This window comes from Pinus tabuliformis, chromosome 6, assembly GCF_031772625.1.
Source record: "Pinus tabuliformis cultivar Carrire ecotype Pingquan chromosome 6, CPIR1, whole genome shotgun sequence".
NCBI classification, from domain to species: domain Eukaryota; kingdom Viridiplantae; phylum Streptophyta; class Pinopsida; order Pinales; family Pinaceae; genus Pinus; species Pinus tabuliformis.
The window spans coordinates 8,729,680-8,873,858 of NC_142292.1; the positions used below are offsets into that span (position 1 = coordinate 8,729,680).

At 37.8% G+C, this 144,179-nt stretch overlaps 2 protein-coding genes across 2 annotated transcripts; one reads left to right on the forward strand and one right to left on the reverse strand.

Moving 5' to 3' along the window:
• Positions 1 to 41,874: 41,874 nt before the first annotated feature.
• On the forward strand, positions 41,875 to 46,074 carry LOC149256951 (uncharacterized). The gene is made up of 3 exons (XM_089417708.1): positions 41,875 to 42,694; positions 42,803 to 42,988; positions 45,812 to 46,074. The coding sequence occupies exons 1-3, from the start codon at positions 41,875 to 41,877 to the stop codon at positions 46,072 to 46,074; spliced, it is 1,269 nt and encodes a 422-aa protein (XP_089273834.1).
• A 6,043-nt stretch (positions 46,075 to 52,117) lies between these two features.
• LOC149256952 (uncharacterized) lies at positions 52,118 to 64,261 on the reverse strand. The gene is made up of 4 exons (XM_089368763.1): positions 64,084 to 64,261; positions 52,920 to 53,006; positions 52,734 to 52,826; positions 52,118 to 52,561 (listed from the first exon to the last, which is right to left on the reverse strand). The coding sequence occupies exons 1-4, from the start codon at positions 64,120 to 64,122 to the stop codon at positions 52,268 to 52,270; spliced, it is 513 nt and encodes a 170-aa protein (XP_089224889.1). The 5' UTR covers positions 64,123 to 64,261; the 3' UTR covers positions 52,118 to 52,267.
• Between the last annotated feature and the right edge of the window lie 79,918 nt (positions 64,262 to 144,179).

Consider the following 144,179-nt stretch of genomic DNA (forward strand, 5'->3'; position numbering starts at 1 on the left):
TATGGCTCCATCAACAACCATACTTTCCTCCTTGGCAAGTCTTATACCTCTGCTCCTCATGTCAAACTCCAAAAAAGAGAGAAAGTCTTTAAAAGTCAATATAACTCTGGTTACGCAGTTTCTCCTACCCTTACCTGCGTGTACGCACCTCAAGTTCATAATACCTGCGTACTTGTACGCTCTGTCTGTAAAGGGGTGGGTGCGTACTCCTGTAAAGGTCAAAAGGCGCAAGTTTTACTTCAAAAAACTTACTTGTGGTCGATTCTAGAGCATTCTAGAAGATGGTTTGACGTGGATTGAGCGCCTCCAGATGGTTCATGCATCCCAATGAAAGAGGAACTTATCCCATGAAGAGGGGAGCTACCCCTTTGAAAGAGGAGCTTATCCCATTGATGGTGGACCTGATTAACTTCCTCCAAAGCATTATAAATACAGGCATTGGGCCAGAGGGAGAGGAGGTTGAAAGCTGAACATTCCTAAGGGTAGATGCTGCTGAAATTAGGACTCCCTTATAGAGCTTGAGAGGAGAGATTCCAATCCTTTCCTAGCTTCATTTGGAAGTGGGTGAGCTGATCAAAGTAGAGGAGAACTCTTGCTGGACCCTGGGAGGAACCTGCACAACACCAAGGCACTGGTTGTAATGGTTTCTTTTGTTTCCAATTAATGCAATTAACTTCATTTTTCTCAACAAGTTGTTATATATAATTTGTTTCATAAACTCCTTGTTCTTTATGATGAATATGTTTTATGATATGAGTTATTCAGGTGCTATGTAATCGTTTGCTTGTTAGTGAATGCAGGCTTCAAGGAGAAGGAGCTCATCTGGATCGGAGAGGCTTGGCTGCTACAAACAGCGTTGGACTAGAGGTAAGCCTTAAACACCTGGTTGCTTTTACTTTAAATGCATATTTAGGGAAAGATAGTGCTTGATTGTTTTGTTTGTCACTAGAAAAGCCTTGTTTTCTAGGGAGGTCGGTTTTGTCCGAAAAATTGACTCTTTCCGCATGACAAAATGGCGACTCCGCTGGGGACCGAACCTAGAATCTCTGGTTTCGCAGACCTCATGGTTTTCACTTTTTCGTAAGTTTTAATGAGTTCGAAAAAATGATAAAAATGTACTCATATGGCCGAATTTCAATTTAATTTACGAGCAGGAAACGACGGAAAGAGTCAATTTTGCGGACAAAACCGACCTCCCTAGAAAACAAGGCTTTTCTAGTGACAAACAAAACAATCAAGCACTATCTTTCCCTAAATATGCGTTTAAAATAAAAGCAACTAGGTGTTTAAGGCTTTCCTTTAGTCCAACGCTTGTTTGTAGCAGCCAAGCCTCTTCGATCCAGATGAGCTCCTTCTCCTTGAAGCCTACATTCACTAACAAGCAAACGATTACATAGCACCTGAATAACTCATATAATAAAACATATTCATCATAAAGACCAAGGAGTTTATGAAACAAATTATATATAACAACTTGTTGAGAAAAATGAACTTAATTGTATTAATTGGAAACAAAAGAAACCATTACAACCAGTGCCTTGGTGTTGTGCAGGTCCCTCCCAGGGTCTAGCAAGAGTTCTCCTCTACTTTGATCAGCTCATCCACTTCCAAATGAAGCTAAGAAAGGATTGGAATCTCTCCTCTCAAGCTCTATAAGGGAGTCCTAATTTCAGCAGCATCTACCCTTAGGAATGTTCAGCTTTCAACCTCCCCTCCCTCTGGCCAATGCCTGTATTTATAGTGCTTTGGAGGAAGTTAATCAGGTCCACCATCAATGGGATAAGCTCCTCTTTCAAAGGGGTAGCTCCCCTCTTCATGGGATAAGTTCCTCTTTCATTGGGATGCATGAACCATCTGGAGGCGCTCAATCCACGTCAAACCATCTTCTAGAATGCTCTAGAATCGACCACAAGTAAGTTTTTTGAAGTAAAACTTGCGCCTTTTGACCTTTACAGGAGTACGCACCCACCCCTTTACAGACAGAGCGTACAAGTACGCAGGTATTATGAACTTGAGGTGCGTACACGCAGGTAAGGGTAGGAGAAACTGCGTAACCAGAGTTATATTGACTTTTAAAGACTTTCTCTCTTTTTTGGAGTTTGACATGAGGAGCAGAGGTATAAGACTTGCCAAGGAGGACAGTATGGTTGTTGATGGAGCCATACTGACTGCAAATAGTCATGGTGACAAATTTTAGTGTAACAGATTGCCCCCTAAAGTGCGAAGCCTGTAGTAGATTAGGGTTTCATATCATCTAGGAAGGGTGAAGCACTTTATCATTTTGAGGATTATCTTGTGGAGAGCCCAGTCGGAACTTGCAAATATTCAACACAAAATACATATATGAGATCATATCATCGCTGAGGTAGGCATTCCCATACTCAGATCAAAAACTTAACTAACAAACTAACTACTGCTCTGATATAGGAATGATTTCGCAGTACATCATAATCATAGACTCATGTAGACACAGTATGGACGCAGCCATTTGTTTATAATTAGTCTACTATATAATGAATACAAAACTCCTCGCAGCCTAGATGGCGGAAACTAGATCCAGGGTCTTCATTTCTACTTCCCGAAATAGCACGATTCTATCCATGCGAATAAATGAGTTGATGTCGAACATGGTAGAAACCACTTGATTACCAGTCAATGATGTAAACTGTTAACAAGTGTGAGAGAGACCACCAATGATGTCAATGGTTCTCAAAGTACCCAGTACAATCCGTGAGATGTGAATGAATGTGTTGATGTCGAACATGTCACAGAATCCTTCGATCGAAAGTCAATGATGTAAACCGTCGTCAAAGGCGAGAAACCTGCCATTGAGGCATGCAGATTTCAAGGTACTGACGATTCCTAGATCATCTTTCTAGATAATGTGCTGATGTCGATAGAAAGTGATCCGTTGCAGGCAAGCCCACAACACGAAATCATAGATCAAGTTGAAGAAATGTAGCTGTAAGGACTGACTCAGGGATGGTCAAGATGGATGACAGATATTTTGCAGATGAATAGTTTATTTCCAGTGACCTCTTGAACACATAACGACACAACAGATGGTTTGGTGACAATTGACCCAAAGTTAATACCCAGAAACCAGCTGAAGACTTTCAATGTGGTTTGATCAACTATTAGGTAAAGGATTTCCCAACCCAGGTGAATGAAAAGTGTCGTGTTCAAGAGTGGTGATAAGGTTTTTCCGAGACAACGGATAACAAATAGGCTCATTTTTCTCTCTTTCCCCCACCATTTCTGGCAAGTACCTCTTTATTTTTTACAAGCTTGAGGAGGATAACATTTCCTTGATTATAAGCTCATCCTTCGGATGAGTCCAACTTAGTTTAGATTCGAACCCTAAGAAGGAGTGGTTCGTTCCTGTTTGTAATCGAACAGGTCCTTTACTGTGAAATTTTAACGAGTCCAGTATAGGAGAAACTCGGCGTTTTTAAATTTTAGAGAGTCTGAAAAACTTAAGAAGACTCCAGGGTTGACCTTTTTCGTAAATTTGTGTCTCCCAAGCCCGAAAAAGTATAAAATAATACTTGAAAGAACCGCTTGATCTTTTACGACCAAGGAGTACTTTCGTGATTAGTGTCTCTGATCTGAAAAGTAAAAAGCGATCAAGGACACGTCGTTTTATTTCCAATATCGAATTTGAAACGACAAAAATCCGGCAATCTTTTCATGTTTTTACAGTCAGAAAAGGGTTGTAAGAGGACCGTCTTTTAATTCCGTTTTAACGAGTGTAAAAGAAACGCTCGACAATCTTTTCATGTTTTAGGAGTCAGAAAAGGGCTTAAAGATGACTCTGATGTTTTTGTTTGTAAAAAATGACAATTTTCCCTTAAAATCCTTTATCCTGCACAAAAACCAACACATTACTCATACCTGTTGAAGATAGATAAAAATACTTTGAAAAATACCTTTTCATGGTGAAAAAAAACAAATTTACCATTTATTTACCCAAAAAACCTATAAAAAGGGCTTTTACCAATTCATTTTTACCATTTTACTATTGAGGAGAGAAAAAGGGCTTTTGGCAAGAAACTTCCCGTGGACATTGCGGAGAATCCGACCGTCGAAACCGAACGCCGTCTCTTCCAGGTAATTTTCAACATCCTCCTCTTCAATTTCATCCGTTTAGAATTCTTTTTTAGGCCCCAAATTTCATTTTTTGGAGGTTTTGGGGTTTCAAGAACCGCCTCTTGGGGTATGTAGGTGCCACACTAGGGACCCGCGTACCCCGACATTTTCTCAGTTGGGAAAATGTCGGGAGTACGCACCTTGCCTTGAGGGAACCTGCGTACCCACGCTTTTTTCCTAAAGGCGGGGTGCGTACTCCGCACAGCGAGTTTTCAAACCCCAAATTCTCCAAATTGGACCACAAATTTTTGATTTTATGGACTCTAATGGATGTTTTATGGTGTGTAGATTGTTCACCATGCTTGATTGGCACGAGAGAGAGCACGAAGATGTTGATTTGGCCGCCATTAATCATCAACCGTCAATTGATGCTTTGAAGGCATGCAGCCTTTATAAATACTGGGCCATACCTGGCATGAGGGCCCTAGTGAGCTTGCTAGAGTGGCTGGTAGAAAGATGGAACGTTCAGGACCAGTGTTTTTATATTGGAGGGCACCAGCTCGAGATGGAGCCCACAGATATTTACTTTCTCACTGGTTTGCCCAAGAGAGGTGAACACTTGACTCTGTTCGGGACTAGGCCGAGTGGCCAGTCCATCGCTAGTCTCCGACTAGAGTGGTGTAACACTCAGACTCAGGAGAAGGGGATAGAGATCAAAACTATATCCCGACCTAAACTTAAGATGATTGCTTTTATAGTTACCAGACTTTGTAGGGCTGCCGCTTTACACATTGCTACTGGATCCTAGATGCGGATGGCGATTGATTGCTATCGAGGTACCATTTTCAACTGGTGTGATGCTGTGTTGGCCAATATAAAAGGCCAACTAACTAGAGCCAAAAATGGACAGCTAAAGACTTTTGGTTATGGGCCTTTAGTTGTGAGTTTTGGCTTAGAGAGGGTTCCGATGCTGATCCCACAGCAGCTCACTATTGGGGCTGGGCTTCCTCGAGAGCCCAAATTGATGCGATGGGTTGCGGTTATGGCCCGTCATCCTGATGAGGGAACGGAGGTTGTCCGATTTACTCCGGAGTACTTTCGCTGGTTAGAAGACGAGGTCTTTTCTATACAGGATTTTCCTTATGCCGGAGTTGATTTTCATGGAGATCCGTACATGGTTCTTCGACCGGGAGAACAATGGGATGATACAGGTAACTTCATTTTCCACAAGTTTTTTAAACTATCTATTTTTTTTGTTTTTATATCATCTCAAAACTGATAGTAATAATTTTCAAAATGCAGATGCAGGCCCACGACGTCCAGCCAATCTCCGGCCTTACGAGAGGAGACTACCAGTTGCACCAGCACTGGCCCAACAGGACGAGGCCACAGAGACTTTGGATGAGTTGGAAAGTGACCTAGAGCGTCTTACAGTAGATATACCAGAGACTACCATAGATGACATTCCAATCCGGCTTCAGCGCTATGTAGTCGGGGTCCCAGGACCTTTTAGGAGGTTCTTGTGTAGGGTGGCCCGTGCAGTGGTGTCATATAGAGATCATCACCAGTGATTGGATGGTCGTTTTGTAGACACATGTGACATTTTGGTTTTTTGTACTTATCATTTTTGCCGATCATAAGGTGTTTTTCAACCTATGATCGAAGACGATGTATTTTTTGACACACTCCTATCTATATATATATATATATCATTATTACTGGCTTATCTTGTAAATCATGTTATGGAATGGTTTATATTTTAAAGCAAACTTTTTCCACAGGTTTCTAAGGGGCACACTCATTCCCGTTTTTGTGTGTTAGAACCCTTCATGCACCTTCCTTGGCTTGTTGTGCTGGAAACACCCTTGCTACCAGCAAGGACATCCTGCTTGCCTCTACACGCAACTGCGGTCAAGGCGATATCGTACGACCCACTGCTAGGACTCCTACACCAAATGATCTAAGGTCTAGTTTGGACTTCTTAATGAGGAGCTCCTCTGACATGATGGCGGGTCCAACACCGTCAATATTTTGGCACTAGAAAGAGGGCCAGATGACAAGATGAGTCCTCACAATCTATTTTGAATCTATACAAACTTATCATGACTAACTACATATTTTCTCTTTCGAAGTGTATGTCTTATGGAAATGACTTCGAAGTCTTGGAAGAGCTCTGGGATAACTTGTTACATAAAACATATAATGGTGGAGATTATGTAGCCTTGGTTAGGCACACAGTCGACGTTGTAGGCTCATGCGAAAGACATGAAATATTTGAAGGCTACATGACCTGCGCGCTACTCACATACACGCTTTGAGGGCACCCAATGCATTGGTGTGCCACACTACTCGAAAAATCTATTCATTCTCTTTCTCATTTGGTCATATAGATAGAGAGTTTTTCAATCATTTTGACTGTAAAGCACTCAACAAAGAAATTTTGAAATTACGGAAAACACCTGATGAATCTGTTGAACAGTTTTACATGTGCTTTTGTAATATTGCATACTGATTTCCCGAAGATGAAATTGATTGGGAATTTCTTGATGGAAGATTTGAGTATCTTCTTTACATATTCGAAAATCCACAATTCTTAAAATCATTTGAATCCCTCTCAGGATAGTGCGGTGATGGAACTGTACAATCACATGTAGGAACAGTTGTTGTCACAAGTGAATGTCCCCCTTCACCTCATCGAATAGCTCCACCACCGCAGAGTGATGTGAGAGAACATGTGCACACATCTGTTGAACTATCACATTCTCCCACCCCACCTTCTCTTGATATCTACACAGTTTTGGCTAGAAATCATGCTGGTTGTCACGTGGATTCGTTCCCTCAACCTCTGTCCCTGAATTCCATTGATCCTCCAGATTGTACTATCCTGTGTTCTTCCATTTCGGACTCCTCACCTGTTATGAATGAGGATCAAGTTATGGATGGAGTTGGTGTTGTGCAAACAACCTACGCTATAATTCATGATGAGTGTGTGCGGGTATCTAAAGAAGGACCCATGGTGAAGGGTGAATCCCTTCCATCCGCACCTCATCCTCTTTATCCTAACATCCCTTGTGCTTCTGCCACTGTTGATTCCCCCTATGAAAACTCATTTCCATATGTTTCTATTTTCGATCGTTCACAAGACACATCAGATGTTAGTATGTCATTAAATTACGGAGAGGACACATATTCATCAGAAAATCTGTCCAATCTGCCATCTATCATTTCTGAAAACACAAAGGGTGAACATCCTTGCTTCTCATCTAGCCCTCTGCACGATTCATCAAATCATGAGGAGACCGACGAAAATCCCAAATTTTCTGATCGTGGTTGTTGTGATCTTTGTACTTCTTCTTTCGATCATGATGTTGATTCACTCATTGTTAATATGTCTAGGCCATTGGTCTCTGATGATCCTCCTGTCGACGAAGTTGAAACCCCGTAGGCTGTCGAGGCACTTCAGCCTGAGTTGATGGTTATGTCAGGCCCTCGTTGTTCTAAGGTTGGTTTCACTTCCAATCAGGAAATTGTTGAAACATGGAAGGCTCCTCATCACTCTCTATGATTCATATTGAAGATCAATCAAACACCCAAATTAAGCTTCCTCCACTCGAATCACTTTATCCCATCGCTCTTGTATTGGAGCAATCTTACACAGAAAGCACACTTGTGCGGCGTAAGTGGTCTACCTTTCTCACATTTTCTTTCATGTCGCAGTCAAGAGAATGCATATTCTTAACATCTACATGTAGTGTAGCACAACACCATGGAAAGTCCACAGAGTGCATGTCATGTGCTTTCACCCATTTCTTTTATGTGGATGCATTTAAACTCAGAGTTGTTTGTCTTCGTCATTATATCTTTCACGTTTGTTGGTTCGCATGATCGTGTTGTTCGCAAACCATGCCTTCACCAACATGGGTCGACCAATGTGCTGGTGGTTGCATTGGAAGTATCACTTTACATGAGAAAACCCATGCATTGTTAGCTTAGGAGTAGGAGTAGTTTTTTCTTCTTATTGGGTTGCTTGCATGCATGTTTGTTTTCTTCTTTGTTTGTTTGTTTGCTCACTTTCTTGTTCTCTTACTCCCTTTGCTTTCACATTTTATTATGCTCTTCGCTCTTTTGTTGTTTGTTGCTTTTTTACGTTCATAGGTTAGTTTCGCATGAACCATGTGTGACTCTTGAAACAAGCTCGGTAAAGTAAAAGATGACTTGTGAAGTTATCAATGCTTTGTTATATGTTATCATGTCTCTGTATGAATAACTTGTTGTCTTTAGTCCATGATACACCAATGGAAAATATGTTTTGTTCGAAGTGAATCTTGATGAAAACACAATGCTTGCACGCTAACTAGTATCACCTACTCTAGTCGGTTTTTTTGGGGTTAACCCTTGTCAGCCCTATCAAGCAGAGTAAGGTGAAGGGAAAACCTTAACAAGTCTATCAGAGTTATGAAAAAAATACTTCTTTGAAGGAACAACCTCTTCTTCTCTCAATAAGTCGGGATCCCTCCTCTGCCTCTGAAATGAATAAGTGTTATGCACAGTTTTTGAAAAAAATGAAAAATGAAAATACGAAAAATTTTGAAAATATGTAAAATGAATAAGGTGAAAGAAGAGAAAGGCTTCTTGCACAGAGAGGTGATGCAAGTAACTCTACCAAGGTACTGACCAATCTCTCTAGCAGCGAAGTGATGCTTGTGTTCCTATGTGACTCCGTCAGGGTATTGTCTAGGCTTGCTCGCAGCAGAGTAACACCAAAGCTGAAACTTAAACTATGACTCTCATATTGCTTGTGTACCAATATACCCCTCATTCCCAATTGAAAAAATTGTGTTGACTTGGCTTGGAATGTGTGCTGACCGACCAAGAGCATGACAGATGCTACATCTTTCAATCAAGCAAGTGTGGAAACCTAGATGATCAGAGAAATGAACAATACTTCCGAAGGAGTTAGACTTGATTTTTACGAAACAAGGTCCATTCAGAGATGCGGAGTTCTACCAGTGTGTCGCCAAGTGTTGTAGCAGCTACAACCACCCTCCAAAATTTTTCCTTAGCCTCATTTTGGATCCTCCCTACCAACCATCCTTAGCAGTATATCTTGCAGTGTCAAGTACATAGGATTCAGTTGAGTTTCAGTGGCCTGCTATCCTATGCATGTCAACTTGTTTGTCTCCCACCCACAAGCTGTCATTCCAGACCACGCAATTTTCTGGCTGAGATGCTCCCCCTGAAAATTGCACAATTCTGAAGCAGAACCAAACTTCCATCTAGAATTTGTGCAATCCTACTGGGCTCCAAAATTGCGCAATCGAACCAGGCAGCCCTCCCACAAAAAATTGCAGAATCCAGCCTGACACTGGGCTTCAACCCGTAAATTGCAGAATAATGGGAGACAGTGACCTACTGACCACAGAAATTGCGCAATGCCTGAGGGACAACCAACCTTGATCTACCCAGAAACTATGCAAATTTCATCCCTAGGCTTGTAGACTACTGTATGTGTTGTCAAGTTGATCATTTCCCTCCAGGATTGAGCAATCCCGATTTGCATGCATGGGTTGCTTTTCATAAAGAAGAAAAAGGCAAAGCATCCTTAGATTTTAGGGATCTATTTTTAGCAGCTGGAGGTTACATGCAAAGATAATTTTAGAAACCTCCCGCAAAGTATCATTTTTCCCTAGATTTGTGGCATGCGCATCATAACCTCGATCTTATCAAAACTCATTTTTCAGACGTTACGGAGCTCATTCCTCACATTGATCTTGCAGCTTTGACATCCCACATCTCATCTAGGAGTCTTCGGCACATTCAACTCAGATTTTTCAGGGGAAGTCTACTTTTCATGTCTTGTGCTGGGTTTATGTCATTTTTTGAATTCCGTTTTGTGTAGGTGTTGTCTACTTGATTTCAATGAGTGCTTTCTATTGTTTTGATGCATGTTAGCTTGTAGAAGCATTGTTTTATTTTTTCCTTGTATCTCACTATTGTTGCATGCATGACATTGTTTCTGCATTAACAGTCGTCCTCACGACAACTCGCTTCACACACATGCTTTAATTCCGTTTTTTGAATCTGCACTCACTGTTTTCATACATGATCATTCACTCTTGTTTGCACTCAACTTCACCATGCATTCTGACTTCTCATGTTTTCAGTCACCTGTCGACGAGTCTAGGCTGCCTTGGCCCGGACCCTACCTTGCCCAGCTAGAAAATGCATATTTATGGAAGCAAAGGCTCTACATTCCCTCTAGAAATTATGAAAATATTGCCCATCACTGGCCTCCAGGCTTGCATTGTGCAATTCTGGGAGGTAGTGCCTTGTTGGCCCTAGAAACTATGCAATGCAGTTTGCTGGTTTGCATGCCACTGCTGACTAAAATTTCAAATTGCACAATTTCAGCCCTCAGTATGACAGGCTGGACTATGCATTACGCAGTTCCAATAGTCAGTCAACCTCCCAACAACCTGGATTGTGCCTTGCGCAGTTTTAGCAGTCATCGTCCTAGTGAAAATTGTGTAATCTTCACATACAGTCACACAGGTATGTTGCATGTATATCCTCCATTTTGTCTAGGTTTTCAACTGACATATTTCTTTCCATGAGTGTTTCTATGTCTCCAGGTATCACAGGGGAAAACATGAGTTGTGCAACAGAGAGAAGGAAGCATAGTAGGAACAGGTACAATAAGAGGCACAACATGCACAAACTGATGAAACTACACCCATCTAGGTTATATACCCATCCCAGTAGCTGGCACAGAGTAGACGAGGTGAGCAATGATGTCGATCACATGCATGGGTATCCAAGAGCATGAATGTCATTATGTGCACACATGCAACCCCATCCATTGGCACACTCACTAAGGCGAAGACAAAGAACCAAGTCTGACTAGAGCTGGACATGTACTTCGACAAGTTGATGCGCATAGAGACCACCACACACTTGGAGATCAGCATAGACACTATGCATTAGTATGTTGCTGACCCAGCCACACTCAAGACTATGATGTGCATGTTATCAGACGAGTTGGACAGAGGAGCCAAAGTAGTGTACCTAGAGGCAATGGAGGCAAGAGTTCACTTCCATAAGGATGTCACGACAGAGTAAAAAAACCTTCACAGACTACCAAGCTTGGCATTGGTTCACCACCGTCGATCATCGTGAGGATGTCAAAGAGTTGGTCTTCCCACAGCTGTCCGAGTCTTAGTGATCTCTTGCATGGCTTACTCAAGCCTATTTTGTCTCACATGGGTACATGTGCAGATTGTAATGTAACATCTTGTAAAAGTGAAATACCAAGTGTCGATGGTCAAATGTAACAGTCATGTAGTAGTTGAAGAGTCATGAGGGTAGGTGAAGAGTCATAAAGGGGAATGTCAAGGTTCACCCCACACTTTGCTATTCATAGAACCTCATAACTCATTGTACAGGCTTCTGGGAGCCAAGCTTTCGATAAGTGTATCTTAGAGAAAGCTTGGACTGTATTATAATGAACCTTGGCTTCTACATAGTGCAGAGCTAGTATATCTCTTTGGAGAAGCAGGCGGCAGTGACTGTAACGTTCCGTTGTCGGGACTACTAGTTGGACATGGTTGTATGTATGATTGGAACTTTCACTTTCTTAATATAACATAGTCAACACATTTCATGCATATGTTGTTATTTTATTTTAGTTGTCTTGGTTACGCTAACGATATCTGTAGTTGTTTTCTTACGCATGTATGTATGGACTCTTTCTATATATGTATGTATGAATCTTGTTGAGATGTGTTGTTGGTTTAACCATCACTTTGTATCGTTGGTTTCCCTGGCTTCTAGCTTGTGATGTATCTTTTCTCATGTGCTCCCTTTCAAGCTGCGTGTTTCCACAGGTTTCTAAGGGGCACACTCATTCCCCTTTATGTGTGTTAGAACCCTTCATGCACCTTCCTGTTAATTTGGGGTAGAATCAGATGTTCTCTAGCCACGAAAATTGGTGGAGAGGCTAGAGCACATGAGATCTCTAATACCCAGAATTTGTTTGGGCAGAATCTAACCAGTTTGGGAGATATTAAAATAATTAATATTTTTAATGAAGTCCCTAAGTCTAAACTTAGGGAAAATAAAATATTAATGTGAAGTAATATAAAACTGAGTTAGAATGGTCCAAAAGTCATGGATCAAGCCAAATATAATCTTATTCGTTGATTAGGGACTTAATCTCAACCATTGAATTGTCAATGAGAAACGTATAAGAGGAGGCTTGAGGGTCACTTGGAGAACACGACAAGTTGATCAAGAATTTGATTTTCTGCGGCAGGGCTTGATGAGGAAATTGAAGGAGTGATCAGAGTTGCAGCTAAGGGGTAGTGAATGCAGTAGAAAAGAGGCAAAGATAGTACCTGGAACACCAACACAATAGCCAGGAGAGGGTTGACATAGAGCCAACTAGAGGCCACGCAGAAGCAGCTAGAGGACACGCAAAGGCAGCCAGGAGCTACGCAGAGCCTGAGGAGGCCCAACGTGGGAGACGGAGAGGCTCCAGAGGCTGATGTTGGGAGATTTCCTGGGGCAGATTGGGGTTGATATCTGTCTCTAACTGAGAGGTACTACTGCCGAGGGAATTCTCTATTGGGTGAGCCATTTCTGGAACCCAGATTGTATTCTGAAACTGCTTAATAATAAAACCCTCAGATAGCTGCACTGATTTTCCCACATTGGGTTTTTCCAGGGACATTAGTCCAAAAATAATAGTGTCACTTGTGTGCTTGTTTTTCCTTCAGTTTATGATGTGTATGTGTTGAGACTATACTGGTATTTATTTTTAGTATTTACATGGTAAATAACTTGGTAATTATCAAAACAAGAAGGAAGAAATAAATCAAAAAGTACATGAAGGATTTCTAACAGATAGACTTAAAAATTCCAACTTGGTATCAGAGTGTGGTTGCAAATCACAAGATAATTAAGGGCATCAGCCAAGCAGAGCAACAACAGTAGAAACATTTGTCCCGAGTGACAAAAGTTGTTCCTAGCAGAAAAGCAGCAAGGAAGGGGTGACATAGTGCCTGCATCATCAGTTCAAGCCGGGAAGAGGAACAATGCAGTGGCAGAGAGGAGCAGACCTAACCTACGCAGTTCTTGGTCATCTTTCTTAGTGAGGAAGGATTGATGCCCATGGCCAGGAGGTGCAGATTTTGCTGGTGTCGGGATTGCGCAGATCCTAGAGGCTCTAACCTTCAATTTGTTGGGGCATAGGAGGCTTTGGGTAAGTTGCGGAGTGACGCTGGTGGGGTACTATGGTCAAAAAAGTACCTAACGGGGAAAGACCGAGGAGGAGGGAGTTTCTGCCAAGTATTTCTAGCCAAGAAATCCAAATTAGTGGTGCAGCTACACTAATGATCGAAGTAGTGGCATCTCGACATTAGCAAAGGGGTTTCTAGGAGGGAAATCGAGGCCCAGAGGGAGTCACACCAAGAACTTCCAGGAAGGAAGTAGAGAGACTCAGAAGAGTCGAAAGAGGAGTAGAAAAATGGCAGTGAATGGGGTAAGAGATTAGGACATACTAGACGGAGCCTCAAACTTCGTAGTTTGGAAGGCCAGGATCTTGTCCGTTCTAGACAGGAGTCATCTCAAGCACTTCGCCTTGAACACGATAGCGATCCCAGTTGACCTGGCTGAGAACAAAAAGTATAAGCAGGCAATGGTGAGGGCCAAGAGCATCATCCTTGACGGGGTCAAGGACCATGTAGTACCACATATTGCCGAAAAGGACATGCAAAATGCGATGTGGGAGGTCTTGACAAAATTGTATCAGCATACTTCCATGCAGAGGAATATGCTACTAGAAAATCAGCTGCAAAAATACCAGATGCAGAAGGGAGAACAAATAGACACCTTCCGCGGTCGATTGAAGGAGATATAGGATTAGTTGACTTCCATAGGGGCCAAGCCAAATGAGGAGATGATGGTGAGGATTGCAATGAACGCAGTCTTAGAGGATTGGAAGGTATTTTTCCATAACATACTGGGTAGGTTGACGTTTACAAATTGGGAGGAATTTTGGGCGAATCTTTGTCAAGAAGAGATTAGAAGGCTAACCAAGGTAGGAAGCAATGGCAAGGGGGTCAGAATCAAGGAGGAGGAAGAGGAGGATACTACCCTAGCATTTGAGGGAAAGCAGGAGAAACAGAAGATGAAGAAGGACCTCTCCAAGGTCAAATTCTTCCACTGTGGGGAACTGGGTCACTATGCGAGCTAGTGTCCGAGAAAGAAGAACAAGAGACAAGCTTCTGAGACCAAGGTTGCACCAGCAAGGGAAGAGAAAGAAGTGGAGACATATGATTACTATGCCATGGTGATCATGCCCCACTTAAGAGGAAGTGGGGAGACATCGAGCTATAGTCAAACGAACTACAGGTGATGAGGGGCAGGATCCTCGAGGTACCAAACCTCTTGGATTATAACTTGCTACGAGAGCCCCGAAGAGGAGTAGCAGGATTTGCAGATGTTGGTAGAGACAGATGTGAATGGAACGACAAAGGGAGCTAAAATGCAGGAGTCTCAGGACAATCTAAGGCAGCAGTGCAAGATGCACTGAGTTGTTGCAGCAACGCAGAGGTAAGAGAGGGAGCACTTGTCAGTGACAGAAGGAGCTTTAACATCGGGAGTGTTTCTACCCTGATGGAGATGTCAAAGTTGGGAGATCAGTTACTTACTTCTTAGTAACTGAGTTGTAATGCAGCACTTAGCGATGGCAGTGCTATGGGCAGCATGATGCAACATGATCAGAGGGATTGCAGTGTAGATGCAATAGTGGGAATGGTAGGGCCATGGGTAGCAGCACGGATGCAGAGGGAGCTATCGTAAATATGCAGTAGTGGTAGTGGTAGGGCCATGGGTAGCATTACATGATGCAGCAATGCATAGGATGTTGGGCAGAAAGCCTAGCATCGACACAGGGACCAGTGCCGGATGATCAGGGTGACGCTCAGTGAGGAGTATTACTAGAGCACAGTCCTTCCTAAGAGGAAGTGTTGATTTGGGGTAGCATTGAATGTGCTCTAGCCATGAAAATTGGTGGAGAGGCTAAAGAACATGAGATATCCAATACCCAGAAATGGTTTGGGCAGAATCTAACCAATTTGGGAGATATTAAAATAATTAATATTTTTAATGAAGTCCCTAAGTCTAAACTTAGGGAAAATAAAATATTAATATGAATTAATATAAAAATGAGTTAGAATGGTCCAAAATTCATGGATCAAGCCAAACCTAATCTTATCCGTTGATTAGGGACTTAATCTCAGTCGTTGAATTGTCAACGAGAAAAGTATAAGAGGAGGCTTGAGGGTCACTTGGAGAACACACTGAGTTGATCAAGAATTCAATTTTTTGTGGCAAAGCTTGCTGAGGAAATCGAAGGAGTGATCAAAGTTGCAATTGAGGGGTAGTGAATGCAGTAGAAGAGAGGTAGAGATAATACCTAGAGCATCAACGCATAAGCCAAGAGAGGGTTGATGTAGAGCCAACTAGAGGCAATGCAAAAGTAGCCAGAGGCCACATAGAGGCAGCTAGGAGCTACACAGAGCCTAAGGAGGTCTAGTGTGGGAAACAAAGAGAATCTAGAGGATGACACAGAGCCAATAGAGGCTGACACTAGGCCAGAGAGGCAGACGTTGGGCTAGAGAGGCTGATGCAAACCCTAGAGGTTGATGCTGAGAGATTTCGTGGGGCAGATTGGGGATGGTATATGTCTCCGACTAAGAGGTACCACTGCCGAGGGAATTCTCTATGGGTGAGCCATTTTTGGCACCCAGATTGTATTCTAAAACTGCTTAATAATAAAACCCTCAAATATTTGCACCGTTTTTCCCGCATTGGGTTTTTCCAGGGACATTAGTCCAAAAATAACGGTGTCACTTGTGTGCTTATTTTTCCTTCAATTGATTATTTGTATGTGTTGATACTGTACTTGTATTTATTTTCAGTATTTACATGGTAAATAACTTGTAAATTAACAGAACAAGTAGGAAGAAATAAATCAGAAATCACAGGAAGGATTTCTAACAGATAGACTTACAAATTCCAACACTTCCTTGGCTTGCTACGATGGTCACACCCTTGCTACCAACAAGGACATCCGGATTTCCTTTGTGCGCAACCACGGTCAAGGTGATACCATATTACCCACTATTGGGACTCCTACACCAAATGGTATGAGGTTTAGTTGGGACTTCTAACTAGGGAGATCCCCTGACGTGTTGGTGAGTCCAGCACCATCAAAATTTTGGCGCTAGAAGGAGGGTCAGATGACAAGCTGATTCCTCACTGTTTGTTTTGAATCTCTGCATACTTATCATGACTAACTACAAAGTTTCTCTTCCGGAGTGTATGTCTTATGTAAATGACTTCGAAGTGTTGGAAGAGTTTTGGGATAACTTGTGACATAAAGCATATAATGGTGGAGGCTACGTAGCCTTGGTTAGGCATGCAGTTGGCGTTGTAGGCTCGTGCGAAAGACATGAAATCTTTGAAGATTACATGACCTGTACGTTGATCGCATACACGCTCTGAGGGAATCCAATATATTGGTGTGCCATGCTACCCAAAAAATCTATTCATTCTCTTTCTCATATGTTCGTAGAGAAAGATTGTACTTTCAATCATTTTGACCGTAAAGCACTCGACGAAGAAATTCTCAAATTACAAAAAGCACCTAATGAATATGTTGAATAGTTTTACATGCGCTTTCATAATCTTGCATACCGATTTCTCGAAGATGAAATTGATTGGGAAGTTCTCGATGGAAGATTTGAGTATCTTCTTTACATATTTAAAAATCCACAATTCTTGAAATCATTTGAATCTCGCTCAGCATACTACGGTGATGAAGCTACATAATCATAGGCAGGCACAGTTGTTGTCACAGTGACTGTCGGTGTTCACCTCATTATAAAAAGGTTCACAAAGATTTTAGTTCCACATAGCCAAAATTTTAGCTTCTAAATCCTCATAGAAAAAATGTTATAGTGAAAATTCAAATATGACTTGTTTGAAGCAACAAAACCTTAGAATCCAAAGCTCTAATACCAAATGTTATGCAACAAGATCACCAAAAAAAAAACAAAAGATATATCAATGACTTCAGAATTAGCCTCTTCGAGGGGGAAACCTTGTTTACATCACATAAATGAACAAATATTGGATGATACAAATGACAATACCTCCTTTGTATATATAGGAGTCTAAGGGGTCACAATATAATCAGAGCCTACATAATAATAATAATGTAAGGGCACAACAATAGCAATAGTTGGCTTCTATAGAGAACAATAATAAATATATGGGGGCTACATGGGCAGAACAATAATAATAAGGAGGATACACTAACAATAATATTAAGGGGGCTACACTAGTATTATAGGGACCTAACAATGAGCGGTTGTAGTTGATTAGAGAGACTCACACCTCCAATGTTGCAGAGAACTTTGGTCTAGGGAAGAAAGTGGCCAACTTGCACATATGTGTATTCGCCCAAGATGCAAGAACACGTAGCTAGGTTCATAAGATGATTCATGCTTTGTTGTACCAATAAGCCTAGTAATAAGAAAAAGGATCTATATTATCCCTTACCTATACCCACTCGTCCTTGGGCAATCATTTCCATGGACTTTATGGGAGGTTTACCAAAAATGAGGAAGGGACATGACTATTTATTCGTGTTATTTGATAGGTTCAATAAGATGTGTGTTTTCATGCCCTGTAAAAACACCATCAGCGAGCAATACATGACATACTTGCTCTTTGGACAAGTCTAGGTGCACCTTGGGATACCAAGGAGCATAGTTTCATATAGGAACATGAAATTTCTCAGTGCATTTTGGATTACATTATGGCAGAAGATGGACACCAATTTTAACAGGTCTCCACCATTCTATCCATAGAAATATGGGGAGACAAAAGTAGTCTACATGACTTTGGTGTAGCTTTTAAGGAGTTATAATTAGAAGCATCAGAGACGTGGGATGAAAATATAGTATATATACATCATACTTATAAAAAAGTAGTCTACACTTGTACTGGTAAATCCCCATTTGAAACTTGTTTTGGATATTTGTTGCCTTCACCTTTGGACATTGCATATGAGCGACACATAGGAGTAAGGGAGGATTTTACAAGAGATGCCTAGAGGGATAAGAAATGTGTTAAGAAGGCCAATAAGATCCATATACAGGTATTGGAGACACGTTATAAGTCATAATAAAAATATAAGGCAATGCATGATCAACATAGAAGAGAGAATTCATTCAATATGGCAAAGAGAGTATGGCTACAGTGGAACAAGAAGAGGCTACAGGGTTCCGGTAAGAAAATAAAGGCTCTATGGTATGGTCCCTTCAAGACACTAGAAAAGGTGGGTGATAATGCCTATCGACTCAATCTGCCACCATACATGCACATTTAATTAGTTTTGAATGTGGATAATCTGAAACTCGATGAACCTTCCATGTTAGATCAGGAAGAGGAACAAATACTACCTTTTGTGGAGGATTTGGAACCAGATTCTCAAGTAAAGTTGACAAAATATATAGTTTGGTAGAAGAGGTCCAGAACTACAATATAAGGGCATCATGACCTGTGGCATATTGGGTTGAAAGGATAACTTCTAGGCAAAGTTAAATGATACACCTAAGAGAAGGTGGAGGATTCCTCACCTCATTCAATAGAAGCTTTTGGGGACCAAAATAATCCCAAAATGTTGAGGTGTGACCTAAATTGGATCATTATATTGTTTGTCTCCCATATTGATTCTTTTAAAGTGGAAAATGTGGGTAAGTAAGCTCACAGGACCATTTTTACCAACGAGACTCAACTTGGAAATTGGGTATGAAACCTTCCGTGAGCATTTTGAGGCATTAAACAACATTTTTTGGGGATAGAAATTTCACCTTTTTTCCATATTCTACACACAAGTACCTTTCCAATAGCACAAAAATCGCATCAATCGGAGTCCTTATGCAAAAGTTATGCCTCTCAAAAGTTTACCTTCCTATTTTCAGCAATATAATTCAAGAGGGTTCCATGTTAGCCCCCATTATTCATGGAAAAGGGGCTATCCAAGTGATTATGATGAATAAGACTAGAATATTCCATATTGTAACTCTAATGAAAAATTTAGGTAGTCAAACCTAAGCACTAGTAGGTTATCTATCTATGTTATAATCGGACCACTAAGAGGAAAGGGGGTTCCATTGTCTCGAGTGCATTTGTTCCATAGATGAGAAAAAATAGTTGAGAGGGATAGGAGATAGAGAATAAAGAGATTATTTTTGCATTGTAGTAGCCTACATTCCACATGCCATACTTCTTTGTAGTCACAACCATTTTCTATTCGGAGAAAGAGGGAAGAGTGATCTCACCTTCTAGTTGGGTTTTCTCTTGAAAGGGTTTCCCAACTCATATCTTGTGTCAATTTTGGTTTCTGTGTTTTTATTTCATTTTTCTCTATTTTATGCATAATTTTGATTTTCATGCATACACAATTAATAGTAATCTATAAATCCTAAAATCTAAAGATACATAAAACCCTAATAGGGAAGATTTCATATTTAAATATAGGTTTATCATATATGTTGTGACGAACTATCTAGTGGAATATCCATGATACTTTATGGATCACATAATGATATGAATTTTGAAAATATTTGTTGAATTGATTCCATGCCCATCTATTGATCCAACCACAATCGATCCTAATGGTTGGCATTAGTCCAGGATTCATGTATTCATGTCTCTTTTGCAATGATCTGAATGTAGGACTACTATGTGACCAACAGGGTTGATGCATGGGTGATTTCCTCTGATCCTTATGAGGATGTTTATATGGATCACTATTTGATTCTATAGACTCAAAGATTGATGAAACAAAAATTTCATATGGAATGACATTAATAGCCATGTCATTGATTTTTCTATCACAAGTAGTAGGCGCATGTTCTTCCAACTCCTCATTTTTAATTCATCTAACAACAAACTACACCTCTATAGTTTCAACCAAGTTAGATGTAGGGAATGAAGTATCCAATACATACTCTTGATGTCTTCATTGCAAGGTTAATAGGAATAGTGATGCCCTATCCGTTCTACCCAAGTCCTCTTCTGGTATATCCCATTTTTGTTAGCAATTGCGACCCAATATCGGTGGTGTATTTTCCAGGTGAGTGTTATATCTCAACAATAATATTCTCATTTTGAGCATTCTTAAGGTGACTGGATTCCAATTCAAGGATTGTTTTACACTTTTTCAAGTTCTGAATGACCTCATTCTTTCAATGTTGTGACAAGGTGTCATAATTTTGTTTTATAGTTTGACATTGATTATGACAACCCTTTCATTACCCCAAATTTTGTAATGTAATTGAAAAAATATAATGTCGGGGTGCCAACATTTATGCTATGATTTCAAACTTTATTATATGTTGTAATTTTTATTTTTATTAATAAAAATGTTAGATTTGAAGAAAGGAGATAGCCAATAGATTAAGATGCCTTGGGGAGGGGGAAAAATTGACTTAAAAGTAAAATACATACCTTCAATCAATAATTCCCTTAATGTGATGGTTGGGAAGATGAAGGGTCAAGTTGTATTTATAAAAATGAAAGAGAAAACACATTTAGGAGCTTTTTTTTCCTTTTTTTAAGAATTACTCCATTATTTATCTCATACACTCATTTTTTCCTTCTTTGACTCAGAAATTTGAATGGCATGAGAATTGGTGACATCTTGTGTAACAAGAATTGAATGCATTGCAAATCTCTTTCTTTGAAATTGATGGCTCTAAGTACTAGGAATGGCCCTGGTTGTGTGTGGCACATAGAGAGTTGAAGAGGGGAGGGTCGATCGACTGCAGAGATCAGAGAAGGACTCCCTTGTGTTGTGCATACATGCGTTGTTATTTTTCAATGTTTAAGGGATTGGTAAAGGAATGGAAAATATGAACGTTGAGATTGTTTCTTATGCGTGGAGGAGAATGACATTGACCTTTTACATTAAATTTGGTTTAAAAATTGTGTGCAAAACCCATGAGTTTAGTTTTCCCCCTAAGGAATCAAGATCTGGTTCGAGGTTGGCTAGCTAAGAGAAATATTGTAGCATAGCTAAGACTATGGTTGGATGTAGAGTGGCTCACCCTTCTTCAATTCCAAATTGAAAGAGATTTGACTCAAGATAGTATCTCTTATGCATGTTTTTTTATTGTTCTTTTCAACAAGTTTATATGTACATGAATTTACCCGTCAACATGTTTATAATGGTTTTAGTTGTTATACTATTTGACTATTTCTTTTTATATGTATAAATCTTCTTTTTGGAGGTTCCAGAAGTTAAAACTTAGACCATAGTGATGGGAAATCACATTGATTCTCTAGTCAAATTTTCAGATCTTGGGTCACCAAGTTTTCGGAAATATTATCAGAGGAAGATGGGCTTCCTGAATGCATATTTAAACTGGTCATGTTGAAATTTTTGCTATAATTTTTCATTTGGGAGATTCCAGAAGCTGAAACTTGGACCATAGTGAGGGGAAATTTCGCTAATGAGTTAGTCCAAATTTTAGGTCTTGGTTACAATATTTTAGGAGATATGATCAGAGGAAGTTGAATTTCATGGATGCTCCTAAAATCATGCATCAAGCGGGTCATGTTGGAATTTCTACTATAAAATTTCTTTTGGGAGATTCTAGAACCTGAAACTTGTATCATGGTGAGGGGAAATCTTGTTGATCATTTAGTCTAAATTTCAGATTTGGGTCATGATATTTTAGGAGATACCAAAATAAGTCAAACTTCAAACAAGTAATGTTGGCATCAAATATGACATGTTGGAATTTCTACTATAACTTTTCATGTGGGAGGTTCGAGAGGTTGAAACTTTGACCATAGTAAGGGGAATCCCTATGAACATTTGATTTAGTTTTTAGAACTTGGACTACTATAATTTAGGAGATATTCCCTGTGGAATTTTTATATTAGTTTGGATGAAAAATGTTTGAAGAAATTCCTAAATGGTTTAATGATTCATTGCATACAAAATGTTTGATGAAATTCCTAATGAAAATGTTTTTATTGGATGGGGATATTATTTATTTATTTTAGCCTTTATGTATAATAGTAGTATATCTATGCCTATCTACATGCAAATCATTTAAAGAAATATGTTAAATGAACCTTCCCCTACAAAATTGAATATGATACATTCCCCCGAGCAATAGATCTTGTCACGAGAATAAAGGCAAAGACAAGAGATCATTTGATGTTGAAATTTAAAAGGTATTTAAATTGAATATATTCACCAAAAAACTGATGATTTCACCATCAAAACCAACAAGTTAATGATTCAAGCCAAACAAATCTACTAAAAATGAAGCTCGAAGAATCCATTTAATAGGTTGTTTTGACAAATCCATAAGCAACCAATGTAAACATAATATAATATTCAAGACCAATTCTTTTTTTCTTGATGTAATGCATTATTAGCTCGACAATGGCTCCCCTACATTTTTTAGTCAAACTGAAAGGACCCCTATTAGAAATTTTGTAAAATTCACGCTTTTTAAATTGCACTAGACCGGTGAGTGGTTTCCCCTATCCTCATTATTTAGCCTTTATACTTCTTACTCTTTCAATATTTAATCATTACTTAATGTATCTAGCAATTGCAATCACCTCACTCACAATTTCCAAATTTAACTATTTTCATCATTATATTGTCTTACTTCGACAATTTCCTCTTTTAAGTTACTTGATAATTTTTTATTTAACTTAATTTTCACATAACATCTTTAATTCATACTCCTTTAGAAATTGTTAGAGATAATGGAGAATATCTTAGAATAGTGAGTTGGTTCATGAGACCTCAGGATAGGAATATCTACTAAAAATGAAGCTCGAAGAATCCATTTAATAAGTTGTTTTGACAAATCCATAAACAACCAATGTAATTATAATATAATATTCAAGACCAATTCTTTTTGCTCGAAAATGGCTCCCCTACATTTTTTGGTCGAAATGAAAGGAACCCTATTAGAAATTTTGTAAAATTCACGCTTTTTAAATTGCACTAGACCGGTGAGTGGTTTCCCCTATCCTCATTATTTAGCCTTTATACTTCTTACTCTTTCAAGATTTAATCATTACTTAATGTATCTAGCAATTGCAATCACCTCACTCACAATTTCCAAATTTAACTATTTTCATCATTATATTGTCTTACTTCGACAATTTCCTCTTTTACGTTACTTGATAAAATTTTATTTAACTTAGTTGGTTCATGAGACCTCAGGATAGGAATATCTACTAAAAATGAAGCTCGAAGAATCCATTTAATAGGTTGTTTTGACAAATCCATAAGCAACCAATGTAAACATAATATAATATTCAAGACCAATTCTTTTTTTCTTGATGTAATGCATTATTAGCTTGACAATGGCTCCCCTACATTTTTTGGTCAAAATGAAATGACCCTTATTAGAAATTTTGTAAAATTCACGCTTTTTAAATTGCACTAGACCAGTGAGTGGTTTCCTCTATCCTCATTATTTAGCCTTTATACTTCTTACTCTTTCAAGATTTAATCATTACTTAATGTATCTAGCAATTGCAATCACCTCACTCACAATTTCCAAATTTAACTATTTTCATCATTATATTGTCTTACATCGACAATTTCCTCTTTTAAGTTACTTGATAAATTTTTATTTAACTTAATTTTCACATAACATCTTTAATTCATACTCCTTTAGAAATTGTTAGAGATAATGGAGAATATCTTAGAATAGTGAGTTGGTTCATGAGACCTCAGGAAAGGAATATCTACTAAAAATGAAGCTCGAAGAATCCATTTAATAGGTTGTTTTGACAAATCCATAAGCATCCAATGTAAACATAATATAATATTCAAGACCAATTCTTTTTTTCTTGATGTAATGCATTATTAGCTTGACAATGGCTCCCCTACATTTTTTGGTCAAAATGAAAGGACCCTTATTAGAAATTTTGTAAAATTCACACTTTTTAGATTGCACTAGACCAGTGAGTGGTTTCCCCTATCCTCATTATTTAGCCTTTATACTTCTTACTCTTTCAAGATTTAATCATTACTTAATGTATCTAGCAATTGCAATCACCTCACTCACAATTTCCAAATTTAACTATTTTCATCATTATATTGTCTTACTTCGACAATTTCCTCTTTTAAGTTACTTGATAAATTTTTATTTAACTTAATTTTCACATAACATCTTTAATTCATACTCCTTTAGAAATTGTTAGAGATAATGGAGAATATCTTAGAATAGTGAGTTGGTTCATGAGACCTCAGGATAGGAATATCTACTAAAAATGAAGCTCGAAGAATCCATTTAATAGGTTGTTTTGACAAATCCATAAGCAACCAACGTAAACATAATATAATATTCAAGACCAATTCTTTTTTTCTTGATGTAATGCATTATTAGCTCGACAATGGCTCCCCTACATTTTTTGGTCAAAATGAAAGGACCCCCATTAGAAATTTTGTAAAATTCATGCTTTTTAAATTGCACTAGACCGGTGAGTGGCTTCCCCTATCCTCATTATTTAGCCTTTATACTTCTTACTCTTTCAAGATTTAATCATTACTTAATGTATCTAGCAATTGCAATCACCTCACTCATAATTTCCAAATTTAACTATTTTCATCATTATATTGTCTTACTTCGACAATTTCCTCTTTTAAGTTACTTGATAAATTTTTATTTAACTTAATTTTCACATAACATCTTTAATTCATACTCCTTTAGAAATTGTTAGAGATAATGGAGAATATCTTAGAATAGTGAGTTTGTTCATGAGACCTCAGGATAGGAATATCTACTAAAAATGAAGCTCGAAGGATCCATTTAATAGGTTGTTTTGACAAATCCATAAGCAACCAATGTAAACATAATATAATATTCAAGACCAATTCTTTTTTTCTTGATGTAATGCATTATTAGCTCGACAATGGCTCCCCTACATTTTTTGGTCAAAATGAAAGGACCCCTATTAGAAATTTTGTAAAATTCACGCTTTTTAAATTGCACTAGACCGGTCAGTGGTTTCCCCTATCCTCATTATTTAGCCTTTATACTTCTTACTCTTTCAAGATTTAATCATTACTTAATGTATCTAGCAATTGCAATCACCTCGCTCACAATTTCCAAATTTAACTATTTTCATCATTATATTGCCTTACTTCGACAATTTCCTCTTTTAAGTTACTTGATAAATTTTTATTTAAATTAATTTTCACATAACATCTTTAATTCATACTCCTTTAGAAATTTTTAGAGATAATGGAGAATATCTTAGAATAGTGAGTTGGTTCACAAGACCTCACGATAGGAATTAGTTTTTATTTTTTAGGTTATAGTTCTAACTTCCCTAAATCTGTGATTATTATATATTGTGTGATGTACATGAACAATGTAGAGTGTTCTGTAGAGCCAGACTCTCCTGGTTCAAACTCTCTTTCGTAGATCTGACCAGTGGGTTTCATTTTATTTAATACACAACATTGCATTTTTATCATGGTATCAGAGCGGTAGGGCTGAGAAAACTTGTTCACTGAGTGAGGAACTTTCCAGTTGCGCCTAACACGAAATCAACGTGTGTCTTTGAGGAAAAAACTGCAAAGATCGAACTGTACACCTTCTGCATGTTTTCATTTTGTCGATCGTCACAGATATCAAGTGTACATATGCGAATATATTCACGACTCCGTGGTGGATAGGCACAACAACCGTGGTGAGAGACGCTGAGAGAAGGCTACAAGGTCGAGAAAATAACAAACAACACAACAACAACAAAAAAGGGGGCTGTGTTTTAAGGGTGGTTGTCGAGAGAAGGGTGGTTGTGGTTGTCTGGAGGCCGTGAAGGAAGCCACAATGATCTACGAGTGTGCTACGAGATCAAACAACATTTGAGATCAACGATCCCTGTCTTTGACACAGATCTGGGGTAAATATAACATTTTTTTTACCTATCAAACTTTTTAAATCACCAAGATGAATAATAAAATGTTTGAAGCATGCTTTAATGAGCATAACAAGCTCGATGGCTCCAATTATGTGAATTGGAAATTCAAGATGCAGACTCTGCTAGAAGTGTAGAGTGCTTGGACGATTGCAAATGGGGATAAGGAGAAGCCAACAGCTAGATCAGCAATAGTCCCAGATTGGGAGAAGCATGAGGGCAAAGCAAGGACATTGCTGAAGATGTCAGTGAAAGACTACATCATACCACATATCATAGAATGTAAATCAGCAAGCGAAATTTGGGGAATTTTGAAGGATCTGTATGAGATCAAGAATACAAATTGTCTTATGTTCCTGAAGAGTGAGATCTTATCCCTGAAGATGGAGGAGAATGAAACAGTTGTTGCCTTCATAGCAAGGATCAAAGATCTGAAGAACAAATTGGTAGACATTGGTCATATAGTTGAAGATACAAATCTTGTAACAATTACCATGAATGGTGTGACCGATGACTACCAAATGTTCATCATTGGGATAAATGCAAGAGAGAAAATCCCGAAGTTTGAAGAACTGATAGGAATACTGATGCAAGAAGAAGAAAGAAGATCGACTCTGAAGCCCCAGAGTGTCGATCTTGCATTGATGGTGAAAAAGAACTTCTACATAGGAAAAGGAAATCTACAACAACAAAACAGAGAAAGCTCACAGAAAAGACAAAATCCGACCCAAGGTATGAATTCGAATAGAAACAACTCTGTAATTAAGTGTTTTTATTGCAGAAAACTAGGTCATATAGCTAGAGAGTGCAGGAAGAAGAAATATCATGAAGAACAGCAAAAGCAGAAACGACATGCAGGTCATCTCGCGAATGATAATAATGAGCGAAATCTCAGATTGTTCATGGCAGATCGTGATGAGAATGTTGATGCAGACATCTGGTATGTAGATTCGGGAGCATAAACACATATGACAGGGAACAAGCAATGGTTTGAATATTTCAAAGAAATCAACGACGGAACAAAAATATACCTAGGTAATGATAGAAGTCATCAAATCAAAGGATGTGGGAAAATTTCTGTCATTTTACCTAATGGTAATGTAAGACAAATTTATAATGTTATGTATGTGCCCAGTATAACAAATAACTTGATTTCTGTATCCATGATTATGTATCAAGATCTTAAAGTTGAATTTTTTAAATCTAACTGCTATATTAAAGATTTGCTAGATGGCATGAAGATAATTGCTACAGGAATTTGAACAGGAGGTCTGTACAAATTAGATGTAAGAACAACACTAGTTCGAGCTTTAACAGCAGCGGGTTTGACTACAAAAGAGTTGTGGCATCAGAGATTTGGTCATATCAACTACAATGATTTGTTGTTACTTTAGAAAAAGGAAATTGTAAGAGATCTTCCTATGTTTAAACAAGTGCATAATGATTGTAATGCCTATACATTAGGAAATATGCATAGAGAAGAATTCCTTGTTCGAGTAGAGAAGAAACAGAGATATATACTTGAATTAGTGCACATAGATATTTGTGGACCCATGCAAACAAAGTCATTAGGAGGTGCATTATATTTTTTACTGTTTATTGATGACTGCACAAAGTTTTAGTGGGCATATTTCTTGAGTAAGAAGAGTCACACATTTCAATACTTTAAGCAGTTCAAAAATATGATTGAAAAGTAAACAGGGAAGAAGATAAAAATTCTCCGCTCCGATCAAGGGGGAGAATACAGGAAGGATGAGCTTATCAAGTATTGTGAATATCATGGAATATTACAGCAATTTATAGTACCCCATACTCCTCAGCAGAATGGAGTAACAAAAAGAAAGAACAAAACATTGGTGGAATGCACTAGAAGTATGTTGAAGGGTAAGAATCTATCAAATGGTTTTTGGGTTGAAGCATTGAATACTGCAGTTTACTTAAAAAATAGGAGTCCTACAAAGAGTCTTGAGTTTAAAACTCCTTATGAAGCACTATATGGATTTAAGCATGCAGTAAAACATTTAAGAGTATTTGGGTCTAAAGCATTTTCCCATATCCCAAAGGAAGACATAATAAAACTAGATTCAAAAGCCATCAGATGTACCTTTATAGGGTATTGTTCACAATATAAAGCTTATATATTATTTAATCCTTCTACTCACAAAATTTTTGTTAGTAGAGATGTAATATTCCATGAACAGGATCGTGAAGAATCTAATAATCACAATGAGGAATGGGATATTTCGTGGTGGAAGAAGAAAGTGAAGAAATAGGAAACAAGCAAGATCACCAGTAGACAAAGGCAAAAGATGAACAACAACAACAATGACAGCACATACAACAACAGCAGCAGTGGGAAGAAAAAGAGAATAATGATCAGACAAGGTTTGAAGCTACCCCACCACTTAGGAGATCATGTAGGAAAGCTCAATTGCCTGTAAGATATAGGGAAAATGGTTTTATAACTAGTATGGTGAATATTGTTGAACCTTCTAGTTATAAGGAAGCAAATGGAAAACAGCTATGGAACAAGAATATGAATCTATAATAAAAAAAAACACTTGGGAACTGGTTGAACTTCCTAGAGGGAAACAAACCATAGGTTGTAAATGGTTGTATAAACCCAAGATTAATGCAAATGGAACTATATATAAATTAAAAGCTAGATTGGTAGCAAAGGCGTATTCACAAAAAGAAGGTATTGACTATGAAGAAACTTTTGCCCCTGTAGCTTTAATTAACACCATCAGAATGTTGATTACTTTAGCTACTAAGAAACATTGGATGATTCACCAACTAGATGTAAACCCAAGATTAATTCAAATGGAACTATAGATAAATTAAAAGCTAGATTGGTAGCAAAGGCGTATTCACAAAAAGAAGGCATTGACTATGAAGAAAATTTTGCCCCTGTAGCTATAATTAACACCATCAAAATGTTGATTACTTTAGCTACTAAGAAACATTGGATGATTCACCAACTAGATGTAAACCCAAGATTAATGCAAATGGAACTATAGATAAATTAAAAGCTAGATTGGTAGCAAAGGCGTATTCACAAAAAGAAGGCATTGACTATGAAGAAACTTTTGCCCCTATAGCTATAATTAACACCATCAGAATGTTGATTACTTTAGCTACTAAGAAACATTGGATGATTCACCAACTAGATGTAAAGTCTGCATTTTTAAATGGAGAATTGAAAGAGGAGGTTTATTTAGAGAAACCTGAAGGGTTTGTCTAGAAATGGAAAGAACATTTAGTCTATAGGTTAAAGAAAGCACTTTATGGACTAAAGCAAGCACCCAGGTCTTGGTATGAAAATATTGATTCATTTTTTCTACAATTTGGCTACAACAAAAGCAAAAATTACCCTAATCTTTATACCACGTAAGATGAACAAGGGCACATAGTGTTGACTTTTTTGTATGTAGATGATTTGATTATTACAGGTGATGCTACATATCTGATCAAAGAAATCAAGCAACAAATGTCACAGGTGTTCGAAATGAAACACCTTGGTGAATTAAGATATTGTTTGGGTCTTGAGATCTGGAGAGATTCAGGAAAAATATTTTTGTCCCAGGGAAAGTATGTCAAAGGACTACTAGAAGATTTAGGATGGATCAGTGTAAGCCTACAGCAGTACCATTACAGCAGAATATCAAACTGCAGAGTAAGGATGGCTCTAAAGAGGTAGATGCGACACTTTACAGATAGTTGGTTGGGAACCTAATCTACCTGACCACTACTAGACTGAATTTGGCTTATGCAGTCAATGTGCTAAGTTAATATATGTCCAAGCCACTTGAAAGTCATTGAAATTCATTGAAAAGTGTTTTGAGGTATCTACAAGGTATTGTAGATTATGGTATTATTTACACTGATTCCTCTGATGTTAGATTGACAGGATTTACAGATTCAGACTGGGCTGGAAATGTAGACGATCGCAAATCCATAACAGGCTATGCATTCAACATTGGATTTGGGGTGATCACATGGAGCAACAAGAAATAGAACACATTTTCCTTGTCTTCAGCGGAAGCAAAGTATCAAGCTATGTGTGCAACAACATGTGAGGAAGTTTGGTTGCAGAGACTTCTCTAGGATGTTGGGGAAGAACAGAAAGATGCAACAATAATCAAATGTGACAATCAGAGTTCAATCAAACTTGCTAATAATCCGGTGTTTCACAAAAACACTAAACACATTGATACACAGTTCCACTTTGTTAGGGAGAAAGTGCAATCAAAAGAAATCAATTTGGTATATTGTAATACATGTGATAATGTTGTAGACATTTTCACTAAGCCTCTTGGAAAAATTAAGTTTGAAATGTTTAGGGAGATGTTAGGCATATTTGTGAGCCCCTTCTCCATTAAGCGGGAGTGTTAGAGATAATGGAGAATATCTTAGAATAGTGAGTTGGTTCACAAGACCTCAGGATAGGAATTAGTTTCTATTTTTTAGGTTATGGTTCTAACTTCTCTAAATCTTTGATCACTATATATTGTGTGATGTACATGAACAATGTAGAGTGTTCTACAGAGCTAGATTCTCCTACTTTAGACTCTCTTTCATAGAGCTGACCAGTGGATTTCATTTTATTTAATACACAACATTTAATTTTTATCAAAAATATGTATATATATATATAGATATAGATATATATAATATGTTATACAATTGTATTGTAAATATTTTATTTTACATATTATATATAAAATCATTTTACTATTATATATGGTATATAATATAATAGGTTTTATTCATCTTTTTTATAATATAAAAGAGAAAAAAACATCACATTTTGAAACTTATATGATATACTTATAATAATAATAATGCAGATGTATATAATGTATATTTGTTATTTTATTATATACAATTGTTATCAGGTCATAAAATGGACATGTAGGTCTTTAAATTTAGCAAGGCGCCTGGTGCTCACACAGGCGGTCTTGCAAGCCATTCCCATTTTCATGTTTTTAGCTCTCCCTGCTCCTCAAGGTATTAAACAGCAGATAAGGAGCATTCAAAGGTACTTTCTGTGAGGCAGAAGGGAAGAGAAAAAGAAGTGGGCTTTAGTAGCCTGGGACAAGCTTTGCAAGCCCAAAAGCCATGGCGGCTTGGGGTTGCATGATCTTGAGACTCTCAGCAGAGTTTTGGGAGCTAAGCTTTGGGGGAGATGGATCAAGGAGTCGAATGCCCCCTAAGCTAAGCTTTGGAAACAAAAGTATGCCAAATATTGGTAGGAGAAGGATTACATTAGAATGTCAGGACAAATCAGGGGCTCCCACATTTGGAACCTTGCCTGGGAGAATAAAAGCGTTGTTCAGAAACATTTTTTCTGGGAAATCCGAGCAGACGACCTTGCTCGATTTTGGGAGGACAACTGGCAACAGGAACCCAACCTGTATAGGAATGACTTGGCAGCTCTCAAGAGTGACATAGACAGCAAAGGTTTGGTTTTGGTAAAAGATTTATGGGACTAGGGAAGGAATAATGAAAAATGGAGGAAACAGAAGGATCTAGGTTACAGTGATGAGAATCCTCTGAAGGCCAAGGCAAATGCTCTCACCCAGGACTTAGAGCATAGAAGGATACTAGTTTCCTCCTCACCTGACCAATTAAGATGGGGAAAGAATAATGAAGGTAACTTTAACCTCAAAGAGGCAAAACAAGAAGTCATAGGATTTAACTATGTGAATATTGATCAAGTCTGGAAGAAGCTCTGTAAAAACCCCCACTGGATGAAAATAAAGTTATTCATCTGGCTAGTGCATCAAAGGAAGATCTTAAGTTAGGAAAATCTCCTAAAGAAAGGCTTCATTGGCCCTTCCAAATGTCACCTCTGTGGCTCACATGAGGAAACGATTGAACACCTTCTCAACCTCTGCACTTTTACATCTAGCGTGTGGGACTGGGTGGCCTTAATCTTCAGACAAACTGATAGGGATAGTCTCAATATATCCAACACTTTGAAAAACTGGAGAAAGAACTTCTCAAGGAATGAGATTATCAACAAAGCTTTGATTCTAGTTCTAGGCTTTATCGTTTGGAATGTTTGGAAAGAGCGCAATAAACAGATCTTTAAAGACAAAACTCGAGAGCCCCAACATATAATTGATCAAATTCTAAGGCAGCTTAAAGACACAGTAAGAAGCTTATTAAGGACACTTCCTAAGGATCCTCCTTTGTCTCAAGAGGAGAATATTATACTTCAGTTGGGTCTCCAGTCCATAAGTCCTCAAGGAATAATAAAGGGAGGGAGCTTAATAAATACAGGGGCCAGCAGTTGGAAACCCCCTCCTTATGGTTTCTTCAAGGTTAACATTGATGGAGCTTCTAAGGGCAACCTAGGTTTAGCTGGCTTTGGGGGTGCCATAAGAGATTATCAGGGGCAAACAAAGAAAATCTTCCATGGCCACTTGGGGAAGGTCACTAATAACATGGCTGAGCTCCTAGCATTAGAGCAATGCTTGGAAATCCTGGTGGAGTCAGATTCATATAATGTTATCATTTAAGAAGATTCAGAATTGATCATCATAGCAGTGAAGAAAATATGCAATGGAACTTCTCTAGATAAAGTGTCGAAGCATTGGAAACTCCCGCGGGTCTTTCACCGTATCCACTCCCACCTGTAAACCCTTAAAACTGTCGGATTTGTCCATGTGAAAAGGAAAGAAAACATGTTAGCGGATCAGTTGGCGAACGAAGGAGTGACCAATAGAGATAGGGATTCTTGGTATGCTTGGGATTCGTTACCTATAAGAAAATTGCAGGAGGATTGTTTCTATCTGGCAACCAAAGATATGGAACTATAGATGAACAGGACAGATCGAAGGGATTCAGGAGATAGGAGGGAGGATGGTGAACCCTAAACCGTCTGACCATCTTTGGTCTTGGTGGCTGTCCAAAGATCTGATCACTTTCGGTTAGATGGTGAAGGTATTGACTCGGGTAGCACCACAAATTTGGTCGCCTGTTTTCTTTTTTCTTAGAGGGTGCTTGACGGAGATTCTAGGCGGAAGGCTCAGAGTTTTCCCACGGGACTGGTCTGACGATCATCGCTTGGCGACAGAGCATAATTGCTTTTCCATGAAACAACGGATTCAATACCAAAAGTGGTATATCGAGCGAGGTCTAAATGGTTCCTCGTTTTTTGAAGTTGGCCCCCGATTCCACTCATCATTTGACACGTTACGGCAAGAGGAGAGAGAAAACCGCCCTCATCGGATGATTAACCCTCGCGCTTCTCGTCCGCTCGATATCCACGATGGTCATTGGATCTGAGGGGAGTAGTCAACGGTGGTGATTTGTTCGTGCAAGTTGTTCGAAAGTTTTGGACCCGAAAAATATTAGAGGACTAAGCCTATAGCTTTCGTCAAGTTTGGAAGTTAGTTTTTTGGGTGGTCCGTTGTGGGTTCTCTTGTGGACCCTCGGTGGGACACTAGTAGCTTTCTGTGGGTCTCGATCCGTGGGCCTTGATCTGGTGGACTTGTCGTCCAAGGAGTGCAGGGTTTCTTATGGCTTCTCTTGGTTTGGGTGAGTGGTTACGTTTCTGCCTGCCCTACTGACTATGGAACTCTCACAGAGCGGGTGCGCTTCATGTAAATTATGTATTATTGGCTAGTTTAATATAAGGTCCTACTCTTACTTGATCAAAAAAATATACATTTGTCATCATATTATCCACTAACTAAAAGGTAACATTTTACATGAATTCACATGTCAAATATTTTATATTATGTATTAATCATTTAGAATATACTATGTTATATTCATGTTTTATAAATTTCGTGATTTATATATATATATATATATATATATATATAAAAGAGAGAGAAACATCACATTTGGAAACTTATATGGTATAATCCTTGTAATAATAATGCATATATGATGTATATTTGTTATTTTATTATATACATTGGTCATCATATTATCCACTAACTAAAGGGTAACATTTTACATGAATTCACATGTCACAAATAGAAATAAAATGCATTCAATGTATAACCACAACCACGAAAGAGGGAAATGTAATAATACATAAAACACCATCATTATACATGTCCATGCATTATAAAACCAAACCTCCATATGAATATCGTGTGGAAATACCATATTTCTTTTTATAATGGGAAAATGTTATTAAAATGCATAGACTTATGTGAGTTAACGTAATATACGCTAGGCCCATGGGGAAATTTCGAGCAATTGTGTCTCTAAATACCATCATCCTTATGAGAAACAAGATAAACTGTTAAGTTAATAGGTATGACAAATCCTAAGTGTCACGCCCCTACACCTGCGATGATCTTCCAACCACTTGTAGTGAGGTGCGGCACCACCGAACACTTTCTTTTTAACAATACTAACGTTTATGGGCTACGCCTATTCCAACATGAACATACTTAACTTGTGTTCTTATAACCGAATAAAGTGTTATCCTTTATACTTTAACAAAGAACATTCTCAATCATTAACCATATACAATAAACCGAGAACAATACACAAGTATAAAGGTAGGGGCAACTCCCGGTAAAGTCTGCCCAACAATATATTATAACAGCTTCTTCAATTTTACAATACAAGTGTGCTTGACAAACTTCAAGCCAACACTTAGAATAATTTTACAACAAGGCGTAGAACAGCCTTTTACAACTATGTCGTGCACCTTTGCACAAGAGGAAGTGTTCACCCGAGCCACCCAACCTTCCTGCCAAATCCTGCACGAAACCGTATCCAAAAACCCACTCAATTCGTGGCACACATGTCCACCATCCACCAAGACTTTCTGCGTAATCTCCTAAGTCTAATGCGCATGAGATGTGCGCATTTCCCTACTAAAGACTGCGCACTCCTTTCCTTCTTGCGAGGATGTATGAGCGAAGAGCTTGTGTTCAAATGAGCTCCCAAGCTCATGTATATATACGCATACATGTGATGTTACGTGGGGGTGCCAACACATGGCCGACCCACACAATCCATTGTCGTATGATTCTTTTACATGTCGGCTTGGAGCGTGTTTTATGTTCAACACTCAACGCATATAAACCTTCGTATTGTTTCATAACATATGCGTACAAGTGAGGAAATGACACTTAGCCATTTTTTGCATGCTCCCTTTCGTCGCATTTTTATGTCGCATTTCTGTCGTAAACTCGTCACACAACCGTAGCCCCGTCGCACTCTACCCGCCCGCGCGCCCGACTCGCCTTCGTGCACGATGCGCCCGGCGTTCCGCAGCTCGGAGGCCTTATATTCTCCTCCACCTGAAATCGTTGTCGTCCTCAACAACATACCATCAACCATGATATGGTCTCCTCCACATAAGGCAAACATCACTGCAACATATGTAGAACCACTGTCATTTGTACTATGTTGTCCATGTGTGTGTCTCCTCCAAAGTGAAGAGATCATCTCATCAAACCGACTCTTGGTGTGCCCCATCCAGGTCCATGAAGCTCTCTCCATCATCTGCAATGTGCCACCCTCAAGTCTTCATTCAACTCTCGATGTGCCCCATTCAGGTCCATGAAGTCCTCTTCATCATCTGCAATGTGCCACCCTCAAGTCTTCAATCTAAGCAACTCTTGATGTGCCCCATTCAGGTCCATGAAGTCCTCTTCATCATCTGTAATGTGCCATCCTCAAGTCTCTAATCTGATCAACTCTTGATGTGCCCCATTCAGGTCCATGAAGCCCTCTTCATCATCTGCAATGTGCCATCCTCAAGTCTTCATTCTTATCAACTCTTGATGTGCCCCATTCAGGTCCATGAAGTCCTCTTCACCATCTACAATGTGCCATCTTCAAGTTTCCATGTCACACTAGCAAGTCCTCCTGCATAACATTCCTGCCCTAGCACCTTGTTTGGATGTCCCTTGACATCTCTACAAGTGCTTCCACACAATGTCCTTGCATAGGTCTCTACCATGCTTCATGTCTTCAAGTCTCCAACCTGATGTCCATGACTAAGCTGCCCATGTAGTCTAACCAAGTAGACACATCACAACCTCTGGCCATCTCATCCAAGTCTTCGAACTTCGGTTTAGTGAACTCGGTCACTCAACCATCTCACCATCGTGTCATCATGTCATGAGTCTCTTCATCATAGCTCCTCCACCAAAGTGTCCATCAAGACTATCTCTTGGTCTCGGCCATGAGAAGCCCACCCAAAACATCACAAGTGTGTGCCCTCCTCAATCTGTCCATGAATCATGCCGGGCACTTAGCCAATTCTCCATATGGCTAAAGCATGACTCAATCATCCACAACGATCATCAAGTTCCATCCTTGTTCCGGGTCCTTGCACCTTTCATCACAAGGTCACAAGTAACCCCAACAAGCTTTCCAACAACTGAAAATCCTTGCTCTTCCATACAAGGTTCCATCATAGTCAACCATGGTAAGATGTCCTCTTGCCTTGGCAAACTGGTTTTGCCCTTCCCTGCACATGGTCCATCTCCCAAATGCCTAAATGAAACACAAGTATCATCACTTACTTTATCATCATGAGGCTCCTCCATGTGAGTGACCTCATTCATACATGTTGACGATCCTGGTTCAACTTGATCATCTTCAAGTTCATCCTCCATCGTAGTCATGCCTGCAACATCTCCCTCTATCACGGCTTCCTCTTTCTTGTTGGCACAATCTGCTACTTCACCTTGCTCCATTGCCCAACCGGGTTGAAGAAGCTCTTTCTCAGCTTCAGCCTTCCTCTTCAAGGCTAGGAGATGCCTCTCAAGAGCTAGGCAATCCCACTTCTTTTGGTTCAATTTCTGTCTTATCCCGAGCTCCTTGAATTCTGCTTCAAGCAAGACCATTTCTTTTGCAAGTTGAGAGGCTTCCTCCTCATTCTGGTCAGAAACCCCTTTCTTAGCCAAGGCATGAAGAGCACTCTTTGTTTCAAACAACCTTTTGCCCCATTCTGCAAATCCTTGTTTTACTCCTTCTGACTCTTCAAGTAGACTCCCTTCGAGTTCTTCGAAGGATGCATAACCCAATTTCTGCAAGATAGACATCTTCACCTGCAACCTGAACCGGCCCTCGTCTCACTTCGTGTGAAACGGTCTCCTTCACCTGCAAGTACCCTTATCTCTGTCTCGAGCAACCTTTGCTTTAATACCAACTGTCATGCCCCTACACCTGCGGTGATCTTCCAACCACTTGTAGCGAGGTGCGGCACCACCGAACGCTTTCTTTTTAACAATACTAACGTTTATGGGCTACGCCTATTCCAACATGAACATACTTAACTTGTGTTCTTATAACCGAATAAAGTGTTATCCTTTATACTTTAACAAAGAACATTCTCAATCATTAACCATATACAATGAACCGAGAACAATACACAGGTATAAAGGGAGGGGCAACTCCCGGTAAAGTCTGCCCAACAATATATTATAACAGCTTCTTCAATTTTACAATACAAGTGTGCTTGACAAACTTCAAGCCAACACTTAGAATAATTTTACAACAAGGCGTAGAACAGCCTTTTACAACTGCGTCGTGCACCTTTGCACAAGAGGAAGTGCTCACCCGAGCCACCCAACCTTCCTGCCAAATCCTGCACGAAACCGTATCCAAAAACCCACTCAATTCGTGGCACACATGTCCACCATCCACCAAGACTTTCTGCGTAATCTCCTAAGTCTAATGCGCATGAGATGTGCGCATTTCCCTACTAAAGACTGCGTACTCCTTTCCTTCTTGCGAGGATGTATGAGCGAAGAGCTTGTGTTCAAATGAGCTCCCAAGCTCATGTATATATACGCATACATGTGATGTTACGTGGGGGTGCCAACACATGGCCGACCCACACAATCCATTGTCGTATGATTCTTTTACATGTCGGCTTGGAGCGTGTTTTATGTTCAACACTCAACGCATATAAACCTTCGTATTGTTTCATAACATATGCGTACACGTGAGGAAATGACACTTAGCCATTTTTCGCATGCTCCCTTTCATCGCATTTTTATGTCGCATTTCTATCGTAAACTCGTCGCACAACCGCAGCCCCGTCGCACTCTGCCCGCCCGCGCGCCCGACTCGCCTTCGTGCACGATGCGCAGGGCGCTCTGCAGCTCGGAGGCCTTACACTAAGGCTTGCAATATTATATGGGGTTTTCAAAGACATAGTCCAATTCTAGATTTCGTTTATTACGTGGATTGTAAAACGTGATATTATGACCATGTTTAATACCACCACTTGATCCTTGCGGATTCGCAACCCCATAAAAATGAATTGGATTCGAATCTTCTAACGCAAAATTAGTTAAAACAAATAGCCATCGGATCTCTTGAACGGTCCGTTAGCTTTGCCAATTTGAATTAGTTTAATTATGAAATAGTTTTCAATAACTTGTTTTTGTTTTGCAGGTGTGATTGATATCCCGAAAGTCTGGAAAGAAGATCAAATTGGCAGATGTACGAACTAAAGTCAGAAAATCTTTCTGTGTGTGAGCAGCGAACAAATTCAATCCTGCAAAGCTCCGAAATTGGTTGTTCTTTAGTCAAATTGTGGCTCCTCCATTTTCAGTAAAAAAAGAAAAGAAGAAAAAATGAGAGCTCGATCTGCATAGCATGGGATTTAACGAAGACATTTGCAGTGGACACATCTGGACAAATTCGAAAGCTCTGGGCATGCCTGGTTAGTTATTTTCTTGCTTTCTTTAAGATAGTTTTGATGCGATCGGCTGGTAGTGTTAGTTGTATAAAGTTATGATCTGAATTCTGGGAAAACTCTCTTTATTTTTGGAACTCTATTCTGTATGCCAAGGACTCCGTTATAAATACAGTTTCAGACTTTGTAGAGGTGGGAATGCTGCAAAATTTTGTGGTCACTCGAATCTTTTAAACCATGATGTTTGTAAGTGTTATATATATATATATATATATAAAGATTGCTTTGACATGTGTATATGTGTTGGGTGAATTTTCTATAATTTTGTTTTGGAAATATTTCGAAGAAACAAAGTTGTTTTTATATTACTTTGATCTATGAATAAATTTAGTGATTTCATTGTATTTTTTTATGAACCAGTATAGATCCATTTTAAGTTATATATATATATATATATAAGATTGTTTTGATATGTGTATATGTGTTGGGTGAATTTTCTATAATTTTGTTTTGGAAATATTTTGAAGAAACTAAGTTGTTTTTATATTACTCTGATCTATGAATAAATTTAGTGATTTCATTGTATTTTTCTATGAACCTGTATAGATGCATTTTAAGTATGGATCTAATAGAAGTCTAGATAAATCAAATTTCTTCACATGCAAACATTTTTAGAGTGCAAAGTAAAATGTGCTAATTTTCATTGTTAAAATTGTATTTTTGAATGCTAAATAGAGTATATATAAGACCAAATAAAAATTTTAACCATAAAAACTTAATTTTCTTTTTTCTATATATAGATATATATGAAGTTTATATCGACATAAAATAGTCAACATAGATCTTCAAATAACTTATTTGAATCTATAGCTAAAATATTTTTGAAAAGTATAAGATTTAAACATCACACATTTTTTGACTTCTAATTATTTTATAACATACTCTTTTTTTTTAATTATATTATTTTTCTATTTAAAACATGATTTTTATTTTTTATTTTTATTTCAAAAGGGCATGGACAGATTGACAAACTTACACATTCCTTCATACTAAACTGTAGAATGAATCTTTTGACTTAATAAACAATAACCTCATTGCATTTATCCCTTTAACCTATTAGTTCTTTTCTTTGCTTGAATCTAAATTTCCATGAACTATTTCTAAGAATTCAAATTATATGAGTATGTTGTTTGCACATGAACCAGATTAATACCTACAATCTAACATATTCTACATTTTTATGATCTTTCATCGTTTGCCTACTAAACGACTTCGGGATTTAAGTGCCAAAGGATTAATTGTATTACAAGAATTATTATGGTTATTGAGTTTTCTTTCCTCCACTAAGAAGAGTGTTACATAGTTTTAGTCATTTGTATTCATATTAATTAATAATGTGAGATTTGAAATCAATTCCACATTAATTTATTTTTGTTTAAAAATCAAAGGCTTGCATTGGTGTATTTTTTTTTTTTTATATTTCACATTAAGAGTTATTAATAATTTTAAAATCATAATTGCATTTATAATTTTAAAATTAGTTATACATTTTACATTAGTGATATATAATAGAAAGAAAATATAACTCATTATGTTATCTACTAAACTTGATTCCGTCAAGATATTGGTGGTATGATGGCTCTAGGTATATGAATATCCATGGTTTTTTCCCATGGTATTCATCTCAGTGGCCACTGAGAACACAGCAATGGTGTCTTTAGACATCACCATCTCTCTTCATGCTCTGTGATCTCAACATCTGGTGTCAGAACTAGAGTAGTGAGAGCCCATAATGGATGGAGAGATCTAGATGAAGAGCTGAAGGTGATAACAACATGCCTAAGATAAGTGATACTATGGTTTGTAGAGTGGTATATGGAAGAAGTCAATGTGGCGATCTAGTGTAAGGAATAATGCTATGATGATATGATGAGAATGGGCATCCTTATCTCGGTTGTTGATTCAATGAATATTCGACAATCAAACCGACATGGGTGTGGCAAATTTTTTGACCACACCCAGGTCTGTCTCATGGTCGAATATTTGGTGAATTAGCAATCGAGATAATCTCAGGGTGATGAGAATTTGTTGCAAAACAATGGTGAAAAGGGCTAGAGAAGTTAGCGATGAGTGGAGCACAACCAATCATGAAAGTCAAGAAGGAGAATAGAAGTCATAGAGGAGTTTGTGCACAAAGGTTCCCAATGCTAATGCAGTGCAATGGATGGGGAATTGGGGATGTTGAGCTAAGGAGCAATGTCGACATAATGGTAAGAGGTGTGCACTGTGAAAAAAAGGCAGCCTAGTTATAGATGGAGGTGTTTGTGAAGAAGCAAAAGGTTGAAAAGATATGTACATGGATGGATGGGACCATCACACATGAGGGCTCTAGGGTTTGAGATGACATCAAGTGCTAATCCAAGGCTATGGAGCTGCGAAGATGTATCACTTACTAAAGAGCCATGTTAAACTATGTTGGAGTGACCTATGAAAGTTGAGTTGAAGCACATGTTGTGTTAAAGCCGCACTGGAGGTCTACCGGTTGTTGAGAGAATGGCACTATTTTGCATGAAGTTGTATGGTATATGCTAAAGATGAGTTAAACCATGCGAGTGTTGAGGATAATGCTTAAAATAAAGCTATGTAATTGTTGACAAATTACCCAGCAAATTTTGTGTTCTGAGTTATTAGAATTAGGGCAGAAAATTTATAGATGTAGTCAGTAATCATTTAGAAAATTATTAGGGACAGTAGATTAGTCAGATAATGGATAATGAAATTAGAAATATGTGGGCTATATAATAATGTATTCATTGATCCTATGAAGATATGAGATTCCAATGAGAGTTTAGTTCATGGATTGAGAATCAGACTTCTCTTATTTTTGTTCATTAGTTTTGTTTATGTTTTCATATGCATGCTCTTACTAGATTTAGCATGGTATCAAAGCTATAGGTTAAGAGAGTTTATTTATATGTAAAGTGTTTGTTGTTGGTAGGAGGTTTCAAAAGTTTGTGAAAGCCATTTGCAAGAGTTTTCATAATTTTGTGAAGCCTGTGCAGATTCAAGTTATTGGTTGGAGTGATCAGCAGTTAGTAGCAATGGCCAAAAATATGAATATTTCTCAACCACAAATACCAATGTTTAAAGGTGAGAACTTTGGTTTTTGGAGAATTCAGATGAAAACATTGTTTCTCTCAGAAGATTTGTGGGATTTCGTAGAGAATGGATATACAAAACCAAATCCTCACACACTTGCCTGCTGGACTCGAGACCAAAGAAACCAGCTAAAGGAAAATCGTAAGAAAGATTCAAAGGCTCTCTTCCTAATCCAGCAAGCAGTGCATGATTCTATTTTTTCGAGACTAGTTGGAGTAAGAAAATCAAAGGAGGCATGGGATGCTTTGCAGCAGGCATATCAAGGAAGCGATAAGGTGAAAATTGTTAAGTTGCAGTCATTAAGAAGAGAATTTGAAACCTTGTGCATGCAAAACTCTGAATTTATTCAAGATTTTCTCACTAGTGTTATGGGTATAGTGAATGAAATTAGGTCTTATGGAGAAGATTTAAGAGATCAAAAAATTGTTGAGAAGATTTCAAGAAGTTTGCCTGCAAAATTTGATGGAGTTTTTGTTTCTATTGAGGAATCTAAGAATCTAACTCAGTTTTCTGTGAATGAGCTAATGGGGTCTCTTCAATATCATGAGCAAATAGTCAATAGATCTTCTGAAAAATCTATTGAGCAAGCTTTTCAAGCAAGAGGAAATATTTTCAAAGACAAAAGTGGTTCCTCTCATGAGGAAAGCCAGAACATTTTTGGAAGAGGAAGAGGAAGAGGACAAACATACAGAGGAGGCAAAGGTCGAGGAAGATTTTTTTCTACATACAACAAAGGAAGAGGTAATGATGACAGTGATGGAGGTAAAAGATTTAATAAATCCCAAGTTCAGTGTTTTTATTGTAAAATATTTGGCCATTATGAAAGAAATTGTTGGAAAAAACAAACACAACAAGTTAATTTTTCTGAAGAAAAAGAAGAGGTTGGCACTTTATTCTTGGCTTTTGATTCAACTAATAATGTTTCCAAAGAGGTGTGGCTTATGGATAGTGGTTGCAGCAATCACGTGATAGGAAACAAAGATGGATTTGTAGATATAGATGAATCCACAAAATCTGATGCACTATTGGGAGATGACAAGCCAATGGAAGCTAAAGGTAAGGGAACAATTGTTGTGAAGACAAAACAAAGAAAACCAAAGCACATTAATGGTTTTTTATATGTTCCTAGTCTAGTACATAATTTGTTGAGTGTGGGGCAGCTCCTTGAAAAGGGATATTTAATTGTTTTCAAGGACAAGAAATGCATAATCTATGATAAAAATGATCACAGTAAAATTATTGCTAAGACTAATATGCTGCAAAACATAATTTTTGCTTTCAATCTCCCTTGTGAAGCAAGTACAACATTAAATGTTGCTTATGATGATAGTTCCTAGCTACAGCACATAAGGTATGGACATTTGAATATGAAAGGCTTGAAATTGTTATATAACAAGCAAATGGTCAAAAGGTTACCACTTATTGGTTCTACTGATAAAGTCTCTGAAGGATGTATTCTTGGTAAGCAACATAGAGATTCATTTCCAATAGGAAAATCATGGAGAGCAGGTAAACCATTGGAACTAGTGCATGCAGATATATGTGGTCCTATGCAAACCTTGTCTCTCAACAAAAATAAGTATTTCATTATTTTTGTGGATGATTTTAGTAGAAGAACATGGGTATATTTCATTAAAGAAAAATCTAATGCATTTGTCATATTTCAACAATTTAAAGCTCTTGTGGAAAAGCAAAGTGGTTATTGTCTAAAAACATTACGCACAAATAGAGGGGGAGAATTCACTTCTAATAAGTTTGATTCTTATTGTAAAATTAATGGAATTCAAAGGCAATTGACAACTAGTTATACTCCCCAACAAAATGGCATTGTTAAATGTAAGAATAGAACAATTGTTGAGATGGCTAGGAGCATGATGAAAGGTAAAAACCTTCCAAACATTTTTTGGGTTGAAGTTGTAGCTACATCTGTTTATCTCCTTAATAGATGCCCAACAATAAGTGTGCAAAATATTACCCCTTATGAAGCATGGTGTGGAAGAAAACCCAATATTTCTCATTTAAGAGTCTTTGGTTGCATTGCCTATGCGCATGTTCCTACTGAAAAGAGAAGAAAGCTTGATGTTAAAATGTGTGAAATGCATTTTATTGGATATTGTGAGGAAACTAAAGGTTATAGATTGTACAATCCACAAACTGAAAAATTAATGATTAGTCGTGATGTGTTATTTGATGAGAAAGAAGAATGGCAGTGGAATCATTGTGTGCAACAACAAACTCCAAGTATTGTTGTACAAGAAGATGAATCTTTTGTTTCTGCAAATCCATCCAGTAATCAAAATACTTCAGAGGCCAGATCCACTCCATCATCTTCTACTACTTCAAGTCATGTATCAAGTCCAAGTCCTCCTCCAAAAAGGACAAAATATTTAAATGAAATTTATGGTTATACTAATTTTGCTTTGATGTCTCATATTGAAGAAGAACCGAGATGTTTTGAAGATGTAGTAGAAGAGTTAGTTTGGTGCAAAGCAATGGATGAAGAGATGGCAACAATTAAAAAGAATGCAACATGGGAGCTTATGGATCCTCCTACTAAAAAAGAAGTCATTGGGGTGAAATGTGTTAGGTAAACTTGACTCGGGATAGAGTCAAAAGTTGACGAGGGTAAACAGTGATGGTTTTGGGGCACATGGTATTGTGCACCCATGGTATTATGCCCGAGGTATTATATGTAATGGAGCCTATAAAAGGCTGGAAGGACTTCATTGTAATAAAAAGGCCTGGAGGTGAGCGGTGAAGGCTCACTGGCCGGATTGGCCTGGGTTTTGGCCAAGGATAATGAAATTTCATTATGATTGGGTTTTTCCTCGGATTTGGGGTTTTCCCGGATAAACATGTGTGTTTATGTGTTTATGGTTATTGCTGGTTAATTTTATATTTATTGGCTTCAAAGGGATTCTTTGATGCCAGGGGTTTATAGTGCTTGATGATATCAATGCAGCGTTTTTCCAAATCTGGGTCTGGAAAATAATGGTGGAACAATCGTACGTGGAAGAACCTTGAGGAGAATGTGCGGAAGATAGTGCCGTAACTGCCAGGGATCGTAGTGCATTTACGATATTTACTGGTTTGGAACATTCTGACGAATTGTTCAGGGTTCATGCAGCTTCAAAAATTATTCGTTTTCTGCTACGTGAGGCCACTGGTGCTGGAATCTACGAGGTTCTCATCAAGCTCGCAGTTGGAGCGGTTTGATAGAAGTTTTTGAGAAAATCAAATTGAGAGAGGATGGATCAGAATCACAGCAGCAAAGAAAAAAAAAATTAATGAAGTCAAAATTATTGCATGTAAATGGGCATACTACTGTAAGACCTGGTAAGGCATGTGTACCCCTTGGTGATCACCAGTAATGTCTGGGTTAGACCTAGGTGATAGGGGGGATGTGAGTTAACAATACCCCAGGTAAAAACTCTGAGGGGGGTAAGAGCTAGAGTGAGCGAGATTGGCTCACTTAGCAGGTTTGGCTGGAGTTAGTCAAGGAACCCCAAGTCAAGTTTAAGGGGGGAATTGTTAGGTAAACTTGACTCGGGATAGAGTCAAAAGTTGACGAGGGTAAACAGTGATGGTTTTGGGGCACATGGTATTGTGCACCCATGGTATTATGCCCGTGGTATTATATGTAATGGAGCCTATAAAGGCTGGAAGGACTTCATTGTAATAAAAAGGCCTGGAGGTGAGCGGTGAAGGCTCACAGGCCGGATTGGCCTGGGTTTTGGCCAAGGATAATGAAATTTCATTATGATTGGGTTTTTCCCCGGATTTGGGGTTTTCCCGGATAAACATGTGTGTTTATGTGTTTATGGTTATTGCTAGTTAATTTTATATTTATTCCTCTCAGTATTTATTTATGTTATGCAGTAAATTTCTTAACAAAATGGTTGTATAAAACCAAGTATTCAGCTGATGGATCAATACAAAGGCACAAAGAAATGTTAGTAGCAAATGGATATGCTCAACAATCAGGTATTGACTACAATGAAACATATGCTCCTTTTGCAAGATTTGATACAATTAGAACTGTTTTGGCATTGGCAACACAATATAATTGGTTAGTTTATCAATTTGATGTTAAATCAGCCTTTCTAAATGGTGAGTTGAAAGAAGATGTATATGTTCAATAGCCCCAAGGATATGAAGAAGCAGAAAATGAATACAAAATCTACAAACTGAAAAAGGCTCTTTATGGGCTTAAACAAGCTCCAAGAGCATGGTACAGCAGAATTGACACTTATTTTTTGAAAAAGGGGTTTAATAGAAGCGAAAATGAACACACATTATATATCAAGTCAAATGGTAATGATATAATAATTGTGTGCTTATATGTATATGACTTGATATACACATCTTCAAGTCATTTGTTAGTGGAAGAGTTCAGGGAGGCTATGATGACTGAATTTGAAATGACTGATTTGGGTTTGCTCCATTATTTTCTTGGCATAAAAGTGACATAGATGAATGATGGAATTTTTATTTCACAAGAAAAATATGTTTCAAATCTTCTTAAAAAATGGAAAATTTGAAATTGTAAACCCATGATCACACCCATGAATACAAATGAAAAAAAATTATGTAGAAGATGGAGTTGAAAAGGTAGATGCTTAATCTTATAGGAGTCTGGTAGGAAGTATTTTGTATCTTACTACCACTAGGCCTGATATTATGCATGCAGTAGGCTTGATTTCGAGATTCATGAAAATTCCGAGTAAGATTCATTTTGGAGCAGCAAAAATAATTTTGAGGTATGTCTGTGGAACAAGAAATTATGGAATTTGGTATACTTCATCAAATAATTTTGGGCTGGTTGGTTATACAGAGAGTGACTGGGCTGGAACTTTTGATGATAGAAAAAGCACTTCGGGTTATGTATTCAATGTTGGATCAGGTGCAGTATTATGGTGTTCAAAGAAGCAACCAACTATTTAATTTTCTTCTACAGAGGCAAAGTATATTGCAGCAGCAACAGCAACATGTGAAGCAATTTGGTTGAAGAAAGTATTGATAGATCTAAAATAAGAACCAAAATATGCCACAACTATTTACTGTGATAACTTGTCTACCATTGCCATAACTAAAAATCCAGTGTTTCATAATCGCACCAAACACATTGATATCAAATATCATTTCATAAGAGACTATGTGGCAAAAGGAGAAATTCAAATAAAGTTTTGTACAACAAATGAACAACTTGCAGATATATTTACCAAAGCACTACCTAAAGGGAAGTTCAAATACTTAAGGGATATGCTTGGAATCACTTCATTAAGCATTAAGGGGGAGTGTTGAGGATAATGCTTAAAATAAAGCTATGTAATTGCTGACAAATTAGCCAGCAAATTTTGCGTTCTGAGTTATCAGAATTAAGGCAGAAAATTTATAGATGTAGTTAGTAATCATTCAGCAAATTATTAGGGGCAGTAGATTAGTCAGATAATGGATAATGAAATTAGAATTATGTGGGCTATATAATAATGTTTTCATTGCTCCTATGAAGATATGAGATTCCAATGGGAGTTTAGCTCATGGATTGAGAATCAGACTTCTCTTATTTTTGTTCATTAGTTTTGTTTATGCTTTCATATGCATGCTCTTGCTAGATTTAACAGCGAGGACGTATAAGTCGACCTGAGTGGCTTGAATATTGAATAAATTTGTTATAGGAAGGGAATTTGGTAGTGGCAACTTATGGTAGAGAGGTAGAGATCACAACACTGATAGATCGAGAATGGATCTTGGTTTTGTGGCAATGTCTTGCAAGATAATGTTAGTCGCAATGAGGAGGCTAGTATGGGTAGATCATCAAATGAAATGGTTGTAGCAATGTTGGTGTGGAAGGTGTAGTAATAGTTAAGTTTTTTCTTAATTTTTGTGGAAAAGGCAGCATTGGAGTCGGCTTTGGTTTCAGATAAGGCAGTGGCATGCATGCACTACAAAGGGCGTTGAAGTTGAATGAGCTAAAAGATGTAGAAGTGAAACATGTGGAGGTCGTGGCACAAAGGACTTGCGAAGAAAGCTTCCTAGCAGTGAAATTGAGCCTTGAGCCTTGAGGCGATGTTAGAAGGATTGCACCAATGAAAAGTTGTTGGTGTGTGTAGCTGCAAAAATTAGTTGCAAAGGGCCACTATAATTAAATTGAAATGTTTATATTTTTATTTACAATTGCATGTTAATAGTTCAAATTTGGCATGGCACAAAATCATGCAATCAACTTTGTGCACAAGAATTGAAATTATAGCATGTCTCTTAAAAACACATGGCTCTAACTATAGTAGTGTTGTTCCATCCTTGTAGTACGATTCAAATTAAAGCCATGATAGCAACTAGATGGGAATCTCTTAATTTCACTGTTTCTTCATTGTAAATTATTCCAAATTTGTAATTCCTTCGCTTCAAAACAAAGAATGAACTAACTCCCAATCGAAAATCCTTCTGTGGTTTGGGGTTTGAATCTCGTGAAGTGTAAAAGGTACAATCGTATCAAAATTGGGAATCATTTAAGAGTTTTTTTAATGTTGTATCATTAGAGACATGAAATCTTATGCAGATACCATTATCTAGATTGTCATGATCTACATGCAACTAAAGCGATGGGTAACAATATGTAGAAATTAACGTGTATATTCAATATTACTCATGAAATTTACTAAACATGATTTGAAGCTACTTTACTGATCTGTGGAAGTTAATTCACCATCTAGAACAAGAATCATAGACATGCAAAAGGAAACATCACACATGCATAGAGATTTATCTAGGGGAAAACAATTGTTCAAAACCCTTAATTATCTATATAATTTGCATTAATCGGAGAATGAAGAAGAAATACATATGCTTGCTCAAGCTTGGGCACACCCTGCAAGTGTATAGTCTATCCCTCTACTTAACTCATTGACTCTGGCCAACACTTAGCCAATTTTCAAGCCCTCCAAGCTCATATTTCCTTGTGTTGTTCCCTTGGGAAATTGCCCCTATTTTTTAGGAATTTCACACCATGGAATTGCGCAATTACCTTAGGTCTTCATCTAACTGCATGCACCACATGTACACATTGGAATATGCTACAATTGATAGTACACTGCCTTGGAATCTCCTTCTCAACTCGGTAACTCGAATTCTCTATTGCAAAAATTATTTGGGTTGATTGATCAATTAACTGTTTGATCACTGAGTGTGGTTGAAGTTCCACTTCCACAACTTGACCTCCACTAGTTCATCTAACAGTTAAAACTAGTTAAACAGACAATAACTCAAATTGACTTAAATAAATTGCTACAAATCAGCAATAAATCATGCTAAACTGAACTCAAGCTTCCCCAACTCGAATTAACTGAGTTAAATAAGTGGCAAGTGCCATGTCACCTTAGTTAAATACCTCCAAAATTTTTGTTGAAATAGAAATTTGAATTTTAATCTAGTTTGACCAAGGCAAAGTCAAAACTAGATTTTCTTGTTGCATTTTCAACACTCCATCTCAGCAAGAAAGGGACTATCAACCACCCCTATCTCGCACCTGTGGAACTCGAACTTCCCTCTTGACAAGGCCTTTGTCAAAATATATGCATCATGTTCCTTTTCTGAATGTACTGCAACAACATAATCCACCTTTGCACACAAAGCCAACATGTATCTTTCTCATTTAGATTGCCTCACATGTTGCTTGACTTGCAGCCATGTATTTTGCTTTTGCTGAATTGAGTGCAACTGATCTTTTCTTCCTATTGTACCAAGAAATTGTTGCAGACCCAACACTAAAAATTATGCCTAATGTACTCTTTGGACTAATGGACTTCCTACCCAATCTATGTCAGTGAATCCACACAGCTTCACTCCCTATATCCATTTGTAACAAATTCCAAACTAAGCAGTGCCTCTGAGGTACCATAGAACATGATTAACTGCCCTCCAAATCAATTTGGTTTCCCTAACCATAGCTTGTTTCGGTTGTTTGACTGCATAACACATGTTTGGTCAGGTTTTCAAGAGATACATGAGTGAACCCACCAACTTACAATAAACAGTTGCATCTACTTCCTCACCTAAAGTGAGTCCTCTTTCCTCTAGTTGGCCGTTAGAGGAGTCTCCATGGGTTTGCACATGTCCATGCAAAACCTCTGAAGTATCTCGTTGGCATACCTTCCCTAAGAGACAAACAATTCCCTGTCACCTTTAAATACTTACAATCCAAGGAAGTAGAGAATGAGACCCATTTCCTTCATCTTGAACTCTCTTGCAAGGTACCCCTTGCAAGATCTGATCAACTGCTCATCACCAGTTAGGATCAAGTCAGGAACATATAAAAAAATAATCAACAATTTACCTTCTACTAAAATATGATAGAGGTTTACATCTGCTTCTCTTTTGGTGAAGCCCAAACCGGTGATATAGCTATCGATCCTGGAGTACCAAGCATCACTACAACAAAACCAACGATTTGCGCCAGATTTAGCGCCAGATTTTAGTGCATTTTTTTTGTAATTGTGATGAGCAACCTGGCGCTAAATCTGGCTCTATTGTACAATTTTTAAAGCGTCCTTTTTTGCACCTGATTTTGCATCCTTTTTCACGCTAGATTTTGCATCATTTTTTACACCAAACTATGCATCATTTTTTGCATCAACTTTTGAACCAAGATTTGCATCTTATTTTATGATAGGTTTTGCTTCTAGTTTTGTGTCATTTTTTGCATCTATTTTTCATTCTCTTTTGCTTCCTATTTTGTGTCATTCTTTGCTTCCATTTTTGCACCATCATTTGCATCAAGTTTACACTGTATTTTGAATCCAATTTAACGTCTTTTTATGCATCCATTTTGTGTCAGTTTTTGCATCTAGTCTTACGCCAGGTTTTGTATCTAGTCTTACACTAGTTTTTGCTTCTATTTTTGCACCAGCTTTGGTGCCTATCTTTGCACCATGTGTTGAATTTGATTTAGCACCAAATTTTGCATCCATTTTTGTGCCCATTTTTGCATCTTTTTTTGGACCATTTTTTACATCCACATTTACGTTTGATTTGTCTCCATTTTTCCCATCTCATTTTGCACCATATTTTGCGTCATTTGTTTCATCCAATTTTGCATCATTTTTAACACCATCTCTTGCATCTAACGTTACATCATTTTGAGCATCCAAATTTGCATTTATATTTGCATCTTATGTTGAGTCATGTTTTGTGTCCACCTTTGCATCTTATTTTGTGTCTAATGGTACATTCAATTTAGAGCCATTTTTTACGTCTACTTTTGTATTTGTTTTTGCACCAAGTTTTGCATCCAATTTTAAGCTATTTTATGCCCCTTTTTGCACCATTTTTTTGTGTCTACTTGTGTCCAATGTTGCACCATTATTTACACAGACTTTTTCATCCAATTTTGCATTTTTTTGGTGTCTAGTTTTACATCGTTTTCACCATCCAAATTTGCATATTATTTTGCCTCATTTTGTGTCCACATTTGCATATAATTTTGTGTCTGAGTTCGAGCCTAAATTTGCATGTGATTAGGAATCATTTTTTACATCCAATATGGCATCCTTGGTTTCATCTTTTTTCAGCCCCATTTTGCATCTTGTTTTATGTCTTTTCTTACATCTTTTTTTTTCCTTTTTTGCACCCAAGTTTGCATCCCAAATTTACACCATTATTTGCATCATCATTTGGCATATTAATTTGTAACGTTTTTTGCTTCTTTTTAACGCTCAACTTTGCATCTTATTTTACATCTAGTTGTTGTCTTTTTTTGCATCTAATTTGGTGCCCATTTATGTGTCCTTGTTTTTGCCCAATTTGATATCCTTTTGTATGCCATGTTTTGTTCCCTTCTTTGTGTCAACTATTGCACAATGTTTCACTTCTAATTTAAAACACTTTGTATGTCAATTGTTTGCATTTTGTATTAATTCCTAGTTTAACATCCAATTTTACTTTCAATTTTGCATCCATGGTTACATCCGCATTTGACTTATTATATAGAGTATATTTTTCTTTACATATATGACCCCCTTTATAGATTCATAGTGAAATATATGATAGTTTCTAAATATCATTAAAGCAGATATCACAATTCAAAATCATTTGTAAAGAAATTTAAGAGAAATTGACAACATCCATCCAAAAAAATAACAATGTGTCATTAACAATTTTCAAAACATGTATAAAATAGCAACATAATACTAATAAAATCACTATTATTTTTAATCAAAACAAGTAAAATTCAAATATGATTAACAAATCAAAATATTTCATGAATATCGTTATTCTACGATAAATTAACAACATACATAAATCAAACTCATCGTATGATTACAAAATCAAAATGTCTCATTGATATAGGGTAAATTCACAACACCCATCTAAACATAACAATGTCATTCTACACAATAATTTCTTCATAAAAAACAATGCATGTGCATGCCTAGCTACCACCACCAAGATCATCCTCATGATCATCTTGACCATCCTCATTACTCTGATCCACATCATCACCAACACCGCAACTATCATCATCATCTCAGGTCCTTCACCACCATCATCCTCATCCTCATCCTCATCATCTCCTGATATATGTTGAACATAATTTGGATCATCGTCTTGGCAATCATTACCTATAGCATTCTGACAAAAAAAATCAATATTACATGTTAGTATTAATTACATAACACAACACATGTTTTTGTTATACAATGTTAACCATAAAATGAGGTAAGATATAATATCTAATAGTACTAAAAAATAAAATGAAAATATGGTTTAAAAGTATATTGGAAATCCAACTAAGATTACATACCATAGAGTCCATCCAAACAACAAATTCAACCCATCTCTTTTGCTGCAGCACCTCCTTTGCCAAATGATTTGGAGGTCTTCCATATTTTAGTTCCTATCAATCAGTAAATAGGGAGAAATTAGATAACAATGACTTTCTTCTAGTACAAAATTTATTAAAAAAATATCACATGTTTAATATACTTACAAAGGTTGTTATCAGTGCTTTTAAACCTTTCTGGCCACTACGATGAGTGACTTTTGTCTTGGTTAACCTCGCCTTGGATGCCTTGTCCTTAAACATAAACCAATTCAATTTATTTTCACACAAATACATGTCTAAGATACTTATAAGTATTAATACATTCTAAATAATGTTTAATGAAAAATTCAATACCTGAATTTTTATTTCATATATCTTATTTATAACATTTTAATTATTACAATAATACTCTTGTTACCAGATATTGTCAGAAGAAATCTTACAAGACCGCTACCTAAGAACATTGGATAGTTGAATGCATTAGTTAACATGTTTGAAGAATTCTATCTTCAAATCTAGATCCATCTCATGTGATTCCCGTATGTGGTATAAATTGTCTTGAAGGTACGTGCATCATTCGACACAAAGCTATTCAGCACAATCGTTAACAAAAAACATCACAACTGCACAATATGAACGGTGCATCAAAATTGGCATTCACACGTCTAAGGTCTTTTTGGCATATCTGGTGTGGGTATAAAAGGTTTCCATTAAATCTCGTAAGCCTTTTTAACTATTATAAATAAACCACTAAAGTAAAACAAACAAATCAGTTATAAGAACTGAAAAGAAAGCTTGAAAAAAGATTAACATTTTCTAAAAGGCAAACACTAGAACACACTTCAAAATACTTTTCCTAAAATACTTCTTCAACCTGGCATCAAATTTGAAGGGCATGGTCATATTTCAATATGAAGTCATACTATATTTTCAACCCTTCTATGTTGGCAAGTTAAAACTAATGTTCCACCAAGACTCCGGGATAGGGAGATGCATGTCTGGGGTGATGCACAGGGGGGGCGTGTGAGAGTACCCTCAAATTTTAGGTAAAATTAGGGGGCAGGGGGATATGGGGGTATATAATTTTTTTAATATATATATATATTCAATAATGAAAGCATAAATACATTGATCCGTACATGATTGAATTAAATAATGAAATACACTGATCCATACTCATCATTCATACTAATACATACATCATTCATTCATACACCACGAGATTCAATAATGAACTAGATTGATCCATATTCATCATTCATTATTCAACATTCTAGAATCTAAATTGATTTAAAAATTAAATTCATCATTCATCATTCTAGATTCTAAATTGATTTAAAATTTAAATTCGTGATTCTAGAATCTAATTAGTACTAACCAAAATAGACTATAGTAGATACTTAAGGCTGAAGATTGGAATAGTAAATTGATATAACTCAAACTCAAAAAAAGTAAAGAGTGAAAGTCAAAGAATCAGTCTAAGGTCATCCATATCTAAAGTCAAGACTCGAAAGTTAAAACTGACGATTAAAAATGGCCAATGAGCATTTTAGGAGTGCCATGGAGGAGGAGGTGCAACAGTTAACTAGTAAGTCAAATAGTGTTGCGCAGCAAGCTGAGTAGACATAAGCTTGGTAACTCGAATGAGTGAGTTAGAGATTGCAAATTAGTTTAGGTTTTGATATTTGTTATGTGTTGTTCTTTTTAATTTTAATTTTTTTTTATGGTTGTTTTATAATTTTTTTTAATTTCTATATTACAACAGTTACTAGAAAAAAAATTAAGCAGAACATGGCCCCCCTCAAAAGGGGTGCTTTTGGGCTTGGTGCTCTTGATTAAATGGTAGTTCCAAACCCTTATATATAATAGAGCCCAATGGAAACATCGCAATTCGCTCATTCCTGAAATCCTAAAAATTGTTATGTCTGATGCATTTTGAGTGGAATCTGAAATTTACTTTCTCCATATGAAATAAAATGAGGTCAGAACCACTCTCAAACATCCTAAGTCAATTAATAGGGCCCTAGGGTTGAATGTTGAGCTTTCCCACTCATAAATTATTGTTTCAAGCAAAATTAAGGGGGAGCACCTAGCCCTTTTTTAGGGGAGCTGCCCAGAAGCACCCCTTTTGGGGAAACACATCCCCACAGTAGGGAAACGTTTCCCCCTGCGTCTCCCTGTGTCTCCCTAAAAGGGGGCGTGGGGAAACGTGTCCCTGAGCATCTTCCCATCCTAGGTGTGTGGGAAGCGTGGATACGTGCACCCCACCATAGGGGACACATCCTCATGGAACACTGGTTAAAATAAACTATTGTTTTCTTACAAAAGCAAAAAATGGATCAAAATTTTAACTATTTCGTATTTTATGTTTAGCACAATTGCAAGTCGTGTGGTAGTACTAAAATAGGATAGATAAACAGCAGTGTTTTTTATAATCACTACATAGTCGAATTCCTATCAATCTTATGTGGAAATGATGTAGCTTGAAGTATCTAAATGCAGTACCAAAGTAGAATTGATACCAATAACCAAACAAGGCAGTGACAGCACAAACAAAATTTGTTGTAGCATCAAACTACAGAACTGTATTATCTAAATTTTTTCCTGGTAGCACTCTCATTTCCGTAAAATGTTTTTAATTCCAATGAACAAAGACTTGCCTGACTCGATAACGAAATTGTGTTCCTTTGACATCAAGGATTTAGAAAAGGATTTAGAAAAGAATTTAAAAAGAACCAATCATAGTAGAAGGATCATTACAGGATCTAAATACTAAAAAATAATCACCATAAAAGAACACTAAACATTAAAAGTTAAAACTAAAGATTGGAGTATCTAAAGAACAGAACCTAATTATTGACAAAAACTAGACATTAAATGAAGGATCGTGGGATCTATGACCCAGTGCCGATAAGAATACAAAATCAACTTCTGCATTCCCCTCATGACCCATCTGGATATGGACTTAAGGAGACCAGAACCAATCTTAATAGATTAATTACAGGATGTAACTGCACAAGCCTAGTACTCCATGAGTCTATCCCCCATCTGCTTATACTAGATATAAACAACACGTTTGTAGAAAGTTAGAAAAATACATTGTACAATCAGGTTGAACTCAATACAGATTCAATAGGACCTACAACACATTCCAGCCACAAAGCTGGAAAGAGCACAATAAAAATAAAAGCAAACATTGAATCTTATCACTGTTGTGGATTTTGTCCTTAGAATGACATGAGACATTCCAAATATGATGCCCAATCTGATATGTTGGCTCTTCTAGCATGGATGCAAAGAGAAAGCAATTACAGTACTTGATCTGTTTTTTATAATATAAGACTATATTTTGCTAAGAAAACAAAGGTATACAAAAAAGCCCACATGCATTACATATCGAATATCATTCCTTCGGGAAAGCCCTAAAAGCCAAGTGTATGTGGAGACTAATATCAAAAGAGGACCTCTGGAATCAGATTCACATTCAGAGATATATTGAGCCCAATTCAGCAGAAGACTGGATTGGAAACCCAAACAAGTCAATCAACAATGCATCCATATTATTGAAAGTACTGACTATAACATTCTCTTTAATAGGCAGATTGCTGGCATGGAAGGTTTGCAATGAGGTTAAGGCGAAGATCAGTATAGACCCATGGATAAGCAGTGGAGCTGAGTACAAGCTTCCAAAAGCAGTGATAAACTCTCTTCAATCTAGACCAGGCAGCTGGACCAGGAAACTCCTCCATTTGCCAGCAGGATTGGAATAGCGCTGAACAGAGAGACGACTCAAAGGCCAAGAAAATATTCAATCAAAAGGATTTATAAACAAATCAAAAGTGTGCCATGCCTATATAAAAGACTTTGATGATGAACATGTCTGGTCTAAAATCCAGCCTTGGGGATTTACACTCCAAAGTTAGGATAAGAATCGTGTACCCTGGACAGACCAGAATGCACACTCTCATGGTGGAAGCGCATCTGGACAAGAACCTTTCAAAAGTTCATTATTTACATGCAGTTGGCAATCTTAAATAGAGCATCCACATAGGAAGTTCTTAAGAGAAGAAATGGATCAAGTCCAAGCAAATGTATCATGTGTAAAAGAGTTGAAAAGAACATAGACCACTTACTGATATTCTGTCCTTAATAAAGGAAATCTGGATGGTTTGACAAGGATAAAGGACTGTGGACAAGGAGGTTATGCTGAAGAGTGCTCTAAAAAGTGGTAGCAAAACTCAGTCCTCAAAGGCCTTCCTCTAATAGTATCATTGGGAATCTAGAAAGATAGAAATGTTGAAATCTTTGAAGACAGGTATATAACTCTTTCAATGTGCCTTCCAAGGTCAGTCAATCTTCTCAAACTTCAAAGCTTTTTCATCAACCCCAACACAGAAAAAGTTGATTCGTGCTCCTATGGACAAATCTGGAACATGGGGATTACTTTGATGGAGCTAGTCAAGGTACCCCCCAAAAAAGGGAAGCCATACGTGTTCTCTATCTCAATAACTCTCACTGTATCAGATTTAAAACAGATTTAGGTGAGGATCAAATAACTACACCGAGCTTATTTCCCTAACAATACTCTAAATTGTTTCCATACCCTTTCCTGCCAACAGTTGTGTTACCATCAACATTAGCATGGCAATGTTCTACTTTAGCCGATCCAACCTATCCCTAGGACTTTCTTCTTCAACTTCTTCATGAGGACCCCTATCATTGTCAGTGCTCTGCTTCTCCATAGCCCTAGCAACAATTCCTATCCACTTCTTCTATAGTCATTGCAGGTGCTTACCTACAGGTCCAACCAAGTATATTCGAACTTGGGCTCTGATACCATAAATGACAGGCTTATAGTCTATCCATTTCACCGACACGAGTTTCCAAAAAATTTACAATCTACCACAATCCCTTTAAGTAATTGCAAGACTAATATAAGGATACAGTAATAAACTACCTCTAGTTGCCTGTTGTTGGATAGATCTATAATGGAAGGCTAGAATGCAAGATAGAATGCAAGAGTAGATCAACTCAATGACCAATTATTGGCTTGAAGATAATTACAATCCCAAGTTCTCTCTGTTCATAACCGAATTCTAATCCATTCCAATGCCACTCATTAGCATACAATAGATGGACAAAGGTTCACACATACAAGGGTCAGTTTCATCCGGTGGCAAGAATACAAAGAACTACACAATGCCACACGCACTGGTTCAAACACCATTCACCAAGAATACTTGAGATGAAGCCGAAATCTTAAAAGGACACCAAAATCAATGAGAGGAAAGAAAAATAAACCAATGATTTAAAGAAATGCCGAGCAAGAATGATTAATTCATTTAACCATCCAGTGACCACACTCCCAAGCGAGAGATACCCCCACATTGGAGCGTACAACCCTGTACAGGGCCTCTCGATAATTAAGAAAATCTTTGTACTAAGCAATGGGTTTAAAGAGCTGTTGGGTAGCTTCCTTGGATTTGTTGGGCTGTATATTGGCCCTCAGTAAGCTACAGGAAGTCAAATAAAACTCTAAAATTTGACAGGTAGCTCATGGTCAAACAGTGAAATCAAGGATTCATTATCATCTTTATGTAAACCACAAAGCAGGATCAAATCCAGAGGGGGGCAGAGTATGCACACCTCTGTAGATTTTAGCAGTCAAATTGCTGCGCAGAGGCAGGTCACTTGTAACACAAACAAGGGGGTCTCATACACAATTTCATGTCTGTCTTGGCTGTAACCCTAAAATAAGATCTAAAATTAGATTATTATTATTAGTATAGAGTTGTTCTTCTAAATAGGAGATCTCTTGTATACTAGATTGAAAGTCTTCCAACAGATGTCTTTTTCTTCTTTTTCTTTTTTCCAAGTTTATAGTTATTTTATTGGGTATATTCGATATCATATGCGGTAAACCAAGCAGAATGCACAGACTTGGAGAAATCAGCATCTGTCCTGGTTTCAACTGAGACCTGCAGCAGCCTACTTGGACAATTTGCCATTTCACTAGCATTTCCAGATTTTTCCAAGTCCAATTGGACTGCTGAGTTTGACTCTTCTCTTTGAGGAAACCAAGCCAAATTCAATTTCTCCAAGTCTGTCTTGTGGCCCAATGTCATATTTGTGCATTGACTTACAAGTATGACTCATACTTGCAGGTCAAATGTGAGTCAGACTCTCACTTCTCGCAATTCAAACTCAGCCATCTGCCTATAAAAGACACATAAAAAAAACAAAATAAAGCACTCATTTTGCTTGTTTATTTGCCCCAATTTCACAGCAGACAACCTCCAGATCGTTAATTGTCCAGGATCCATGCCATTTTACAGTATGAAGTATCTTCTAGATTCTGTAATACCCTGTTTCCCCCCAGTTTGTAAATATGTCTCAATCTCACCGTGAATCACAGCATGGATGTTCCTCAACTTTTTTAAAACTAGAACAGACAACTTATAAATGATGTACGTATGTTTTGTTAGTTAATGAATATTCACCAAACCACTGATTAAAGAATGAAGCACTAGTACTAGCCATGATACTACGAGTGGAATCCGGTGAGGGGACTAGGAGGTTACCTTTCCTGCCAAGTAATTGACCTTTGCCAAAAGTCCCATACTGCCAAATTGCCAGAAATTTAAATTTGAAATTACTTCCCAGAAATCAGTTATTGAGGGAGAGCTGGGTAGTGGGGCAGCCAACCACTGACAGTTATGAAGGGATGAGAAGTAGTTGGATAGAAGGAACTGTCAACAAAAGGTATGGCAAGTACCCACCTCTATTTCCCAAGTTGACCCATGAATCCATCTGCCACAAGCAAGAAAAATTGTGAGTCTTCTTGGGCCAAGGAAGGGGGATGCACGTGGGGGGTTGAGGAAATGATTATTCCATGTGTGGGTAGTGTGCAGAGGAGATAGGAGGTACTGAAAGAAAGTTTACAAGGTTCTGGGAGCGCCCACGAGCGGAGTGAGTGAAAATCGCAAGTGGGCACAGCTGGAAGTTCACAGGCATCAAAAAATGAAACTCATTTGGACTGCTAAAAATCATGCCCAAGGGTATCAAATTGGAGCTGGGTTCATTACTAGATTTTTGGGCCTGCTAAGATACAAATTTGAGTGCTGAAATGGGGCAGGAAAGCATGAACCTGACCTGGGCAAAAAGGCTTGTGAATCTGATGCTAGCTCGGAGAGTTAGCAAGCAGTGAGGGGAGGGCGCTGAGGAACTACACTAGCAATGAAAGGACTCCCCTGTGCTGATAAAATCCAGCTGAGAAGGCATCTGTGGAATTCGTGTAAGTCCCAGGCCCAGTGGGTAGAGGGGTTTCTACCATCTGACTGTATGTGAAGGAGAGTAGCCTTCACACCCAACAATTTCCTCGAGAAAACCAAGTTTCCCCAGTGGTATCATGGCCTGGCTAGGGGGTGGCCAGCCGTGGACATGGATGGATGTAGCTAAGCCTATGGTTGGTGGAAAAAAGGTTCACCATTCTTCAGTTGCAGGCAATTAATATTCAGTTAAGTATTTTTATCTGTTTTCATAATATTTATAAGTGATAATTTATTTGTTTTATGTTGGCTGAATGGATGCAACCTGCTGGGAATGTTTATGTAATAATGATTTCAGTGCATGTACTTTGGGTATAGACTAACTTAGTACATGCACTTGTTCAAAGAAAGCCCTATCAGCACATGAGATTAAAAGTGAAAAATTAGATTACTAATAAGAAATCTACAGGGGTGAAGATTAAGATTGCTAAATCTAATGGAAACCAAATCATACTTTCGTTTAACGCAAAAGGATATGAGAGGAAACCTGATTCAAGCTTAAAGGTTTGCAAAAAAAATTGAGACCCCGTCCCTCAAAGGACATCTAGGGGCTGGGTTTGTTACAGATTCCATGTCCCTCAAAGTGTCAAATGTTTGGGCACTTCGCTTCCAATGTCATCAAAAGAAGGGGAAGGGAAAGCAACTTGTAAAGAGTACAAAAGCATCAGCTCAAGTGGATGAGCTTTCATCCAATCTCAAGATACACTTCTCAATGGTCTCATGCCTGTCATCTGACATCATGTCTGATGTGGACTGGTATGTGGACAGTGGAGCCTGCAAACATACAACCTCTAACAAGAGTACCTTTAGTAGAACTTGGTGATGATGCCACATATCCAGTTGCAAGAGTGGGATCCATCAAGTGATATCCTTAAGCTTACTAAGTTAATGATGTTTTGTATGTACCTAGCTTAACTAAAAATCTCTTTCCAATTTCAGTGATGATAGATCCTACATATAGGGCTAACTTTGAAGATCAACAAGTCCTCATCCTAAATTGCAAGGGAATCCTATAAGAACTTTAGGGTATGATAGTGACAACATGTGTGAGCTTTGACAAAAGAGACTAGGTCACTTGCACTAGTGAATGTTGCCAATCTTGAAAAACATGGTGTGGGCATTGCCAATCTTCAAGGCTGAGAAGAAAGGAGTGTGCAAAGGTTGTGCACTTGGCCAGCATGTAAAGGATGTTTTCCTGGCATTAAACATAGGTCAAGAGGGGTTTCTGACCTAATCAACTCAAATGTATGTGGGCCCATCTCTTCAACTTCCTTATCAAGTAACATTTACTATGAATATTTTATTGATGATTCTTCTAGGAAGTCCTAGACTTAATTCACAAAAACCAAAGGAGTTTGATACCTTTTGCATGAAATCAAGAATCAAGAAAATGTTGATAGTTCCCTACAACCCTCAGTAGTTTGGGGCCTTGATTCATGATCTAGTTCTGCTCATGTGTCTCTGTGTATAAACATGTCTCATCATTGTCTATATTTTGAATAGGTATCCTCACAGAATTTTGAAGGATAAGACTGGAGGAATTCAGAAGCCTCAAGTAACACATCTTTGAGTTTTTCAGTTGTCCTATCTACATTCATATTCCATATGGGAAAAGGACCAAGTTGGAACCTTCTAGTTTGAAGGGAATTTTTGTAGGTTAGAGTGAAACCTCAAAAGCTTATAGAATATACATTCCATCTCAACATAAAGTAGTTGTGAGCAGAGATACCAAGTTTGAAGAAAATGCATGGTCCTCTAAGTCTCAAGAACCTCCAATAGTGACCATGGAGGCAGAAGAGCTTGGTATCCCAAAAACAGATCTGCAGAAATCAAAAAGATCATGAAACGCATACTTAGATCAGCAAGCTTTTGGAAGTGCAAGGGGTGCCTCTTTACCTTCAATTTCAGCTAGAAAGCCTAGATGGCTAATCTAGACATTAAAAGAGGCAACAGAGTAAGTTGGTGCTCCAACTACTTCCCTTCAAATAAGCCACCCTCCTAAAAAGTTCCCTAGTTATGTTGCACTGATATCTTTCATTATTGAAACAAAAACTTCTAGTAACGGCAGTAAGGAAGCAAGTACTGCAAAATGCCATGATGGAGGAATACATCTCCTCCTAAAGAATGATGGGTAGGAGATAGTGCCTAGACTAGTGGAGAAGTCAGTATTTGACTCTAGTTTTTCTTACAACAATCATGCATGGTTAAGCATGCACCAGATAGCAGCATATAAAACTGCAAAGCTCGGTTTGTGGCTGGACGGTTCTCCCATTAAAAAGGAGTTGACTATGAGGAGACTTTTGCTCTTGTTACTAAATATACCTCTATCAGATTTACTATGTCTTTCACAACAATCTTCCATTGGATTTTATATCAAATTTATGTAAAGACAACATTTCTTAATAGGTTGATTAAGGAGTTATATGAATAAACCAACCAAGAGGCTTTTAGGTGAATAGGCTTGAGACCCATGTTTACAAGTTGAAGTAGGCCCTTTATGAGTTGAAACAGGCACCATTTGCATGGCACTCCAAGATCGATGAGTAACTTTCAGATTTGGGTTTCACTGAGACAGATGCAGATTCTAATTTTTACAATTTGGTAGATCATTCTAATCTGCTTGTTTTAGTCCCATATGTAGACAATCTTACACTCACAGGAAGTTAAAAGGAATCCACAAACTGGTGCAGGGCAAAATTGGCAAGAGAATTTGTCATGACTTGAAGCACTACTTGCTGGCTCTAGGGGTGTAGCAAAGTGCAGGTGAAGTGTTCCTTGGACAGAAAAAGTATGTAATTGAAATTCTTAGAAGATTTCAAATGATGGACTGCAAACCCATGGCTACTCCAGTGTATGCAATTGAAATTTTGATGAGATTTCAAATGATGTACTGCAAACCCATGGCTACTCCCCTGTGGTAGTAAATCCATTGTACTTTGCTGATTCTAATTCAGATTTGATGAACATCTGTATACAGGGAATTGATAGGTTTCCTCATGTACTTAGTTAACACAAGGCCTAACATTTATTTTGCAGTCAACACTTTCAGTACATGGTGCAGCCTAGGCAAGTTCATCAGGTTGCCACAAAACACTAGTTCTAATACTTGGAAGGGGGCAGTGCATTTTGCACTGAGATATGTTAGTGATGCAGCTTTTTATTCAATGATAATGGAATAGCATTAACAGGGGTTCTCGACAGTGATCTACATGTTCTGTGCATGTTTTCTAACTGTGTCCGTTTATAGGCTCAAACGACATTCATATTACAGTTTCGATTAGCCTTTAAATTCAGACTGTGCTACTTTCCTGTAGGAGAAGAATCTGTTAAACAAGTGTTACTAAATTCATCAGTTGTTAGTAATTAATTGGATGAATGGCAGTAGTAGAAGATGAAATCAAACGTTCTGTCTGTTTTTATTTCAGAGTGCTTTAAACATGTCTACAAAGAATTAAATGGTGAAGCAGACACCTTGAGGAAGGAAGGACTACAGTTGGCTGAGGGTTCAAGGTTATGAAGTGAAATCAAGGATTGTCATATCTTACACGAACATATTTCTGCATCCTCGAATGGGGATTCTTATGACAGTCAGTATTCTGAAGATGATCCAAGTGCCTCAAAAGAAGAATTCTGAATTTTAGAGAAGTTACAGGACCCTTCAATCAATATCAATGCCTTCTTCAGGCTTAGCAAAGAATGTATATTTTCGTTCTGATATTTCTCGAAGCTTAAAGCATTTACAGAATGTATCTCTTTACACTCGGATGAAATAAAAGATTAGAAAAATTGAGGGAAAATATATCAATATCAATCGATATGTAAGCCAATAAATGCGCCAAAAAAAACACAGATTGAAAAAATATGCCTGCTGTGAGTCTGTGAAAGCAAATATAAGCAGCACCTCTTCTGGAAAATGTGAAGCGGAAATACAAAACAAAAAAGACATCGTGATAAGAGAATATGGGTTGAGAGGGACAAAAGAAATCAAGGCTTAGACTCACCTCTATCCGATTGCATATGAGGATCTGAACCAGCCGCATCGGTTATCCAAAAATGCACCTTTGTCCGTGCACCGATCAAGTCAATCCGCCGCCTGGAAAGAAAAATAGCACAATGCAAATATTTGCAAATGCGTCTACCTGAAAAGGGCGCGCGGCGTAAGAGGCCCTCCTGAAACCCCTCGGAGAAGGATATCTGCGGACTTGAAACCCTACATCCGATATAACAACCCATTTTAAGATATAAATGTTTTAAAAAGTTAAAGAGCGTTGTCGCCGACCCTGAAACCCTACATCGTATATAGAACTAGCATTTGCACAAACCGGTGCAACGTCATAGAAGTAGTGGGATATGGAAGTAGGTTTGTGCAACGTCATAGAAGTAGTGGGATATGGAAGTAAGTAAAAGTAATATTTTAGTAAAATGTTAAATATGTGTTGTATGAATTAATAATTTTATTATATAATTAATAAAAGAATTAATAGAGAAGGGTTATTATTTTAAAATTTAGGATATAATTATAAAAAAAAAATTGAGAGGAAATATTAGTTTTAAGATCAAAAAAAAATTAATTAAAAAGAGCGATAAATTTTAGGTTTAATTCTAAAGCCTCAATGCGAAAGGATATATTAGAACATCCTAAAAAGTCTTTTAAGAAAAATGGTGATTAAAACCTTTTCCAAATAAATTTTAAAGGTTTAAAGCATAAATATAATAAAAGCCGGCATATATATGTAAATAGTAATAAAGAGGTCGACCCCATAAAACTGCCACGTTGCATATTGGGATCTCGCGAGTGGCGTTTTTGTTTTATTGTCCATGACCAAACTTCCGAAGCCTCTAACTTGCGACTTTATTTACACCATATCCATTCAATTTAATTATTTACACCATAACCATTGCAACTTTTAATGTCCATGACCAGACACACGTCTTTAAAACTTGTGATATGAAAGGCGTGACATGGCAACTGTGATATTATATTAAGGTGTGCTATGATGGAGCAGTCGAGTCTGCAACACGTATTGCAATCGGAGGTTTCAAAGTGACAAGGCTTCAAAAGTTGAGATATGGCGGATGCGATATTAATGGCCAAATGTGGAGAATTAATGGTTTTCGATAGAATAAACGCATTCATTATTACTAACGGTTTCTTGAGATTTCGCTCATAAAAGTCTTGGATTATTATGTAATCGGTTATTTGCTAAGTTATTCGCTCTGAATGTTAGTTACTCTCACCCTTGTGTTTCTCTTGACAAGTCAGTCCCAACAAGCATAATTCAACAAAAATGTCTTGGTCGACCAAACCCATGAAGAAACCTGTTGTTCAACAACAATCAGTTGCTCTTCCCCCTGAGTTTGCAGAATTGCTTGCATTATTTACCGATACCACATGCACCTCAAACACCGGAACATCTACCTGGGAGGCCACATATCAACTTTTCGAAGATGAAGAGCCGAGAGTCACAGAAAGAGTAGTCATAGCCGAAGATTCATACCCGGTTTCTGATACTACATATAGTGATCTAGCCAATTCATTCCTCCACAGAATTGTTGCTCAGCTGAACATCCTTCCTTACATGGATATGATCACATGTGTTATTGACCATCTAAACATCGCTGACAGAAACTTTATGACCAAGAGGAACACAATCATCGGCTCTTTCACCAACAAAGATTCGACTCGAATGTACCAGTTGTCGGCAGCTCAGAAGAAATATGATAAGGCCTTCATTGAGAAATTCATGAAGGAAAATCAGGATCAATCTGAAGTCATCAAAGGATGGAGAAGAGATGCCAGCAAGCACAAGCGAGAAAATAAGGGTATGCATTCTATAGCTTCTCTTGTCGGTCCATATTGTTATGTTTCCACTATGATATGTAGATTATTTGGTTACGTCAATACCCAAAATTTTTCAGACCAGTGGGTACCCTTGATTGATGCAGCTATGTTATGGACTGGGGGATTGTTCTATCTAATAATTTAAGTATCCAAATCCTAGATTATAGGAAGAACTGTAGTTTTTTATTCTAGAAAACATTGTTCCCCCATTTTACATGAGTGCCTATGTAATGGATGTTATTTTATTTACTTCTGATTTCCCATCCATGGGATGTAAATGGACCATACAGGACCCTATGTCTATCCACGTTTATCATAGTATTCTCCGGGAGTCAAAATATAGGAAAAAGAGCATCATTCCTTTGTTAATTCTCATACAGAATACAAATTAGATGCATGGTGTGAAGGAAAATGAAATTTACAGGTTTGTGGTTGAAATTTATTGGTGTATCTATAAGTTGTATTTTCATAGTCCAGGGGTTGGGAATACACAATTCCCATCCACTTGAGCTCAATTTTATCTCGCAAAACTTCATTGGGATCTACCTAAACACATATGCAAACATAGGTGAAAATGCCTTTCAAAAGTCTTTCCCTGTCTACTTTGACGAATCTTCCAATAAAATTGCCCACTTTTTCTAAGAGATCTAGATGGGTAAAGTGAATGGGAAAACTGGGAATCTTACCCATACTAGAGTAGTCATCGGCAACATAGTGAGAGGATTGAAGTTGGGAAACCATGGCTTCACTAGAAGACCAACTCATCCCCAAAACCATGGACCTTGGTCAAGGATTTTTTTCTTATCCTCAAGACATTTGAAGATCACCACAAAAAAACATGGGTCTACATCCACCCAAACCAGCGTTCATCCAATCCTATCATAATCGAACAGAAAAACGCTACTTTTTCAATAGAAAACGCTACAATTTTATACCACCCCATTATCAATATCAATTATGCATGGGAACCAATTAAAGCAATTTTTCACATTAATTTTATATGAGAATGAGAACATGTGTTACCAAGCAGCCCATAAAGCCTCATTTTGAATGCCATAGTCACTTAGAAGGAATTCCTCTTGTAGTAGCATCCTCCCTACTAAACTTTGCTAGTGCTAACATTAGAACCACCATTACAACAAGATATCTTTCTAGTGTTGACAACACCATTATAGTAAGATACCTCAAGAGAGACAGAAAATTTAAAAAGTATGATAGTAATACGTATCCAGAAGATGGTATTGAAACTAGTAATTGTTCACGAATCCATAAGATTGTAAGGTCATTCTCATTATCATAATCATTGTCATCATCATCACCATCATCCTTGTCATTGTTATTGCCATCATTACATTATCATCATAATCACCATTCATGCCATCATCATCATCATTATGGACATTGTTTGCAATTGTTCATAATTGTAGATGTTGTAAGAAATATCATCAACCCAAAAAATGTGATCAGTGCTAGAAAAGGGTTGTTTAGGACACATTGATATACATAAGAGAAATAACAACTCTATTTTTGACAGATGATCGATGATGATCATCATCACCACCATTATCATCGTCATTGTCATTTTTATCATCCCCATCATCATCATTAATGTAATTTCTATCGACATTGTTGTAATCATGCATCATCATCATTCATGCCATTATTGTTTTTGATGATGACCTAGATGAAAATGATGATCATGACACCAAAGATAATGCTTATGATTATGACAATGACAACATCTAAAATTGGGAAGATTCGCCAACGTCATTAGCATCGTCATCATCATAATCATTGCCATCATCATCATTGTCATTGTAACCACTATCGTCTTTATCATCATAATCACAATTCATGTCATCGCCATCATCTTCATTTTCATCATTGTCAATATTATTGACATTGTCATCAATTGTTCATAATTGTCAATGCCATAAGGAATATCATCAATGCAGAAAATATGATGAGTGTTGGAAAAGGGATGCAAAAGCGAACATAGAAATGGGGGCAACAATAGAAGTAAAATTGGATGAAAAGTGGATACAACATAAGTAGATGCACAACAACATGAAAAACCTGACACAAAAGTGGATGCAAAAGTAGATGCAGTTGTCAATGCAAACTTGGATGCAAACATGAAGGCAAAAGTGGAAGCAAACATGGGTCCAATGGTAGGTGTAAAACTTGGCACAAATTGTGGTGAAACAAATGTGGATGCAACAACGGAAACAAAAGTATATGCAAAAATGGATGAAACAAAAGTGGATGCAATAGGGGATGCAAACGTGGAAGCAAATGTGGTTGCAATGGTAGGCGCAAGATATGGTGCAACAAAAGTGGATGTAACAATAGACAAAAAATATGCAAAATAAGATGCAAAAATGGATGTAAAAGTGGAAGCAAACATTGATGCAGCAGGCAAAACAAAATTGGATGCAAAAAATGGATATAATGTAAGTAGATGCAAAAGTAGATACAAAACGAGATGCAAAACCCAATGCATAAACCTGACATAAAAGTGGATGCAAAAATAGATGCAATATTTGATGCAAAAGAGGATGTGAACATGGATGCAAAATTGGAAGCAAACGTGGATACAACAGTGAGTGCAAAACATGGTGCAAATTGTGGCATAACAAAAGTGGATGTAATGATAGATGCAAAAAAAGAATCAAAGTATGATGCAAATGAAGATGTAAAAAGGGATGCAAAAAGTGAAATTTAAAATGGGTGCAACAGTGGATGCAAAATTGTGTGCAAAAGTGGATGCAATAGAAGTCGATGCAAAAGTAGATGCAAAACGAGACACAAAACCCGATGCAAATCCCGGTCCAAAATTGGATACAAAAAGGGATGCAAAAATAGATGTAGTAGTTGATGAAAACCTAGACGCAAATGAGGATGCAAACGTGGATGCAAAATTATAATCAAAAGTGGGTGCAAAAGGAGGTGCCAAACTAGGCGCTAATTGTGGCACAAAAATATTAGATGCAATAGTGGGTACAATAATAGATGCAAAAGAGGATGTAAATATGGATGCCAAACAAGAGGGAAAAGTGGATGCAACAAAAGTAGATGCAACATTTTATGCAAAACTAGACACAAAACACGATGTAAAACTTGGCGCAAAAGGGATGCACAAATGGATGAAAAAATGGATGCAAAAAATGATTTAAAAAAGGATGCAAAAAAGGATGCAAAAGTCGATGCAAAAGTTGATGCAAGTGTAGGTGCAAAAAGTGGATGCAAATGAGGATGCAAAAGTATGTCAAACAAAATTAGGTGCCAAACTTGATGCAAAACCTGGAACAAAACCTGGTGTAAAGGATGACACAAAACTTGGCATAAAATTTGGTGCAAAACGTGGTGCAAAACCTATTGCAATACCTGGTGCTAAACTTGGTGTAAGATTTGGTGCAAAACTTGATGCAAATTTTGTGTCAAGTTTTGCACCATATTTAATAAATGGATGCAAATAGCACCAAAAATGGGCTCTAGATGCAAAAAAAGAAGTAAAAAGGGACGCTAATCGCTGGTTTTGTTGTAGTGCATGTGGTGCTTGCTTGAGACAATACAACGCTCGCTTGAGTCTACATACATGAGACTCTTGATCAAAAGTCTCAAAGCCTTATGGTATCTTGAAATAAACCTCCTCCTCAATAACTCCATTGAGGAATTTTGTTTTCACATCCATCTGGTGGATCTTCTACCCAATCTGTGCAACCAAAGCAAGGATTGATCTGATGAATGAGTACCATGCTACAGGAGAAAATTTCTCCTCATAGTCAATCCCCTCCACCTGAGAGCACCCCTTGGCCACAAATTTGTCCTTGTACTTTTATATGCTTCTTTCTGTTGCCTGCTTCACCTTGAAGATCCATCTCGAACGCATAACTAATTTCTCTGCCGGTCTTGGGACCACTTCCCAAACATTTTTCTTCACAATGGATTTATTCTCCTCCAACATTGCATCAAACCATATTGGCTTCTCTATTGCTTCCTCGAAAGAGGATAGCTCATTCTTTACTAGCTCAGTCATAAGAGCCATGTAGCTAGTCTACCGATCTCGTGACCTTCTCTACCTACACTAATTTTAAGGTGTTGATGTCTAATGGTCACAGTGATCAAATGTACTCTTTCATATAGTTGGTAGGGTCCTAGGTAAAAAATTTATAGTTTCAAAATGAATTTTAAAATAAAATTTGATCATTGGTTCTTGTGTCTAGGTCACTGCTACTCCCTCCACCTACTCATAGTCTTCATTGATCATCATGGTCATGTCTTCATTCACGTGTTTTAGGTCATGAAATGGTTAATATGTCATCATTTAGTTCATGGTCTAGGTTTCCACTTCATTTGTCATCATAATTCCATTCATTTAAAACAAAAGGAGTCATGTCCATCATTTGAGTCATCATCAAAGGGAGTTAACAGCTTAGGAAAAAAAGGAATAAAGGTAAAGGTAACATTTCATTTCAAATAATATCATGCTACAGTCACATCACATCATTTCTCAAAAAGATCAATGATGTCACCTCCTTGACTTAAGCAAAAATCGACCTCCATCTTATAAAATACCATTCAAAGCATTCAAATTGTTCATTTCACTTTCATAAGAGCTCTCTCCACCATTGAATTTCCTTCCAGCCTTAAGAGCAACAAAATTATCCCTTGAAATCCTAAATTACCCTCCTACGCTACGCTTCTCCTCCTACACTACGCTTCTGGTATCCATTGTTGCATTTTCGAATTGGAGGAAAAGAAACCATCCACAAGGTTTCATCTCAACAAGTTAGGGCTTTCAATACCTCTTGGACAAGTAAGTATCAGTTGGCACTCTTCTCTTGCATCTATCTTCTCAAAAAAAATCAGTGAAATTTCCTCTCCTAGGGTTTCACTGCATTTTTCATTTCCATGTGAATTTGTGTCCAATCAGTGGTAAAACCCTAAGTTTCTTGCTCCCCAACACTTATCTACACCTTTCATACTTCCCTCACCTATTCCCCTTCATCTCCTACATTTCCCTACAAACCCTAGCCTAGGCTACCCCATTGATAGTTTCCTAGACTAGGACTATGTTTTTGTAATTTTCACACCTTCCCCCCACTATTTTTAAGAATTTTGACTTCCCTACACTCCCTAACATCTATCCCTATCCCCTAAAATTTTCCCATAAATTTACACACTCCCTATTCCCTCCATTCCATTCCTTCAACACCACAGTCCCTTGTCCCATGCTTTGCAGTCATACCCTATCCCTTTCCTTCCCACTTACCTAGGGTTTTAACCATGGAAATTGGAAACAGTGACCTGAGAAGAAAAATTATAATAAGGGTGGGAAAGTTTCCAGGTATGAGCCATCACAGGTCAAATAAATCATGGCCTCACCTTTCATCAGGAAAGCCTTTGAGGATGTGGGTTGTCTAGGTTTTTGTGAAAAGATTCAAGAGGCAAGTTGCCATGCCAAATTGACAAGCCTTTTTGCCACCACTTTTAAGAAGGATAAGGCCAGCATTTACGAGGTAGAATTCATCATTTCAACAAATGCCATTTCCATAGCTACAAGTATTTCAAATCATTGAGAAATCTGGTTTAAAGGGATGGATTTAGACACTGAGAACTACAAAGATTTCCTAAAGCCGCATTATAAGGATGATCCAAAACACATTTTTCCATTTATACAATTGCTTGAAAGATATGCACCATTAATGAAGATGATAAAGAGGTACTTTACCTATGAAGGAAGGTTTTCAAGACTTTATCAGTACCACTTAAGGCTCCTAATGCACTTCACAGCAGTCAAACCTCTAAACTTGCCTCATTATTTGTATAGAAGCCTTGTCAAAATGACATAGAAGGTACAAAGTAAATGGAAGGATCATCAATATAATTTGTTTCACCATGGCTTTGTCAAAGTCATTTTCCTCCATCAGATTTCAAAGATCAAATTGCCTTGGGAGGCATTCATCCAATCAGCTTCACTTTTGCCTGTTACTAGTCAACCTAGCAGCCAAGGTACACCATCACCATCACCAAATTCACAAGAAGTTGGCTCTACAAGAAAACCAGTGAAAAATACACCTAGGGCTGAGGTAACCAAAACATATAGTAGAGGAAAGGTGCTTGTGTTTTCTCCAAGTAGTGAGAAAAGAGATCAGCCTACCACAGTTGGACAAGAAACATCAGAACATCAACACGAGGCACCTTTGCATGAGAAAGAATAGTGACATTTTGATGATGACATGGCAGAACTATAAATACACGAGGAATACAAGTCACCTGAGAAAATAATCAAGGAGAAAGAGGCAGAAATCAGAGAGCTTAAGGAAGACTTGTCAAAATCAAAATTCATGATTGCATTCTTACAACAGGGGAACATGCAACTTAAGGTAAATCAATTTGTTCTTTCTAAACCTAGGGTTGATTTGGTGGCAGGTGATGATAAAGGTAAGAGTGTGATATATGTTGAGAAACTTTAAGATAAGGAGCCTCAGATCAAGCCAAGGAGGTCAAAGACTAGAGGACTAAAAATAAAGGAAGCACTAGGAATGAGTCTTCTCCTCCACTAGGTCAGCAAGACTTTGAAGACACCATTGTAGCTGAGATTGAGAAATACAAGGATTTGTGGCTTGGCAGGGTTAATGAAAAATTGGAGATGCTTCTGAAGAAGGCTAATAGGGACACCAAGCTTCAGAGGCACATGGAAAGGCATTACTTCACAAGAAACAAGGTTTCTCAGATTAGGGTAAAAAACATGAAAAAGAGGCTAAGGAAAAACCTAATGAGGCTAAGGAAGAGAGACAACTTGGATCTACTTTCTGATGCATCCTTGATTGTCTAACCCATCACCTAAGGAGTCAAAGAAACAAATTTCAAGCAATTTTGAAGATTTTTGTCAAATTTTGAAATTTTGGGAATTTGGGCAATTTTGTGATGTATAGAAGCACAGCAAGCTCACGATGTGATTATTCCCAGGACCTCCAACTGATGAATTTATTGCATGGTTGGATATATTTTGGTGAGTATAAGTGAGATATTTACATGGGTTTCCATTTTAGTGCACAGGTTGGAAGGAAAAGTCAAAAAACATGCTCAAAAACAGGTTTTGGCCATTGCTTCAAACCCCACATTGCACTTCTGGAGAAGTCTTGGGAAAAGTGATTTTTGGAGGCCTAAAAAAGGGATTTTTTCAGGTTTAACACTTTGGGAGGCAAGTAGACAAACTAAGCTACCATCACTAGTTTCCATATCAGCAAATGGACCAAGAAAACCCCCTCAAATTTGCCTACAAATTTCACATTGTGCTTCTATCAGGAATGCCATTTTTTTTGTTTTTATCAGTCAAACTTGACTTTCCATGATGAAATTAGTCAATTTGGATTTCTACATGATGTAACTAAGTGTAATAGGGCTTGTAAATTTAAATTTTATTTAATTATGATGGTCATTAATGCTAGTAAATTCATTCAATGCTAAATGGAGAGTTTGTTTTGTTAGCACCTAAATCTGCCCTAGGCTGAAGGAAGGCAAAATTCAGGTAACCACAAACCACGCTCAGTCTGGTAGCTAGCCCTACCAGAACAGGAGAGGGATCTCTCCAAGTCACGCTCAGTGAATAGATAAGCAAAAAACAGTCTGAGATGACTTACAGTGAAATATTGATCTTAGGCTAGTAAGTGAATAGGGATACAAGAAACGATTTTTATGAATGACTGAGCTTCTGGGATGGTATGGGACCAATGGTCAGCAAAGAACAGAGAATTTAATACAAAGGCACAGATTATTTCGTGAGGAAAGGTAGGCAGAAAGTGTAGCAATTTAGTTTGAAATAACGCGGAATGGAGAGATTGTTTAGGAGAGTGAAAAGGGCATAGGAACATGAATCCTTTTCAACAGAAGAAGAACACTGAACATGAAATTTTCCCACAGGCGCAGCAATAAAATTGAATTCTACCTTATCTAACTCAGAAACTTTCACTGGAAATGAACATGAATTGAATTATGAAACATAACGAAATACATATGAAAAACATAAGAGACACATTTGCTACACTCACAACCACATGAATCTCATGAAACAGAGCCACTGCCTTTCATTAATTCTCTGTCAAAAATATACAGTGAAGAAGTAGAGTTTCTTTCCCACAGTCTCCCAGAAGTTACAAGCCAACTAACCCTTTGAAAATGGTTTGCATACAATATATAGAATGTGCCATGAAGAGATAGAATGCCCAAGGGTTGGGGAGTTACTCGAATCATTACAAAATGGAGATGAACAGCCAACCATCAGCTACAGGTGCAGCGTTACAAACATGACAAATGGCTTGGGTGATCGTTTTCCTTCTTTCGCCATTTGGATAGAAGCCTATCTGGAGAGAAAATACTTTAAATGCCACTTTAGGTGCCAAAAAACTGAAATGTAGATGAGCGGGCCCACTTGGAGAAGTCGTGAATCGAAATTTCGCGAAACGGAAGAAAATTTGGCAATTTTTCCTGTGTGCACCGCGCCATTTTCTCTGTTCGCGGCGCTACTTTGGAGCCTGATTTGAGGCACTTTCAGGTGTCCAAAATGTGCCCAAGTGTGCTTGTTGTAAATCCTATCCTGTCTACTTCTAACCCAACTGGAAATTCTGAATTTGGTGCTCATTTGCCACTCCAAATCTTCATTCTCCCAAGATTGCTTCCTGTGTGTCAAAAAAGGGGCAGAGAGGCCATTTTTTGGGTGTTTTTGACCTCTTGGAGACTCAGATCTTGCCCAAATTTCTTGTGCAAGCACCAGTAGTCGTGATTTTCCATGTTGAATCCAAAAATGCAAACCATTCTTCATTTGGAGCTCCCAATTTTTAGCGCCGCGCCACTGGGAGAAAAAACCTGTGTTTTGCCCAAAAATTTGTCATGTGACCAAAATTTCCCCAAATTCCTTGAAATTTGGGCTGGAGGTTCTCTATTGGGTGTTATGTTGTGCCAAAGAAGCCTCAGCCAAGATTCGAAGCCGATCTTGCTCTTTTGCCTCTTTTGTTGCTTTGCTCAATTTTGCCTTCAAGCTCCTTATCCGGGCCTTTGCACTCATATTTCGTGTCCTGTAATGATAAGCCATGTGTCTCAGCAAGGCATCGTCCTTGTCGGCCTTGTCCAGCAACCTCTCCAAGTGCATGTTAACGCTCTCAAAGTGGGCCTCCCGGTCCTCATTGATCTCTTGCTCCAATGATGTGAGCTCAACTCTTCTTCTTTGTGCAGCTTGGCGATGCTCTCGAATGTTTTGTAGCTCCATGATCACCCGCTAATCCTCTAGCTATTTGTTTCTCTACTCTAGGTACTTCGTGTTCCACTTAGCCCTGTCAAGTCAAGGGATAAGGCCTCAATCACTGATTGCTGCTCCTGGATGATCTCTCTAAGCTCTGCATTTATAGGTTCTGTATCTGTCTCATCATCATGAAGGAGAACGAATTCTGTCTCTCGTTCACCTGATAGCTCACCTAAAGGCCCATCATCATGCATGGGCTCCTTACCTTTGTCCTGTTCCTGTGTCTTCGATGTAGGAAGCGAGGCCCCTTCCACCCCGGGTGGAGATAAGACTCGCTTTGCCGCTGCAAACAAATGTCTACTGCCTCTCTGATAGGTGATGAATATTGGCATAGTAGCAGTCTCATGGCGCTCATACTGATGTGAAGAACCACCTATCTCATGCTCTGCCTCTGATACTACCTGTGGAGCGCTGAAGAAGCCATAGGAGATGAAGTCCTCCCAAGAAATGCCCTGCAATCCCAACTAATGATCCACCAAAATCCAGATAAGAGCAAAGTGATAAACATTGTTGAGCTGCCGCTGAGGGGTCTTATGCTGCATGAAATTTTTCATCCTCTCTATGTTCTCGAAAATGAAAAATGGGAGGTTCATCATCTGCACCCTAGTAAAGTGCATGAGCAACCTGATGTGATAGGCATATAAGCGAGAAAACCTCCCCTCACAACTGAAGTACTTCATGATCAATTCATGAGCGGAGCATACTCATCTTTCAAAAATCTAAATGGGAAGACTCTTGTGAGATGCCTCAAACAACTGGCCTTAATGTAAGGCTCATAATGATGCCTATCCACCTTCTTTTTCTTATGCCACTGTTCTCCAACATTTGGTATGCTTGTTGCCACTGAGATAGTTTTGGGTGTCAATGTGAAGGTGACCTCAGCCAAGATAGACTAACCTCCATGTAGGTGAAGCGCAAATAGATGGGCCAACTCATGATGAACTCTAACATTTGCCACCCTTTGACAAAATTCAAAACATGCTATGTGCTGGAAACATGACATAGCAAGAGGGCATGCCTGCAATTCGGTGAGGGTGTTTGGCTCATCCCTAACATGTTTTCCACTCCTTTGATGTCTCCTGAGGGCCTGTTGTCCTGAAGTTGTATCACTGTGAGTTTCCACCTCATACTCTGATGAACCCTCAGATGCCATGAGTTTCTCCACCAGTGCCTTGAACTCTAAGAAATTAGAGAAATTCTCATCCTTCTTTCGCATGAAGAAGATCCAACACTTCTACGAGTAGTCATAAATAAATATGACAAAATATTTGTGCCTGGAAGTGGAGGTTGTCGAGAAAGGTACAAAAACATTAGAGTGGATCCTTTCAAGAGATGCATGTGCTCTACTGTCCTAATCATGGAAAGTGGCTTTTGTGTACTTCCCCAAGGTGCACCCTTTGCATGTGTCTTGCTACTCTATTTCTCTTTTGGGGAGGTGTTTGGTAATCTGTTGCATGATATTAAAATTTCCATGATGCAAATGGCAAAGTATTCTATGAAAAATTTCACTGACATCATGGCTCTGCACCTTCTCCACCTTTGTGCTCATTGCAGCACAATCCTCCACATCTAGCTTGTAGAGGTTCTTCACACGAACCTTGATCTCCTTCATATGTCCCATGGCTATGTGTCTCAAGAATGCATTTCCTTTGCTGAGGATCACATTGTAGCCACAATCTTCCAAAACTGCAACAGAGACAAGATTCCTCTTTAGACCCGGAACAAACATCACATCATTGAGCCTGAGAGGAGAGCCTGAATCCCTCTGAAAGGTGACTGTACCAATCTCGGTCACGTTGTACCTTCCACCATATCCCATCTTGATGTGCATCTGGAGATCCTTCTCATCCAAATTGCTAAAAAATTCTTTATTCCCTGTCATATGGAATGAGTCATGACTATTGAGATACCACACGCTTCCCATCACCATGTTGGCCATGCATGAAGTGCAAGTAAGATCAAGCTCCAAATGTGAAGCCAATGCTTCACCCATTTCTCCTCCTACAGTATTCTTATTTTCCTTCTTGTGTGGACACTTCATGGCATAGTGATCAAATTCATGATAGTGAAAGCACTTGATTTTGGAAAAGTCTTTCTTCTTGCCCCCTTGACTGGATTCTGCTTTGAATTGGGAGTTTTTCCCTTTCCTTTTCTTTGCCTTTCCATCCAAGGCATATTTCTCCTCATCGTCGCATTTGGATTAAGTCTCATCTCTAGTATTCCACCTTATTTCCACCTGTACGAAATCAGACCATAGGCGTTCCCAATTTGGTAGTTTCTCCCTCTCATTCACCGAGTCTTTGTAGCTGTCCCAACTCTTGGGACGGCCTAGAAGTGCTAGGATCACCAAATCATCCTCTACTACAGTAACCCCAACTTGACCAAGTTCATCACAACATTGTGTGAACCTGCCTTGATATTTTGAAGTTTGTCCTTGAGTGCCAATTTCCTGTGGTCATTATTATTCTAGAACAAATCTACCATTTTTTTCCACATTGCATACGAAGTTTATTTACCATGGATATTTGAGACAATCCGTACTCCCTCCAACATGATACTCCTCGCCTTGGCTACACACTTCTTCCATCCTGCTAGATCCTTAGCATCAGATGTTGTTGGTTTAGAATATCTTTGTCAATGAATTCCTTCAACCCATTATCCTCCAGTATTGCCTTCATGTGGTCCTTCCATGCAACATAATTTGAGCTTCCCACAAGGGCATACTCGAGCCTTAGTCCAATGAAAGCCATCTTCTTAGTCCTAAAGAAAACTTGCAACCCTGATCTACAAATTTGAATATCCTGCCATGACAACTTTGAAATTTCTCTTCTATAATGATTCCAACTCTGATACCATGTAGAAATTAATGTGTAGATTCAATACTTCTCTTGAAATTTACTAAATTACATAACTTGAAGCTACTCTATTGATTTGCAAAAGTTAATTCGCCATCTAGAACAAGAATCACGAACATGCAAAAGGAAACATCACACATGCACATATATTTATCTAGGGGAAAGAAACTATTCAAAACCCCTTACTATCTATATTGCATTAAGCAGAGAATAGAGAAGAAATTCATATGATCGCTCAAGCCTGAGAACACCCTGCAAGTGTATAGTCTATCCCTCTACCTGAGTGATTGACTCTGGCCAACACTTAGCCAATTTTCAAGCCCTCCAAGCTCATATTTCCTTGCATTGTTCCCTTGGGAAATTGCCCCTATTTTTTAGGAATTTCACAGCATGGAATTGCGCAATTGCCTTAGGTCTTCCTCTAACTACATGCACCACTTGTACACATTGGAATATGCTACAATTGATAGTACAATGCCTTGGAATCTCCATCTCAACTCGGTAACTCGAATTCTCTGCATGCAACAATTATTTTGGGTTGATTGATCAGTTAACTGGTTGATCACTGAGTGTGGTTGAAGTTCCACTTCCACAACTTGACCTCCACTAGTTCATCTGATAGTTAGAACTAGTTAAACAAGTAATAACTCAAATTTACTAAAATAGATTGCTACAAATTAGAAATAAATCATGCTAAACTGAACTCAAGCTTCCCAACTAGAATTAACCGAGATAACTATTGGAATTATGATACAGGTTTTGTCCTTGATGGCAACTTACTCAGATGAAAGATCATAGTACAACAAGTTAACAACAAAAAATTACAAATCAGATTACAAAGAATGAAGAAAGAAAGGTATACACAGGTTCACCTTGTCTAAAAAGCGTATATACTCAAGTTAACAGAACAAAAAGAGCGTATACCGTATACACGCACTTTCACAAGAGGAAAAGCGCGTACATGTTGGAAAACTAAGTTTTTGGTCCGAGGTATTTGGTCCGAGGTATTTGGTCCAAGGTATTTGGTCTGAGGTATTGACCCTAGGTATTTGGTCCAAGGTATCGGTCCTAAGTGGTTTTGGTCCATGGTATTGAGAAAGGACTAAAACTATATAAGGAGGAGAAGATCATTAGGCCATGGTGTGCAAGTATCGAATATCTGATAAAGTGTGAGATCTAGTATGCAAGTTATTGGCTTATGGTGCTTTGCTTGATCTGAACCAAGGATGAACCTTAGCGATTGATGAGGGATAAGATCCAATGATGGATGAGGATCTTAAGGCTTGAAATGAATTATCATTATGTGGTTTGATCATGTATAGTCTAGATCTGAATACTGATGCATGTGTTATTCTGTAAATGTTATGATCTGGGTATAACTGAAGTCTGGAATAGTTGCAAAATCATGAATTAATATTTGTAGATGTGTATGTTTGTTGGCTTTGATAAAATCGTGTATACACAACGGTTCGACACATGGAAGTAGTGTATACTTTATGAAGTATGTTTCAGTTGTTTCTCGTTGCTATTACAGAGTTCTAGGTTTTGCTTTGGGTTCTAGTGACTGTATTCTGGTGACAGTGTTCTGAATGATCATATTGATTGATTGAGATTTTCTACAGTGATGATGGGTTGCCAAAGTGATTGATTGATTCAGTTGTGGTTGATTCAAAAAGTGATGATTGAATTTCAGTGATTGGTTGATGCAGATGTATGTGATGATTGTATTGGAGTTATGATGTTGTTGATGGGTCCAGTATGAAAATTGGATGAAACGTGGCCTTCATATTGTGGTGTTGTGTTCCAGGAGTATCCAATCTGAAAATTTATGAAACGTGGTCCCTGGAGGAATAAAGAAGGTCATAGCCTTCTGTAGGTTGGCACCTACGTACTAGTAAACATATCAGCTAGTACAAGAGCTAGGGGGTTGTAGCTTCATTCCAATAGAAGCTGGAGAATGAGAGAAGGTTGTAACCTTCTGCAGGTAGAAGCTTGCGTACTAGTATGAGTCTGCTCCAGTACAAGATTGTAAACAGATTTTCTTATTATTAAAAGAATACAGAGACGACAGCAGTAGGTGGTTTTTACCCACATTTGGTTTCCACCTTATATCTTGGTGTTCATGTGTGTTGCTTATGTGTGATGCTTTATTCTTCTTTTACTACACTGTCTAATAAGTCTTTGATATACTGGTTAAAGTTCAATACATGATAAATTAGCTAAATCAAAAGTTCTCTGCATATACATTGGTTGCTTTAAGTATTGTCACGAGTACACGCTAGTTCACTTAGCTGAAGTAGCGTATAAAAATATGTTCAGGAAATAAAATTATTGATCTAATAATATTGATTCACCCCCCTCTCAGTATTATTTCCAACAATTGGTATCAGAGCAGGGCCTTCAGAAGAAGCTTGACCGCTTGAAGGGAGATCCATCATCATGAGTAATCAAGAAAACATAGGATCCATCAAACCGCCAATCTTTGATGGGAGCAACTTTGTTTATTGGAAAGTAAGAACCGCAACCTATCTACAATCACTTGGAACAGATGTCTGGGAAATTGTGGAAAGAGGATATACATTTCCAACAACAATTCCTACAAATACGGTAGGTAAAAAGCAATATGAAACCAATGCCACAGTTGTCAATACTTTATTGGGAAGTCTGTCACAATCAGAGTTTGTCAAAGTCATGCAGTTCAAATCAGCCAAAGAAATATGGGACAAAATCATTCTGAGCTACAAAGGAGACTCTCAGGTTAAACGTGTTAAACTTCAAACTCTCAGAATTCAGTATGAAACTCTTAATATGCACAGTGATGAAAGTATAGCTAGTTACTTCTTACGTATAGATGAGGTTGTAAATTGTATGAAGAATCTGGGTGAAGAAATAAATGAAGTTACCCTGGTTGAACAAGTTTTGAGATCCTTGTCTGCTAAATTTGAATCAAAAGTGTCTGCCATAGAAGAAAAACAGGATCTGCAAACTATCACTATGAGACAGATACACGGAATCTTGACTGCCTTTGAGATGAGAAAAGAAGGACCATCAGATATAAGAGAAGTCGCATTTAAAGTTTTAGCAAAAGGAAAGGAAGAACACAATGAATCAGGACATATTTCAGAAGAAGAAGATGAGGTAAACTTTGTCAAGAAGCTTCAATAGGGTTCTGAAATATTTAGAGGTAAGCTACCCTTCAAATGCTTTGCCTATGGCAAAGTCGGTCATTATGCTGCCAAATGTCCTCATAAAGATAAATATAAAAAAGTGAAGGAATATCCAAAATGGAATAGAAAACAAGTTGTAAATAAAAGGAGTTACTATACTTATGAAGATAGCAATGGTTTATCAAATAGTGAAGAAGATGAAAATAGTAATAACTATAGACTTCTAATGGCTTATGACATGATAATTTTTGGGATGCTTTAGAAGAATATGATCTTCATGAAGAATTCTCTAAACTCAAAATCTATTTAGAAGAAAAGAATATGATTATAGATACCTTGACATACCAACTTGCTGAAAAAGAAAAACACAATGAAAAACTAGAATGTGAAATTGTGGGTCTAAGAAAGGATCTTGAGAAAACGAAATCTCTCAATCTTAGATTTGCTAAAGGATCAGAAGCCTTAAATGAAATTATCAAAGTGCAGCATTCTCCTCTGATAAAGACGGGTCTTGGATATACTAAAGAAGCATCTCAATCATAGAAGCTGTCAACCTCCACTAAAAGCTATCTTGATGCAGCAAAGACCAATGAACAGTATGACAATCGCCAGCAAAGGCATAAAGGAGATCACTAGGTAAATCAGACTCAATTTATTCCAAGGATGAATAGAAGCCACAACCAGCCTTAGGTAAATACTCAATTTTCTCCAAAGATGAATATCAATAGAAACTACAATCACCAAGTCAATAGATTCGATAGTTGCAAGAACTTCTTTAATGGGAAATGTTTTTCATGTCATAATTTTGGACACAAAGCTACTCAATGTGTTGCTTACAAAACCATCATGACTAGAGAAGCATGAAATCAAAGGAATGTGACAGGGATCAAGAAAAGTTCCTATAATAACTTTTCTCTTCTTGAAAATGAAATAGAATGCTCAATCTGTAACAACTTTGGTCATGAAGAATCTGAATGCAAGAGCAAATTTTGGTAAACATATCAAAAGGAGCAAACTCCATTAAATCCCAAGATATGGAGAAGGAAAGAATCTCAAACAGAAATATGTGGTATAGCCTTGTATGCAGAAGGACAAGAAAATCAGTGGTACATCAACAGTGGATGCTCAAAACACATGATAGGTGACAAAGAAAAACTTCACTCATATAATGCCTTAGAAAAGGAAAAGAATGCTCATTTGGAAACGACACTCCTACTGTCATAAAAGGTAAAGGCTCTATTTTCTTTAAGGAAAAGGTTAAAGCTAGAAATGTTATGTATGTAGATGGTCTAAAGCATAACCTGTTGAGTGTCAGTCAAATGTGTGATCAAGGAAATGAAGTGGTGTTTTGATCAAATGGATGTGTTGTTCATGAGCTTGATACAGGAGAGACCGTGATCAAAGGTACAAGAACTCCAAAAAACTTATACATACTCAAGGGAGGACAACAATAATGCTATCTAAGCAAAAATTATGAAAATTGGTTGTGGCATAGAAGATTGGTACATCTAAGCTTTTCTCAAATAAGAAAAGCATGCAGATTCAAGGTTGTTCGTGATCTTCCAAATATCATCATCCCTGAAAATACAATATGCAAACCATGTCAAATCCGTAAGCAAACCAGAGTTCACTTCATTGAAAAAGAAGGGTCAGCTAGTAAGCCTCTTGAACTTGTCCATACTAATCTATGTGGACCATTAAGGAAAAAGTCACCTCGTGGAAAAGAATACTTTATCTTGTTCATTGATTATTTCTCCAAAATGTTTTGATAGGTCTTCTAAAGCATAAAGATGAAGCATTTGAAAAGTTCCATGCCTTCAAAGCTTTGGTTGAAAATGAATCAGATCGAAAAATCAAATGCCTCAGATCTGATCAAGGAGGGGAATTTACCTCGGATGAATTCTTTGACTTTTGTGAAAAACATGGAATAAAAAGGAAATACTCCACCGCAAGGACTCCTCAGCAAAATGGAGTGGTAGAAAGAATGAATAGAATTGTTCAACAAATGGCTCGAGCTATGCTAGATGAATCTGGAACTCCTGCAACCTTCTGGAGTGAAGTTGCATTCGCCGCCGTAACTATTCTCAACCAAGAAAACATTCGAGTAAATAGCACTCAAACTCCACATTAACTTTGGTATGGTAAGACTCCTACTGTAAAATATTTTAAAGTTTTTGGAAGCAAATGTTATATCAAAAAGACTAATGAAAAACTTGGTAAGTTTGAGCCTAGAGCAGATGAAGGTATTCTTCTTGGTTACTCTTCCTGAAATAAAGGATATAAATGTTATAATAAAAGACTTGGGAAAATTGTTGAAAGTATTGATGTTGTAGTTGATGAAGCATGCAAAAATCCAAAACAGATAAAAACAGAAGATTATAACAATGAAGAAGATAGGGATTATTTTACCACATCAAATCACAATGATATTGAAGAAGAAACCAATGAAGCACTAGAAGAAGAGATAATGGTAGAAGAAAAAACAGCGTCGAGGTATGTTCAGAAAAATCATCCAGAAACTCAAATTTTAAGGGAAAAAGAGGCAGGTGTACAGACAAGAAGAACTATTACAGAAACCTCAAGCTATCTAGCATTACTATCCTCCACCGAACCTCAAAATGTAAATGAAGCATGCAAAGATGAATGTTGGGTCAAGGCCATGAATGAAGAACTTGAGCAAATTGAAAAGAATAATACTTGGGAATTAGTTCCTAGACCTCATGATAAAAATATTATAGGAACTAAATGGATATTCAAAAACAAGCTTAATGAAAATGGAGAAGTCACTAGAAACAAGGCCAAACTTGTTTGTAAAGGGTATGCTCAACAAAAAGGTATAGATTTTGAAGAAACTTTTGCACCTGTTGCTAGACTTGAAGCCATAAGGATGTTTCTTGCTCTTTCTAGCTTTCAGAAATTCAAAGTATACCAAATGGATGTAAAATCTTCTTTCCTTAATGGAGATTTAGAAGAAGAAGTTTATATTGAACAACTAGAAGGATTCATTCTTGGAAATGATGCAAAACTTGTATGTAGACTCAAAAAGGATCTCTATGGTCTGAAATAGGCTCCAAGGTCCTGGTATTATCGCCTTGACAAATATATACACCAACAAGGTTTTTCAAAAGGTTCAGCAGATAGCAATCTATATACAAAGATTGACACTGATAAATTGCTAATTATTGTTGTTCTTGTTGATGATATCATTTTTTGTATCAATGAAGAATCCATGAGTCAGAATTTTGCTTCAGTAATGCAGTAAGAAATTGAAATGTCCTTGCTTGGTGAACTTACCTATTTTCTTGGTCTACAAGTTCAACAAAATAAAGATGGTATTTTTCTGTCAGAAACCAAATATCTCAAACAGATCTTGAAAAGGTATGGCATGGAAGATTCTAAACCTGTATGTACCCCAATGGTAACAGGATGCAGTCTCAGCTCAAATGATGAATTAGCAACAATAAATCAACCCACTTACAGATCCATGATTGGCAGTCTACTTTATCTAACATGTACCCGACCTGACATCATGCATGTAGTAGGAATAATTGGAAGATTCCAGGCAAATCCAAAGGAATCACACCTTAAAGCAGTTAAAATAATTTTCAAATATCTTCAAGGAACGTAGAACTTTGTTTTATGGTATCCTAGAGATACAAATCTCACTCTTCATGCATATACAGATGCAAATTGGGCAGGAAGTGTTGATGAAAGAAAAAGCACTAGTGGTGGTGCATTCTATATGGGTTCTAGGTTAGTGTCTTGGTTCATTAAGAAACAAAGTTCAATTGCGTTATCTACAGCTGAAGCAGAATATGTGGTTGCTGCATCTTGCTACACACAACTACTTTGGATGATGTAAACCTTGCAAGACATTCAGATCACATGTACTCCACCCATGTCCATTCTATGTGATAATACAAGTGCCATCAATATTTCAAAGAATCCAATCATGCACTCCAAGACCAAGCACATACCCATCAAATACCATTTTCTACATGAACAAGTGCTTGAACAAAAGGTCAAATTGGAGTATGTTCCCTCCAAAGAACAAGTTACTAATATATTCACTAAACCACTGCCTAGAGAGGCATTTGAATATCTTAAACAAAAGCTGGGAGTAGTTGTTGCATCATCATCCTGTTAAATCCAATTTTTTTCAGAGAAAGGTTATTATACACATGTTTCATGAAGTATAGTCGCATACACATGCGGGTTTCTGTGGGTAAAGAAGCGTATATGTGTTTCAGACAAGAAAAACAGTGGGGTAGGCTCTGATATGGGTGCTCTGATTGATATTAATGATTAATGTCTATATGCTCTGTTCATTAATTTTATCGGACCAACAAAAATGCCTTGATCATTGACCTGTTAACAATGCACAGGTTCAGGGGGAGCATTAGCCTTCACGTACATTCAGCATTTTTGGCATTATGGTTGCTGAGTCTAGCTTTGGCTTCATATATTTATACCATTTGTTGCTCAAGTCATGTAAAAGTCTTGGGTGTGATATGTCTTCTCATACATTTGAATGAGTCCTCTTAGACAAATGATGTAATTTGTATCCCCACTTTACATGGGATGGATGATGTAATATTTCTTGTTTCTGTCATGTATAAACAATTGGTATATCCCCACTTGGTTGGGTGGATGACCCAAATTTGGTATATCCCCACTTGGTTGGGAGATGGATGTATGTATGAGTCGTTGGTGATAGGAAGGTCATCCTCACATAGTTGAGTTATAAAGTCATGTTATTCTTTTAGAAAATATTTTTGCAGACTTTGCTTGTGCTCAGGGGGAGCATGGATGATTTCAGTACATCTCAGCATGTACAAAAGGGGAGCTCAATTAGAGAATTCAGCATGTACTTGAGGGGAGCATGAACAGCATAATGTATGTCAAAGGGAGAAAATATCTTGGTCCACCCTTTGCCCTTGATGTCAAAGGGGGAGAGTGACTTGGTGTTGTTGTTTCCATCAAGTCCAAAGGGGGAGATTGTTGGCATTATGATACAAGTGTTTTCCTTGATGGCAACTTACTCAGATGAAAGATCACAGTACAGCAGGTTAACAGCAAAGAATTATAGATTAGATTACAAAGAATGAAGAAAGAAAGGTATACGCAGGTTCACCTTGTCCAAGAAGCATATACATGCGGGTTAACAGAACAAAAGGAGCGTATACCGTATACACACACTTTCACAAGAGGAAAAGCGCGTACATGTTGGAAAACTAAGCTTTTGGTCCAAGGTATTTTGACCTAAGGTATTGGTCCAAGTTATTTGGTCTGAGGTATTGACCCTAGGTATTTGGTCCAAGGTATTGGTCCTAAGTGGTTTTGGTCCATGGTATTGAGAAAGGAATAAAACTATATAAGGAGGAGAAGATCATTAGGCCATGGTGTGCAAGTATCGAATATCTGATGAAGTGTGAGATCTAGTATGCAGGTTATTGGCTTATGGTGCTTTGCTTGATCTGAACCAAGGATGAACCTTAGCGATTGATGAGGGATAAGATCTAATGATGGATCGGGATCTTAAGGCTTGAAATGAATTATCATTATGTGGTTTGATCATGTATAGTCTAGATCTGAATACTGACGCATGTGTTATTCTGTAAATGTTATGATCTGGGTATAACTGAAGTCTGGAATAGCTGCAAAATTATGAATTAATATTTGTAGATGTGTACGCTGGTTAGCTTTGATAAAAGTGTGTATACACGCTGGTTCAACACATGGAAGTAGCATATACCTTATGAAGTATGTTTCAGTTGTTTCTGTTTGTTGTTGCAGAGTTCTAGGTTCTGCTTTGGGTTCTAGTGACTGTATTCTAGTGACAGTGTTCTGAATGATCAGATTGATTGATTGAGATTTTCTACAGTGATTATGGGTTGTCAAAGTGATTAATTGATTCGGTTGTGTTTGATTCAAAAAGTGATGATTGAGTTTCAGTGATTGGTTGATGCAGATGTATTTGATGATTGTATTGCAGTTACAATGTTGTTGATGGGTCCAGTATGAAAATTGGATGAAACGTGGCCTTTAGATTGTGGTGTTGTGTTCCAGGAGTATCCAGTCTGAAAATTAATGAATCTTGGTCCCTGGAGGAAGAATTAAGGTCATAGCCTTCTGTAGGTCGGCGCCTACATACTAGTAAACATATCGGCTAGTACAAGAGCTAGCGGGTTGTAGCTCCATTCGAGTAGAAGCTGGAGAACGAGAGAAGGTTGTAACCTTCTATAGGTAGAAGCTTGCGTACTGGTATGACTCTGCACCAGTACAAGATTGTAAACAGATTTTCTTATTATTAAAAGAAGACAGAGACGACATCAACAGGTGGTTTTTACCCACATTTGGTTTCCACCTTATATCTTGGTGTTCATGTGTGTTGCTTATGTGTGATGCTTTATTCTACTTTTACTACACTGTCTAATAAGTCTCTGATATACTGGTTAAAGTTCAATACATGATAAATTGGCTAAATCAAAAGTTCTCAGCATATACGTTGGTTTCTTTAAGTACAGTCACGTGTACACGCTAGTTCACTTAGCTGAAGTAGCGTATATAAATCTGTTCGGGAAATAAAATTATCGATCTGATAATACTGATTCACCCCCATCTCAGTATTATTTCCAACAATAACTAAGTGACAAGTGTCATTTCACCTTAGTTAAATACCTTCAAGATTTTTGCTGAAATCGAAATTCGAATTTTAATCTAGTTTGACCAAGGCAAAGTCAAAACTAGATTTTCTTGCTACATTTTCAACGCTCCCTCTTAGCAAGAAAGGGATTATCAACCATCCCTATCTTGCACCTATGGAACTCGAACTTCCCTCTTGATAAGGCCTTTATCAAAATATATTCATCATGTTCCTCTATCAGAATGTACTGCAACAACATAATCCACCTCTGCACAAAATTCCATAGATAGTGATACCATACATCAATATGCTTGGATCGAATGTGAAAAACAGGGTTTTCAGAGAGTTTGATACAACTTTGATTATCACAGTAAATCACAGTAGGATCCATCATCTGACCAAACAAGCCAACACGTATCTTTCTCATTTAGATCGCCTCACTTGTTGCTTGACTTGCAGCCATGTATTCTTCTTCTACTGAGTTGAGTGCCACTGATATTTTCTTCCTGTAGTACCAAGAAATTGTTGTGCGCCCAACACTGAAAATTATGCTTGATGTACTCTTCTGGATTGATTGACTTCCTACCCAATCTGCATTAGTGAATCCACACAGCTTCACTCCCTCTGTCTATATGTACCAAAGTCCAAACTGAGTATTTCCTCTGAGGTACCATAGAACATGCTTAGCTACCGTCCAAAATAGTGTGGTTTCCGTAACCATAACTTGACTCAGTTGTTTAACTGCATAACAAATGTTTGGACTGCAGAAATTTTGAATAATATGACACTTATTCATAGAGATTATCCTGATTATACACTATTGTGGAATGCATGCATAATACATAACCTCCTCTACGTTGATCATCAATTTTGCAGAATTAAAAACAATGAAACATCAATCGCATGCGCACATTAACACAGTATGTAACCGGGGAAAGCATACAGCTGAAAACCCCCAACTATCTGTATATTATAATGATAGAGAACATGTAACAATACATAGTACAATACTCCTCACAAGTACTCAGTACTATCTCCACCTGTTACACACAAACTAGCTCAGATCTGAATCAATCACAGGTTCAAATCTCCTCCGCTGCTTGCCTGCCTCCACTGCGCAATCCTGCATGAGAATAGATGAGAATGGCTGATCCAAACTCGTATTTCCCTTGGTTGAACCACGCAATCCTCATTGGCAATACTCAATCCATTGATTGTACAAATCTCATGCACAACTATAGTCACAACTGACAGCTGTCTTGCCCTTTTACTCACCTCTAACACCTGTCTCCACAAACTCAATCACTTGAGTTCTAACTGAAGTCCATCATGCAATAGCTCAACTGACCCATAAGAAAAGTGTATTTCCTTTTGGCAGTTGCATGTGCCACATCCGTAGCTCGAACTAAAGTGCTCCAAGAGGATAAGATAATTTTTATAGTCCAAATATTATTGAGAGCTAATAATATTCGACTGTTCTATTTTTAGCATGGCAGTCTAAAAATAGACTCCGCCCATATGTCTAAAAATAGAAGTCCATCTATTTTTACCAACATGACCAATCATCCATAAATAGCATCCTGCAACTCATAGACCATGATCCATATGTCTAAAAATAGACTTTGCACCAAAAATAGCCTGCAGGCCCACTTAGTGAAGGCAACTCCTTTCCACTAAGCTCCATCATCTTGTTGCATTTTCAACATGGTCGTGTTTTCACAAGATACATGAGTGAACCCACCAACTGCCAATAAATAGTTGCATCCACTTCCTCACTTGAAGTGGCATCCTCTTTCCTCTAGTTGCTAGAGGAGTCTCCATGGGTTTGCATCTATCCATGCAAAACCTCTGAAGTATCTCGTTGGCATACTTTCCCTAAGAGACAAATAGTTCCCTGACACCTTTCCATACTTCCAATATAAGGAAGTAGTGAATGAGACTCATTTCCTTCATATTGTACTCTCTTGCAAGGTCCTCATTGCAAGATCTTATCAGCAACTCATCGCTAGTCAGGATCAAGTCATTGACATATAAAAAAAATCAATAATTTACCTTCTACCAAAATATGAATTTCCTTAGAATCCATAGAAGGATGCACCAACTCTTTGTTATTTGGTGAATATTCTCATCAAATTAATCACAGATACATGGTTATATATTTATATATATTGTTGTGCTCTTTGATGATTAAATAATATCCCTGACATGAGGAATTTTCCTTATATTTTGTAACATCAAATCAATACAGTGTGAAACACGAGGTGTCTAAAACAATTTAGGATACCTCTCCATAAGAACGTACTAGAAAAGACATAATTTACAACAATATCCATTATGATTTTGAAAACATTCTATGGACCTACCTCCTGAATGAGCACGTCCAACAAACCAAATAATAATCATGCATCTTTGATAAGTGAAAATGCATCAATAGAGTTCATAAAAATTTTCCCCTTGGGACAACTAACTAAGAATTTAATAATGTTTCTATAGTTTTGATCATTCTAGCCATCCAACACCACAGTGCATTAACTGTGTTCTCATGATTCCCTAAATTCCTCCAATTTAGCAGTGCAATCAACCTTTTCATTTTCAAGAATAGGCCCTCTCAAGTCATCATAGGAAGAGGCTTTGTACCCCATTCCAACAATAGCAATAACATCAAACATAGCCTAGTAAAATGAATTATTATTGGAAATGATGAAGGGAATGTCACTCCATAGAAAACACCTACCCACTAGTTTGTGAACTTCTTCCTTGTCCTTTCTTTTAAGCATTAAGTTGATATAAGGTTGTGCATCATGTGTTCTTATAGGAAAAAAATAGGATGAGGTAGATGTGGGGCCAGCCATTGTGGAAGGTTATGTTGAAGAACCACTATCACTTGCCCCCACTCCTCCCCTTTAAATTTGATGTTTCATAGCTAACTTGTTACTTTTGGAAGAAGCTTTATCTTCTAAGTGATTTATTGGTAATATGAATGATCCTTGGAGATGCCTCTAGGAAAGATTCGACATCATGTCCCAGAATTTGTACAAGGTGGTATTTCAATTGGGATATTCCCCCTATTATATGATTGCCACATAAATTGCAACTCAATTTTGTCTATTAAACCTTGCCCCCCCCCCCTATAGGTTCACCATATTCTCACATTGGGTCCAAAATTCGTGGAATTTTTATTCTTCTATGTAAAATTGAACCTAGATAATGTAAGAAAGTTGAAGAACTTTCCTGCATCTTCACCTTTTCTAGATCACACGGGTTTTGGCACGTTTGTCCCAATTATTTGTTGGGTTTGCTTTCCATCACCAACGTTCATTACTCAATCTGTTACACCTTTATATGATCTACTATACTCCAACATATGCCCAAGTTTATTTCCTCTATTACACTATGTTAAATAATGTACAGGTTTTATTCCCCTTTCCAATTGATTATTATGTTAATATGTTTCCTTTCCCAATTGACACATATAACATAAGTTGTGTATGAATTCAAAAACTATAATGATTACATAATTCGTATCCTGAGTATAGTTGTGCTTCAATTCTACTAGTTGATCATCTCTGAAACTCAACCATCTATCATTAACCTTGATTCTCCAATGCATACCAACAATTCATTATGTCTACTCCAACATTCTATTCAATGGTTTCATCCTTCTTAGCATTAAATTAACTTAGTGATTGAAATATTATCTCAACCATTCTCTTAGGTTGTCCAAGAAGCCATTAACTAATCAACCCAATGATTTCAATGCAAAAACAAACACAATATCATACTCAGTTATTAATTAATACATAAATCCACACTCTTTGTTACAGATTTCGCTCATAATAATGGCACCATGGATGATCACTTCCAATATATTGCAGTTCTTTAAAGGAAAATTTACCATATTGTGCTCATCCCAAATCCACACACAATAAAGTCTCTAGTATGCATAGAATTCCTCCTTGGTTCACTTCATTCAAATTGTCGTAATCCTTGTACAATATTTATTTTCAATATGATAGATTAATCAACAAATATATCATTAGTTTTAGACTTCACATAGAAACTGAAACTCTTCTAATTCTAAATTTCATACAAAGACTAGAATTCTTCTATATTCGAATAGGACAATTTATGAACATAAATACATGAATTCTATTGTTGAATACCATCACCAAAAATTAAGAAATATGATTAACTAATATTGCTTATATTAACCTATATAGTTTAATATATATGTTTTTTTATATATATTTATGTGTTTTTATTTTTTATTAATATATATGAATTTTTTATAATTAAATTTATTAAAATATGTTTTTAATATAACCATACGTCACCTTAAATGGAGAAAATAACTATAATTCATGAAAATAGGAATAATAAAAATAAAATAAAATAAAATAAAAAAAGGAAATAAAACTAAACACAAAAAAATAGTAACAAATAGAAATGGAAGTTAATAAAAAGGCCATAATAAGAAGAACCCATCACCTTACAAATAAATAAATTTAAATAATAATAATAAATAACAAAAAATAACAAAAAATAATTCTTAATGTTAAACTATGGATAAGCACCATAAATTTTCTGTCAAAGACAAAGTAATAAATTAATACCATGCCAAGTATAATAAATTAATTCAATTAAAAAAACTCACTTCTAATTTTTATAGATATATCAATTTGGTTTTTACTTTTTAAAATATTTTATTTGGTCCCTCAATTAACCATCACTTCAAATCCTCTCCCAAAAATATGATAATAGCAAAATAGAAATCGACCCCATATCACACCAATACAAAACTCACCAAATTGTTAAAATGTGATAAAAAATATCCACAGGTCTTGTTGATGTGAAGTCACCCATTCAATTCCTTCTGGCCATCTCAGTGATATATTGGACATGATGAAAATATAGCCCCACAACTATAAAAAATAAAAATAAAAATAAAAATCTAATAATTTATAAACATTAAATACTTAATTCATATGAACACCTCATCACTAGTCATACAAATAAAGTCACATTTATTTCTATTTTTCCTTTATAATATAAATTATTAAACAAATCATTGATACTTGATTGCAAATGTATGTTGGTTTAGCACCATTATTTAATGAAAATTGTCTCATCTAAAATGCTTCAATGCTTTTACTTTGGGGTCATTATGATTTGGTAATTTTTAGTATTTTATTTTTATATTCAAAAAAACATTAAGAAAAATGTTCTTAGGTCAGTATAAATGGAAATGGTTTATTAGACTTTAATAAGATAGAGATTATGTGGAATTCTTTTAACATTTTATTTCTAGGTCGAAAAATTATTAAAATAAGTGTTCCAAGATCATCATAGATTTATTTACTTAAAAAGAAGATCGATAGCGTGAAAACTATTTTAAATATTGACTTAAAAAGGTTGATAGTGTGAAAAACATTTTAAAATTTAAATCTAATGTGAGTATAAGCATAGAAATATAAGAGAAGGTGCTCTAAATTACTATGTTAAAAAGTATTAAGTGTTCCAAGGTCACATTTCATTTGTTGACTTAAAAGCAAGGTTGGTAGTGTGAAAATATTTTGAATTTTAAATAAAATGTGAGTATAAGTAGAACAATTTAAGAGAAAATATTTTTCATCTTTATTTCTATGTTTAAAATGTACTAAGAGAAATGTTCCAAGATCACTATAGATTTGTTGACTTAAAAGGAAAGGTTGGTAGTGTGATAAATATTTAATTAGAATGTGAGTATAAGTAGAACAATCTAAGAGAAAGCGTTTTCCATTTTTATTTTTATGTTCAAAAAGTATTAAGAGAAGTATTCCAAGATCACCATAGATTTGTTGAAGGTGTGACAAATATTTTGAAATTTAAATCTAATGTCAATATCATCGGAACAATCTAAAAAGTGTTTTTTATCTTCATTTCTATGTTCAAAAAGTATTAAGAGAAGTGTCCACGACCACCATACATTTGTTGACTTAAAAAGAAGATTGGCAGTGTGACAAATATTTTGAAATTTAAATTTAATGTGAGTATAAGCCAAATAATCTAAGATAAAGCATTTTTCATCTCCAACCCTCGTAGTGTCACAAAAGCTTTTGGAAATTGACAAAAAGATAATTTGGTTATGAAAGCTCATCAAGTGTTTGTTTTTATTTTAGCAATTTTTATTTTTTCTTTACACTAGTTTAGATAAATAGATATTTTTTATTTTAGAAATTTGGGTTCATCACATCCTTATAATATTTTAATTTTCTTTTTCTCTTTTTTATAGCCCCACAATTTTTTCTTTAAATTTGGCATAATAATATTTTTAATATTATTAGTATTTTGCAAAATAATATTCTCCTTTATCTGTAGTCAAAACTAAAAATCCTCTTTAGGTTATCCTAGCAAATCCTCCCTATACCATCTCTAAAGTGACAATGATGGCTAAAATTAGAAATAATTAGAAAATCTTTAGTATTCCATATATTTTAACTTTTAAATAAATATAAGAATCATAATAAAAAAAAAAAAAAAAAAAAAACTATTAATTAAAATAATAATAAAATCAAATCTTATTTATCCAATTAATTTTCAAAAAAATATTTAAAAATAAATAAATAAAGTCAACCATATAAAAATGTCATAAACCCAAACCAGATACAATTTCCCATGAATTTTAAAAATCAAATATTCTAGAATCATAATTTTATAAATCATAAACTAATCCAAAAAGAATGAAAACATAAACACAATAACAATTTTATAAATCATAAACTAATCCAAAAAGAAAGAAAACATAAACACAATAACGAACCCTAGAAAAAAAACAACCTATCCTCTAACGTATGCGACCTAAACACCTAATAGAAGTATTCCGATGAAGCGTGTGCCATCCAAACACACGGTTTAAGTAGTCTTATAATATGTAGTTTAATAATTATTTATAAATTTGATTCGAAAAGGACGGCGCTATCAGTGGTAGGTGAACCATTGTGAGGGCCAGCAGCCGCCTCAGTGGACCAGCTTGTGAAATGCCTGGAAGAAGATCATGGTAGCAACGCGCTGCAATCCATTCGAACACAAAGAGCGGAGAGAGTCAAATCAAGATTCACGAGCAGTGACCGACATATAGGTACCATTCATCTCCAGCACCACAAGAGTCCGTGTCGTGCAGAGTAGGAAATCAATACGTGGGCGGCCAACGCTCATGAGTTTCCTTGTCTCCCACCTGCTACCTGCCTCGTATTCTTATTATTATTATTCGTTTGTTGTTTATGCTTCAGAAAATCTGATCAGAGAAGCTGCAAAATGGAGGGATTGATTCCTTATGTTTTCAAGGCCGTGACTCGCCATAAGAACCGGCGTTATTATGAAAACCTTTACGGCCAAACCTCCTCGGACGCTTCTTTTCTGGATTCCGAGCATAAATGGGAGGGCAAGCAGCAGAGTCACAGACACAGGCGAACCATGTCTTTACCCTCTTGTCTCGGCCAACAACACCAAATTCCAATTCCTGCAATCATGGAGCAGGAAAAGGAGGAGGGGGATCAGAATATGAAAGGCTGCGTGGGTGGAGGAGTGATGGTCATTTTCGGGAAGGGCGGATCCAAAAGCTTGCGTCTACCAAGTCGAAATCAGAGATCATGAAGATCACACCTTCGGTTAGCTGAACGCTTTTCATTTAAATGTTTTTTCCTTTTGTAAATGGCTTTGTGTAACGAGGTCGCAATTTCCCCAGCGAGTTTTTTGGAATCACCGAAAATTTCTTCAAGAAAGAAATCTTACTTACTGTGGGAGTGCTTAAATCACTTTTGTGTTTACAAATTGAGAAGTATGAATGCCCTTTTATGTGGGATCAAAACTGCCATTCTGAACTAAATGTTCGGTACAGTACTAGTATTTTGTACTAAATGTCTGGTACAGTATTAGTATTTTGTTTGTAATTCATGTTTATTTTTGTTTGTAATAATAATTCGCCATATTTATTACTGGCAGGGAAAAATGGCACTGGTTTATCATTGTTTTGGAATTTAATTTTTCATATTTACTAAAAAAAAATATGGATGACTTAAGATCATAGTTACCAAGTTCGAGTTTGAATTCGATTCGATACTATAAAAATTCGAATAAAAAAAAATAAATTCGCAAAAATTCATAATAGACATCATAAAAATATTTTTTTTATTAAATTTTTCTCAATTTATTTTGAATTATGAATATTTTTTATTAATTTTAAATAATATAACAATTTTAGAAATAAAATTATCTAAAAAATTTACTATTCATCTTTTCTCTCCAAAACATCAATCCTTCCATAAATAAAAACTAATTACTTAAAATTAAGTTACTTCACACATTTTGGTTTCCAAGATTGAAAAAAAAGAAATTTTCTAATATCAATTTTACCTTCTATTTTGTTATGCCTTTTTAACTTTTTATTTTTCTTCTTTATATATGCCATCTAAACTCTATTTATTTCTATTCATAAAATCTTATAACAAAGAAAGAATAAACTACTTTCACTTATTTTCTGTTTCTTTTCTAAATTGAAGATTGAAAAAACAGATTTTTCCTAATTTCACTGATATTTTCAATTTTTGTTTCCTCTATTCAAGCAAGAGAAATTAGAAATGTTCTCTAATAGGTGGAAATACTACGAGTCTCACCCTCCTTAATAATACCAAGTCCATCCACGTCAGTTCTATTATTTGGGAGAAGAAACCAAAGCTAATATATTTCCCTCGAATCGAATTTAACCGTATTAATCACCGAACCGAATCAAACTGCTGAATATTCGAATTTTTCAAGCCAATTCGGCTGAATTTGGTAACTATGCTTAAGGCTCGAGCTCATCTTATGTTTTGTTGGGTTTTTCAAAATGCTATACTTCAATAAGTCTTTAAATTTGTTGGAAAAAATTTGGAAATTTCGATATGATTTTGATAAAATTTATTTGGAATTTCTATATATTACAACTATTTTTTAATAGTGTCATATTCATTTAAAATATATATATATATATATATATATATATTTTAAATTGACACACACTTATTATAAAAACCAAAAAAACCAACCAAAAAAAACTAAACTATATTTTCAATTCAGCATTTTCTTGTGAAATAGTCTCTCATTCTATTCGCTGTTTGATTGTTCAAAATTATATGTTTAATTGGACAGTTGTTTTGGATTATAATTCGGCATTTTATCTGATCGTCTGTATGGATTACACTGTTTGATTTATTTCTCAGATCTCATGGTTGTGAAGTCATATGCACAATTTGGGTGTATTCGTCTGATAATAAGCAAAGAACATACCAGCAAAAAAGCATCCTGCAATTGATTTTCCTGCGTCAAAAAAGGGTCTCCATTTTGAGAAGATCTGGACACCGGCTTCTAATTCTTTTTTATCCTCAGGCTGTTGTTTCTTATTTATTTTATTGTTTCGGTCGCAAATTCCTTTTTAAAATGCTGTTTTATCTTCAGGGTGCTGTTTCTTATTTTATTTTAATTTAGTTTTTCTCTCCCAAACTTCCAAAATACTATTGTAATGTGTAATTTTTTGTTTTACAAAATAGTGTATTTTTTCATGTAGCTTTTGAACACTAATATTACTTTAAAAAAAAGGTTAATATGTTTTTAAATTATTAATAAAATACAAAATATCATAGTTTATTTTTGAATATATAAAAAAATTATTAATAAAACATAATAAAAAAATTCAAAATTCAAAATGTAATATATATTTTCGGGTTATATATTTGCTTATTTTTTATATATTAAAAAAAATAAAAAGTTTTTATTTACTATGTTTTTATATCTAATTTCTAATTAATATTATATATTTTTATTTTTATATTTTTAGAAGAATTTAATGATGTGAGGTGTGGAGTTCTAGTATATCTAGAGAATCATGGAGAAAGATTGAAGAATCTAAAAGCAATTTATAACTTACAGCTTCAAGATTAAAGGTAATACTCTCTATCTTATTCTCTTGATTGACGCCAGTCTTTCCCCCATTGAAAGCATGGTCGGGTTTAGGTATCTGATGTATAAGAAGAAGTTGTACAACATGGAAGCTAAAAGGTTCCCCAAAGTTGCTTCTAATTGTAGTCAAAACCCCACCTTTGAAGAATAAGGACAATGTTAAAGATACCATTACTTCCAAATTTAAGGATAAGTTGTGTCGTGATAAGGACTTACAGGGGAAAAGGAAGCTAAGGTATTAGAAGGAGGTGATCAACCCCACTCTTGTTAACTAGAATTATCTTTCTGTCTTGATGAGTGCTAAGAAGAAAATGGATATTGCATAGATAAGAACTAATTTGCATGAGAGTGAAACTAGGTATTGGCCTTTTCCAAAAACACATTGGGACGAAAGAAGTTGCCTTTGTGATACTAAGACGATGAAAACACTTTCTATTGGATTGCCAGCCCTTACTCACATCCTTTCTCATTTTCAAAACATTTTCCACACCACCAACCTTCTTGACTTGTTAAGTCAACAAAACTACATTAACCTTGTAAATTTTTTCTCTCTTCTTTTTAATCACAGAAATAAAATATTAAATAATCCAATTTATCACTTTTCTTAAGGTCGATAGACTCTATTGTATTGGTCTTTTCCGAAAACACCTTAGGATGAAAGAAGTTGCCTTTGTGATACTAAGACATGAAGTTGCCTTTGTGATACTAAGATGATGAAAACACTTTCTCTTGGATTGCCTAGCCCTTACTCACATCCTTTCTCCTTTTCAAAACATTTGCCACACCACCAACCTTCTTGACTTGTTAAGTCAACGAAACTACAGTAACCTTGTAAATTTTTTCTCTCTTCTTTTTAATCAAAGAAATAAAATATTAAATAATCACAATTTATACCTTCTTTCTTAAGGTCGATAGACTCTATTGGTCGAGTGGACGTTAATCATCTTCTTCTTCATCATTATTATTTTTCAAATTTTTTATATTTAATTAATTAATTAATTTTTAAATTTTATTTATGAAGATTTGAATTTTGAATTTCATAATTTATATAATACTTTATAATATAGAAATAATTTAACTAATGATGATGATGGTGGTGGTGGTGGTTAATGTCCACTGAGACCAAACTTTGGTCTATCGCACCTAAAGAAACAAATTATTTAGTTTGATTTAAGATTTTATTCTTATGCTCAAAAAGCTTGGAGAGAAGCCTCTAGAGCTCACTATAATTTTGACAAAGTAAAAGGCTAGGAAGGTCAGTATTGCAACAAAGATTTTGAAACTGAGATCTAATGTGGTTGTAAGGGGGGCACTCTAAGAGGAAGTGATTTTCATCCTCGATGTTCGTATTCTCACAGAGATGGCAGAACCTTTCCATCCATGGTGTTTTAGGAACTGCCCAACTACTTGTTTCACTATGGAGCTCATGAGAGTTCATTCTAATCTTGGCTATATTAATTTTCTTCTTTGAGCTAGTTAAAACAGAGAGATACTTTTGATCTTCTAGGGTGGGGTTGATGACCTCCTTATAAAATTTTATTTTAGCTACTAAATCTTTCTCACACATTTTTTCTTTGAACTTAGAAGTAGCAATATTTTTAATGTTATTAATGTTTTGCAATGTAACATTCTCGTCAATCTCCCAATGGTTTAACCAGGCCTTGGTGTCTTTATACCAACCTCGTTTGAGCCTTAGGTGGTTTTGGCTAGAATTTAAAGCTATCTTAGGAAGTCTATGGTCTCCTATGTTATTGATTTTGTGCTTGTACAATAGAAGCCTAGTCATAGCTAGGCTCTCGATAGGGGAAAGACCCACTTCTATAAGGAGAATAGGATAGGGTGTGTTGCTTTTAATTTTGAGGTTATACGTTATAAAACACTTCTAGATTTGCTCAATCTTTCTCCAGGATTCTCTAGAGATGCTACAACCCCAAACCTCACATCCATATAAAATAACGGGAGTGACTAAAGTTTCAAAGAGGAACTTCTTTCTATCTCACATTACTAGGTTTGTTGTTTTACAATTATTTTCAAGACCAAAATAAGCTTTCCATCCCCATTAATCCTTTTCTCAATGCTTAAATCATTTTTGATTGAGTAACTAATTCAATTCTTACGACATCCAAAATCTTAAATATTAACAGTGATTAATTTAAATTTTCACAAATTTCCATTTAATTTTTATATTTACATAAAATTTATTTATTTTTCAATTTCTGATTTAACAAAGACTAACCAATTTATTTGATATTTAAAAACCAAAAGTCATGCTTCAAAATCGACATCCTTATTTTTTACATTAATATCATATTTTAATATAATTACTTTAATATAATATTAAAATGATATATTCTCACACATTAATATCATATTTTAATATGATTACTTTAATATAATATTAAAATGATATATTCTCACACAAATTTAGTAGAATATAATTCTTTTTATTGTGCTCCAAGACTGAAGTTTTTGCAGCCCAGATTAGTATCCTACTTCCATGACAAATTTGAATCAGACATTTCTTACCCATATTTGTAATATTTATTACTTTATATATAAATTTATTTAATATTATAAGAATAAAAAGATGAATTTAGATATAAATCTTATTAATTTTTTAAAATAAAAATAAAATAACTGGATAAAGAATTAATGAATAAGTGGCCATTTCAACTATCGATTTCCTTTATGATATATTCATTTTTTTTAAATGTATTTATAAAAAGAATTTTTTATTTATAAATAAAAAATAAATTTAAACATAATGTAAACTCCCAGTAAATCAAATTAACCATATTAACGAATTCTAATTAAGAACTTAACATAACTTTACTCTCTTTAAAAAAGATTAAGTTCTTTATCAATTGTGTCTTTTCTCATATAGCATAAAGGCATTTTCTTCCAGTTGATTAGATACCCAAAGAGATAAATGACATTGATGGATAACTTTGTCTAAACTCAAAAATCAACTTTCTTTCATCTAAATTTTGGAAGTTGGGTCTTAATTTACCTATTTGTCTCAAAATCATTTTTAGAAAAGACTCAGAAAAATCTTATGAATGTATAAAAATATTGATGATACAAGACCTGAGCAAAGTTCATTATATGTTTTGTTGGGTTATTCAAAATCATATTTTTTATGAGGTATAAAAAATATTTTTTTGGGAGGCTTTTCTCCAAGCTTTTTGAGCATAGGAATAAAATCTTAAATCAAAATAGATAATTTGTTTCTTTAGGTCCGATAGACCATTATTTGGTCTCAGCGGACGTTAACCACCATCATCATCATCATCATCATATTTTTTCGAATTGTACTAAAGTTCATCTTATTAGTTATTTGGTTGTTCAAAACTATATTTTTAATTTAATTGGACTTTTTTTAGTTGTTTTAGATTATAATTTAGCATTTTATTTTATTTAGGGTAGTTTAAAATGGTTATAATAGAATTTTTGCTCTAATTTTGAGAAAATTAACTAGAAATTTTTGAAAATTTAAATTAATGGCTGTTAATATTTAAGATTTTGGAGGTCGTAAGAATTGAATCTAAAATTAAACTTTAATGAAAAAATTCAAAATATTAGCAAAAAACTGACCTCGTTAAATAATGCGTTCTATTAGTTGTTTGCAGAAGAAGCCTATTATTCAATTGTTTGTAGGGATTAAAGTGTTTTGAAATTTTTTTCAAAGGCGATAGGTGTAAATTCATGGCAAGAGCTAACGAGCCTATTATTGGACATTAAATGCCGACTACATGAGCCTTCGATAGCCTAATAACACACGCCATTATTTTTTACTATTGGACATTAAATGCCCGACTACATGAGCCTTCATAGCTCGATAACACAAGTCATTATTTTTTATTTATTTAATCACCACACTATCCGATAACACACGCCATTATTTTTTATTTATTTAATCACCACAACTATCGAAAGCGCATGTAACTAAACATTTAATGCCCAATAATAAGCTCGTAAATTCATATGCACAAATTAGATATATATTAATGTGGGGTCACTTGGTCACTCTGGATTAAATGGTTGATTTATTATCCGCACCCAACGTACGTACACGCAAGGAAACATTCTACACTTGGTTGTTGTGCCTTGAAAAGGGGTTTTCTTTTTGAATAAGTGTTACCAGGAAACATTTTACATTTGGTTATCGTGCCTTAAAAGAGGGTTCTCTTTTTGAATAAGTGTTACCATTTTGAGAAGATTTGGACACCGGCTTCTAATTATTTTTACTCTAGTTTTTTCTTTTTATTTTTTTCCCTTTAGCTTTTGCTTTTTTAAATTTTTTTTTTACTTATTATTTTTTTCCTTAACTTTTGCTTTCTTCAATTTTTTTTTTATTCAAAAATCTCTTTAAAAATAATGTTTTTTTGCCAAAATATTGCTGTATTTTTTCCATATAAGTTTGAATCATTAATATTTTTAAAATCTACCCAATTAATTTATTAAATAATTTTTTAATTTTAATTATTATATTTTTAAATTATTTAAATAAAATATTAATCAAACATAATTTTTCGTATCGTAATTTTATTTTGGAAAAAAAAGTTATGAAACACTTATATATAATTGTCTTTTATATATTAAAAAATAAAGGTTAGGTTATCATTTACTATGTGATGTTTAGATCTTTAATATAATTAATTGTATATATTTATTTAATGTTTTTATAAAGATAAATATTTATACATTTTTATATATTTTTTTTAATTTTATATTTAACTTTAAATTTATTATTCTCTTTCATTGATAGGTGACAATTTGTGGTAGAATTGGTCTGGCATTGGTTTTGTCATCTTTATCCACACATTATTTGGCTTAATGAAGTGTGTTAGGCGCATTTTCTTTGGCAAAGGCTTCTTGATGTTTTTAGAGACATCATGGGCTATAATTATTTGAGTGTTTGGTTTTGTGCACTATTGTTTGTTGAATATTATGGGATTGGTGTTGGTGGTAGTTTTTGAGTATTGGTTTTTGCAAGGTGGCATTCCAACTGTGTCATCCCCTGCCTACCAAGCTACGCAGAACGATGAAGGAGTTTTAGTCGGTTTTGGTTTAACTGTCAATGTCTATAGGGAGGCTCAATGTGAGAAGGTGTGGGATCTAGGCTCGAGTTGGTGGCCTCTTGCTACTTGAGGTATTGAAGTCACCTAGTTGGAATGCTAGCGACTAGGCGAAGTCGGATTGTTATGCAATTGGCAGTTCACTTCGATCTCTTGTACCCTAGTAAGCTATAGCTATCCTAAATCGAGGAGGGGGTCCATATTTTTTTTGCATTGGAATGTGCATCTATTTGGTTGGTCAATTAAATTTCACTAGGTAATCACCAAGAAGCTTTTCTATAGGAAGAGGATAATGCCTTTGGCATTTGGCTCTCTAGGTAAGAATCTAGGTGTCAAAGGTGGGTTCTGGTGTGTTTGTTATGTATCGAAGGCGACCGTTATTGTTCTAGAAATTTTGAATAATTAAGTACTTATTCACAGAGATTATCCCGATTCTACACTATTGCGGAATACATGCATAATACATAACCTCCTCTATGTTGATCATCAATTTAGCAGCATCAAAATCAATGAAACATCAATTGCATGCACACATTAACACAGTATGTAACCCGGGGAAAGCTTATAGCTGAAAACCCCACACTATCTATATATTAATGATTGAGAACATGTAACGATACATAGTACAATACTCCTCTCAAGTATCCAGCACTATCTCCACCTGTTACACACAAAACTAGGTCAGATCCGAACAAGTCACAGGTTCAAATCTCCTCCGCTGCTTTGCCTGCCTCCACTGCACAATCCTGCAAGAGAATCACGTGAGCACAAGCTACAATTTCCTTGATATTGGACCACACTGCGCAATCCTCGTTTTCATTACTCAATCCATGCATGTGCAAAATCTCATGCACCACTGATAGTCACAACTCGGCCTTTCACTTACCTCTAACACCTGTCTCTGTTGAACTGTCCATGCACTGAGTTAACTGATGTATTCTTTAGTTTCTTTATGAGTTAATAATTAGTAAATTAATTAATATTTAAATTCACACAACTCATCACTAGTGTATTCTGCAATTAGACTAAATACAACTAGTTCAACTAAGTCAAACTGAACACAACTCCATCAACTCCACAATCAACTCCACAGAACTCACATGCATGAGTTCTAACTGAAGTCCTCCATGCAATAGCTCAACTAACACATAAGAAACCACGTGATTCCTTTTTTTAGCTGCATGTGCCACATCTGTAGCTTGAATTGAAGTGCTCCAAGAGAATAAGATAATGTTTAGAGTCCAAATATTACAAAGGGCTAATAATATTTGACTGTTTCTATTTGTAGCCTGACAGTCTAAAAATAGACTCTGATCACTCCGTTGTGAACCAAAAATAGAAGTCCATCTATTTTTCCCAACATGACCAATCATCCATAAACAGCATCCTGCAATTCATAGACCATGATCCATATGTCTAAAAATAGACATAGTCTAAAAATAGACTTTGCGCCAAAAATAGCCTGTGGGCCCACTTAGTGAAGGCGACTCCTTTCCACTAAGCTCCATCATCTTGTCGCATTTTCAACAATTGTAGCGTCATTTTTGTTCTGGAGAGTCGAGGGCTTTTGTTGGAGAGATAGATTCTTTCTGGTTGTGGATAGAAAGGTGCAAGGTGTCGGGCCTTTTCTCTATGCACTTGGTTTGAGGTGTGTTGAGGACGAGGTTGGTGTGATCATTCAAAGGGTGCAATAGGTGCGGTATATTTTGGGTAGCTGGTGCAATTAGGGATACCCTAGCTCTATGCTTCAGTAGTGAGGGTGAGCCCCTCAGGGCATGGGACCATAGGACCACGGGGTCATTCATCGTGGAGTTAATCGTGACCTAGAGGAAGAGGTTGATCAACCCGTGATGCACTCGCCAGGCATAATTGAGATTTGATTCTTTGCACAAATTCCCTCAGGAAATTTCAGTTTTCTTAGAACAGAGGGCTCAAGTCAAGCATGAGGACAGGAATGAGGTCATCGGATTTATGAATGACCACCAGCAAAACCAATGGCATATGATGGACAAGATGACTTCACTATGTTGAGGGAAAAAAACGATCCGTGAAATACTAGTGTGATTGGAAGGCAAAATGGAGCATATGGAAGCTCATGACCATGATGCTTTCCACCCTCCTCCATCTCCAGGCAGTCGGTCAGGAGGCCCAACTCTGACTCCCTTTCCTGATCAGTGATGAAAATTGGGTGCTTTTACAATTTCAATTTTTTTTGGTCATTTTGGGTTATCTGCTAATGGTTATCTAGTTCACTTTATTTGTTTTTAATGTGGTTCATCTTTTATCTAAGGGGCTACAAGTCTGGTAAGAATGAGGCCCACAATTTTATGACGTGTAGTCTCTCACGATGTATCAAGGATTTGAACTAATAGAAAATGTTGATTCACAAAAGAAAAAAATATTATTTTCTCTCATAAAAATTAATTACTTTCTTACTATTGATTGGTTCTTCAAATTCTTTCATTATGCTTTAATATTGACATCTTTTTCTTCTACATTAGTGTAATGCCCTCCTCCTACATCTACCCAAGTAACCAGCCAACCGAGGTAAACATGTGACAAGAAGTTACTATGATATGATTTGAACTCCTAAGTCGCCTTAAGGAAGTGGAAATATCCCAACCACTCAGGTAACCAACCGCTAGGTTCCACTGAATTTTTAGACCATTAAATCCCTGACACTCCCTTGATATGGACAAGCATGCATCCAGAAGGCTCTAGACGCTCCCAAAACATGGGTATGCATGTGTCTGGGGACTAATCTGCCTAGTGTTGTGCCTGTGTCTCTAGGATTTGAGCCACTTCTTCAAGCCCAGAACCCCAGTCACTGCCCAGAACTCAATGACACTTTTAGAATTCATAAATTACATGACCAAAAGAATTACAAACAAAAATTGACCCCGAGACTAGGCCTGACCATCCCCAACTGGGATTGACATTTTGTCAAACACTTGGCATCAATGCAATCTACAGGAAATGAATACAAGACAGATCATAAAATACTGATAAATAATATGAGACTTGACAATAAGGATCACCACCCTCTCCCCTTAACTATTTTGACATCAATTACGTCTTGCATCCATTATCATTTAAGTTACAAGTAAATACATGAAATAACCATAATAATAACCATGCTTATAACCAGCATTAACCATGTAAATAACAATGAGATAACAACCATTAATGCCACATATTAATAAGTACAAAAGTAATGGAACTTAGCTTTCATTAAACATAGGCAAAGTTAACCTTGTTCAGGACTTCCACATACCACCCGACCATAGACATGGCTAAACCAAATATTTCTTTCAACTAGTCACCCCCGTGCCATATTCCAAGCATGAATGTGGGATCTCATGGATAAACCAATCCAAAAACAACCAAGGGAATACAGAGGTTAAACAACCTCCACCCTCACCAAACCCCGATCTCACCAAAACCGTAACCGAGATCACAAAACCAAACCGAGCTAGGAATGCCTCCGAACTCCATCACTATCCTTGAGGATTTTTCTGTCTCCTTGTCTCTCATGATTTACCGCAATCCACACCAGACCACTAGGCCCTAAACCGCAACACAAACCTCTTAGGCTTTACTGCAATCCACATCGGATCACTAAGCCCTAAACCGAGACTCCACCCTCAGGATTTACTAGGTATCCCGCCAAAACCGATCAAGGGATTCCTAGGCCTTTAGAAATTTCCTGAGACCACCTCCGCCCTGGATTCTGAAACCATCCAACAATTCCAAAGCTCAAACCGAGAAAATAATCCCATCACACCATGGATATCTGGAGAAGGTAAGGCAAGGTTGAAAACCACTGTCATAACCCAGCAAAACCATGCCACCGAAAACAAGAGAACCATATACCAACATGCAAAGCCATGCATGTCAAAACCAACTAGGAAATCACACATGAAATATGTTACCTGCAAGTATTCCTGCTGAAGTTTGTTGATCTTGCTCTTCCTTGCTTGATCCTTGATTTCCTTCCCTTCCTTTGCTCGCTTTTTCCTTCCTTGCTCCAAATCTAGAGTGCTCCAAGAAAACTCTAAGTGTCCAAGAGTGTGTCAAAGAGAGAGAGAATAATGAGAGAGATCCAAAACTGATCTTGACAAAAGGTGCCAACTGATCCTAAGAAGCCTTTTTATCAATGAGGCCTCTATTTTCTTCATTTTCCATTATTTTCCTTCAATTTCCTCCTCACATGCAACCTATGACCTCTCACCTCCCTTTTCTCCTATTTTCCTTTATTTTCATAAATAAATGGGCCAAAAATACCTTTTTAATGGCTTAGTCATTGCCTTTTCCAACTTTTCTTAGCCATAAACACATCCAATGATGCCCACTAGGATATCTTTGCCCAACATTCAACTTGGAATACGTGTCCCTTAACTGTGGTCTTATTTTGCCTTTATTAAGTTTTATTACATGAACTTTTAACTAGGAGTTGTTACAATTAGTATCCTAAATTCAATAGGACATTAAATTGGTATATTCTCAGACATAGAACATTTCCTTGTTTTTCAATGTTTTATTATGTTTCAAGATTGTCATCTTTGTCTTTTTGAGGAGTGTCTTAGTTTGGTACCAAATTTGAAACTATATTTCTCACACATATTTTTAATGTTTATTCAACTTATATGTATTTAGATACTATTGATATATGGTAAGTGACTATTATGAAATTAATTTCTCAATTACTATAAGAATAAAAAGATGAAGTAACTTTTCACCTTGGGAATGATAAAGAGTACCACAAATCAAGCATTATGCTTTAGTGGTTCAAACATTTATCTACAAGGATATGTTGATGTAGATATGGAAAGTGACAGAGATAATAGGAGGAGCACCACAGGGTATGTGTTTACTCTAGGTGGAATAACTATCATTTGGGTTTCAAAAATGCAAAGTGTTGTTGCACTGTCAACAACAGAAGCGGAGTATGTTTCTACTACAGAGGCTAGTAAAGAAATGATTTCGTTACGAAGGTTTATGGATGAATTGGGCAAGAAGCAGGAGATGGACATGTTATACAATGACATCTAGAGTGTTATTCATATTGAAAAGAACTTAGAATTTCATTCCAAGACTAAACATATACATCTCAAGTACCATTTCATATGGTCAATTTGGAATATGGACAATTGAAGCTGGAAACGATACACACTAGCCAGGATCTTGCAGATATGTTAACAAAAGTTATAACTAGGGGAAAACTGAGATTCTGCTCAGTTTCAATTGGTCTTGAAGTATGATGATGAAGATGAAAAATAGTTAGGTCCAATGTGGAAGCATTGTCCAGCAAGTGAAGCAGCGGTGGAGTTGCTGTAATCAGTCTCCAAGTGGGAGATTGTTGGGTGTGGAGCCTAATTTTCTTCTTGATTTAGAGGTCTTTGTTTCAACCAGATGCATAACCTAGGAAGACTATACACCCCTCCATGTGCCCACCTGTTTGGATTGTAGAAATTCCCACTGTAGATCAACAGATTATGCAATATACTAAAACACAATACAAGATCTACTTCTACAACACTTTGCAGAAGCTTAATCGAATTGAGTAAGATCAAGAGAACACATATAAGTAAGAATGAGAAGTCAATCACACATAACACAGAAGAAATAACCTGGGGAAAGCCTCAGCATAAAACCCCAATCTCTGTATTATCATACAAGTAGAAATCTTGTTCAAGTTACAAAAAGAATCAGGTCTCAAGCTATCCTGCTCTCTTTGCAATCAAACAATACAACTCATAGACTGAATAGACATAGTATATGTCCTCCTCAAGACCTCCAAGCCTCCTATTTCCTTGCGCAGTTTTTCTTGGGGTCCAGTGAAGCCACATGTGTGAATTGGCCTCATCACACTCACAAAACCTGAAGAAGTAACTGCGCAATCTTAAAGGAAAGAATTCCTTCTGCATGCAAGGAATTTTCACAATGGAATATTCTAGCAACTGATAGTACACTGCCCCTGCATCTGATCTCAACTGGGTCTCTATCTGAACTGACATGCATGAGTTATTTATGAGAGAATATTCAGTTATTTGAAGTGCAACAATTACATGCCTGCAAGTATTAACTAACTGAACTTACATTAATTCAACAAACTGTTTGAATTAATCTAACTGGACTTGACTCAGTTAACTGAGCCAACTAGTTACAACTCAATATTACAACTCATCCTTATCTCTTTAACTGATGGATAAATTCCTCAATTAATGGAGAAAATGTTGCATGTCCCCATATAGAATTCATGTTTGATTTTCCTTAACTAATTAACTCAAGATGAATTAATTAATTATTTTACAAACAGCTGCTAAGATCAAATTCGAATTTTACTTCTCTATTTTAGTTTAGGGATTGACTAAAATAGGAAGGTATCCTGAAATGCTATTTTTAGCACTTCCATTTTTCATTCCTTGTTGCTATGTTCAACATTGGCTAAACTACTATTTATAGTAGTGCTATTTTTAGCATTTCTTGCTGCTATTTTCAACACTCCCTCTCAACAAGAAAGAGATTATCAGTAACCCCAATCCTGTCTCTGTGGAACTCGAACTTGCATTTTGACAATGCCTTAGTCAAAATATCTACATCCTGTTCCTCGGTCGAAACAGACAGCAACAACATGATCCGCATGACCACACAGTCTAGAAGATGGTTGACGATTCCTCCAGAAGTTCTCTTCCAGTCCGATGGACTCCCTACCCAATCTGCATCTGTGATGCCTTGAAGCTTCACTCCCTCTGTCTGTTTGTACCACAATTTGAAATGATATGTGCCTCTAAGGTATCTCAGCACATGCTTTGCTACCTTCCAAAACAGCTTGGTAGGTTGAACCATAGCTTGACTCAGTTGTTTCACCGCAAAGCATAAGTCGGGTCGTGTGTTCACCAGATACATAAGTGAAACCACCAGCTGCCGATAAGCAGTAGCAACTACTACCTCACCTGAAGTAGCATCCTCCTTCCTCCAGTTCCCAGCTAGAGGAGCCTGCATGGGCTTGCACTTCTCCATGTGAAAGCGCCTGAGTATCTCATTGGCATACTTTCCCTGAGACACAAATACTTCACCATCTTTCTACCACACCTCCATGCCTAGAAAATAGTGCATAAGGCCCATGTCCTTCATCTCGAACTCTCCTGCAAGGTCCTCCTTGCAACACTCTATCAGCTGATCATCACCTATCAAAATTAGATCATCGATATAAAGAACAATGATCAATGGTTTACCTTCTACCATGATGTGGTAAAGGTTCACATCTGCGTCACTCTTGGTGAAGCCCAACCCGGTGAAATAGTTGTCGATCCTGGTGTACCAAGCACAGGGTGCTTGCTTCAGCCCATATAAAGCCCTCTTGAGTCAGCACACATGTGACTCACAATCAAAGGTCTCAAAACCCTCTGGCTGCTCAATGTACACCTCCTCCTCAACCTTCCCATTGAGGAATGTTGTCTTCACATCCATCTAGTGGATCTTCCACCCCATCTGAGCTGATAGTGCCAACATCGATCTAATTGATGAGTACCTTGCTACGGGAGCAAAAGTCTCATCGTAGTCGGTCCCCTCGACCTATGAGAAACCCCGGGCAATAAACCATGCCTTATGTTTCTCAAAACTACCATCAACTGTGTGCTTTACCTTGTAAAGCCATTTGGAACACACCATTGACTTACCCTGAGGCCTTGGGACAACATACCACACACTGTTCCAAATGATAGAGTCGTACTCCTCTACCATTGCATCAACCCAGACTGGTTGCTGCACTGCCTCCTCGAATGGAGGAGGTTTGGTATCTACACACTCCCCAACTAGGGCCATGTACCCAGTGTACCGCTCGGGTGACCTCCTCTATCTGCACTGACAAGATGGTTGTCCCACATTCTCCCGCTTATCCAGCATCAACCTGTCAGTGTCCCTTGAGTGTTTCCACCCATCTATGGAAGTATCGGCATGAGTGGATGTCTCCACTCCCAGATCCTCTACATGTAGCTGCTCCACATCAATCTAAGGCTCCTCCTCCTTAGGAACTGAAAGTTCCTCCTCTGCATGCAACTTGAGCTCCCTCTCAAGTGACACTTGCATGGCTTTCTGCTTGTCGAACTTCAGATCCTTGCGTACCACAATCCTCTGAGTGGAAGGCAGGTACACCCAATAGTTGTGGGGTGTATCTGTGTACCCCACAAGTATTCCCAACTCAGTTGTTGGGTCTAGCTTCTTCCTGGCATCTTTGGTCACATGACAGTAAGTTGATGATCCAAAGAATAGGCCTCCATAGGTGTCTTCATTCCTAGTATAATGTGCGGGCTTCTGTTATGCAAGTATACTGTTGTATTGCATGCCTCAGCCCACAAATGCAGTGGTAGGCTTTGGTCATGCAACATTGCTCGAGCTACTCCCACAATCGATATGTTCTTCCTTTTAGCCACTCGATTCTGCTATGGGTTATGGGGTGCCGTCAATTCTCGTTTAATACCTTCTGCAACGCAGAAGTCTTTAAACTGTTGGGAGACATACTCTCCACCATTCTCACTACGCAAGGCTTTTATTTTCTTTCCAGATTCTTTCTCTGCCAAGGCTTTAAAATCACAAAACCTCAAGAAGGTCTGATCCTTCTTTTGCATAAAGTAGATCTAGCATCTACGAGAAAAATCATCAGTAAAAATAACATAGTACCTTTGTTTAGCGGTGGAGGTTGTTGAGAAGGGTCCACAAACATCTGAGTAAACTCGCTCTAGGATTGCTCCAGCTCTATTGTCTCGATTCGGAAAGGAAGATTTCACATACTTACCCAAGGTACAACCTTTGCATGTGGTCATCTGCTCAAGTTTTCCCTTGGGTAATCCGGTAGAAATCTGTTGCATGATCTTCAGGGCTCCATGGTGCAAGTGGCCCAGTCTTCTATGCCATAGCTCGCTAACATCTTGGCTCTACACCATCTCAACTTTGGAACTCAAAGCAGCACAATCATTTACCTCTAGCTTGTAGAGATTCTTGACTTGAATCCCTATTCACTTTGTCTGTCCAGTACCGATATGCCTCAGGAATGCCATTCCTTTACTAAAGACTACATCATAGCCTTTATCTTCTAGCATAGCTACAGACACAAGATTCTTCTTCAGACCTGGTACATACTTTACATCAGTCAGGGTGAGGGGAACTCCATGCTCCCTCTAAAACACAACCGTACCTTCACCTGAAACACGGTACTTTCCATCATCGCCCATCTCGATCTGCATCTGGAGATCCTTCTCCTCCAATGTACTAAAAAGATTCTTCTCACCTGACATGTGGAATGATGCTCCACTTTCCAGGTACCACACACATCCCACCATGGATGAAACCATGCATGCGATAAGCGAGAAATCCAGCTCAAACTGTGAGGCCAGTGCCTCACCATCAGATCCCTTCGAGGAACCCTTCTTGGATTTCTTTTGTGGACAATTTGTAGCATAATGGTCCACTTCATGAAAATGAAAGCATCACACTTTTGATTTGTCAATCTTCTTCCCACCATGGGAAGAACCGGATTTGGGATGGGATGCCTTCCCTTTCCCTTTACTCGCCTTACTCGCTAAGGCTATATTTTCCTCATCGTCTTGCTTCGATGAGGATCCATCTCTGGTGCTTCTTCTTATTTCCTCCTGCATCAAATCCAACTAAATTTGTTCCCAATTTGGCAGTTTTTCTCTTCTATTAACCAAGTCTTGGTAGCTATGCCAGCTCTTAGGAAGACCAAGGAGTGCAAGACTCACCATGTCATCATCAGTGGTCATGATCCCTACACTTCCAAGCTCATCCCTGCAGGTGGTGAGCTTGTTCAGATATGTAGAGATTGTGTCGCCCTTTTCACACTTGATCTTACAAAGCTTGTCTTTCAGCGCCAACTTCCTCTGATCGTTGCTATTCTGATATAGATCTTTCAATGCTTTCCACATCGAAAATGATGTCTCCTTCTCATGGAGGCTCGAGACAATGTGGTATCGAACTCCCTCCAGGACGATTCTCCTTGCTCTAGCCACACATTTCTTCCATTTGGCCAGTTGAGTAGCATCAATCGGCTTGGGGACTTCTTGATCAATGAATTCCTTTAGATCATTATCCTCTAATATTGCCTCCATGCGATCCTTCCAGGCTATATAATTTGAGCTGCCATCAAGGGCATACTCGAGTCTTAAACCGTTGAACACCATTGGTGAAATTGAGATGTGATAGGAACTCAATTTCTATATTCAGGAACCACAAACTTCGAACTTCTCCTTCTTGTATGTTGCTCTTCTCCTTGATCACCTTTGCTCTGATACCATGTAGAAATTCCCACTGTAGATCAATAGATTATGCAATATACTAAAACACAATACAAGATCTACTTCTACAACACTTTGCAGAAGCTTAATCGAATTGAGCAAGAGCAAGAGAACACATATAACTAAGAATGAGAAATCAATCACACATAACACAGGAGAAATAACCTGGGGAAAGCCTCAGTATAAAACCCCAATCTCTGTATTATCATACAAGTGGAAATCTTGTTCAAGTTACAAAAAGAATCAGCTCTCAAGCTATCTTGCTTTCTCTGCAATCAAACAATATAGCTCATAGACTGAATAGACATAGTATATGTCCTCCTCAAGCCCTCCAAGCCTCTTATTTCCTTGTGCAGTTTTTCTTGGGGTCCAGTGAAGCCACATGTGTGAATTGGCCTCATCACACTCACAAAATCTAAAGAAGTAATTGCGCAATCCTCAAGGAAAGAATTCCTTCTGCATGTAAGGAATATTCACAATGGAATATTATAGCAACTGATAGTACACTGCCCCCCCATCTGATCTCAACTGGGTCTATGTCTGAACTGACATGCATGAGTTATTTATGAGAGAATATTAAGTTATCTGAAGTGCAATAGTTACATGCATGCAAGCATTAACTAACTAAACTTACATTAATTCAACAAACTATTTGAATTAATCTAACTGGACTTGACTCAGTTAATTGAGCCAACTAATTACAACTCAATATTACAACTCATCCTTATCTCTTTAACTGATGGATAAATTCCTCAATTAATGGAGAAACTGTTGCATGTCCCCACATAGACTTCATGTTTGATTTTCCTTAACTAATTAACTCAAGATGAATTGATTAATTATTTAAAAAACAACTGCTAAGATCAAATTCGAATTTTACTTCTCTATTTTCGTTTAGGGACTGACTAAAATAGGAAGGTATCCTGAAATGCTATTTATAGAATGTTATTTTTAGCACTTCCATTTTTCATTCCTTGTTGCTATGTTCAACACTAGATGAACTGCTATTTATAGCAGTACTATTTTTAGCATTTCTTGTTGCTACTTTCAACATGGATCCCCCTCCCCCATGGTAGGGGTTAGGTAGTGCCCCCGAAGCTAAAAATAGATGAAAACTTACCTTGTAAAATATTGTAATCTTGTAGTCAATTTGGGTGGTTCATTAAGTGTATGATCTGACGGTAGAAGTTACGTTAATTTATGGTTTTATGCCCTAGAAGGCAACACTCAATTTATATGAGAGAAATGTATTGCAGATGTGTATTATTATTCCAGAGTGAGAAAAAGAGGAAGAGATTTTGTGAGAGCGAAGAAGAAATTACAATGAGTCTATTGTAAGAAATTAGCATAAAGACATTTTCTTCTAGTTGATTAGATATCAAAAAGATAAATGACATTGATGGATAACTTTTTCTAACCTCAAATCAATTTTCTTTCATCTAAAGTTTGGAAGTTGGGTCTTAATTGACCTATTTGTCTCAAAACCATTTTAAAAAAAAATCCCAGAAAAAATCTTATGAATGCATAAAATATTGATGATGCAAGACCGGAGCAGAGCTCATTATATGCGTTGTTGGGTTATTCAAAACCGTATTTTTAATGAGTATATTTTTTCGAGTTGTACTAGAGTTCATCTTATTAGTTATTGGGTTGTTCAAAACTATATTTTTAATTTAATTGGATTTTTTTAGTTGTTTTGGATTATAATTAAGCATTTTATTTAGGGTAGTTTAAAAGGGTTATAATAGAATTTTTGCTCTAATTTTGAGAAAATTAAATAGAAAATTTTGAAAATTTAAATTAATCGCTCTTAGTATTTAAGATTTTGGATGTTGTAAGAATTGACTCTAAAATTAAAATTTAATGAAAAAAATTCAAAATATTAGAAAAAAAACCAAAGTTGTGACCTCGTTAAATAATGCGTTCTATTTAGTTGTTTGCAGAAAAAGCCTCTTATTCGGTTGTTAGTAGGGATTAAAAGTGTTTGAATTTTTTTCCAAAGGTCATGGGTGTAAATTCATGGCAAGAGTTAACGAGCCTATTATTGGGCATTAAATGCCTGGCTACATGCGTCTTCGATAACCTAATAACACACATGCCATTATTTTTTATTTATCTAGTCACTACACTATCAAAAACACATGTAACCAGACATTTAATACCCAATAATAAGCTCGTTAGCTCTTGCCGTAAATTCATATCCATAAATTAAATTAGGTATATATTCATGTGTGGTCAGTCTGGATTAAATGATTGATTTATTATCCGCACCGAACGTACGTACACGCAAGGAAACATTCTACACTTGGTTGTCGTGCCTTGAAAAGGGGTTTTCTTTTTGAATAAGTGTTAGCAAGAAACATTTTACACTGGTTATCGTGCCTTGAAAGAGGGTTCTCTTTTTGAATAAGTGTTACCATTTTGAGAAGATTTGGACACCGGCTTCTAATTATTTTTACTCCAGTTTTTTCTTTTAATTTTTTCGTTTTAGCTTTTGCTTTCTTCAATTTTTTTTTCTCTTTATTCAAAAATCTTTTTAAAAATAATGTTTTTTTCCCGAAATATTGTTGTATTTTTCCATATAAATGTGAATCATTTATATTTTTTAAAATCTACCTAATTAATTTATTAAATAATTTTTTAATTTTAATTATTATATTTTTAAATTATTTAAATAAAATATTAATCAAACATAATTTTCGTATCGTAATTTTATTTTGGAAAAAAAAAGTTATGAAAGACTTATATAATTGTTTTTTATACATTAAAAAATAAAGGTTAGGTTATCCTTTACTATGTGATGTTTAGATCTTTAATATAATTAATTGTATTTATTTTAGTGTTTTTATAAAGATAAATATTTATACATTTTTTTTATATATTTTTTTAATTTTATATTTAATTTTAAATCTCTAATACTTAAACTTTAAATTTATTATTTTCTCTTTCATTGATGGGTGATAATTTATGGTAGAATTGGTCTGGCATTGGCTTTGTCATCTTTATCCACACATTATTTGGCTTAATGAAGTATGTTAGGCACATTTTCTTTGGCAAAGGCTTGTTGATGTTTTTAGAGACATCATGGGCTATAATTATTTGAGTGTTTGGTTTTGTGCACTATTGTTTACTGAAGATTATGGAATTGGTGTTGGTGGTAGTTTTTGAGTATTGGTTTTTGCAAGGTGGCATTCCAACTGTGTCATCCCCTGCCTACCAAGCTACGCAGAACGATGAAGGAGTTTTAGTCGGTTTTGGTTTAACTATCAATGTCTATAGGGAGGCTCAATGTGAGAAGGTGTGGGATCTAGGCTCCAGTTGGTGGCCTCTTGCTACTCGAGGTATTGAAGTCACCTAGTTGGAATGCTAGCGACTAGGCGAAGTCGGATTGTTATGCAATTGGCAGTTCACTTCGAGCTCTTGTACCCTAGTAAGCTATAGCTATCCTAAATCGAGGAGGGGGTCCATATTTTTTTTGCATTGGAATGTGCATCTATTTGGTTGGTCAATTAAATTTCACTGGGTAATCACCAAGAAGCTTGTCTATAAGAAGAGGATAATGCCTTTGGCATTTGGCTCTCTGGGTAAGAATCTAGGTGTCAATGGTGGGTTCTGGTGTTTGTTATGTATCGAAGGTGATCGTTATTGTAGCATCATTTGTGTTCTGGAGAGTCGAGGGCTTTTGTTGGAGAGATAGATTCTCTCTGGTTGTGGATAGCAAGGTGCAAGGTGTTGGGCCTTTTCTCTATGCACTTGGTTTGAGGTGTGTTGAGGATGAGGTTGGTGTGATCGTTCAAAGGGTGCAGTAGGTGCGGTATATTTTGGGTAGCTGGTGCAATTAGGGATACCCTAGCTCTATGCTTCAGCAGTGAGGGTGAACCCACCAGGGCATGGGACCACAGGACCACGGGGTTGTTCATCGTGGAGTTAATCGTGACCTAGAGGAAGAGGTCGATCAACCCGTGATGCACTTGTCAGGCATAATTGAGATTTGATTCTTTAGACGAATTCCCTCAACAAATTTCAGTTTTCTTAGAACAGAGGGCTCAAGTCAAGCATGAGGACAGGAATGAGGTCATCGGATTTATGAATGACCTCCAGCAAAACCAATGGCATATGATGGACAGGATGACTTCACTATGTTGAGGGAAAAAAAGGATCCATGAAATACTAGTGTGATTGGAAGTCAAAATGGAGCATATGGAAGCTCATGACCATGATGCTTTCCACCCTCCTCCATCTCCAAGCAATGGGTCAGGAGGCCCAACTCTGGCTCCCTTTCCTAATCAGTGATGAAAATTGGGTGCTTTTACATTTTCAATTTTTTTTTGTCATTTTGGGTTATCTGCTAATGGTTATCTAGTTCACTTTATTTGTTTTTAATGTGGTTCATCTTTTATCTCAGGGGCTACAAGTCTGGTAAGAATGAGGCCCACAATTTTATGACGTGTAGTCTCTCACGATGTATCAAGGATTTGAACTAATAGAAAATGTTGATTCACAAAAGAAAAAAATATTATTTTCTCTCATAAAAATTAATTACTTTCTTACTATTGATTGGTTCTTCAAATTCTTTTTCTTCTATATTAGTGTAATGCCCTCCTCCTACATCTACCCAAGTAACCAGCCAACCGAGGTAAACATGTGACAAGAAGTTCTATGATATGATTTGAACTCCTAAGTCGCCTTAAGGAAGTGGAAATATCCCAACCACTCAGGTAACCAACCCCTAGGTTCCATTGAATTTTTAGACCATTAAATCCCTAGACACTCCCTTGATATGGACAAGCATGCGTTCAGAAGACTCTAGACGCTCCCAAAACATGGGTATGCATGTGTCTGGGGACTAATCTGCCTAGTGTTGTGCCCGTGTCTCTGGGATTTGAGCCACTTCTTCAAGCCCAGAGTCCCAGTCACTACCCAGAACTCAATGACACTTTTAGAATTCATAAATTACATGACCAAAAGAATTACAAACAAAAATTGACCCCGGGACTAGGCTTGACCATCCCCAACTGGGACTGACATTTTTTCAAACACTTGGCATCAATGCAATCTACAGGAAATGAATACATGACAGATCATAAAATATTGATAAATCATATGAGACTTGACAATAAGGATCACCATCCTCTCCCCTTAACTATTTTGACATCAATTACGTCTTGCATCCATTATCTTTTAAGTTACAAGTAAATACATGAAATAACCATAATAATAACCATGTTTATAACCAGCATTAACCATGTAAATAACAATGAGATAACAACCATTAATGCCACATATTAATAAGTACAAAAGCAATGGAACTTAGCTTTCGTTAAACATAGGCAAAGTTGACCTTGTTCAGGACTTCCACTTACCACCTGACCATAGACATGGCTTAACCAAATATTTCTTTCAGCTAGTCACCCTCGTGCCATATTCCAAGCATGAATGTGGGATCTCATGGATAAACCAATCTAAAAACAACCAAGGGAATACAGAGGTTAAACCACCTCCACCCTCACCAAACACTGATCTCACCAAAACCAGAACCGAGATCACAAAACCAAACCGAGCTAGGAATGCCTCCGAACTCCATCACTATCCTTAAGGATTTTTCTGTCTCCTTGTCTCTCATGATTTACCGCAATCCACACCAGACCACTAGGCCCTAAACCATAACTGTTACAGGGAAAAGTGTCTATTTAGAACTGCTCTATCCCACTAAGGCATGATAGCTGCCTTAGAAACAAACAGAGAAAAACTACTTTTGTATTTCCTTTATGAATTATAGATAGAGAGGAATAGAAGGACCAACCTCTGTCTTGCGCTAATCCTTCGATTCGATCCCTCTCTTCTTTGATAGTCCCCAACTACCTGCTCCCTTGCACGCCCAGCTTCACAAAGTACCTTTAAGATCACAGAAGCATAGCACTATACAAAGACATGGATCTATATTCATAAACAACTTAGGATCAGATTTAAATTGACCATACAAATGTAACAAGCATCAATGATACAAAAGCATGGAGGAAAACTCAAATAGCTTTTATTGATAAACAAGAAAAGATCTAGGAGGAGTTACAACCAGTGGTTCCGACCCAACATTAACCTCCCAGCAAAGAAGCCCCTCTTCACCTCAAACAAAGCATAGATCACCCAACAATCTGATGTTTGTCTCTAGAAACCAACAACAATTCCTTACAATATGCAAAATTCCAGCCTCTGGATCTCTGGGATGAGGGATCCATATATAGATATCTGTAAGGGGGATGAGTCAGATTGTGATTTGATTAGTGTCTTCTCTCTGATAGTTCTTGTTTCCACTTGGAGATTGAGGGCCTCTTACTCATCCTTGGTCGAATTCAGTGAGGCAAGTGTCACAGGAGAAGATTCTGGAAGCTTCCATTGCCTCTCCACCTCGTGTAATGACACTACCATTTGTCATTTCTCGTCCATCGCACCCCACAGAAGGGAGTTTTGAAATGCAACGCACCCTCATAGTGCATTTGGGTGAGATGCGACGCACCTAGCCAGTGGAGCAGCTGCAATGATCCTGTTTTGACCAATTTTGAGTAGTTTTTCATGGAGAACTTCTGGGAGAAGCTATAATCTGTTGACCTTGTTCCTTTAGGGGTTAGAACAACTCTTTTAGGGACTTAGGAGCCCTTGGTTTATGGACATTTCATGCTTGGGGTTGTAGGGCACAAAAATGTCTATAACAGTTGCCCCCTAAAGTATGAGGTCGTTAACCTTTTGGTGTCGGGTGAAATGCTTTATTATGAGGATCCGAAGTTCTTTCAATGCTGGGAGGAGACCTGTAATAAGATACAATACAATACATTATCTTCATAATATTTTCATGATCTAGCTGAGGCGGGCATTCCCATGCTCAGCTTTATAAATTCATTTTCATGTACATAGGACAGACAACCGTCTGAGTGTAGACTGATGATTCTGATAGAGCCATCATCCTTTTGGTAGGATGATTATCTGTGCTGCAATGCTGTACATTTAATGTCTTTATTTCCCTGAATATATATCGCAGCCCGGATGGATGAAACTAGATTCGAGGTCTTCAATCTCGTCCGATCTTCACTCGAAGTACAAGTCGATCCATGTGAGAAATGTTCTGAAGTCGAACATGGAAAGACATCGCTTGATTACCAGTCAATGATGTAAACTGTTAACAAGCGCGAGAGGAATCAACGATAATGATAATGACCCTCAAGGTACTGCAGTACAATTCATGTGGTGTGAATAAAGGACTTGTCGTCGAACACCACGCAAAATCTTTCGGTCGAAGGCCATTGATGTAAACCTGTAGCCAGAAGTGAGAAACTTGCCATTGAGGCATGCAAGCTTCAAAGTACTGAATGGGGTGTTCCTAGATCAAGTTCTTGGATAATGAGATGATGTCGACAAGAAGTGATACGTCATAGGAGGGCCTTAACGAATCCCACATCAATGACACGGAACGGAGCAAATGATTTTGATGGAGGTGAAAACGATCTGGTGATATAAGGTTCAGGGTGGCGGTCATGAAAGAATGGAGTATAATGTATGGTAGTGGGTGAGACACAGGTGACTTCTCTGGATGACTTCTCTTGAACATATCGGCGACACTGATGTGATGGATTGGTAGCATTAACCCCAAATGTGGATGGTATGGTGTGACCATGGTGATGTGACCGGTGAATGAAACAACCCAACCCGACTCGGACACGGAGTGGAAGTGTCATGTTCAAGAGCGACTTGCTACCAACAAAGTTTCTTTGAGTTTTCTTCCCAATTTTTCCCCAGTCATTGCTGACCAGTACCTCTTTATTTTTGTCAAGCTTGAGGAGGATAACATATGCTTGTTCTATAATTTGCCCTTCAGGCAAACCCATCGCTATGTTTTAACGAGCCTAGCGATAGTGAAACTCGTTCTCGTCTAAAGACAAGTTTGTCGCTATTAATCTTTTTAACGAGTTTAACGACAAAGATAACTCGGTCCTTTTCAATTTTAGAGAGTCTGAAAAGGAACGTAAAGGTAACTACAAAATTCCTTTTTCGTCATCTAATCCCTTAAGTCCAAAAAAGTATAGAACAATACAGAAGGGATGGATTTTCGATACTTTTAACGAGCCGAACAAAACAAGCGCTCGATCTTTTTGTGTAATAATCCCTCAGGTCCAAAAAGATTAAAATCTAGAGGAGGGATAGCACTTCCTGTCCCTGTAACGAGTTGGAGAGGCCAATGGCTCGACAATCTTTTCATATTTTACGAGTCAGTTGAAAAGAGCTTAAAGGAGACTCATCTTTTGAGGAACGAGTGATAAAACGGGTAGCAGCTGATTCCAGGTAAGGTTTGGAATTTTCCAATCACGGCAGTGTCACAAGGATGGCTAGTGAAATCACTCTTCGCAGCTGTTCCTCAAAATGGGTAAACAATCAAATGGAGGTGAATGATCGGCCAATGAAAAAGTGGAGGTGACGGTGCAATCACGACCAAGGCTTTAACGGCTGAAGTACTACATTCACGACGGTTATTTACCAGGGAATAGTTCATTTTTTAACGAGCTTAAACGCGGGGGGAAACATTTGCTCCTGTCTTATGTTTATTTTTTAACGAGCTTGAACCCTCCAGTAACACTGCTCGTGGCGGGTTTATTTTTTAACAAGCTTGAACCCTGCAGTAACACTGCTCGTGATAAGTTTGCATGCCCCCAGCATAATAATGCAAATCGAGGTGCATGCCCCCCAAGCTTCATTGCATTCATCTCGGTGGTTGGAATGAAGGTTTACCTTTGAGATTTGGAAAGGGGATTTGTTTCATTTTTTAATGAGGTTGACGCAGTAAAAGAACTATCCTCATGATCCACTGTATTTACAGTATTTGACAGAAAATCAAAAACTGAAGGATGATTAAGGTCATTGGAATAATCTTCGTTGTAGTCCGGGAGATGGGAACGATGGTGGTAATCTTCCCATGGTGCCTCTCCTATCATCATTGATTGAATGATTCCTTCGTCTGTAGAATGTACATGCGACCAAGGATTTGAAGAGGTACCATATTCCTTAGACCTATCTATCCAAACACTCGATGAGCATTGATTTGGGTTTGACCCCCAGGCCAAGAAAATTGATTGCTACAATATTTCTAAAATGGCGATGATCCATACTGACAAAATGTTTAGGAATCTTCTGAATCCATTAGATATAGAAGATTTCATATTATAGGTTTCCACTGTGGCCACTTTCGCCAGATTACTTTGAGGCGGTAGGGTAAAAGTACCCATTAAGGCAGGGTCTTTTAGGAGGCCTACTCCAATATTTTGAAGCGAATGATTGCTTCCATGGATCATTGGAATGCTTCCTGTAACTTGTCAACTATTGGGGAGAAATGTTTGTTGGTCGACGATTGTAATTCCTCCTTGACAGGGAAATGCAATCTTCTTGAAGTAGGTCGACACAAGATATATTTTTCTCCATCAAATATATATGAAAAGAAATGGCGACACTGATGTGATGGATTGGTAGCATTAACCCCAAATGTGGATGGTATGGCGTGACCATGGTGATGTGACCGGTGAATGAAACAACCCAACCCAACTCGGACACAGAGTGGAAGTGTCGCCAATATGTTCAAGAGAAGTCATCCAGAAAAGTCACCTGTGTCTCACCCACTACCATACATTATACTCCATTCTTTCATGACCGCCACCCTAAAACTTATATCACCAGATCGTTTTCACCTCCATCAAAATCATTTGCTCTGTTTCGTGTCATTGATGTGGGATTCATTAAGGCCCTCCTGTGACAGATCACTTCTTTTCGACATCAGCTCATTATCCAATAAGTTGATCTAGGAACACCCCATTCAGTACTTTGAAGCTTGCATGCCTCAATGGCAAGTTTCTCACTTCCGGCGACAGGTTTACATCAATGGCCTTCGACCGAAAGATTTTGCGTGGTGTTCAACGCCAAGTCCTTTACTCACACCACGTGAATTGTACTGCAGTACCTTGAGGGTCATTATCATTATCGGTGATTCCTCTCGCGCTTGTTAACAGTTTACATCATTGACTGGTAATCAAGCGATGTCTTTCCATGTTCGACTTCAGAACATTTCTCACATGGATCGACTTGTACTTCGAGTGAAGATCGGATGAGATTGAAGACCCCGAATCTAGTTTCATCCATCCGGGCTGCGATATATATTCAGGGAAATAAAGACATTAAATGTACAGCATTGCAGCACAGATAATCATCCTACCAAAAGGATGATGGCTCTATCAGAATCATCAGTCTACACTCAGACGGTTGTCTGTCCTATGTACATGAAAATGAATTTATAAAGTTGAGCATGGGAATGCCCGCCTCAGCTAGATCATGAAAATATTATGAAGATAATGTATTGTATTGTATCTTATTACAGGTCTCCTCCCAGCATTGAAAGAACTTCGGATCCTCATAATAAAGCATTTCACCTAAAACCAAAAGGTTAACGGCCTCATACTTTAGGGGGCAACTGTTATAGAAATTTTTGTGCCCTACAACTCCAAGCATGAAATGTCCATAAACCAAGGGCTCCTAAGTCCCTAAAATTGTTGTTCTAACCCCTAAAGAAACAAGGTCAACAGATTACAGCTTCTCCCAGAAGTTCTCCATGAAAAACTACTCAAAATTGGTCAAAACAGGATCATTGCAGCTGCTCCACTGGCTAGGTGCTTTGCATCTCACCCAAATGCACTAAGAGGGTGCGTTGCATTTCAAAACTCCCTTCTGTGGGGTGCGATGGGCGAGAAATGACAAATGGCAGTGTCATTCCGCGAGGTGGAGAGGCAATGGAAGCTTCCAGAATCTTCTCCTGTGACACTTGCCTCACTGAATTCGACCAAGGATGAGTAAGAGGCCCTCAGTCTCCAAGTGGAAGTAAGAACTGACAAAGAGAAGACACTAATCAAATCACAAGCTGACTCATCCCCCTTACAGATATCTATATATGGATCCCTCATCCCAGAGATCAAGAGGCTGGAATTTTGCATATTGTAAGGAATTGTTGTTGGTTTCTAGAGACAAACATCAGATTGTTGGGTGATCTATGGGTTTGTTTGAGGTGAAGAGGGGCTTCTTTGCTGGGAGGTTGATGCTGGGTCGGAACCACTGGTTGTAACTCCTCATGGATCTTTTCTTGTTTATCAATAAAAGCTATTTGAGTTTTCATCCATGCTTTTGTATCATTGATGCTTGTTACATTTGTATGGTCAATTTAAATCTGATCCTAAGTTGTTTATGAATATAGATCCATGTCTTTGTATAGTGTTATGCTTCTGTGATCTTACAGGTACTTTGTGACGCTGGGCGTGCAAGGGTGCAGGTAGCTGGGGACTATCAAAGAAGAGAGGGATCGAATCGAAGGATTAGCGCAAGACAGAGGTTGGTCCTTCTATTCCTCTCTATCTATAATTCATAAAGGAAATACAAAAGTAGTTTTTCTCTGTTTGTTTCTAAGGCAACTGTCACACCTTAGTGGGATAGAGCAGTTCTAAATAGACACGTTTCCCTGTAACAAAATGGCGACTCCACTGGGGACCAATTGTGAAAGCGAATCTAACAACGCTTTGGAACTTAATGCACAACATTTAGAGGTCTAGGATAGAGACGTATTCCGACATCGTAAAGCCTGGTAACTGTTGTTCTCACTGATAGTTGGGTGATTCCTCCACTTTGAGACGATAAGTTCCAGTACGGACTTGTGCTCCCACGTACCGTCGAGTATATTTTGGGAGACCCCTATAGGCTTAAATCCTTTATCCATAGGAAGCCGTGTCTGCCGCCCTATCGATCGCAATGCATTGAACACAGCATTCAGGAAGATTGACTGCCGTAAAATATATATTTTCTATAGTTTGGATATATTTTTCTCTTTCTATTCCTGTCTATCTATAGACTATATATTGTCACTACTATAGGACGTTCTCGTCTAAAGAATTACAGGGAAGAGCTATATTTTGTTATAGGGAAAAGTGTCTATTTAGAACTGCTCTATCCCACTAAGGTGTGACAGCTGCCTTGGAAACAAACAGAGAAAAACTACTTTTGTATTTCCTTTATGAATTATAGATAGAGAGGTATAGAAGGACCAACCTCTGTCTTGCGCTAATCCTTCGATTCGATCCCTCTCTTCTTTGATAGTCCCCAGCTACCTACTCCCTTGCACGCCCAGCTTCACAAAGTACCTGTAAGATCACAGAAGCATAGCACTATACAAAGACATGGATCTATATTCATAAACAACTTAGGATTAGATTTAAATTGACCATACAAATGTAACAAGCATCAATGATACAAAAGCATGGAGGAAAAATCAAATAGCTTTTATTGATAAACAAGAAAAGATCCAGGAGGAGTTAAAACCAGTGGTTCCGACCCAGCATCAACCTCCCAGCAAAGAAGCCCCTCTTCACCTCAAACAAAGCATAGATCACCCAACAATCTGATGTTTGTCTCTAGAAACCAACAACAATTCCTTACAATATGAAAAATTCCAGCCTTTGGATCTCTGGGATGAGGGATCCATATATAGATATCTGTAAGGGGGATGAGTCAGCTTGTGATTTGATTAGTGTCTTCTCTCTGTCAGTTCTTGCTTCCACTTGGAGACTGAGGGCCTCTTACTCATCCTTGGTCGAATTTAGTGAGGCAAGTGTCACAGGAGAAGATGCTGGAAGCTTCCATTGCCTCTCCACCTCGCGGAATGACACTGCCATTTGTCATTTCTCGCCCATCGCACCCCACAGAAGGGAGTTTTGAAATGCAACGCACCCTCTCAGTGCATTTGGGTGAGATGCAACGCACCTAGCCAGTGGAGCAGCTGCAATGATCCTGTTTTGACCAATTTTGAGTAGTTTTTCATGGAGAACTTCTGGGAGAAGCTGTAATCTGTTGACCTTGTTCCTTTAGGGGTTAGAACAACACTTTTAGGGACTTAGGAGCCCTTGGTTTATGGAAATTTCATGCTTGGAGTTGTAGGGCACAAAAATGTCTATAACAGTTGCCCCCTAAAGTATGAGGCCGTTAACCTTTTGGTGTCGGGTGAAATGCTTTATTATGAGGATCCGAAGTTCTTTCAATGCTGGGAGGAGACCTGTAATAAGATACAATACAATACATTATCTTCATAATATTTTCATGATCTAGCTGAGGCGGGCATTCCCATGCTCAGCTTTATAAATTCATTTTCATGTACATAGGACAGACAACCATCTGAGTGTAGACTGATGATTTTGATAGAGCCATCATCCTTTTGGTAGGATGAAACCCGTCGTGATGCCGCTTTGGCTAACGAAGCCCATAAGAAACGAGTCAAGGCACAGTTCGACAAAAATGTCAAACCTCGTGTCTTCTCAGAAGGTGACTTGGTCTTGCTTTACGACCAAGAATCCGATAAATTGGGAGCGGGTAAATTTAAGTCTTTATGGATGGGCCCCTATATTGTTAAACGAGTGTTAGCAAAAGGAGCCTACGAGTTAATGGATTATGACGGAATTCCACTGGCGCAACCTCGTAATGGGTTGTACCTCAAGCGTTACTATGCGTAATGGTAACCTGGGTGCTTTTGTTATGTTTTTGTTTTCGCTAAAGTGTTTATTTTGGTCAAGTAATCCACTTTTTACATTTGTTGCAGATGTCAAACCTATTGGAGTCATGTGTTGGATATGCCGACGGAGCGAGTCGTAGTTCGCGGAACCTATCTTCCGCAGCCTGGGCCATTTTTGATCCAAGCGGCGAGTTAGTAAGTTTCAGAGGGGTATGTATTGGTCGATCAACAAATAACATCGCTGAATATAGCGCGTTGATAGAACTTCTCTCTGATGCCATCACACATGGTATACACCGACTAATTGTCAGGCTAGACTCACAGCTCGTAATACTACAACTCAATGGTATATATTCCGTCCGAAACCCAGCTATTTATCGCATGTTCCTAAGGGTTAAGATTTTGGAAAGACAATTTGATTTTATTCAATATCAACATATTTCCAGAAAACTTAAACACATTAACTGAATCATTAGCAAATTATGTGTTAGATATACATTTGCGACATTTATAAAAAGAAACATACTATTAATGTTTGCATTTGGATCATGTAACTTAACCAAAGTAAAACTCCGAAAATCAAAAATATATATAACTGTTTATGGTTTACACATAATGTTCTGTAACCAAGACAAAATCAGTCAAATGACCCAAAAACTCAAAATTCTAGGGGGCACCCTAGTCTAATGATGCTCGTGATAGCAAGTCACAGCCTGTGCGATCATGCGTAAGAGACGATTCCATCGTCTGGGCACACCAGTAGTATGTCGCTGTAACCTCAAAGGTAGCTCGTCAGTCCTCATATCTGGAATACCAAGAGTGAGGCCCTCAACCTGCTCCTGTAATGTTGTGAGAGTCTCAGCCACGTCGAGGTCGTGAAGGATAGCCCTTCCGACGACCTCTCCTGCTGGGGCAGCAGCCGGTACTCTCAGTCGAACTACTGGACGAACATGACCAACATCTGCATGTACACACAAGTTTGATTAAAGTCTTGATAGAATAAAGCACAAGGACATTATAAACAAAAAACGATAAACAGGGATATGGTCAAAGATTTTACCAATGGCGCCCCACTGCTCGCCATCGGCAGTACTAAATCTGGATCACCCCGGAAGTCCATGCCAGCGTATGGATACTCAGAATAAACCATCTCCTGACGATCAAACCACCTGAAGAAGGTATCATAAAATGAAATCTGAGACTGGCCAACATGCCTAGACATATGGTCAACCCATCTCTGCATATGTGGTTCAGTAGGAGAAGGTAAATCGAGTGCAATGTACTGCGGCTGCATCAGTGGTATCTTCTCCAAGGCAAAGGCGGTTAAAATAGAACCATACCCAAAGTTCTTCAACCTCCCGCTCTTTATCTTGGTCAACTGTTCTTTCATCACAAGAAGTACTGCGTCGCACCAGTTGAACATCTTCGGTTGGAGGCATTCCAAGGCATGCTGCATGTAAGATCGGTTGGCTACATGAAGGGCCGCACCACCGGCCATCCTACCAAAAGTAAACAGAATAGTCCTGAGGGACCTGTCAGTGACATCACGGATGATGATCTTGCTGTCTTTACTCGGCTGAGATCCTTCTCTGCAGTACTGGCGGACATAATCTCTCACAGAGTCGCCTCCCCGGGCCGAACCTGACAAAGAGATGGGGGCACCCCGCCTCGACAAGCCAGTCAAGAAATAGATGTCTACTACAGTCAAGGGGATAGATTTTCCCCTGATCTGGAAAAATTGGTTTGTAGGATCCCAGACATCGAGCAAATACTGCAGTAAGTTGATCTGCTGTCTCATGCTAGAAATGCGGAAAAACTTCAGCAAGCCACAATTCCGCAGCGCGTTTACTGTAACCGGATCATGTAGGGAAAACATGTCCTCTTCTTCATGCTCACATTCTCGCCATGTAATGGTCATATTACTCCAAAGATCTCTGAAAAAAAAACAAGAGAAGAGTTAGATCCTGATTTTGGTAAGAAACAGGCAAAATTTCCATCAAAAAATTGTGCACTAAATTCCTTTTCTGCGCCCAACGCACCTGCAGCAGTGTTATAGGTGCGTTGAATGTCAGATAGCCTTTAGACAGGTCAACATTCAGCTCATCTTTCGATACACAGAGGGTGCGCTGAAGGAAAAACGAGTTCTTCAAACCCCAGGGGCTCAGAAAAGCTAGGAATCAAGCTCAGGTTTAGCTCCTACCTGGTCCAGACGGCGCCGAGAATCGTCCACAGAATCTCCCGAAATCAGCTGATGAAAATCAAGGGGGAAAAAGCACCTCCAAAGCTCCAACAAACCAAAGTTCAAATGAAATAGTAAAATGAGAGGTAAAAACACTTTTTCATTACTTTTTATGTAGTTCAAAGTAAAATATTTGTGTTCTAACTCATTTTCAAGCATATATTGTTCATTTCTAACTAGTTTGATGAAGCAGTTAAAGATACAGTACAATCTTTGAAAGAACAGAGCTATTTATGGTAAAATAAAAAAGAGACCATTTAATCGAGCAGTTTTAGCACATAGTTCAAGCTCGTTAAAAAATAAACATAAGACATGAGCAAATGTTTCCACCCGCGTTTAAGCTCGTTAAAAAATGAATTATTCCTCGGTAAATAACCATCGTGAATGTAGTACTTCAGCCATTAAAGCCTTGGTCGTGTTTGCACCGTCACCTCCACTTTTTCATTGGCCGATCATTCACCTCCATTTGATTGTTTACCCATTTCGAGGAACAGCTGCGAAGAGTGATTTCACTAGCCATCCTTGTGACACTGCCGTGATTGGAAAATTCCAAACCTTACCTGGAATCAGATGCTACCCGTTTTATCACTCGTTCCTCAAAAGACGAGTCTCCTTTAAGCTCTTTTCAACTGATTCGTAAAATATGAAAGGATTGCCGAGCCATTGGCCTCTCCAGCTCGTTAAAGGGACAGGAAGTGCTATCCCTCCTCTAGATTTTAATCTTTTTGGACCTGAGGGATTATTACACAAAAAGATCGAGGCCTTGTTTTGTTCGGCTCGTTAAAACTATCGAAAATTCATCCCTTCTGTATTGTTTTATACTTTTTCGGACTTAAGGGATTAGATGACGAAAAAGGAATTTTGGAGTTACCTTTACGTTTCTTTTCAGACTCTCTAAAATTTAAAAGGACCGAGTTATCTTTGTCGTTAAACTCGTTAAAAAGATTAATAGCGATAAACTTGTTTTTAGACGAGAACGAGTTTCACTATCGCTAGGCTCGTTAAAACATAGCGATGGGTTTGCCCGAAGGGCAAATTATAGAACAAGCATATGTTATCCTCCTCAAGCTTGACAAAAATAAAGAGGTACTGGTCAACAATGACTAGGGAAAAATTGGGAAGAAAACTCAAAGAAACTTTGTTGGTAGCAAGTCGCTCTTGAACATGACACTTCCGCTCCGTGTCCGAGTCGGGTTGGGTTGTTTCATTCACCGGTCACATCACCATGGTCACGCCATACCATCCACATTTGGGGTTAATGCTACCAATCCATCACATCAGTGTCACCGATATGTTCAAAAGAAGTCATCCAGAGAAGTCACCTGTGTCTCACCCACTACCATACATTATACTCCATTATTTCATGACCGCCACCCTGAACCTTATATCACCAGATCGTTTTCACCTCCATCAAAATAATTTGCTCTGTTCCGTGTCATTGATGTGGGATTCATTAAGGCCCTCCTGTGAATTACACATAATGTTTTGTAACCAAGACAAAATCGGTCAAATGACCCAAAAACTCAAAATGCTAGGGGGCACCCTAGTCTAATGATGCTCGTGATAGCAAGTCACAGCCTGTGCGATCATGCGTAAGAGACGAGTCCATCATCTGGGCACACTAGTAGTATGCCGCTGTAACCTCAAAGGTAGCTGTTCAGTCCTCACATCTGGAATACCAAGAGTGAGGCCCTCAACCTGCTCCTGTAATGCTGTGAGAGTCTCAGCCACGTCGAGGTCGCGAAGGATAGCCCTTCCGACGGCCTCTCCTGCTGGGGCAGCAGCCGGTACTCTCAGGCGAACTACTGGACTATATAGTCTATAGATAGAGAGGAATAGAAAGAACAACCTTTGTCTTGCGCTAATCCTTTGATTCGATCCCTCTCTTCTTTGATAGTCCCCAGCTACCTGCTCCCTTGCACGCCCAGCTTCACAAAGTACCTGTAAGATCACAGAAGCATAGCACTATACAAAGACATGGATCTATATTCATAAACAACTTAGGATCAGATTTAAATTGACCATACAAATGTAACAAGCATCAATGATACAAAAGCATGGAGGAAAACTCAAATAGCTTTTATTGATAAACAAGAAAAGATCCAGGAGGAGTTACAACCAGTGGTTCCGACCCAGCATCAACCTCCCAGCAAAGAAGGCCCTCTTCACCTCAAACAAAGCATAGATCACCAAACAATCTGATGTTTGTCTCTAGAAACCAACAACAATTCCTTACAATATGCAAAATTCCAGCCCCTGGATCTCTGGGATGAGGGATCCATATATAGATATTTGTAAGGGGGATGAGTCAGCTTGTGATTTGGTTAGTGTCTTCTCTCTGTCAGTTCTTGCTTCCACTTGGAGACTGAGGGCCTCTTACTCATCCTTGGTCGAATTCAGTGAGGCAAGTGTCACAGGAGAAGATTCTGGAAGCTTCCACTGCCTCTCCACCTTGCGGAATGACACTGCCATTTGTCATTTCTCGTCCATCACACCCCATAGAAGGGCTTTTTGAAATGCAACGCACTTCCCGTGTGTACAAGGTGTGATGCATCGCACCCTGGCCATGGAGCAAGTGACATGATCCTGTTTTGACCAGTTCTGAGTAGTTTTTCATGGAGAACTTCTGGGAGAAGCTGTAATCAACTATATAGATCCAGTAAAATATTTTATTAATAAACAAGAAAATATCCAGGAGGAGTTACAACCAGTTGTTCCGACCCAGCATCAACCTCCCCAGTGGAGTCACCATTTTGTTACAGGGAAAAGTGTCTATTTAGAACTGCTCTATCCCACTAAGGTGTGACAGCTGCCTTAGAAACAAATAGAGAAAAGCTACTTTTGTATTTCCTTTATGAATTATAGATAGAGATAAATAGAAGGACCAACCTCTGTCTTGCGCTAATCCTTCGATTCGATCCCTCTCTTCTTTTATAGTCCCCAGCTACCTGCTCCCTTGCACGCCCAGCTTCACAAAGTACCTGTAAGATCACAGAAGCATAGCACTATACAAAGACATGGATCTATATTCATAAACAACTTAGGATCAGATTTAAATTGACCATACAAATGTAACAAGCATCAATGATACAAAAGCATGGAGGAAAACTCAAATAGCTTTTATTGATAAACAAGAAAAGATCCAGGAGGAGTTACAACCAGTGGTTCCGACCCAGCATCAACCTCCCAGCAAAGAAGGCCCTCTTCACCTCAAACAAAGCATAGATCACCCAACAATCTGATGTTTGTCTCTAGAAACCAACAACAATTCCTTACAATATGCAAAATTCCAGCCTCTGGATCTCTGGGATGAGGGATCCATATATAGATATCTGTAAGGGGGATGAGTCAGCTTGTGATTTGATTAGTGTCTTCTCCCTGTCAGTTCTTGCTTCCACTTGGAGACTGAGGGCCTCTTACTCATCCTTGGTCGAATTCAGTGAGGCAAGTGTCACAGGAGAAGATTCTGGAAGCTTCCATTGCCTCTCCACCTCGTGGAATGACACTGCCATTTGTCATTTCTCGCCCATCGCACCCCACAGAAGGGAGTTTTGAAATGCAACACACCCTCATAGTGCATTTGGGTGAGATGCAACACACCTAGCCAGTGGAGCAGCTGCAATGATCCTGTTTTGACCAATTTTGAGTAGTTTTTCATGGAGAACTTCTGGGATCGAATCAAAGGATCTATAGGCTCGTTAAAACATAGCGATGGGTTTACCCTAAGGGAAAATTATAGGACAAGCATATGTTATCCTCCTCAAGCTTGACAAAAATAAAGAGGTACTGGTCAGCAATGACTGGGGAAAAATTGGGAAGAAAACTCAAAGAAACTTTGTTGGTAGCAAGTCGCTCTTGAACATGACACTTCCACTCCGTGTCCGAGTCGGGTTGGGTTGTTTCATTCACCGATCACATCACCATGGTCACGCCATACCATCTACATTTGGGGTTAATGCTACCAATCCATCACATCAGTGTCGCCGATATGTTCAAGAGAAGTCATCCAGAGAAGTCACATGTGTCTCACCCACTACCATACATTATACTCCATTCTTTCATGACTGCCACCCTGAACCTTATATCACCAGATCGTTTTCACCTCCATCAAAATCATTTGCTCCGTTCCGTGTCATTGATGTGGGATTCATTAAGGCCCTCCTGTGACGGATCACTTCTTGTGGACATTAGCTCATTATCCAAGAAGTTGATCTAGGAACACCCCATTCAGTACTTTGAAGCTTGCATGCCTCAATGGAAAGTTTCTCACTTCCGGCGACAGGTATACATCAATGGCCTTCGACCGAAAGATTTTGTGTGGTGTTCGACGCCAAGTCCTTTATTCACACCACATGAATTGTACTGCAGTACCTTGAGGGTCATTATCATTATCGGTGATTCCTCTCGCGCTTGTTAACAGTTTACATCATTGACTGGTAATCAAGCGATGTCTTTCCATGTTCGACTTCAGAACATTTCTCACATGGATCGACTTGCACTTCGAGTGAAGATCAGACGAGATTGAAGACCCCGGATCTAGTTTCATCCATCTAGGCTGCAATTTATATTCAGGGAAATAAAGACATTAAATGTACAGCATTGCAGCACAGATAATCATCCTACCAAAAGGATGATGGCTCTATCAGAATCATCATTCTACACTCAGACGGTTGTCTGTCCTATGTACATGAAAATGAATTTATAAAGCTGAGCATGGGAATGCCCGCCTCATCTAGATCATGAGAATATTATGAAGATAATGTATTGTATTGTATCTTATTACAGGTCTCCTCCCAGCATTGAAAGAACTTCGGATCCTCATAATAAAGCATTTCACCCGACACCAAAAGGTTAACGACCTCATACTTTAGGGGGCAACTGTTATAGACATTTTTGTGCCCTACAACACCAAGCATGAAATGTCCATAAACCAAGGGCTCCTAAGTCCCTAAAAGTGTTTTTCTAACACCCTAAAGAAACAAGGTCAACAGATTACAGCTTCTCCCAGAAGTTCTCCATGAAAAACTACTCAAAATTGGTCAAAACAAGATCATTGCAGTTGCTCCACTGGCTAGGTGCTTTGCATCTCACCCAAATGCACTATGAGGGTGCGTTGCATTTCAAAACTCCCTTTTATGGGGTGCGATGGGCGAGAAATGACAAATGGCAGTGTCATTCCGCGAGGTGGAGAGGTAATGGAAGCTTCCAGAATCTTCTCCTGTGACACTTTCCTGACTAAATTCGACCAAGGATGAGTAAGAGGCCCTCAGTCTCCAAGTGGAAGCAAGAACTGACAGAGAGAAGGCACTAATCAAATCACAAGCTGACTCATCCCCCTTACAGATATCTATATATGGATCCCTCATCCTAGAGATCCAGGGGCTGGAATTTTGCATATTGTAAGGAATTGCTGTTGGTTTCTAGAGACAAACATCAGATTGTTGGGTGATCTATGCTTTGTTTGAGGTGAAGAGGGGCTTCTTTGCTGGGAGGTTGATGCTGGGTCGGAACCACTGGTTGTAACTCCTCCTGGATCTTTTCTTGTTTATCAATAAAATCTATTTGAGTTTTCCTCCATGCTTTTGTATCATTGATGCTTGTTACATTTGTATGGTCAATTTAAATCTGATCCTAAGTTGTTTATGAATAGATCCATGTCTTTGTATAGTGCTATGCTTCTGTGATCTTACAAGTACTTTGTGACGCTGGGCGTGCAAGGGAGCAGGTAGCTGGGGACTATCAAAGAAGAGAGGGATCGAATCAAAGGATTAGCGCAAGACAGAGGTTGGTGTTTCTATTCCTCTCTATCTATAGACTATATAGTCCAGTAGTTTGCCTGAGCGTACCGACTGCTGCCCAAGTAGGAGAGGCCGTCGGAAGGGCTATCCTTCGCGACCTTGACGTGGCTGAGACTCTCACAGCATTACAGGATCAGGTTGAGGGCCTCACTCTTGGTATTCCAAATGTGAGGACTGACGAGCTACCTTTGAGGTTACAGCGGCATACTACTGGTGTGCCCAGACGATGGACTCGTCTCTTACGCATGATCGCACAGGCTGTGACTTGCTATCACGAGCATCATTAGACTAGGGTGCCCCCTAGCATTTTGAGTTTTTGGGTCATTTGACCGATTTTGTCTTGGTTACAGAACATTATGTGTAAACCATAAACAGTTATATATATTTTTGATTTTCGGAGTTTTACTTTGGTTAAGTTACATGATCCAAATGCAAACATTGATAGTATGTTTCTTTTTATAAATGTCGCAAATGTCTATCTAACACATAATTTGCTAATGAGTCAGTTAATGTGTTTAAGTTTCTGGAAATATGTTGATATTGAATAAAATCAAATTGTCTTTCCAAAATCTTAACCCTTAGGAACATGCGATAAATAGCTGGTTTTCGGACGGAATATATACCATTGAGTTGCAGTATTACAAGCTGTGAGTCTAGCCTGACAATTAGTCGGCGTATACCATGTGTGATGGCATCAGAGAGAAGTTCTATCAACGCGCTATATTCAGCGATGTTATTTGTTGATCGACCAATACATACCCCTCTGAAACTTACTAACTCGCCGCTTGGATCAATAATAGCCCAAGCTGCGGAAGATAGGTTCCGTGAACTACGACTCGCTCTGTCGGCATATCCAACACATGACTCCAATAGGTTTGACATCTGCAACAAATGTAAAAAGTGGATTACTTGACCAAATAAACACTTTAGCAAAAACAAAAACATAACAAAAGCACCCAGGTTACCATTACACATAGTAACGCTTTAGGTACAACCCATTATGAGGTTGCGCCAATGGAATTCCGTCATAATCCATTAACTCGTAGGCTCCTTTTGCTAACACTCGTTTAACAATATAGGAGCCCATCCATAAAGACTTAAATTTACCCGCTCCCAATTTATCGGATTCTTGGTCGTAAAGCAAGACCAAGTCACCTTCTGAGAAGACATGGGGTTTGACATTTTTGTCGAACTGCGCCTTGACTCGTTTCTTATGGGCTTCGTTAGCCAAAGTGGCATCACGATGGGTTTCATCCAATTGGATTAATTCCAAGAAACGAGCTTCTTCTTCTGAAGTTCCGTGGAGGAGATCAATTGCGAGTTTGAGAGACGAGATTTCACACTGGATTGGTAAGACTCCTTCCAGGCCATATATAATCCCTCAAGTCCAAAAAGATTAAAATCTAGAGGAGGGATAGCACTTCCTGTCCCTTTAACGAGCTGGAGAGGCCAATGGCTCGGCAATATTTTCATATATATTTGATGGAGAAAAATATATTCCATGGCATATATCCAGGGCCTTCCCAGTAGGATGTTGTAATCGAGGTTTCCGTCGATTACTTCAACATCAATTTTTACTGTTTTGCCCCCCAGTTCAACTTGAAAGTTACTTAAAATCCCGTATGGAGTGTATGATCATCCATCAAATGCTTTTAACGTCGTTGACGATCTCGACAAGGGTGGTGAGCCTAAATTTTTCCAGCAACTCATCGACATAATACATGTAGATGCCCCCTCATCAATAATTGTTCGATGAACAATTTTGTTGAGGGCTTTCACTTGAATAAGGAAAGCTAGTTGAGCTAGTAACTGAGGGTCATATCCTTTATGATCAAAGGCCACAATATTGGAATCCATTGGGTCAATCCCACCTATTGCTGATAATAAAGCTTGCTTTTGGGAGTGGTAATTTCGTAGTACCTCAAGTGTCGACATAGCGGACGGCGATTGGGCCAGGTCCTCTACTATATTATAATTCTGTGCTACTTTTGCACAAGGATTAAATGTCGATTTGTGTACTACTCCCTTTGGCGACTTTATCATTGGTTCAGGAATGATGGGTGGCACAACTTCGGTCAAAGTTTTTGTCGAACTACTAGGTTGTTCATTAGCCTTGTTATTCGACAGCTGTGGATTCCCGTGATCTTTATTCCTTGTCAAAGCATCATTTTGCTGCTCTGAGATAGAAAACATAAGCACTTGGGATCGGGAAGCATTTTGGTTAGCAACCAGTTTGGTTCCCGGGTTTGGAAATGGATCAGACAATACTGCTGAGGTTTTTGAACTCTTAAAGACTTCCTTAACTTCAGCTTTATGTGGACAATCTCTCGTCCAATGATCCTCATCGCATATATGACACCCCGTAGGGGGTTTCCTTTGGCCAGAAGGGTTTGTAGAAGGTTTTTCAGGAGATGACTCATCCTGCTTCTTTTTTCTCCCTTTCTTTTTCTTCTTGCCCCCTGGTTGCTTCAGTTGTTTGCCCTTGTCGGTCGACACGGTATTTACTTCCGAGGCAAGAAGTTCCTCATTTGCATTTTGACTAGAAATCTTACGAGCCTTTTTAGATGTAGCCTTTATCGATTTCGTGTCTGTTGCGCCAATCACGCCATCACCGGCATGAGAGTCATTATTTGATTTAGGAGGAGGAGGAACTGAGAATTCCAGTCTAGGGGCGTCAGGTATTTTATCGTAGAGCGTGCCGGGCTGAGTGTAAATCAAGTCCAAATATTGTGCACGAGCGATAACTTGCTTTTCTGTGAGGACTCCCCCTTTTTCCACATCTTCCGTGATGGAAGGTAGTAATGACTTGATAAACCATTCAGCTAAGAGCTGATCGGGAACATACGTTTTTACCATTCTACGACGACGTCGCCACTCATGTATGTGATTAGATATGTGAGTGGCCGTTGTCTGTTTGAAGTTGGTTAAAAGTTATGTTCCCGTTTCGTACCTTATCGGTAACTGAAAATGGATTAAAAAGGTTGTGGCTAGGGTGCTGAACTTGTCGAATGAAGCTTTGGGTAACTCGATATACCATTTTGCTGCCGGACCAGCTAACGTCCACTGGAAAAGGCGAAGCCTAATTGAATCATCGTTTAGGGTGTTTGATGAACACCACAAATGAAATGTCATCACATGATTCGACGGGTCTTCACCCGGATTTCCATTAAATTTAGGAATATCTGACGGAAGTTTATGCGGAATCGCTGGCCACCAAGGGGCATAAGCAATTGGATCATTCGTCAATCGGTTTAGATCTGGTAATTCTAGAGTTTCTACAAAGGGAAACTGTTGATTCAGGTTAGGCAAAGCATACCCAGGATAAGATGGAATCGCCTGAGCAGTAGGTCTTTGCATACCAGCATAATGCTGGCAACTTTGACAAGGTTGATGGGCATAACCATTATAATATGGTTGTTGATAACCACTTTGGAAATGCGGTTGCCCATTACTTACAAAGACTTGTTGCTTAGGTCCTTGATATGATTGCTGGAATGGCGGTTGTTGAGATTGAACCAACCATGGTTGTTGGACCATTTGTTGATGCCCAATACTGGATGATTGACCAAGATGAGGAGTTACAGTACTTGTTTGAGCCTAAGTCACTCCAGATAAGGAGTCACTAACCTGAGGTTGTGATTGAGTCGTTGAGACAAGAGGCTGTTGTATTGAAACCTGAGAAACTTGGGGTTGACATACAACAGGTAGCGCTTGTACTTGCGACGCAGTCACCATAGCAGGTATAGTGGGAATATCCGACACAGGGTGGACTGGTTGCATTGAATATACAACCCTTGGTTGTTGAGGCAGTATTGGTACCCAACCGTTGGATGTAATTCCAGTTTGACCTGAACTTTGTTGTAAACTCCCATATGGTTGTTCTCTGGGAGGGAACAATGAAAAGGCATACTGCCCTCCATATGGTGGCAATCCAGTACTTAAAGGGTAGATTGGCCTTTGAAGACACATTGGATCAATTTGTTGAGTTTCAACATAAGAAATACCAGATGATAATCTGGATGAAGAAATAGGAACTAACCATGTCGTCGAAGCAGTCCCTGATTGGACTCCATCTTGTTGTTGATAACTTGCCGGGACAGATGGTATACCGACGAACATCGTTGGAGTAGCAGCAGGAGGCTCTGCTGCTGCTGCGTCGAATGACACAGTCCTGGATGTCGACGGTTGTTCAGACATATCTAGTCTATCCAAAATATTTTCTAACGATTCTACAAGAACTTGCGATGAAGTGAGACTAACTTCGAAGACCAACGAGGGAAAGGTGATGATTATTCCGTTTAAAATAAATTTTAGATGCTTTGACACAACTTGTTTTTTCAATTTTTTAAGAGTCGAGAAAAGACAAAAGATGACTCTAGTCTCCTTCGATTTTTAATGAGCCTGAAGTGACAAGCGCTCAGATGGACCTTTTCCGTTAAGGAGTCTGAAAAGGAATGAAAGGGACTGCTCTGGAAATCTAGGTAGAGGGATTACCAAACCAATCGCAAAACTACAGAATACTTTTTACGGTACGGCAGTCAATATTCCCGAATGTTGTGTTCAGTGCATTGCGATCGATAGGGTGGCAGCCACGGCTTCCTATGGATAAAGGATTAAGCCTATTGGGGTCTCCCAAAATATACTCGACGGTACGTGGGAGCACAAGTCCGTACTGGCACTTATCGTCTCAAAGTGGAGGAATCACCCAACCATCAGTGAAAACAACAATTACCAGGTTTTACGACGCCGGAATACGTCTCTAGCCTAGACTTCTAAATGTTGTGCGTTAAGTTCCAAAGCGTTGTTAGATTCATTGAATTTATTTTAAGTTGATCTTGTTTATGAAGTTTGCCTTTCGGGTTCACCACGAGATGTAGATGTAATTCCTAAAATGCAATCTAAGATGATAAACAAACTTTTTATCTCCTTTATGCAATGAAAATCTTAGCTACTAGGGAAAAGAAAGACAGAATATTTTCACAAAGAGCAAAGAGCACACTCTAAATGCACTTTCCTAAATCAAACCAATCAGACTGTCTATATGCAAATGCACATGCATGTATTTGTTTTTTGACTTTCTTAGTCTATGGATGCTAAAAAGAAAGTTGATGCACAAATCTGAATTTCTTTTCAAGCGACAAATATAAACAAGTTTCTTTTCGAAATCAAAAAATGGAGACGATCACAACACCTTACGATTTTGAAATGAATACTAGTTCTCGACACTAGAAAATTACAAATTCAGACCAAAAGCAATAGTAAGAGGATAATCGACCATCAATAGCAATCAAACTCTTTCCTACGATTGAAATCGACACTTGCGACCATTTCAAATCAAAGGACGACAGTACGATTACGCTACTTTTGCAAAGGAGAACTGTAAATGACTCAACAAACACACAAAAACATCTACAGTTCTTTTGTACAAAGGAGGCGGAATGACAGTAAGGAAAAGGGGTTTCAAACAGACATATACTGATCACAGGCAGCAAAATTCAAGGATAGAACTGGAAAGAATGAACCACAGAAGCCACAACTGCACAGAGCTAGTCTGATCAGCGCACCTGTAACACAGAGAATCTGAAATGTAGCGCAGGTTGTCCACTCGGGAAGTGCGCTGAAATTCAGAATCTCTGAACAGTACTTGCGTTGGGCCAGAAACGAAACTCTGTTCGGATTCCGGGTCACAGTTTGCAGTTCAGTTCTTGGGTTTTGGCCGAGCAAAAAGCAATCAGTAATGAAACAATCAGGGGTAGATCTAAGGAGGATCTAAGAGCTATCACAAGGGCAATCAGATAGTTTGTGAATCAGTTGTTTAAATCATAAACAGATCCAGTAGATGGATTGAAGTAGCAGCTGTCTACTTTGCATTTGTTATGGCAAATGCATAACAAATGCAGTTCGAATGTTACTTGTAAGTTTATGAAACAAACAACAAAGAATGATAAACAAACAAACTAATTAGCTTCCCCAGCGGAGTCACCATTTTGTTACAGGGAAAAGTGTCTATTTAGAACTACTCTATCCCACTAAGGTGTGACAGTTGCCTTAGAAACAAACAGAGAAAAACTAATTTTGTATTTCCTTTATGAATTATAGATAGAGAGGAATAGAAGGACAAACCTCTATCTTTCGCTAATCCTTCGATTCGATCCCTCTCTTCTTTGATAGTCCCCAGCTACCTACTCCCTTGCACGCCCAGCTTCACAAAGTACCTGTAAGATCACAGAATCATAACACTATACAAAGACATGGATCTATATTCATAAACAACTTAGGATCAGATTTAAATTGACCATACAAATGTAACAAGCATCAATGATACAAAAGCATGGAGGAAAACACAAATAGCTTTTATTGATAAACAAGAAAAGATCCAGGAGGAGTTACAACAAGTGGTTCTGACCCAGCATCAACCTCCCAGCAAAGAAGCCCCTCTTCACCTCAAACAAAGCATAGATCGCCCAACAATCTGATGTTTGTCTCTAGAAACCAACAACAATTCCTTACAATATGCAAAATTCCAGCCTCTGGATCTCTGGGATGAGGGATCCATATATAGATATCTGTAAGGGGGATGAGTCAGCTTGTGATTTGATTAGTGTCTTCTCTCTGATAGTTCTTGTTTCCACTTGGAGACTGAGGGCCTCTTACTCATCCTTGGTCGAATTCAGTGAGGCAAGTGTCACAGGAGAAGATTCTGGAAGCTTCCATTGCCTCTCCACCTCGTGGAATGACACTGCCATTTGTCATTTCTCGCCCATCGCACCCCACAGAAGGGAGTTTTGAAATGCAACACACCCTCATAGTGCATTTGGGTGAGATGCAACGCACCTAGCCAGTGGAGCAGATGCAATGATCCTGTTTTGACCAATTTTGAGTAGTTTTTCATGGAGAACTTCTGGGAGAAGCTGTAATCTGTTGACCTTGTTCCTTTAGGGGTTAGAACAACTCTTTTAGGGACTTAGGAGCCCTTGGTTTATGGACATTTCATGCTTGGGGTTGTAGGGCACAAAAATGTCTATAACAACAACACCAACCTCTTAGGATTTACTGCAATCCACACCGGATCACTAAGCCCTAAACTGAGACTCCACCCTCGGGATTTACTGGTATCTCGCCAAAACCGGTCAAGGTATTCCTAGGCCTTTAGGAATTTTCCTGAGACCACCTCCACCCTGGATTCTGAAACCATCCAGCAATTCCAAAGCTCAAACTGAGAAAATAATCCCATCACACCATGGATATCTGGAGAAGGTAAGGCAAGGTTGAAAACCACTGTCATAACCCAACAAAACCATGCCACCAAAAACAAGAGAACCATATACCAACATGCAAAGCCATGCATGTCAAAACCAACTAGGAAATCACACATGAAATATGTTACCTACAAGTATTCCTGCTGAAGTTTCTTGATCTTACTCTTCCTTGCTTGATCCTTGATTTCCTTCCTTTCCTTTGCTCACTTTTTCCTTCCTTGCTCCAAATCTAGAGTGCTCCAAGAAAACTCTAAGTGTCCAAGAGTGTGTCAAAGAGAGAGAGAATAATGAGAGAGCTCCATAACTGATCCTAACAAAAGGTGCTAACTGATCCTAAGAAGCCTTTTTATCAATGAGGCCTCTACTTTCTTCATTTTCCATTATTTTCCTTCAATTTCCTCCTCACATGCAACCTATGACCTCTCACCTCCCTTTTCTCCTATTTTCCTTTATTTTCATAAATAAATGGGCCAAAAATACCTTTTTAATGGCTTAGTCATTTCCTTTTCCAACTTTTCTTAGCCATAAACACATCTAATGATGCCCACTAGGATATCTTTGCCCAACATTCAACTTGGAATACGTGTCCCTTAATCGTGGTCTTATTTTGCCTTTATTAAGTTTTATTACATGAAATTTTAAATAGGAGTTGTTACAATTAGTATCCTAAATTCAATATGACATTAAATTGGTATATTCTCAGACATAGAACATTTCCTTGTTTTTCAATGTTTTATTATGTTTCAAGATTGTCATCTTTGTCTTTTTGAGTAGTGTCTTAGTTTGGTACCAAATTTGAAACTATATTTCTCACACATATTTTTAATGTTTATTCAACTTATATGTATTTAGATACTATTGATATATGGTAAGTGACTATTATGAAATTAATTTCTCAATTACTTTAAGAATAAAAAGATGAAGTAACTTTTCACCTTGGGAATGATAAAGAGTACCACAAATCAAGCATTATGCTTTAGTGGTTCAAACATTTATCTACAAGGATATGTTGATGTAGATATGGAAAGTGACAGAGATAATAGGAGGAGCACCACAGGGTATGTGTTTGCTGTAGGTGGAATAACTATCATTTGGGTTTCAAAAATGCAAAGTGTTGTTGCACTGTCAACAACAGAAGCGGAGTATGTTTCTACTACAGAGGCTAGTAAAGAAATGATTTCGTTACGAAGGTTTATGGATGAATTGGGCAAGAAGCAGGAGATGGACATGTTATACAATGACATCTAGAGTGTTATTCATATTGAAAATAACTTAGAATTTCATTCGAAGACTAAACATATACATCTCAAGTACCATTTCATATGCTCAATTTGGAATATGGACAGTTGAAGCTGGAAACGATACACACTAGCCAAGATCTTGCAGATATGTTAACAAAAGTTATAACTAGGGAAAAACTGAGATTCTGCTCAGTTTCAATTGGTCTTGAAGTATGATGATGAAGATGAAAAACAGTCAGGTCCAATGTGGAAGCATTGTCCAGCAAGTTAAGCAGTGGTGGAGTTGCTATAGTCAGTCTCCAAGTGGGAGATTGTTGGGTGTGGAGCCTAATTTTCTTCTTGATTTAGAGGTCTTTGTTTCAGCCAGATGCATACCCTAGGAAGACTATACACCCCTCCATGTGGCCACATGTTTGGATTGTAGAAATTCCCAATGTAGATCAACAGATTATACAATATACTAAAACACAATACAAGATCTACTTCTACAACACTTTGCGGAAGCTTAATCGAATTGAGTAAGATCAAGAGAACACATATAACTAAGAATGAGAAATCAATCACACATGACACAGAAGAAATAACCTGGGGAAAGCCTCAACATAAAACCCCAATCTCTGTATTATCATACAAGTGGAAATCTTGTTCAAGTTACAAAAAGAATCAGGTCTCAAGCTATCCTTCTCTCTTTGCAATCAAACAATACAACTCATAGACTGAATATACATAGTATATGTCCTCCTCAAGCCCTCCAAGCCTCCTATTTTCCTTGCACAGTTTTTCTTGGGGTCCAGTGAAGCCACATGTGTG

What these genes read in the sequence shown, in the direction of transcription:
- LOC149256951 (XM_089417708.1), top strand. Translation starts at nt 41,875, where the DNA reads ATGGCCAAAAATATGAATATTTCTCAACCACAAATACCAATGTTTAAA. An exon ending in TAATGATGACAGTGATGGAG is followed by an intron (nt 42,695 to 42,802) that starts GTAAAAGATTTA and finishes ATTTTTCTGAAG; the next exon opens with AAAAAGAAGAGGTTGGCACT. An exon ending in CAAGCCAATGGAAGCTAAAG is followed by an intron (nt 42,989 to 45,811) that starts GTAAGGGAACAA and finishes TATGTTATGCAG; the next exon opens with TAAATTTCTTAACAAAATGG.
- LOC149256952 (XM_089368763.1), bottom strand. Translation starts at nt 64,122, where the DNA reads ATGCGGCTGGTTCAGATCCTCATATGCAATCGGATAGAG. An exon ending in TCATATGCAATCGGATAGAG is followed by an intron (nt 53,007 to 64,083) that starts GTGAGTCTAAGC and finishes TTTATGTTTAAG; the next exon opens with GACAAGGCATCCAAGGCGAG. An exon ending in AAGCACTGATAACAACCTTT is followed by an intron (nt 52,827 to 52,919) that starts GTAAGTATATTA and finishes ACTGATTGATAG; the next exon opens with GAACTAAAATATGGAAGACC.